Raw genomic sequence first — 135,164 nt, 5'->3', positions numbered from 1 at the left:
AAGCTGAATGTTTATTTTCGCATACAGAAAAAAAAAAAAAAAAAATAGGATTTCTCTTTGTTTACTGCCTAGAATTTAGTATGACTAAATTAACATTAAGAGGGGAAAAGAGGTTGAGAGGAGAAAGATTTTGATGATTTAGTATATTATGCTCTCTAATTTAAAGTCACGCAAAATTAAGGTCTCAGTTAAATAAAACACAAAATGACATTCTTGCTGTCATTATACAGGTTACTTTAATAACTGCTTAAAAAAAAAGAAAGATTTTATATTATTTTTATTTACTTATCTATTTTGCCAATTTTTATATTTGAGAACCAATTTCTGTGATTCTGAAAATTTTTCTCGGTCGTCAGTTTTCTTATTCCCTTTTGCAGTAATGTAATTTGTAAAGCTAATTTGCGTTTGTTGGATTCATTTTTTTTCTAAACTTTTTATTACTTTACTAAACTTTCATAAGGCCTCACATGCGCATTTTGCATACTGATGCGAATTTCTTGAGATTGGAACATTTAAGACATTTCCATAAAAGTTTATGGAATCATACACAGTTTTTAAACCAGTTAAAGGATCTTTTTTTAGATCGTCAACAAACATATCTTTGCTGATGGCTAAATCCACTTTCCACAACTCTATTGTCATATAACAATATAAGAATTATTTTTACGAATTCCCAAAAATCAGAAGATTTTTGTAGATCTGAAAACATTAGAATAGAATTCATTTAGACGAAATTCTTAATTAAATTAATCAAGCTGTTCTTTGTATTCACTTTTTAGTTTTTTTTGGAAAATTGCAAATTGGATCTTTGCACATTCTAAACATGCAGAGGTAATTTGTACTTTGGAATAACGAAGTTAAAACAAATAAATCTTTCGCTTTTCATATAATGTAGCCTGTTTTTTGTATTAAAAAAAAACAGAATTTTTTTTTGGACATAACAATCTTTTTTTTTTTTTTTTGTTAAAAGTTTTCTCTTTCAATTTCAATAACTCCATTAGTTTTCAGTTCATTCAAGTAGGTTGCAATCACTATTCCAATATTTTTCTCAGTTTTGGAAATTGAACTGATCTGTGCAGGAAAAAAAAAAAAAAAGGAAGAAGAAAAGGGATGAGCTTCTGCGCTAATTATGTATAGTGATGTTTTATTGTTAAAACTATGGTGACGATCTTTTATTTTTGCAATTTTTAAAATGACATCGAAATTTTTTAAATGAAAAAAACTAATGAATTAAACATTTCCTGTACTTTCCCAATTTTTAAAATAAAATTTCAAAATTCCCTGCATTTTCCCTGTTTTATAGATGATTTTTAAATTCCCAATATTTTCCCAGTTATCCCGGTATCATAGACAACTGAAAAACCAAAATTAATAATTCAATAATTGTTAGTAGAATTGTTAAATAGTGCAAATATAAATTCAAACTTAAAAAAAAAAAAAAAAAAAAAAGAATGTTTCTGGATTTCTATGCTTTCAAGCATGAATATTAAGGAAATTTTCCATGAAAATTAGTTTTGATAATGTTGTTTTAATTAATGCCCAAGTAATAAATGCCACCGACCACTTTTACATTTTTCAATAAATAATTTTTAAAAATTTGAACCTCCTTTTCACCAGAAAAATTATTTTAGTGTGAAAAATTAATTTTCTCCGGAGTTCGGAAATAAATATGGAAATGAAACGTTAATCAATAAAAGATTGCAAGGAGCTACAATTGAAAACGGATATTCCTCGACATTTTTTCGTAAAATCTTTTAAATCTAGATAATTTTCTTTCCTATTTTTGCTTAATTTGTAGAAATATGTATTTCTTTCATACTTAATTTGTAGAGTCTAAAAAAATTTTTTTAAAGAACTTGCTGATTTTTTTTTTTTTTTTTTTTTTTTTTTTTTTTTGTTCAAGATTTAACTTAGGATCGCGTGTGAATTAAATCTAGAATAAATTATTTTTTTATGTTTTATAAAAGAAATGTACTTGCATTTATTTTTGTACTGGTACAATTTACTGAAATTATTCTTGTAATAATAGGCGCAAAATTTATTATCGATTTGTCGAAGTAAAATGATTTCATAAAAGTAGTCTTTAGTATCGTTTAGAGAAGCTAGATAAGAGTTTTATTGAAGATTTGCTGATTTACGAATGAGTAGACAGAGTGCTTGAACTCCAAGCTCTTAACCTCCGTGCATTACAGTAGGTTGGAAGAAAAGTGGCTTAACAATAATACTACTTAGCAAGAGTTTTAATGAGGATTCCAATGTGACATCACATTATTAAAAACTTTCCATTAGGTAGATAAAAAATAAAAATTTCTTTGGAAAGTAAAAGTAGACTTCTTTTGTCTAGAATAAAGACTGAAGGTTAACAGAAATCGTGGCATAAAAGTGAAGTCCGTTTTGAAAGCAACATGAGAGTTAGTTTGAAATAGAACTTTTAATTTTAAACCATGATGAAATTATGAGATTTCATATCCAAATTCCTGCACTACCACAACAGGCGAAGGTGTGACCTTTGTTACAAGCTCCAAGACCGTATATACACGACAGTGCTTGAATGGAATTAAGGTTAGAGTGGTAATGTGATCTCGAAACGGGGACTCTGTCTTGAAATACTATACCATACCTTCTGCGAGTTAAAACAACAAAATTTATATTGTTGGTTTAACGTATATTGCGCTTTTTTTTTTTTTTTTTTTTTTAATCTTTAAACTATTTGTTTAACTTATGGGATGATGCCTATTCAAAAATTTACTATTAAATTTGTTCACATTATGCTGCGGTAATTATTCACTTAATAAGAATAATTCTTCGGTCTTTAATAGTTAAGAAATAAAAATTAGAAATGAAATGAATATGAAAATTTAATTTCCTTTTTTCGATACAAGAATATATGCTCAAAGCTATAGCTTGTGTAGCTTATACGCAAATCCGATACTGCCCCTTCTGACCAAGATGAGCCATGTATAGACTCTTCGAGTCTTACTCCCATCTTATTTATTATTTTATTCACAATTTAAAATGAAAGTAATTAAAGTCCAAAAAATAAATCTGAAATAAACTAGAACTTCTAAAAACCTAATATGAAAGGGGTGGTTTTGGATACCAGAGACGTGATCAGAGATGAATTAGTGAAATTTTCCGGAAGTCATGTCATGAGAACTATTGCAGTAAGTGGACTTCCTATAAGGATTCTTTCAAACTGACAAAATAAGCAGTTGTCGACGGAAAATGTCCATTTCTTCTGTTTCGGTAGTTGCACTCGTAAGCACATGTGCGCAAATAGAACGTGAATTTGTCAATGTTCTTCGAGGAAAAAAACGGGAATTTAAAAGAAAATGGAATGCGGAATTTGTTTAAATTGCTACTATGCGAATCATTGTAAAGACAGACGTATAATCTTAAAGCTTTTTGCTAAGTAGAGTGAAAGAAACTATCAGTATTGAAAAAAAGCGTAACAGAAAGTGAGAAAAGAAAAAAAAACTGGATATTTAGTCCGACAAAGTATGCTTAACTTTAAAAAAAAACTTTCCTTGCACCTTTAAAGCGCATTCACTTATAAAATCAAAAATACCCGGAATACCAACTTTAGTAATAAATAAATTGTGAAAAAATTACCAGGATATAATCGTTGGAAAAATGATAAAATAGTATAGCTTATATCTTATATTCCTATTTTATAAAATTAAATTAGTTATAGGAATAAAAATCTGAAATAAAGTTGCGTTGCATCCAAATAACGTTTGTAATTTACTGGTTATTGAACAATGAAGCTTGGCTAAATCGCAGCTTAAGGGACGGCAATAAAAATACGATTTATTCAAAAATTCGATGGTGTATGTACACAGTTGAAACTTCGAAAATCGTCTAAAATATCGAATATTTTTTTATTGCTTAATAATGTTCTCTGATCCTTTAGCTTTCAAACGATGCCAAGATGTTGTCAATATTCGTAATATTTATCGAGTTATAATTATTTTTCTTGAGGTGCTTTCATTAAAAACTCTACTTACGGTTTTTTTAAAACTCATTTTATGAAGAATGATATTTTCCCACTATGTTGCTTCATTCAAACAATCATAACTCAACAAGAAATGAACCAAATACAATTATTTACATATCAAAATAATCTGTATGAAATAGCGGATGTTTTGTGCCTCCATCAAAGATATATTTATAGAAATAAATTTTTAATAGTTATTTTAAAGTTAAAATGACAGAAAAAATCTCGCTTTTTCTATTCATTGTTGATGAAAAAATTGTTAAAAGAAACTATATATTTTTATAACTTGATTGAGGCAGACAACATGAAGACTAATATTAGGCATCATTTCCAACTAATATTGTGTGTCTGTACAAATTAGAATTTAAGATATCATGTTTCAAAAAATATGGTAATTAGCTCATTAAATATTATTTAATTAATTAATAATTAGTGTAATATGGTTTTTCTCACTGACATGAGTTTAAACATATATTAATGACCTAATGTGAAAAAAATGGATTTTTAAAGTTAAAATTTAAAAAAAAAAAAAATCTTCTAGTGTGTACGTACACCTTAGAAAATTGAGTCTAAAAATAAGTAGTGTAGGGGGGGAAATGAAAAATTTTAACCTACAAATTGCAGTAAGCATTTATTCTTCGATTCAACAGTTTTTACTTTATAGTATGTAAAATATTTAAAAAAAAAAAAGTAATTGTCTAAAAATTTTAACGCGAAATTTTGACGAATCTCCATGTTTCAGACTTGGACCGGGTTTCAAAAACAAATTTTTGTCATTATATCTATTTGTCACAATTTTATAGTGAGGGGTGGGGAGTAACGCCTTTATTAGAGAATATGTGAGAAAGATTTGAGAAGATCACACGCTGTTACGGATTGTACATAGATGGCGCTCCCGCCTGTTGTTTATTTCCTGTTTGTAAATATCCACCCCCGAGAACGGGGACTTGCGTGGCAGGCACGGACCTCAGCGGTTATGGAATTTACCCTGAGCTTTAAACTCTGTTGTTATTGTTAATAAAAAAATATCTAAAGGCACCGAGAGTTGGAATTTCTTCATTAAGCACCACCACTGACCACAGTTGCAACATGGTGCATCGGCACGGAAATTAATCAAGATTGGATACGGGTAAGACCTTTGATATTTTATTTAAGCATGGATAAATTAACAAAGATAATAGAAAAGAGAAGATAATAGAAAAGAGTGTTCGCAGCAGCGTCACTAAGCTACTAAAAAGAGCGCATGTAGCTCTGGAGGAAGAAAAAGAAAAAAGCGACTTAAATACTTTGGAAGAAATCCTTGAACTTTTAGGAACTAAAGAGGAAATTTTAAAACAATATAATCAAGAAGTAGAAGACCTTATTACCGATCCAGAAAAATTCAAATCGGAATTAAAAGGATCTGAAGAATATGAGGATAAAATATTAACAGTCAAAATTAAATTGAGGTGTCATCTAAAGCAAGTCACCGTAAATACTTCTGCCCAGGAATCTAATTCGAGCCTAAACAAATCAATAAATGCAGTTTCGGCTCTTAAACTGCCTAAATTAGAAATTCCACGTTTTTCTGGCGATACAAATTTCATGGAATTCCTTAATTGCTATAATAGTGCAATCGGATATAATGACTCCTTAACTAAAATAGAAAAGTTTCAATACTTAAAATCGTTGCTTTCTCCCCCCGCGTACAACGTAGTTGCTGGATTTGAGTTAAATGAAAAGAATTATGATTCTTGTATTGAGCTTTTAAATCAACGCTATGGGCGTAAGGATTTCATCATAAATTCCTATATGTCTAGACTACTAAATTTAGAGCCCGTTCGAAATTCCTCCCATGTTAAAGGCTTGCGTAGATTGTATGACGACATTGAAATAAATATAAGAAATTTAAAATCTCTAGATGTTACGGAGGGATCTTATGGTCATTTGTTGAATCCTTTATTATTAAAATTATTGCCCCAAGATTTGGTTTTAGATTTTCATCGGAAGCGCAGTAAGGATAATAACTGTGAGGTTTCGGAAATTATGGATTTCTTAAGAAACGAAGTTGAATCGAGGGAAATTTGTGAGTCGATTATTAGTAACCCAAAAAGTTCTGAAACTCAACGCACCTTTTCTCCAAATTATAATAGGCATCAAAAAAATTATTTGAGGCCAAAAAATGTTTCATCCGCCGCAGCATTGCATACCCAGGTAAAAGATGTTTGTATATTTTGCGACTGCGTAAACGGTCATGAATCAATAAGTTGTAAACTTTTGAATATCGAAGAAAAAATAAATAAACTTAAGGTTGAGGGTAGATGTTGGAACTGTTTTAAAAGGAATCATATGAGCAGATTCTGTAAATCAGGTATTGTGTGTAAAAAATGTTCTTCTAAATTTCACCATGAATCAGTATGTAGAAAAAATGATAACCCTCTTAGCAGTGTGAAAAACGTAGCTGGAAGGCAAACTGAAATCTCAAGTAATTCTCATAATTCGCCTTCGATGTCAAATAAAATTGCTGAAAATATTTCAGTGTCGCATAGTAATATTAATGCGAAAAATAAAGCCTTTTTACAAACTTGTTCAGTCTTTGCTAGTTCGGATAAAAGGTCGGTATTAACAAGTGCCATTTTGGATAGCGCTTCTCACAAGAGTTTTATCTCGGCTAAATTATCTAAAGCGTTAAATCTCAAACCAATAAGATACGAAGAGCTCGCTATATATTCTTTTGGCCAAACTACGGCTCATAAAAAACGATATCCGGTCGTATGCTTGAAGCTTGAGAATAGGCATGATCGAACAAAATTTTATATTCTCGAAGCTCTTGTAATAGAAATAATTTCTAACTTGTCGTTAAACATTCCAGACGACTCTATTTTGAGCGAGTTGAAGACAAAAAACATACAACTTGCCGACTCATTTGACAAGGGGGTTCCGGTGGAAATTCTAGTGGGCAGTGACTCCTTTTGGGAAGTTGTTTATGACCAACGGGAAAGGGTCTGTCAGAACACCTGGGTCATAAATTCAGTCTTCGGGTGGCTAATAGGGGGTGTCGGTAAAAGGGACGATTCGACTGAAAGTTGCGAAAATGTTTGTTTGGTAATGGATTCTTCTTCTATTTTGTTTGAGCTGAATAAATTTTGGGAGATAGAGGAATTTCTTAACGAAATACGAGGCCTTTCTGAGAGGGATGATCATTTGATTAAAACCTTCGAAAATAATTTGAAATTTAATGGAAAACGGTATGTTTGCAAATTAATGTGGAAAGATAATACGGGACCTCCAGTTGAATTGGATTCTAATTTTGAAGTTGCGGAAAGGCGCTTTAATTCAATGGAAAGGAAATTAAATAAAAATCCCGAAATTGCGGACCAGTACAAAAAAATTGTTAAGGATCAATTAGAATGCGATATTGTCGGAAAATGTGTTTATAAAGACACTCGGACGGGATATTATATGCCTCACAGAGCGGTTATCCGTGACGATAAAGCTACGACTCAAGTAAGAATAGTCTATGATTGTAGTAGTAAGGGAGGGGAAAATAAAAAATCTTTGAATGATTCACTTGAGACAGGAGTTAATCTTAATGCCAATTTATTGGATGTTATTCTTGAATTTCGGGAAAATCAAATTGCGTTTTGCGGAGATTTAGAAAAGGCATTTCTTATGATAGAGATTGCAGAGGAAGATAGAAAATATCTAAAATTTTTATGGTTTCCGGACGATACGGGCGGCTTAAAGCAAGTATTTAATTTTAATCGTCTTCCCTTTGGCTTAACTACATCTCCCTTTGCTTTGGCTTGCGTTTTAAAATTTCATATAAGGAAATTTAGAGATAAATATCCTAAATGTTGTGAAATGTTAAATTCTCTATATGTCGACGACTTATATTATGGAGCAGATACCGCGCAGGATGCTTATCAGTTAACTTCTTCTGCTATAGATATATTACGCTCCGCCGGGTTTAATTTAAGGAAATTAAGAACTAATTGTGTCGAGTTAAATAAACTTTGGTTTGAGAATGGGTATAAAGAAAATACTGATCATGGGCAAGGATCGGGTTTCTTAGGATTGAATTGGGATCCAATTGAGGACGAGATTAAGTTGAATTTAAAAGATGTTAGGAATTCCTTGGAATTTGGAATCACCAACGGAACTTCTAAAAGACATGTGCTGAGAGTAATCTCTCAAATTTTCGATCCTTGTGGACTAATCAGCCCTTTTGTAATCACAGTTAAAATTCTCATTCAAGAATTATGGAAAAGGAGCCTCGAATGGGATGAACAGCTACCACAGGATTTGGAAGAAAAATGGAACACTTGGTGCTCTGAACTCTCTGCTATAGATAACTTGCGGATTGAACGAAAACTGTTTACGAAATTAAGAACGAATGACATTTCACTCCACATCTTCTGTGACGCTAGTCCTAAAGCCTATGGGGCTGTGGCATATTTCCGATACATCACCGAAGAAGGAAGTGCTAAGGTGAGCTTTATTATGTCTAAAAGTAAGGTTGCTCCTTTGAAAACCTTAACCCTTGCGAGATTGGAACTGATGGCAGCACTCATCGGTGCTCGCTTAGCGAAATACTTGCAGGACACCTTTCCATCTTTAATTAAAAGAGTTTATTTATGGAGTGACTCGAAAATTGTTATCCATTGGGTGAAAGGATCGGCAAAAATATGGAAACCCTTTGTGTGTAACAGAGTAACTCAGGTGCAGTTACTTACTTCTCCGCACTGTTGGAACCATTGTAGTGGATCGGAAAACCCTGCTGATTTAACTACGAGAGGGGAATCGGCGAAAGCATTTCTCTCAAGTTCTCTTTGGTGGACGGGACCTGAGTGGCTGTCTCGGCCGGTACATTCGTGGCCTGTGCAGTGTTCGTCAATTCTCTCTGATTCCATTTGTGATAAAGAAATATTTTCCTCAGAGCGACGGAGAACTGAAACCGTCAACACAATGGTTGTTACTACCAATGTTGATGACTGTATTTCAAGCTGTATTAACATTGATAAATACAGCAATCTTCGAAAACTTTTGCGTGTTACAGCTTTTGTGAAAAGGTTTATGAACAATTCTAAACCTCGTTCTTTAAAATTTAGTGGACCTCTTAGTGCTTTCGAACTTCAGGAAGCCTTACATTCTTGGATCAAGGCTACTCAAATAAAATATTTCGGAGCTGAAATTCACCAGCTTCTTTCTAAGAGTGTCATCTCCAAGGACTCGTGCGTATATAATCTGAGTCCTGAACTCGATGAAAATAATCTGCTGCAATTGAAGGGTCGTCTGCAGTTTTTTAGCGGTGACATGAGGGCGAAGCATCCTTGGCTTCTCCCATCCAACGATAAATTTGTAAAATTACTGATATTGGATGCTCATTTCAAAATGGGCCATTTAGGTGTTGAAGGTACCTTAACTCACTTGCGCGAACAATTCTGGATCATCAAAGGTAGACAATTTGTAAAAAAGGTATTGAATGACTGTCTCATATGTAGACGTTTTAAGGTAAAGACTGGAGAACAGGTGGTAGCCCCACTACCTCCTGACAGAATTCTAGAACATTCACCATTTGATGTATCTGGCGTAGACTTTGCAGGACCTTTTTTTGTGAATGACTCTAATGATAAGTGTTATCTGATAATATTTACTTGTGCTGTAGTAAGAGCTGTTCATTTAGAATTAGTTAATAATATGAGTACTGATTCATTTTTATTAGCTTTTAGGAGATTTATTTCTCGTAGAGGTTTGTGTTCTGTAATTTACTCTGATAATGCTAAAACATTTAAAAAGGCAAATTCTGAATTAAGTAAATGGTGGAAATATATTAATAATCCTGAAGTTAAAAATGTATTTGCCTCCAAAGGTATTGTTTGGAAATTTATTGTTGAGAGGAGTCCATGGTGGGGAGGTTTTTGGGAAAGGCAGATACGTACAATTAAAACTTGTTTAAAGAAGATTATTGGCAAATCAAGTCTTTCTTTTAAGGAATTAGAAACCATTTTTTTAGAAATTGAAGCTATTGTTAATTCTAGGCCTATCACGTATATGTACAATGAACCTTCCGAACCTTCACCACTCACTCCTTCTCATTTTCTAATTGGGAAAAGATTAGCATCTTTACCAGTAATACAATCTAAAATTGAGGAATTAAATGTAAATAGAGATTCTTTAACAAAAAGGATTAAATATCAACAAACAATTTTGAATCATTTCTGGAATAGGTGGAGAAAGGAATATTTGCTTAATTTGAGATCAGCTTATATCTCTCCACAGCCAGGTAAGATTTGTTCATTTAAGGTAAATGATGTCGTTTTAATTAATGATGAGCGTTATCCAAGGAATATGTGGATGATAGGAAGAATTTTGGAGTTGTGTCCAGGACGAGACGGACAAGTTCGTTCTCTTCTCATCAAAACTCCCAAAGGAAACATAAAACGCTCAGTTCAACTTGTTTGCAATTTAGAGATAAATCCTTAAATATATATGTTTAGTTAATAATTGTATTGTTTGTATATGGTATTGAAATTTAATTCATAAATTTTCATTAATCGGAAGAATATTTTATATTATTGTAATGTTATGATTTATGCATTTCTATTTTTCATCTTGTTTATGATTATATTTGTAATATGGAAAATGAACTTATGTAAGTTCAGGTGGGGAGTGTTACGGATTGTACATAGATGGCGCTCCCGCCTGTTGTTTATTTCCTGTTTGTAAATATCCACCCCCGAGAACGGGGACTTGCGTGGCAGGCACGGACCTCAGCGGTTATGGAATTTACCCTGAGCTTTAAACTCTGTTGTTATTGTTAATAAAAAAATATCTAAAGGCACCGAGAGTTGGAATTTCTTCATTAAGCACCACCACTGACCACAGTTGCAACACACGCACTAGTTGTAAATAATGCTACGCAATTAATAAATGAACAGTAAATAGCTTAAATACATGGTGAAAATAATTGTATTTATATTTTTTGGTAATTTTAAAAGTAATAATTTCAATAAATCATGCAGTTTTGAACATTTAGAATACAGTAATTTTACAATAAAACTTAATTCATTTCATTTCCAGTATGCTTAAAGCTTCTTGCGAAGTATATTACTTTTTTTAACTTACTTCCAAAAGTAAAGTTATTAACAACTTAATCTTTTGCGTTTATGGAAATAAAAGGAAACAGGAATAATTCGCCAATTAAAAGAGTAAGTCAGAGATAATATCTATATATATATATATATATATATACAGTGGTGGCCAAAAGTGTGGACATTTTTTGAAAGTTTCATGTTTTTCAACTTTGCGTGCTTGTAGAATATATTAATTTTTATTTAAATACAAATGTTTATATATAAAATTGAAGGTAATTTAATGTAGAATGTAATAACAAAAACAGTATTACAATATCTGTATTACAAAAAAAGTTATGCTCATTTTAGTTATATCTATCTTAGATTTGCATTTTTTTAAAGTGATACTTACACAATCAATACTTATTAGGATAACCCTTATTTTTTAAGACAGTTTCACAGCGTCTTTTCATCGAGTGAACGAGTGTTTGGAGTTCATCTTTCGTAATCGCATGGTGCCAAGAATCAATTATAGATTCAATAAGTTGTCTTTTATTGGATGGACGTTTTTTTCGTACAAGAATTTTCAAACGTCGCCACAAATTTTCAATTGGGTTGAGATCAGGGCTGTTTCCTGGCCATGGTAATACATCTATGCCTTTATTTTGAAACCATGCTTTGCATACTTTTGCTGTGTGGCATGGAGCTGAATCCTGCTGAAAAATAAATAGTGCTTTGTTGGAGAAGAAATCCCTGATGGAAGGTATCAATTTTGGTTCCAGGACAGTTTCGTTGTATTTTTTGGCATTCAGGATGCCATCAATCACTTGAATTTGGCCCACACCATCTGCAGACATACATGCCCAAATCACGGCATTTGTTGTTGCTTTTATAGTTGCTTCAATGCAATCAGGATGAAGCGCTTCACCTACTCTACCATCTGCCTATTTTCTTCCATCACTACCAAAGAGCAATAGTTTAGTCTCATCGCTCCAGATTACTTGCTTCCATTGATTGTCTGGCCATTTAATGTGTTCTTTTGCCCACTTGTTTTTCGCGTTGCTTTTGATTTAAATATGGTTTTTTCCTTGGAATTCTAGCTTGTAGTCCAAATCCTGATAACCTTCTTCTTATTGTTCTTGAAATTACTGCAATACACGCTGCATTCATTTCACATCTAATGGCTTCTGATGAAATTTTTCTATCTTGAAGGTATAGCCGTTTAATTTTTCTATCGGCAGTAGCACTTGTGCATTTTTTTCGGCCTGATTTGGTCTTATTTTCCACTGATTTCGTTTTTTCATAACGTAAACAGAGCTTTCGTACACCAGAACAAATCACTTAGCCACCAACTTGTCTAGCAATTTCAGCATAAGAGAGGCCATTTTCACTCAATATGACAATTAGGCTTCTTTTTGTCAATGTCCAATCAGTTCTTCTTGTTGGTGACATTGTTTAAAATTAGTTTAATTAAAAAAAAGATTTAAAATATTCAAAAATAGCAATATTCTATTTAATTGTACTAGTATGCATCATTTCGCAAAATATTTCCACAACAATAACTCTTTTACCATGCAAATAACCTAAACTATAGTTACACACATTTGATGGGTCCTCAGAACAGTGTTTGTGATTGGCTAGTACGCTTTTATTACAACACACGTCATTATTCAAAACGATTTGTGTTTGTTTGTTCTACTAAAAGGCGCGTAACTTTTTTTATAATACAGATATTGTAATACTGTTTTTGTTATTAAATTCTACATTAAATTACCTTCAATTTAATATATAAACATTTGTATTTAAGTGAAAATTAATATATTCTACAAGCACGCAAACTTTAAAAACATGAAACTTTCAAAAACTGTCCACACTTTTGGCCACCACTGTATATATATATAGTTGGGATTTCAGATTAACCAAATTTAAGTCGAATTATAGACGATATTTTAGCACTTTCTATAGAAGTAAGAAAATTAAGAGAACATAAATTCAATTAAGCCAAGTTCAATCTCGTCAATTTAATTAAAAACATTTCGCTCCAGTTAATACAATAAATGATGGACCAACTTCAAACTGCAAGTTTTGAGATAAAATTAATTTTCTAAAACATTTAAAAAATTATTATAAATGCTGCATTAATCCAAAATTCATTTATGCATCGCAAATAGTTATGTTATAAAGTTATTTCAGTTTTGCATAATAAACTTTACTATCTAAGGTGCAATTAGAAATAGTCTATCCTAAAGACATAATGGTTGGTTTCTTAATGCTTAACCGAGCTCAATTTCGATAAATAACAACAACTAAAATTAAGGAAATAAATGAATATTCAGTTCCTATTGTATTAGTTTCTTTTATAAATTATATCATAATACATTTAATTAGAATACAAAGCCGTTTGAAAAAATATTCTGAATCTGTATCAAGTTTTCATTATTTAACACAATTCTCGTTCAGAACAAATGATTAGATCAGAGAATATCATTGTTGAAGATTACATTTCAAAATTCATGTGTCTAGCTTGTTCCATTTTTGGGTTATCGTACTTGCGAACTGACATAATTCCAAAATCGGTAAAATCTAAAACTAGAAGATTCATCAAAATCTGAAGACTGAATTTTTTGTAACGATTACGTTTGTGTGTGTGTGTGTGTGTGTGTGTGTGTGTGTGTGTGTGTGTGTGTGTGTGTGTGTGTGTGTGTGTGTGTGTGTGCTCGAAAAATTAAAGTCAAATGTATTTATTTTCATCTTGAGGAAGGGGAGAGACCATGAGTGGAAATACAAAATATATTGTATTCTGTACAACTTCTTTTTATTAAATAACTTCGTTCTACAAAGAGGGATTTAACATAGTTCTATTTTTGCATAGTAAAACGTAAATATGTTTCCCGAGTGAAATCAAACGCAACTGAAAGGAATTAGTGTAATATAATTTTAAAGTTTTTTTTTTATACGATATCAAAAAAAAAAAAAAAAAAAAAAAACTCATAATTTTGTGCGTTCGTTTTAGTCCGTTATTTAATACCGAAAGATGCTGCTGATTTTTAAAAAGAAATAAGTTATTTTGTCATAAGTATGATATGCGAATTACATATCATATGTATACAAACGAAAGGAATTTTATAGTAAATTTATCCTTATTTATTAGAATAAGTTTAAAATTCGTAAGAGTGTTAATGTGTTTTGATTGTTTCTGAAAAAAAAAATTGGGTTATCAAACAAACCACAAATATATATTCTCATATTTACGTTCCATAATTTTATCTTAAAAATCGAAATGATGCTTTGAAAAAGTTTAGAAACTTTAAAAAAAATTTCTAAAATTGTGTTTAAATTAATTTTTTCAAAATATATTTATATTCTCAAAAATATAAAAAAATAAAAGTTTGAATTAAATTTAACTCTGTTTACAAATGAAATTAGAGGGAAATTAAATGATAGTCTGTAGAATTTTCTGTCACAAAAATTGATTTGTTTCTGAAATGCAGAAAAAAAAAATACGTGTAATCGAGAGGTTAAATTTTAATAAATTATTAATCGCGTTACATAATATTAAAAATAACTTTTAAAGATTTTTTTTTAGCATTTCATATATTCTTATTAATACCAATAAATTACTACAGAAGAACTTACGTTTTCTGCTAGAAACACGTCGAATGTCTTGCTTAGCAACCACCATTCCCGTCACAACTATTTGCGAAAGCTCCGAAGACAGCTGACTAATTGATACTTTTTGATATGTTGCCTCATCTTCAAAATCAAATCCATAATTATCAGAAATCCATGCCATTTCTTAAGAAAGTTTTAGTAAATCAATAAAGCCTGAAATAATCTGTTGTTTAAGGCTTACTTTAAAACTCAAAAATTCTTACAACTGAAAAAGCAGACAATAAATTAAAGATTTATGCAACGAAATTGTCAATAAAAAATAAAAAATAATAAAATTCTTACAATTGAAAAAGCAGACGATAAATTAAAGATTCATGCAACGAAATTGTCAAATAAATAAATAAATATCGTTTGTTTGGATTTAAAAAAATGTTTCATTCTTTATTTTAAAATAAACATAGTAATGAACTGAAAATAAAAGTTGTCATCATTGCTTACAGAATAAATTTCGATGCAAGTTTTTATTACTTCCAAATAACGATTTTAATTGAAAATATGTTCATTGATTTTTAAATTCATACTATCAAAAAAATAAATACGAGTAAATGTTTTAGTTCGTTGATTAAAAGATATATGCTCTTTGCTGAATAAGAAGGATTTTTATAAAAACATAGATATTTACAAAAATATAGTTGGTATTAAAAAAAAGTTAAATTCCAATACATCTGAAGCAAAAAAAAATTGATAAATTTTTAATATTATGTAAATGCAATGATAGTCACGGAACTAATAAAATTTTTGTATTATTTTCTTTAATGTGTATTCTTTTTTCTAAAATTTTGAAAACATAATATAAAATTAATGTCATTTCGATTGTATGATTTATATATATATATATATATTACTAAAAATGAATATATCTTATGAAACCATCGAAACAGAGATACTAAAACAAAACGAAACTGAAATTGGCTGTGTTCCACACATTCAGACAATCAGAAGGAAAACAACGAATCCCCTCCCCCTCCCCCCAAAAAAAAGTCAACACTGTCTTAAATTAATTACTTCCAAATACTCTTGTTTGATCCCTGTTTTTTTTTTTTTTTTTTTGGCTGGTACAGAATTTTATATTTTTTCATGTATTTCTGCAGGCTTAGTTATAGGTATTCCTCTTCAAAATTTATATTTTCATAATTTATTTTGAGATAATAAAATTATCCCTTAATAAAATAAAAAAAAAGTTGAAACCAATTTATTTTTCTCAACTAAAAACTTTGATTTTAAATCTACAAGTATGAAAAAGATTATAATAATCCCCCTCCCCCCAAACAACTTTTGTGGCATTCATGTTTAAAAGCAACAATATTTGGCAATTTAACAACGGATGAAGGCATATAATACAACTCATTACATATGGATGGAAGCGGTCTGCAATGTAATTTAGGTAAAAAAGAGAGGGTGAAAATAAAAATAAAAAGTGGAAATTTAATAAAATAAATTTGCATTATCAATAAATTTCCAACTTTTATTCGCTGTAGTAGTCAGTACTATTACATTTTTGTTCTTTCTGTGTTCTTTAAAAGTATCGGCTTGCATTTTTAATATAAAATGATTCATATCTTTCTCTGCTATTTTCTTTTAACTACACTTTTAAAGAAAATCATTTTAATCAGTCGGACCTCAGTATCTGTTGCCAATTGACGATCTCATAATTCTTCCATTAATAGCGTTAAGAAAGCAGAGTACGATGTTGTATAGTTTCCTAAGGAAGTAATCTGACAAATTAAAATTTTTATACTTGTTTTCAGACTACTCTTCTTTACCTAAAATATACTACTGTTTGTTTTCAATTATATTGTTGGATGAATATCATTCATAGTGTTTTGTGGCAATCTTTTTTCGCTTCATTAATTATTTTTATGGAGATTAAAAATGCAGTATATAGAAGCAAAATAGTCGTCTAACTCTTCTCTTGATTGGTCTGTGCTAAATCATATTTAGTCAGGAAATCTTTAATCTTAGGATTTGTACAATTTAAATCCTAATAAATTTCAAAATATTTCCAGATTTTATTTATTTGTATTAGTTCCATGTGGCCTACCAAAGCAGTTTAGAATAATTTATCACTTTTCGGAGTGCTTCCATATTTTGATCGAAATCTTACTTTTCTAGATTGATTCATTACTTCTGTTATTAATTCGTTCTTTATTTATTGGTAAGCGCGTCAGGATTGATGATTGCTGACATTTTTTAGCAAATATTTTACGTAATTCGCTCTTAAAAGAATTTTTTTTCAGCAAAGAATTTTTAAAGTTTTAATTTTACTTACTATGTTCGGTTCATTGTGCTATGTATTTCTCTAATTTTCAGTTATATAATTTAAAATTAAAATTAAAAATAAAAAAAAATTCTTGCATTTCTTTCTGAAATTGATTAAAAAAGTAAATGCACTTCAAAAGTTTTTCATCTTTGCCTTGTTTGTGAAACTAACCTCAGTTGTAAGAACAATTAAAATTTCAAGTTTATTAAAAATATATTTTAAAATAGAATCCTATTCACTAATGAAAAATAAGCCATATTTTTATACCTTCATCATCTTTTTAGAAGTGTAGGATTTGGGTATATTTATAATAAGCTCAGATATTAAATTGGAAGGCTCCATTAAAAATAATCTCTTTGTATCCTAGTTTTTAAAATTTTTCAAGGAATATTTTTGACAGATTCTTAACTTTAGAATTTCCGAGTGCGTTCATTATTTGATATATCTTTATTGTTATGATTACATATGTTTTATTAATTTTCGTACATAGTTATTTTCTTCTGCATTAATATTTTTTACTTCAGTATTCAATATCATTTTTGTTTTAGTTTTTAATCTTAGTTTAAATTTGTCAATACTTTCTAAATTCTTTGAAAGATGATATTCATATCGCATGTTTTAGTTTCATGATACTATTATTTTATATGTTGTAACATGTACATTTTGAAAATCTTCCCTGCCAGGTTTCAGGCGCTGTGTACCATTTTAAATTTGGTAAGTGAAGCCAATGAGGGATAAATAAATAAATTATACCTTCATGATAATCAACAGAATAAAAATCTAGTTCGAAACTTTTGTAGCAATAATGGAAGCAATTTTAGTCTCTTTACAATAGAGAAGTATATTGTTGTCAAATAAACGTAAAAATATTTTTAATTAATTAGACAACTGATATCATTGAAAAATAAGTTTTTGAATTTTAAGCTGATCTCAAACTTACTTTTGTGCTATAATATTTTCGACAGTTATATTTGTCTACAAAACAAACAAAATTTCATTTAATTTTTTATTAATTAAAATTTCAGAAAAATAATCGCTTTAAGATGTAAATTTCACCTTCCAATGTGCAATTGTGCAGAATTCGGCAGATCAGGGTCAACGATCTGTCTTATAGATTACCAACACACATATTTATTATTTTTTATTGGTTTTAAAAATAGAATATATTTTCAATTACAGTTAACTTTTAAAGAAAAAATGTTAGTGGAATTTCAAACCTTATTTTAAGTCTCACTGTGACAGCTAATATATTTTTAAAAAATTCATGAAATGCATACATTATTTTGAGGAATTAAGATTATCAGATTAATAAGTGATGACAATTATCAAATATTTCAATAATGATTTATTCTGCATTGTTCTACTTTTAGAATTTAAAAAAAAAAAAATAGGAAAATTAGATCTAAATTAAACCATTCATTTTTTTAATGCTAAGAAATTTGCAAAACTTTCCAAATCGGAAGTTGTTCAATTTGTATTCCCATATTTTTGTGGAAACCGAAATAATTATAAATTCTTGAACAATATTCTCTCAAATCAGTATGTTTTTATTAAAAAAAGGATTCTCATCAAAGTATTTAACATAAGAAGCTTTAGTGCTTTTTTTAATTCAATTAAAATGCAGTTCATTCATGATTTTACACATAAGTATTTTACACATTTAAATAAAACCTTATATAGTAGTATCTACATGCCAAACAACATATATATTCTAATAGAAAGTTAGCAACAATTTACTGAATTTAATAATTACCTGAAATATATATTAAAATTTATACATTATCTGCAGCTTATTAAAAAAAAAAACCCGTGAAACATGCGACTATGCTATCTATATAATAAAGCTCAATGTGTGTGTGTGTGTGTGTTGGCGCTCTACAGACCAGACCGTTTGACCTACAGCTACCGAATTTGGTACATGTCTACCTTGGAGGTCGGGAATGTGCACTTGGAATCCTTTTTTTTTAATTTTTAATTAGAATTTTAATTATTAATTAAAAACTAACTTTCCTGCCAAAAAATCTTTTCATTTTCCCATCACCAAATGAATAGGAATGCAGTTTTTTGTTTTTTTTCCCCCACGCTAACAAGGGTAGGTTTAACATGATTTCGACCGATTATTTCAAACGATTCTGTTTATTTTCTTAATGTTGGATGCATTTAAAATGAAACATTGTTAATGAATCGATCTGTTTATGATGAATCTGAGAATATTTTGTTGAAAAATTCTTGAGATATTACATAAATTAAGAAAGATATTCTTTAGTGCTCATACAATTTAAATGCTCAGCGACTCTGTTTTCAGAGCTCATATTTTAAAAAAAAATGCTTTGTTTCAGTAAAAAATGTTCTTTTATTAATTGCAGTTTAATCATTTCCACTTTAATTTAAAGCATAAATTCTACGGGATCTAACAGAAAATTAGAGAGATTCATATTACGTTATGGCTGAAGGCCTTTATAATATTATGAGTGAATTATATGACTATCAAAATTTGAAGCTTTAAAATATTTTGATGAAGAAGCTATTAAAATAAGAGTTACATAAAATATTTAATTATTAAAATTTTAACGAGTATTAAGATGGGCGAACCGGCTAGTCACAAAAGGCGGCTAGTTATATAATAAACACACTCTAAGAAGAAAATTGATTAACATTTGTGCTTGACATACTTTTTTTAAATTTTATTTTATTTTTCATACTTTATCTGCTCTCTTCCTTCAAGTAGTGAACATAAAGCATTTAGCATACTTATCAACTCATATTATTTTTCTATGAATACACTTATATGATCGACAAACAAATTTTTACTTTGTTCAATATGATATTTGAAGCATAATATAAAGGCAATGTGTAATTTTTGTTGTAACTTTCAATACATCCATCTTTCTTGTTAATATTTAAAATAAAGTATTGGACAAACATATGATTGATACAAAATATTTATTTATACATTGGTTCTTCATATAGAGGAACATCAACTCATACGTATTTACAAAATTTGCTCTTTAATGTATGTATAATTATTTTCTAGTTTTAAGAGATTACTTGATACAGATTATCATTCCTTGGAACATCTATCTTTCTTTTTGACAATAAAATACTGTGACAATACTTTTGACAATAAGTATACATTTCTACAAGAAAATTACAAATTTCTTTGCAAGAAACAAAATAATAGCAGAATAAAATTGACATAAAATTTCAGAAATTTATATTTGTATAGCATTAATATAAATTTGATAAATACGACACTGATTTTGATGGGGAAAAAATTATATAGAAATAGATAATGTTTAGTGGAAAAGTGATTTTCGAAAAGATAATATTTCTGATACATTATAAAAGAAGCAATTGCTTTATTTTTAAAGTTAAAGAGCAACATTTCAGAAAACATTATTATCAAATAGAACTATGTGAACACTTTGATTGTTAACAGAAGATACACATCAAACATACAGGATACATCACGTGACATTAAAAAAAATATATCCAGACAAGGTAATAACAAAATACTCTACATGTTTACTACAGCAACTAAATATATACTACAGGTCCAACATTCAAAAATACAGGAAGCTTGTTGGGCCTTTTCCAAAATACACATTGAACAGAAATCTTAATGTAAAAATAACGAAATAAAAGGAAGCACTGGACAAGTACAGGTAGTCCTTTCAAGGATGCTGATGCTGAAGAAGAGAGGCTCTTGTGATGTAAAAATGCATTTGTTAAGTGAACAGGTGAATATAGAGGATGAGCAATATTTCTACATTTCACAAGTCGGGACCTCTTCTTTAGCGCTGTAAAATAAAAAATAAAAATTTAAGAATTAAAAATATACATCATAAAACAAACAAATATATTTAAATTGACATATGTACAATTCTTTTTATATATTTAAGGTTTTAAGGTAAGGGGGGGGGAGAAGATTAAATAGGCCTTTAAAGCTTAAAAACTATAAAACTGTTTTGTTTTTTTTGGAAACTTTTGGAACCAAATATTCGTCAACAAAATCTTAACTTTATCCATCAAATTTTATAGCCATACAGTGCAACTGAATGAAGCTGAAACCTTTATTTATTTATTTTTTATTTTGTAATCATCACAAAATTCAACCTCGAAATTTTGTCGAATTTCCATGTTTCAGGCATCCCTAAATTAGAACAATATATTTTCAGAATTATTCTATTAGTGAAAATGATAAATCAAAAATGCTTGTTGCCACTCACCATTAAGTTTTGTATTTCCTATTTCTTTAATTCTACTCTTAGCTTATTCCAACTCAGAATCTGGCAACTTCTTTTTAGTTTAGGTTACGGAAAAATTGGAATAAGAATTGGCTTTTGATGTGATTACGTTAACTTACGCTTTTTAATAGTATTTATATAAGTTTTCATCAATATTATGTACGTATTCTATGCAGAATAACTTTCTCTACTGTAAATAGCCTCATTATCTCTTTGTCGTGTGTTGTGAAAATAAATATATTTAAAACGAAAGGAGAGTTTTTGCATTGAGTCATAACAATGCTTTCAGCTAGACAGATGAAATCTTGTGTACACACCAAGTTTGTAGATTGTTATCATATTTTGAAGGAAATCCATTCGCAGGTTGTCTATTTCTTCCGAGTAAAAATGAATACAATAACCACAAAATGAAAAGAGCTAGATGATTAATATTTGAAGATTTGCAGAAATCTTCCCAAGCACGTGTCATGAGAAATTAAAAAAAAAAAACCCAAAGAAGAATATTAATAAACCGACTTCTTAAGAAACATGGGGGATCAACAAATATAAACAATTCCATAAAAATCATTTAATTCTAATTAAAAAGTAATTAATACTTAAGTTAAAGCACCGAGGTTAATGCAAACGATTTTTAAGAAAAATTATTTTTCCTTTTTTCGGTGTTTTTTTCGAAATTAAGAAAATTCCATGGATATTCCATTCGATACTATATATTAGTTTTACTTTTCATAGATAAGTAAAGAATATAATCCAACAAAAATTACCTTATTTAATGGTCCCGTATGAATACTCGTTGCAGGAGGACGACTGCAAGGCAGTGGGGTAACACGATTGGTGACAGATTTCGATGCAGGGATGCCAACTAAAAAAATAAAGAGATTAAAACAATTGGAAAACATTATTCGGATAGAACAAGGCACATAAATATTTTTGTATGCAAATAAATACTTCATTCCCAGATACAATTATCTGATACAAAAAAAAAAGAATATAATTTAAATAAATCTCATTATTTTAGAATTAGCAGCTTTCTACATTGACAAAATATTAAATTCCATAACACTCTAAAATCACGTGACTTGCGGAATTACAAACAGAGATGAGCTTATTTTAATATATAGGAGGCAAATATTTCGGGGGAAAATAAGGGCAAAAGAATACAATATATTAAAATTAATACTTGTACAAAGTTGAATTATTTCAAAGTCGATGTTTAATAAAATCTAATAAAAATCGTCTGATGTTTCGACTTCTTTCCTTTCTTTTTAGATGGAATATATTTATTAATAAAGTCAAATGTCTTTAAAAATATTAACCTTTTAAAAACATTTTCTTATTATATGAGAGATTGATCAATTTCTGATGATATTTTCGAATCAATTTTGAGAAAGAATAGTCTTAGTAACTTTTTTATTCCTATATTTTCCATTTGTATTTTAAAATCAGAAATATTCGAAACAAAGACTGAAAATCTGGAACTATATCAATTCTGAGATAACTGTATTATATAATTTTAGTTAGATAAAAAGAACGAAATTAAATAAAAACTGATAAGAAAATATTTGAAATATTTTATAGTTTAAATAATACTAATAGCCTAATATATACATAAAAAGTATTTACATCAGATGGTAAGAATTAAAAATATTATTCCGAGCAATAAAGGGAGGGATGAACAAAGAGGAAGATAAGCAAATATTCCCCAATATAAACATAATTAAATCATTATAATTCAATCAAAATCGTGATCCATTTTAATTATGAATCGTAAGTTTTATACGATTGCGATAAGTACAGAAAACTCCAGATTATTTGAGGAATTGCGTGGCGCGGTAATTATGCAAAAGCGAATTATTCTCAAAACGACCAGAGGGCATTTACTTTTTTACTTTACGAAAAAAAAAAATCGAATTTTTTTTAAAAGCGTTAACAATTTTTTCTTAAACCCGACATTTTTTAACAGCATTTGGAATAACAACCGCAGATAATAGAGTTCACTGTACTGACAATCGCAAAACAAACGTTTCTTTAATCAATAAACATAGTAATAGTTCTAAAGGAAAAAAGTCAATTTTCACTAAATAGCAGTTTTTTAGTTATATAACACTTCCACTCTATTTTATACATCATTAGTTTTCGTGTGCTCTGAAGTGCATACGACTGAGACGTCTGTGGTTTTTATTCTCATCTCATTCTCTTTTGGCTACAAGGTTCTGAAAAAAGTCACTTTACTTCTAGCTATTCTGCACATGTAAATTCAACATATTCATGACATATCTATGTATTTATCGATAATCTCTGTATTTCACTGTTAAATTTTGCTTATGGCTGGGGAGGATTCAAATGAAAAGTACATAACATTAAAGACGTGTGTTGAAAACTTAACACACCAGTTAACAGCTACGCTACACGAGCAATTGCTTTTGTATCATGGTCATGTTACTCGGCTGCGAACCACAAGGTCGCAAGTTCTATCCTCGCTCATTCCAATTCGCCACATTGGTGACCTCGGACGATGAACCTTCAACCTTCGTACAGCTGCCCACAGCAAATCAAAGTTGTCAGACTCACTTGGCGCAACAGCAATCACTCATCCACACAGCCCTCGCCATAACGCTTGGCGCTACTCAAATGGGTACAGGTGCATTAGACTCAACAGCCAATAAATTCATCACCACTCAACAGCATATCGTTAATCTCACCCCCAACTCACTGGAGGGAGAGTCTGTGTTGAAAGCTTATAAGCCAGTTAACAGCTACGCTAGACGAGCAATTGTTTTTGTATTGTGGTCATGTTACTCAGCTGCGAACCACAAGGTCCCAGGTTCTATCCTCGCTCAATTCAATTCGCTACAGACGTTTCAATTAAATGTCTTAAAACAGCCCTTAAATCTTCATAAAATTGCTTCGCTTTAATTACTTACGTTTATGGGAAGCACCATTTTCAAAAAACTGGTAAAACTGCGATACGTAAGTGGCGATGCTGAGAGTATCGGGTTCGTCATATTTCACCATGTCTTCAGCATCCAACAACGCAGGGATGCCCAGTCTCTCTTCGGCGACTTGGAATGCCTATAAAATCAATGGAAAATCTTTTGTAAGAGGCAAGCTTATCAAATCATATTTGTGAAAAATAGATTAAAGGTATTATATTACAGTACACAGCTGAAAATTTTAAAAAAATACAGTTAAAAAAATTTAATTTTCTTTAAAATAAAGGTAATGATTTGTAGATCTACTTTTTATAACATTGTAACGTTAATAACACGCCCATTGCGTGATGTGACACGCATGATAGAAAAGTTGTTCTAAATGACGTATAAGGCGGATTGTAAGAATGAGCAATACCATATTTCGCATGTCTTTATTTCTTAAGTAGTAGGTTTCCACCAAGAAACAATTTTGATTTTAATGTGAAACTGATTGAAATGTTAGAGCTTTTCCTCCATAATTTAGAAAATTGTATGATGCAAAAATTCAAATTTCCATCAAGTTTCAAAAAATAAAGCCACTTTATACTACTTTAAATATCTTAAAATTAATTTACATATATTTTTCGCTATTTTAATAAATGTTTAAAAATATTTGTAAGAATATGTTATAAAAAATATTCTCATCCTTGTAAGAATATTCTACAAAAATACCTGTCATCATTTTAGCCATCGCTTTTTTTATACACACGCATTTCAAGGGTATTAAATACATTTTTGTGTGTGCCCATTATCGCTACTAAATAATGTAGAGAAGTTTTAAAAATAAATTGAATATGAACAAATCAAGAATCACGCATTTTCATGCTACGATATTTCAAGTTCTAAGTTCGAATTTCCATTTAAATTTGTTTGTTTTTCATAATATTTGGCACCAAGTTATAATATTTTAATTTGGTGCCAAATGCTGCTAAATTAAAAGAAATTATTTTTGAAAGTTATAATAATTAATGTGTAAAAGTCAATAAAATGAATTACTAAAAATCATGTTGATACTTTTTTTAACTGAATTTTTCGATTTAAAACAGTTACTGCTTTTTTTAAGACATTGCAACTGATATGAGATTCGAAGATCCGATAAGAGCGATGCACAAATTTATTTAACAGAATTAATTGATAATGGGTTTTTTTTTAATTTTATTTTGAAACAAACAAAACAAATTAAAGATATATTTCTTTCATCTTTTTGATACACTGTAAAATCATCTGTTATCAACATTTAATCATGGTCATAATATTTATAGTGCTTATCTATCGTAAATTATTAAATTTTCTGCTGACAGTTATATAGATTAAAAGTGGAATTCTGGCCCTTTATAGGTGATTTTGATCCACGTATCTTAATGAGCATTTTAACGAGATTAACTTCATTTTATCTAAAAACGATGAGAGATCAACATCTTTCAAGATCCTCCTTTTCTTTTTTTCTCCCCCCCCCCACTTATGGAATAAAAATAAAATTCTTTAAGACATTTTAAGAAATAGATTACTCTTGGATTATTTTCATTCCATCTGATTACTTTTTATCAAATACTAGAAATAATTTTGGAAATATCGTTTGGAATTTAAAATAGCTATCTTATTTAATTAAAAGTGATAGAAAGAATGATATTTATTTTCTTGTCGAAATGAATGCATTCATTGAAATTGAATGATATATAAAAGAGAAATATAAATAATATTTATTTATTTTATTTTATTTTTACTTTAGATATAATAATATAATATTCAATTCGAACAACTGATTCCATTCTGACAAAATTCTGGGTTATGCAAAAAAAAAAAAAATAATAATAATAATAATAATAATATTCAATTCGAATAATTAATCTGAACACAGAACAACTTTAATATGTACTTGGTACGATTCGGTTTTAACAGCGATCAAAAAGTGCCGAGAAAAAGTTTCGGGAAATTATAAAAATATACTCAAGTGCATTATTATTTATTATAAAAAATTTTTTGAATGTGCGAATCACATGCTATATAGATTGACGATTAAAATCGCCAAATTGGCTAACATTTTTTCTTGGCGCTTTTTGGTCGCCGATACAACCAACAAGTATCCTTTAAATTCAATACATCGTATTGAGCCGTAAGAACTTTTGAGAAAGCTGCTATGAAATTTTGAGATGAAGCTTCGAAATTTTGAAACCAGAATCAGAACCATTCAGTATCAGAATTCTCATTCCAGCAGTTCCATGCCTTCACTCGTTCTTCAAAAACACAAAGAAAATGAAGCGAAACTTGGTGAGAAACGGATACAAGGAAGCAGCCTAAAGGGTAGATTTTTCTTTGGGCGTTGTAATTGGGTGAACATGATGGCAGGCTAGTACTTGTTCCAACCGAGAAGACAACTCGCTGCGTTTGTTCCACTTAACTTATGCTTCAAGGTATCTTTCTATTTTTATTTTTGATTGGACGCCGTTTAAAGTGAAGGATTAGGAGGGTTCGACAGGTGCCATTAAATGTCGTCAGTTCGAACTAAATATCTACGCTGGATGATTACGAATCAGTTTTATTTATGGTTGTATCCGTTAGCAGGATAATACGAGCTCAGTTTGTACATTTAAACTCGATAACTATCTGTTACTAATGCAATAAAAATAGATTTGAGGAAAACTTATCCATCAATCAAAAGGAATATTAAAGGGTTCAAAGTATGATTGTTAAGATGTTGAGTGAAACGGAAGAACAATTCTTAATATTTTGCATCAAATATTGCTTACGGAATATTTTACACACACACATACATATATATAAAGCTTTACTGCAGTAGAGGTTCGTGGAATTTATAAAATAATTAAACAGAATGATTTCAGATTATACTTAAATGAATTTTTTCTATGTGAGAGAGCTATCATAGTTAATTACAATAATTCATTGAGCATTCACTGAACAGTTTATTAAACTATCATAGTTCATTGAGCTTTATTTTTAACATTGAAATTAAATAAGAATAATATCAAAATAACGAATAGAAAAATCTTTTCCTAATCAGAAAAACAACCTAGATCAAAGTAAAATTTATCGATAAACTTTGAAATTCGCTTTGTGCTTCTAAGCAGTAAAAGAGCATAAGGAAATTATAAACACACAGACACACACACACATTTTTTAAAAATATACTATTATTAATATATAGAGGTATTTTTTTTATTTTAATTATTATTTTCTTTTTTTTAATGTTTAGTTTTTTATTCGCTATTATAAATTTACATCTACGTGGCGCAAAACGTGTAAAATTAAAATTCAATAAAATTGATTGATTAAGTTCTTAAAACAATAAACGAATATTATTATCACCGAAATTACACAAACATATAAAATTTTAAAACTCACATTTATAAATAAATGATCAAGAAATCAATTACAAAATTTTATCTTTACAAATATGAAACAAATCAATTATCACATCATTCAATAAATTTCCGGTCTAACTATGAAGAACATTTTTTTACAAGAAATTTGACTTTATTTATCAACACAGATTTTCAAGAGCGACACATTCTTTTCAACGTTTCTCTACTTTTCGATGCCTTTTTTTTTTTTTTTTTTTTTTGTACAACGGTTTGTCTTTGCTCTTAAAATAGACCTCAATTTCGGCAATCATTTCTTCGTTTGAGCCAAATTTTTTTCCCAGGAGTATCTTTTTGATGTCTACAAAAAGTCAGTAGTCGTTGGAAGCCAGATCCGGAGAGGAAGCAATTCGAAGAGTCATTCATTAAATTTAAACATCGTCTTTATTGAATTGTGAAACATGGAATTGTTTTAGTGAAATAGCACTCTTTCTTTTGCTTAAGAAGCCGTTTTTTCTTTATTTCTACATTCAATCGATGCATTAATGCCATGTAATATTCGCAAATGATAATTTTACCTTTCGCAAGATAGTCGACTAACAAAATATCATGCGTGTCCCAATATACGGGTGCCATAATCATGCCAGTTGACTTATGAGTTTTGGGTCGCTCTAGAAGATTCACTCAGCTGGCGATTTTTTTTATTCATATGTGTAGTAATGGATCCATGTTTCATTCACCTCCATATACCGATGCAAGAAATACTTTTTATCTTGTTTGAATAGATCCAAGCATAGCTCTGAAGCGTCGACGCATTGTTGTTTTGAGTCCGGTGTGAGCAAATACAGCCATCACTTCGGAAGCAACTTTTTAAAGTTCAAATTAAAACTTACAATTGTAAATACATTACTTTCTGATATCTTTAAGGTGTCAGCTATCTCATGCATCTTCACTTTACGGTCTTTCAAAATTATTATTATTATTATTTATTTAGTTATTTTAATGTTTTCCAGAACAGCTATCGATTTTGGGCGACCAGAGGCGTTTAGAAGCATTGGTGTTTGTACGACCGATTTAAATTCAGCATACCAGTCAGTAATTATTGCTTTCCATAGAGCAGAATCTCCACAACATTTATCAAGCCACTGTTTGGCTTCAACATTAATTTTCCCATCAAAACACAATGTTATACAACACACAAAATTCATTTTTTTTTTCAATTGCTCTGAAGATTACAAAACTGAGGTCACTAAAACCAGTGTAACCTGTAAACTAATGGTCAGAATGTGATGAGATTTTAACACATATCATTTGAAAGTTGGTACTAATCAAAAATCATGGATCTCTCAACAGTGTTATCATATGTATGTCAGATAGGAGACTTAATGAGTGATGTTTTAAATAAGAATATTTAAAAGTGCAAATCTTCTTTTCAAAACTTCCAAGTCTGATCATTTTTATATGGTTATTGTCAAAGTTATAACTATTTTCATAATTAATTTATTTAAAGACACATTGAATCTATTTTATCTAATAAAGCAGTGAGAATTCTAAAAAAATTATATCAATGTTATTTGGCAAGATAACGGTGGGGGGGGGGGAGATTTAGAAAATCAGTTATATGAATTACTTTTTATCTAAGTACGTAAAACCCTAATCGCTAAATGGAAAATAAAATCCATAATAAAAAAGAAGGAGAATACAAAATATATGCAATTAAAATTCCCGATATGAAATGGTACGAAATGCAATTCAGTGAGCTTCTAGGAAGTTTAAATTAGATAATTTATTATTATTATTCAATTTTTAAATAAAAAAAATCGCTTCTGGCAGTCAGAACTGTGTCATGGAATATTTTTATAGCACTGAATCATGCAACAGATAATTTATTGGCGTTTAAAACCAATGCCAACTTCAAAGCACCATTATTTCGATAAACATACCATAGGAGAAACAATGCAGCAAACTCTTTGATGTTTTAAATATATATTCATTAGTTATTCAAGTTTAACGTTGTCTGAATTAAGTAGGGAAAATATTTCAAAATCACACAGCATGGAAAGGGAAGTATGAGTTGCATAAGGTTAATATTCATTATTTGAAATGTTTTAGTCACGCATCCATTTCTGATAGGGAAACCAGAACACCTTAATGGTTTATTAAAGTCACTTTAAATTCAATTCAATGAAAAATGTTTCACGCAAATGAGCTGTGCATGTCATTTCCCGATAAATCAAGATATCATAAACTTCAAAGATAACACTTTCTCTCATATAAACCATTCAAAGTAGGACTTTTATTTGCATATATCGCACATTTTTAAAACATTGGCAATTTCAAATGGTGTCATACACAATTTTTAAAGAACTATTCACGTATGTTTAATTAGTATGGTTCGAATTTTTTCTTAAGATGCAAATGAGTAAATAAACAAACCAAAAAAATCAGCAATCCTACAATAGAGAGATTTCTAATCTGTTACACAAGCGTATATCGTGTTAATTGCTTCGTCAAAAAATATGCCTCCCATACGGTCGTCACTTAATAGATCTACCAACGCAGCACGTAGAAATAAGCGATTTCAAGCTTTTCAAATAAACGAGGAACGACAAGCGAGCTAGGAAGCAGATCGTTTACGAATTGCAAATTCACCTGCTTCAGAATCTCAAGATCAACATGCGGCAAGAATCGAAGCAACTATTCTTAACAGAAAGTCGAATGGGGAAAATGTGTTCATTCCAAGCATTGCCATTATTTCCACTGACATGTTGTTGTTTTTTAATTTTATTTTAATTGACTGCAGTTCCCCATTTGTCTTGCATTCTCGATGACCATCAACAAGGCGCAAGTACGATTGAACCTAAAAAAGTCACGTTTTTTATATGGCCAGTTGAATGTTGGATGCTCACGAGTCGGACAGCCAAGAAATTTAATTGTTTTTGATGAAGACAGAAAAACTAAAAATATTGTCTACCCTAAAGCACTTACTTCTCCCATATATATCATTCAATTTCACTGAATATATGCATTGTCAACAAGAAAATAAATATCATTCTTAATTAATCAAGACAGCTATTTCAAATTTCAATGATATTTCCAAAATTATTTCTTCTGCGGCAGCAACGCGCCGGGTACCAGCTAAAGGTTTAATAAAATCCAAGAGATGTGGCACGGATAATCATTCCTTTTCCATTATTCCGCTCTGTCACGAGTACAAATTACTTATTTTTTTTCTTCCACAACATTAGCAAACAGAATCCATTATTACGTCACATCATGCAATTAATGACCAATTCTTGACCTCTAACACGGAAGTTGTTGCCAGCCCATCTGCTGATAACAATGACTGGTTCATTAAAAAAAAAGAAAGAAAGAAATTAGGGAAGAAGCAACTTCCCAAACCCACATAACCCTCATTAATTTCAGACAAGTAAAATTACCTGCTACCGCCTTTTCTTGCTAACTTTGTCGGCCAGAAAAAAGAGCCTTCCTACTTTCACTTGTCCGGGCCTATATTCGCCAACCCTTCTTGCACAGACTCGGTTGACATTAGTAGGGTAAAAGTTCACCGTAAGGTTATCATGGCCCAGATACATAACTCCAAGAATAACGACCCGAACGATTCTTGCGTTCAATAACAAAAGGAAGATACCGAGCTGTTCTTAAAGAACTAATAATATTTGGCGAGGGACGCAGTTCTTAAATATCTTTTCATGGGAGCATACAAAAGAAACTGGTTTCGCACAAAAGTGGGTTTTAGCCGAGAAATTACCTGCGGATGCTGTGTACAGCATGTACAGAAGAGAAAAAAATGTAGGTCAAAATAAGACAGCAATGGAGTTGTTTGAAAAAGCACGTAATTTACGACGATATTATTATAAGTTAAAAATCAAACAACACCCTCTGGAATGGTTCATTTTCTTTTATGGTACACAGAAAAGTCGTATATCTCGTCGCATATGTTAAAGTGGGAGCCCATAATACTAATGGAAAAGAACGTGAGACAGCTGGTCTGAATTCGAGAGCATTGTTTAGAAATGGAGACAGGGAGAAAATAAATAAATAAGACTTTTTTTTAAATAATAGGGATCGTAGTTTTATAATAAAATTGCATTAGAGAGTGGTAATCAGTTGCAAGATGAGATATGAGTTAAGTTCTCTTTCAACTTTTTTTGTCTGTTCTGGCATTTGCATTTCCAGGTGGTGTGCCAGAACAACTTATGGTTTAGATTAAAAAGTAAACATGCAGAAATGAGATCTTTTTATCGATAAGAAAACGTGTTTGGACGGAATTGCGAAAGCTGAGATTTTATTGAAAAACATCTATTTCTTAAAATTAAGAGCTGAAAATTTTAACAGAACTTAAAAAGGAATGTTTTTTTAAAACATTGAGTTTTTTTTTTTATTTTTTTTTTTATGTATACCACTCACGAAATTCAGTTCTAATGTGAGGTAGAATGGATACAATTATCATTGTGGAAATATATATATATATTTGAATTTGTATTGTAGAAATCTGCACACAAAAAAAGCGACAGTAAAAACGCCACATCTACAATAGTAGGTATTTCAGAATATGTGGAAAGGAATGATATATATATATATATACAAGCGAATACGAAAAGAAAACATGTAAGTGCTAATGACAATTGTTAATATCGGTTAAAGAACTACTACATTTACAATTTATAAATATTATGGTCATCGTCATGATTATGACTGAATAGTTAAATGGCAGTTGCATTGCTTGATTTTAAAGACTCACAGTAATGTTAATAAATAGACATACTATCTGTAAATTTCGCCGTATGTGATACACATAATGCAAAAAATGTTCAAGACAAAAAATGTTCAATAATGCAAAAAATGTTCAGAGTAAGGCACCGAAGAAGAGCTTCCAAATTTGTTATGTAATTACTTCTTAGGTAGTAGGCACTCACTAAGAAAGAATTTTAGAAATTTTAATAAGATTTTTAATTAAAAATTAATCAAAGTTTAACTTCTCGATAATTCGGTTCAAAAAACATTTTACAGAAACTTATTTGAGGGAAAAAAGTTTTTCGAAGACGCCATTTTTATTTCTGGACAATGTTTTTTCATAACTTCATTAGAATTTTTAAATATATTTGACAGCAATACTTTTTATAACCTTAGATATGGAATTTATGCAAGCGTTTATACGACAATTTTAAGCACACTTTTTACGTGCACATCATAACTGTATATGATCAAGAGTAAATTTTAAAAAATAAAATAAACAGATTTAGTCTAAACATCATCATGTTACAATGTTTAGGGATATAGGTTTGAATCTCCTTATAAATTTTTGTACCCTTTGTTTCCTACTATTCTATAATTCAAACCGCCAAGACTTAACACTTTAAAAACCTAAATCTTTTCTCCGCAACGCTGGCTATGCGAATACTTTAATGCTTAATTATATTCGTTAAATTATCGGATGATCAAAATTATTCTTATATAATTCCATTATATACGAATACATTAATGTAACTATATTCGTTAAAATATCGGATGATCAGAATTATTCTTATATAATTTCATAATATACGAATACTTTAATGCTAACTATATTCGTTAAAATATCGGATGATCAGAATTATTCTTATATAATTACATAATATACGAATGCTTTAATGCTAACTATATTCGTTAAAATATCGGATGATCAGAGTTATTCTTATATAATTCCATGATATATGAATAGTTTAATGCTTAACTATATTCGTTAAAATATCCGATGATCAAAATTATTCTTATATAATTCCATAATATACGAATACTTTAATGTTAAATGTATTCTTTAAAATATTGGATGATCAGAATTTTCTTATATAATTCCATAATATATTGTCTTATTATATACGTTTAAGATAAAATTTAGATTCTCTTCCCTTTTCTGTTGTCATAGCGGGAAATATTTTAATTCCTTAGCGGAAAAAAAAAAAAAATATTTACTCGAAGCGTATCAATTGTGACGCATACTAATTGTGACGAATATAGAGCAATCCTTCTAAGCTCTGAAAGGCTACCATCCATATTTGCGCAACTTAAAAAAATTATATATCCGCTTCCATTTCTAAAAAGAATGCCAGTCTGACATACGTGAGTGACAATACATAAACATGACTGACAGTGAATGATGTATGCATGTGTTTATTCAGAAATTGTTCCATAAAGCCTTTTTTAACACCATTTACAGTAACATGCATCCAACTGTCACAAATTATGATATATATATGATTCCAAAAATGATTTAAATATCTAAATACGAAACAATAAATTATTTATAACTAATATACTACTTAACTTATTAAATTGGAATGAACTACTGACATGTCTATAATTTCTCCTGCAGGAAATATTAACTGAATCTTAATTAACTATGTTAATTATACTTTTAAACTGTATATAAGGAAAATAATCAAACAAATTATTTTCTAATTACTCTATTATAACTGGTGAATTATACTTATTATTATACTTGAAAAATTATACTTAATTATAGCTTATTTTCTAATTATTGTACTATTCTAATTATTATACTATAACTGGTGAAAGTACACGACTCTATAGAAAAATTAGACATTTAATAAGTTGAACGAGAAAAAATTTGTTTTACTCTACATAACACTTTGCCCTAAGTATTTTTGCAGTAACTTGTTTAAAAATAAAGTTCTAGTGTGAAGAAATCTACTATATGATACTTCTGTGACCTTATTCGAAATCTTATGGTAAGACAATCCAACTGACATAAGTATAAAAGAAAAGCAGTCAGAGAAGATAAACGAGGAACAGGTTTTTTTTTCAAAAATAAAAATCTGACCTGAAAAAGAATAAAAAGCGCAGGAAACATTTGCAATTCTAAATTGCATGCAACTGGCACTCAAAAAGCTCTCGCTTGGTTGGATTACGTATCAATGTTAAGCTCTGCCGGCTAACCGTTACTCAGAACGGAAACAGCGGTTTTGATATCCATGAAGTAGAAGTGTTCTCTAGAACATTCTTTTCAGAAAGAAATATCAAACAAAAACCTTCAAACTTTCTAGTTATTTAACTTCGCTTGAATACTTGCGAAAACAGCACTCTGGATTTTATAAAATAACATTATAGGTGAAAAGGGATTAAATGGGAACGTACTTAATCGTTTAACTTGCAAGACTGGTGAAAAGAATGTATTAAAAAAAAACGAAGAAGAAAAATGAAAAATCCAAAGAATACCTTCATGATTCATAGCTTATAAGAATTTCTACTATGATGCCGTTTAAATTTAACTTGTCAAATAAAACTACATGATGCATAGATAATTCATGGTTCGCCTCACGAAAATGATTTAGAATGATCAACCAAGCACTTTTTTCCATTGTTTTTTTGTTTGCGTTTAAGAAGCGCCTCATTAAAATAACGAAAACAAAATTGATGAAAAAAAAAATAGCAACCACAACACACGGTATTCATCTAGATTCGTATTTCATTGTTACTATATTTTTTTTTTTACTTTTTTATTTCCACTTTAGGTTCTTACTAAATAGCTCTTTGAATTTTAAAATTTTGATATCATTATTATATGCAAACATCTTTAGGGATTTAACATGCAAATGAATTTCTAAAAATTATTTTATTTCAGAGCAAAAACAAGAATTCTTTTTATTAATAAATAAGCGAAGTACAATTAAACCAAATAAAGATATCTCTTACTAGAAAGTTCAATAACTTTATAGGGATGTAAAGAATTTCATATTTTAATTTATAATACTTAGCGATAAAAAAATATGTAAATAAAACAATGATCAATTAAAATTTAAAAACTCACGAAATCTAATTAATTTAGAATACAAGATTTTATTTTGTATAAAATCGTTTGCATTTTATACAGATTAATATCAGCATAAAATGCAAACGATTTAAATGTTCCAAATTCCATTGCATCAGAAATAACTTCATGACTAGCATCCAATCAATTCAGAAAGCAAGATTTTAATTTGTATAAAATCATTTGCATTTTATACAGATTAAAATCTGCATAAAATGCATTTTAATGTTTAAAATTCCATTGCATCAGCAATAATTTCATGACTAATTTTAAGAAATGCTAAAAGAAAAATAATATAAAAATTTCAAACATAGATTTTTTTTTCTTCTAATTTTAAAATTATTTGTTCTAAGAATTTTTTTGCAAAACGTAGATAAAGAATTTAAACAGAGAATTAAAAATTTGGAATGGAAATTGAAGTGAAGTCAAGTATTATGAATTATAAATATTTGGATAATTAAAATAGGAAGAAAACGATAATATATCAGGTAGATCTAAAAATGTTCAAAGTTAATTGAAACAACTGATAACTGACTTTAAAAAATTAATTTCTATTCAATTTTGAAAAATAATTCCTATTGCACCTTTCTCCCCTCTTGCAAAAGAAAAGAACAAAAAACTCCAAAAATAACATTAAAAAAACAGGGTTCTGTTGGATTTTTGGTCAGTAGAATTTTTCATTTGGAATAAGACACTTCTATTAATCAAAAATAAATTTAATGCATAAAAAAAATAAAGAAATATGAATAAATATAAATGTCCTTTACATTATAACGAAGCATATTTAAAGCCTTTTTTTTATCAAGGTAAAAATTATTTTCAATTTTTTCAACTTCTATTCTAAAGAACAGGTTATTTGTTAAAACAAAAACTGCAAATTAATAACAAAAAAAATGCTATGCAATAGAAAGAAATCTGCCGAATTAAAATCAAATATTTCGTATTTAAATAACTACCTGCATTTTTAAAAATATTTACATCTATTTTTTTAACTTCTTCAATATGAAAGTAACCCTCCATTCTTATTGTTTTGACTTTCTCTCAAATAATTTTCAATTTTTATAGGGAAAGAAAACCTCAATCTATTCTGATCTATATAAGTTATAAAATAAATTATTACAAAAACTTATTTTATTCAGTGAGATTCAGTGAATAGATTCAAATAAGGTACACAGAAACATGCATGAGTTTTCATTCAAGAAAATTAGGTTCTTTTTATATATATTTTTTAATTCTATTTATTTATTCATTTTCCTTGTATGCTAAACGGATTACACCACCTTTTTAACTCTCATCGATCAACCTTTCAACTCTGCTTATAAACTAAAGGAGGTGAGTCTGCAAATCTAAATATACCGAAACAGGTCATAACTCAAGTTTTAGGGTGGATTTCTTCCGTGAGTAATCACTCATGACAATAGAGCGAGATGTGTTTCTTTTATTCATTTATTAGCCGCCTTTGACGACCAACTGCTTCGTTGGAATTAATAATTGACAAAATTTTCAATTAAATATTTTATGTTATGTTCAGCAAAATATGTTTAAACTCCAAATTTTGCAAGATATATAAATTGTACTATTTCAGATGCCTTTCGTTTTTACGCAGATATTAGATATTTGCAGAGTTTTAACATTGTCATCTAAAACAATGTAAATTTTTTCTTCCTGTTAATAGTACGTTTTACATATAAATTTAAATATTTTACAGATCCTTTGCAAATTTAAAGAAATGCATCGCTTACTTTCCTAAAATTTGCTTTGCTAGTAATGATATATGTTAAAGAAAGAAGTTTAATTTCATTATTATCAAGGTTTCATTATTTCTTGTATTAATAAAAGATTTTTAAAAGCAATAAATGGTTCCTTTTAGAGTAACTGTGTTCTTTCAGAATTTTTTATGTTTTTGTATTATAATTCATGATACGTTTAATTTTCATTTAGAATTCTTACACATCTTTGTATTTTTGTAGGAAAACAAGTCTACATTTTTTTAAAAAAATTTATTAAACATTGAAAAAATTATACGGCAAAAAATTGGCATCATTTAAAATATAATTTTTTTGAATTTCAAGATGAGGTAATGATAATTTTTGTAATGTCGAAATTGTATATATCAAAATCTTGCTAAATTTTTAATTAATTAAAATTTTAATTAATTTTTAATTAATTTTATTTTAATAATTTTAATAAAAATTTTACAAAAAATCGCTATGTGCACATTCCCAGTCTTCAAAGTATATTTATGCCAAGTTTGAAAGATTCAAGTATCGTATATATTTTCGTACCCATAAACAACAAAATATATTTTAAAAAAAACAAAAAAACTCCAAAATTTAGATGAATTCACCACAAATAAATGCATAAAGTATTAGAAAATCAGGTAAACGTATTTTTATCAATAATATAAATAAATATAAAATAAGATGCTAAAGATGTATCTTCTTATATAAAACTTTTCTACTTTAATATTAAATTAAAAAGCAAATTTTTGTTTACATATTTAAATATATTATTTTAAAAAATATAAAATATTTATATAAGTTTCCTTACATTTATTAGATACTAGCCGCCTTTGGCGACCAGCCGGTTCGCCAATCTTAATGTTCGTTAAAATTTTAATAATTAAATATTTTATGCAATTTCTACTTTAATAGCTTCTTCATCAAAATATTTTAAAACTTCAAATTTTGATTATCATATAATTCATTCATAATATTACAAAGGCCTTCAGTCATAACGTAATATGTATCTCTCTCATTTTCTGTTAGCACCCGTAGAATTTATGCTTTAAATTAAAGTGGAAAGAATTTATCTTCAATTAATATAATAATATTTTTTTACTGAAACAAAGCATTTTTTTATAATCTGATTACTGAAAATAGAGTCACTCAGCGTTTAAACTTTATGGGCACTAAAGAATATCTTTTTTAAATTTATTTAATATCTCAAGAGTTGGTGCACAAAATTTTCTTAGATTCATTATGAGCAGATCGATTAATTAACAATGTTTAAATTTAAATGCATCAAACACTAAGAAAATAAAACGAATAGTTTAAAATAAACGGTTGAAAACGGTAGAATTTATGCTTTAAATTAAAGTGGAAAGAATTTATCTTCAATTAATATAATAATATTTTTTACTGAAACAAAGCATTTTTTTATAATCTGATTACTGAAAATAGAGTCACTCAGCGTTTAAACTTTATGGGCACTAAAGAATATCTTTTTTAATTTATGTGATAATATCAAGAGTTGGTCAACAAAATTTTCTTAGATTCATTATGAGAAGATCGATTTATTAACAATGTTTAAATTTAAATGCATCAAACACTAAGAAAATAAAACGAATCGTTTAAAATAAACGGTTGAAAACAGGTTTTAAAAAAACTACTTAAAAAACGATGTACTTAAAACTATAAGCATATACAAAAAATATATAACTAACATAAATACAATTTATTTACAAAAGCATGCAACTAATCCAAAAATAATTTAAGTCATCCATTGATAACGTTGTCATGGCAACAATCAGAACAGAATGCACATGCGTGAATTTTCTTCGCCGGTTACGTAACGCAAATACGTGATTTTTTCTACGCCAGTTGGGGTAACGCTATGCGGATTAGAAATTTTTAATTTCCTTTATTCTGTTTTATTTTAATTCAAAAGTACTTCAGAATGAATCTGAAGGATTGATTCATTAACAATGTTTAATTTTAAATGCATCAAACATTAAGAAAATAAAAAGAACCGATTGAAATAATCCGCCGAAAAATTTTAACCCTAGCCTCATTACTGTTGGGAGAAAAAAAACTGAAGCCTTTCTCGTTTGGCGCTGGGGATAATGGCAGATTTTTTTGGCGGAAAAGTTGGCGGTGGGGCAAATGGAAGATTTTTTTATCGGGAAAGTTAGTTTTTAATTAATAATTAAAATTCTAATTAAAAATTCGAAAAAAGAAACCCCAGGTGCACATTCCCAACCTCCAAGGTATACATGTACCAAATTTGGTAGCTGTATGTCAAACGGTCTGGCCTGTAGAGCGCCAACACACACACACACACACACACACACACACACACACACACACACACACACACACACACACATTGAGCTTTATTATAAGTACTAGCCGCGTTTGGCGACCAGCCGGTTCGCCAATCTTAATGCTAGTTAAAATTTTAATAATTAAATATTTTATGTAATTCCTACTTTAATAGCTTCTTCATCAAATATTTTAAAGCTTCAAATTTTGATAGTCATGTAATTCACTCATAATAATATAAAGTCCTTCAGCCATAACATAATATGTATCTCTCTCATTTTCTGTTGTTCCGGTAGAATTTATGCTTAAAATTAAAATGGAAATGACTAAACTGCAATTAATATAATAATATTTTTTACTGAAACAAAGCATTTTTTTAATAATATGATTACTGATAATAGAGTCACTGAGCGTTTAAACTTTATGGGCACTAAAGAATATATTTCTGAAGTTATGTAATATCTCAAGAATTTGTCAACAAAATTTTCTCAGATTCATCATGAACAGATCGATTCATTAACAATGTTTCATTTTAAATGCATCAAACACTAAGAAAATAAATTTAATCGTTTAAAATAATCGGTAGAAAACAGGTTTAAAAAACTACTTAAAAAACGATGTACTTAAAATTATAAGCATATACAAAAAAATATATAACTAACATAAATACAATTTAATTACAAAAGCATGCAACTAACCTAAAAATAATTTAAATAATTGAAAACAGGTTAAAAAAATCTACTTAAAAAACGATGTACTTAAAACTATAAGCATATACATAAAATATATAACTAACATAAATACAATTTACTTACAAAAGCATGCAACTAACCTAAAAATAATTTAAATAATTGAAAACAGGTTAAAAAAATCTACTTAAAAAACGATGTACTTAAAACTATAAGCATATACATAAAATATATAACTAACATAAATACAATTTACTTACAAAAGCATGCAACTAACCTTAAAATAATTTAAATCGTCCTTTGATAACGGTTGTCATGGCAACAATCAGAATGCGCATGCGTGAATTTTCTTCGCCAGCTCCGGTAACGCAAGCGCGTGAATTTTTCTACGCCAGTTGGGGTAACGCTATGCAGATTATACATTTTTAATTTCCTTTATTTAGTGTTATTTTAATTCAAAAGTACTTCAGAATGAATCTGAAACATGGATTAATTAACAATGTTTAATTTTAAATGCATCAAACATTAAGAAAATAAACAGAATCGTTTGAAACAATCCGCCGAAAAATATTAACCCTAGCCTCATTACTGTTGGGAGAAAAAAAACTGAATCCTTACTCATTTGGCGGAAAAGTTGGCGGTGGCGAAAATGGAAGATTTTTTTGGCGGGAAAGTTAGTTTTTAATTAATAATTAAAATTCTAATTAAAAATTCGAAAAAAGGAACCCCAGGTGCACATTCCGAACCTCCAAGGTATACATGTACCGAATTTGGTAGCTGTAGGTCAAACGGTCTGGCCTGTAGAGCGCCAACACACACACACACACACACACACACATTGAGCTTTATTATAAGTATAGATATAGATTAAATATATGACTTCATTTTTGTTTTAAATAAATATATAAGATAAAAATGAAGGGGAACATTCTTTTTTTTTTTATAATCTGACCGTTAAAATGAATCATGCATATGATCAACAGCACCGAAATAGCTTCCTTGCTGAAATCTGAGTTCTTCATAAAATTTCAAAAATGAGTAGTATTAAAGTTCAATAAACAATTCAAGGTATATTGCAGTAAATATACACAAATGGTAAATATTTATTTCATAAATGTCATGATAAATAAGTTCCACTTACCAATGCGTTATTGTACAGCATGTTTTCTTTGGATAAGGATTCAAAATCTCTGTAAAGAAAAATCATGAAATTAAATTTTGTGTAATTATTTTTATTTAAATTTAGAAAAAGGCCGGAGAAAACAATAGTACATCACTAAAACCAGTTAATATTTTTAAATAAAAAATAAGAAATATGAGAAATAAAAATTGCAGTTCAATATATATATATATAGGCATGAACCTCTATGATTGTAGCCACATCTTTCAATGCTTGCTACTCACAAAATATATTAATTTCTGATGGATGTTTTTAAAATCCTGTACATGATCCTTTTAAAATCCTGTACATGATCCTTTTAAAATCCTGTACATGATCTTTTTAAAATCCTTGGACCTTTTAAAATCCTGTACATGATGGATCTTTTAAAATCCTGTACATGATGGATCTTTTAAATCTTGTACATTATGGATCTTTTAAAATCCTGTACATTATGGATCTTTTAAAATCCTGTACATGATGGATCTTTTAAAATCCTGTACATGATGGATCTTTTAAATCTTGTACATTATGGATCTTTTAAAATCCTGTACATGATGGATCTTTTAAAATCCTGTACATGATGGATCTTTTAAATCTTGTACATTATGGATCTTTTAAAATCCTGTACATGATGGATCTTTTAAAATCCTGTACATGATGGATCTTTTAAATCTTGTACATTATGGATCTTTTAAAATCCTGTACATGATGGATCTTTTAAATCTTGTACATTATGCATCTTTTAAAATCCTGTACATGAAATTCACCATTAGTATCTGGTTTAATAATTCAAACAATGTTTCAATTATTAAATCCTACTAATTTTTTTCTTAAAAAAATGAATGTTATTCACAAAATTTTGTAATATTAAGAAATTTATATACATGTCAATACCGGTGACTTCTAATTCATTTTTAGTCAATAAAGTTTAAATTTAATTGCATAAATTTGGGAGCGTCATGCTTATTGTTCACTTAAAATGGAACAAGATTTCTTTATCTGAAAAAATAAAATTCACGGTTCCTTTCTCTTTTTTTTTTTTTTTTTCTAAACAAAATGAAAGTTTAACATTCAACAATCTATCATATATTCTGACAGATTGTTACTTTTGGATAGAATCAATATCTAATACCTTTGTAGTACTTAAAAAAAGTTTGTAACAAAATCTTTCAATTCTTCGCGTAGGCAGCTCAAATTACAAAGCATACATATAATCAATCAACCATTTTCATATGTGTCCGAAACAAAGGTATTGAATACAGCCCACCCAGGAATGATAACTTAAAACCTCCCCATTCATCTCCTCTGCTAAAGCTAGCCAATGAGAAAAAAAAAAAAATTAAAAAAAGAAGTACTAATAATAATAAAGAAGAGTCCATTTCGGTGGGTTGATTTTAGATTTTTTTATCCAATGACATTAAATTCTTCCGTCAATAAAAATATTACAATAAGTTTTCCAATCGTTTGATACATGCCCCACCCCCTTCTTCTCATATGCAAAATACTACAATTGTCAGGAAAAAAAAAAATCGATCTTGAGAAAGTTTGATAAATCTGCATATTTGCGACATTTCCAAGTTCGAAAACACATTTTTGGATCTATGCCTGTCTGTCTGTCCGTATGTGAGTACGATAACTCAGAAACATCCGTCTCTCAATGCATGAAATTTGACAAAAGGGCAATTTGATCTTCACCAAAATGGCACGTTTCAACCCATTTTTGAAAGAAAGAAATTCGCTGACAAGAAGTTTGGCTGAACTGTCCGAGTAGGCGCTATAACTACAAAAGATAATTAACTAGTTGAATAAATTTTAGTACACAGATACAACATCTGAAATGTAATTAAATGTCGAATTCAGCCTTAGTTCTCGCCAATGCTGTCCCGGTCATTCAATTTTATTCGTGTGCCTATCGGAGTAGCTGTCTATAGTTACTTTATTGTTGTTGTTTCTTATGGCACTTGCCATGGACAAGCCCGCAGTTCGAAGACAGCCGATTTAAGCCTGAGGTGGAGCGCCTCTTGTTTCTATAGCAGCGCCATCTAGGGCCAAGAGAACGATTTAGCTACACACACGTCACAACCCTTTTTACGGGGCGGATTGCATTCATGCATTTCATTCACTCAACCACAGATCGTAATTTAGACCTGAATAAGAGAACGATCACCCCTGATCCAGTACCCCCAGTGGTATTACTCTCGACGTGGAGGACTTTGCGACCACCACAGATTTAACGCGCGTCAGCCACCAAGCACGCGGCGAATCTTCGGCCGGCGGGGTTCGAACTCACAACCAAACGGACGCGAATCCGACGCTCTACCAACCAGGCTCTCCCGGTCTATGGTTGCTTTATAAACTATCTAAATAAATAATGTTATTTTTTTCCTCACCAAGACCTCGGAGATTAGTTTGCTGTTTTATATATAATATACACCCTCGTTTTGGGTAAAGTATATAAATGATTTTTAGAATTTGATTATCGCTCGATAGTGGGTCTGTTAAGAGCTATGACAACGCGTGTGTCATGGCTGGTGCTTTTCCTCTCAACGGACTCGAGTGCTGATCTTATGCTCTAAATGATTCCTCTTTCCGTCTATCTTAGTGCCGCGATAGCCTAGTGGTAGGGTTTCGAACTCCCACATTTCCAAGTTCCAGATCCAGTTACATTAAAGATCTATCGTGTATTCGAATCTGGTGTACGTTAAATCTGACATAGCAGGACAAATGTCCTTCTGTTGATATGGTGCAGAAGTTTGAAAGAGGGAGGTTGCAGCTCAGGTGCCATCCTCGTTATCTGATTGATAAAAAAAAAAATAGCCCAAAATAGCTGCCCTGTTGCATCCAAAGGTGAAGTTAATGTAACTAAGCTAAACTAAATTTCTCTCCGTTCTTTTTATTTATTATTTTTTTTATCCTACACTCCATCGAGTGTAGCGCAGTGTAGACATGACATACACCTTCGATTCGGAAACATACTTTTATTTTCAGTTCAACGCCACAGCACCAACATAATCGGTTTAAATGAAATGCAGCTTATTTCACACTTTATTGAAATGCATTCTTATTTTGTAGTCATCTTATGACCTATCTTGATGAGAACAGACGTACTGTTCCTTTCAGGATTTCGGGACGCTTTCCGATGCTTGTACTTCGCTAAGGGGTGACGCGCAGAAAAATGAACGATTATTTTTTCTCATTCCGCGAATCATCTCATATCACCCTACTGACAAATATAAACATCCCTTTTCATATATTTCCTTCTATTCCCTTGTTTATGAAATAAACGCCTCCTGACACATGCGCGCGCAGGAATTCCAAATGCGAAAATGAACAGTATGATTACAAGAAAAAATAAAGCAATGAATCATCCGATTGAGCTAGATGGCGTCACTCACATGAGGTCGGGCCTGAAGTGATGGATCAAGGCGCAGAAGGCGAGTCCGTCCTTCCACGAGCTAGACATGTCGTTCACACGCACGTTCCTGTAACCATCGGTGACGCGACGACACCAAAGTTCCAACGCCCGCATACCACGCTTTTCACCCATTTTAAGAAAGAACACTGAAAAGAAATAAAATAAAGAATTAGAACATCATAGAAATTCGTGAAAAACAAATAATGACATTCAAGGTATATAAATTAATATAAGAAGAATAAAATACTGTTGTAAAATGAATGAATTAGCACATACCAGTATATATCTACAATTTGATTCATTTCTATTCATTCAATTTGTATTCTAAAATTAATGTAAATTATGTAATAATCGAAGTAAGACTAATGCAATTAACAAACATGTAAACTTTTTTCTATATATTCGTTGCCACGTTCGTAAACGCAATTCGTTGCTTAATGCTATTGATTTTAAATGTTATGTTCTCGAAAGCAAAATTACAAAGAGAAAAATGTTACAAACTTCAAAAATGTTAATCTTGAGGGATAAGTCATTAGGTTTTAGACCTTAGAGTCCGAAAAGCACGTATTTGAAATAATATATGATCTACTTATCTCTCCATGTATGTTAGTGAATACGATGATTCAATAAAATAAACGAGCTACACTAATGAAATTTACTGAACCTCTCACCCAAACTGTACTTCTGTATCAAATTCTACAAAGGGAAGACTTTCTGTCTGCGTTTACAGATTTGCCCAAAATTTTTAAGCAACCAACAAATTTGGTGTAAAGACCATATACCAAATTTCATCCATCCAGCTCATAACAGTTTTGAGTTATCTTTAAATGTGGAAATTCGAAGAAAAAAATGCCAGAAATGTGTTTTTCGAACAAAGAGAGATTTAAATATGGAGATTCGATACAATCTCGAGCTCGAATTTTTGAAGATAACAGTTTTTCTTTATACATCTTATGCGAGAGCAATTTTTCTCGATACTGTAAAAAGATGAGGAAAAAATGTGTCTGGAATGCATTTCAGAACAAGCTAGAGGAGATGAGAGAGTGTGTGAGTTCTTTGATATTATGAGTCATCTCTTTAAAAAATTATATAGAAAAGAGTCTTTAAAAATCAAAAAACATATTCACCTTAAGGTTATTCAATTCATATAATTAAAAGAATTTTATATAACAGCAACGTCATGTTATCAATTTAAAAAGTGTCCAAATGGATTTAACCTTTAAACACTTTTTCCTCTTTCATATAAAATATGAAATTTAATTAAACAGCAAACAAGGACAACTGAATACTCAACAAAATGGTTCTTTTCAAGCATTCGATATTATTCTATCGTGAAAATTCTAAACAATGAGATCATGTCTGATTTCAAGGTTTAAATGCAGAAAGCTTTCAAATGCGCTCTTGGTATTTGAAAAAATAAAAGCATATAATTTATTTCAAATGTTAAATTACGCTAAGATTGCTTCTAAAACAATAATCTGCAGGTGATATTGTTATTGGTGTGGAATTTATACGATGATGAAGATTTGGGGCGATTTTCTTTGAATTTAATGGAAATGCATAAAACGGTAATGGAAATATGATGAGACAAAATTGTTTCTTTAAAGGGTGATTGCTGTTTAAGTGTACGCAAATAACACGCAACCAAATAAAAAAATAAAAAGATTAATGCTGCAGTTATGTAAAAAGAGCTTTACGTTTATTTATTAATATTTTTTCTCCTCGAAGTAACGTGAGCTATTTTACCAAGTGATTTCTTAATTTCAAGGGGAATGTGTGAGTGTATGCAAACAGTTAGGAACTATTTTAGTTTAGGAACTATTCGGTTACTATTGGTTTCTAAATAAGATATTACGTTACAAATAATTAATAAACGATTAGATTACTATTAGTTAATAAACTATTGTGGCGGTATGTAGATTATGATCCATGCAGGAAGCAACAGGACGAATGTTTTTAGGAATATTTCTTTTAATAATCAGATTCACACACTAAACAAGCACAAACACAAAGAAAAAGACATTCACGCGCGCGGCTTCACAGTTCAGCATCACATCTCATTCACATTACTATCGCAATGCACTATGGGATGACATATGGGATGGCCTAATCAGGCATCGCCATCTAGTATCCAAAAGAGAAGATAAGAGTAATGCAACTGCTACACTATTAGATTTTATTTTGTGAATTTCAGATTCACAAGAAAACATTGCAATCATTCGTAAGAGAAAATAGAAACAATTACAACCCAGTGTATAGAAAAATAGAATGCATCAGAACCCCATCTCCCATCCTTTCGGTTATGTTTTGCGAACACAGGTACATATCAATATACCGTATTAGTTATGTTTCAACATTGAATAAGTACGTCCATACGGTACTATATGTGTAGGAGTATTATCTTCAGTTCTTGTTGAATATGTAAATTCCTCTTGGCTCTAGAACCACCAAGAACGTCATTTTGATGGTTTTCAAATTTCATGCTTAAAAATCTTGATATAATTTATGTACTGTTCTGGAACTTTATCACGACTTTTAATAAAACATAAATACGAAAATGAATAATATTCCTATTCATTTTCCACTTAGTCATTTTAACTTCCATAATCAGTATGAACTATACCTATTATACCAAGACCCCTCAAAATGACGGCTTTAACAATTTCAAAGTTTATAATATTTTATGGATCACCTATGCAATGATGGACATCAATACGTATTTATACTCATCTATGCATCGCTTTCAGAAATTTCTTGAAAAATTTGAATTATATTTTTCATATGAAATTTATTGATTGATCCTAAGTGATCGGCAACTGTTATAATGGAATCTATTTCATTCCGATTAAGATTCAGTTTAGAAATAAAATCTCTAACTGGATACCCTATAAATGCAAATACAAATTGCTTTTCTTGTTTTTTTTATTAAGAATTAATGAATTATTATATTAAATGTTTTTGTTAAATTATATTCTTTTATTTATATAAACTAAGCCAAAAGTAGCAATAAAAGCCATGATGATCAAAACCCCATCAATTTGACAGGTATAGTAAAACTATGCATATTATTAACATCGGTAGTCCTAGTGTTATTATTTAACATCGGTATTCCTAGTGTTAGGCAAAAAGCAAACATACATTTTTTTCAGGGCCCAAAACCAATTAAATTATAGTAAATGTTTTATGTTTTCCATGTAAACTACAGTATAACATTCATTTGCAATCTCTGTGTTACTATACACCTTCTAGTAATTGATTAAATAACTACCTGTTGCACTAGTAACTTGCCCAATGCATCACAAGAAATAAGACATCACATCAACAACATTTAGGGCACTCGAGGTTATGAATCTTCCGGGCACACAAGCTGTACAAGTCCTTCAATGCCTAGCATCCTTTTTCTCCAAAAGCACCACTAAACCCGTTTCTTCACAAGCAACCTCGATTTTCCCCCTCCCCTGCAGCCAGAATGAAAAGAGGTAAACTGCACATCTCCCAGGCACAATCGGATATTTCAATACAGCAATCTCACGATGGGAAAAATAAGACTCGTGAGAACAGGTCCCCATCCCTTTACCTTTCACCGAAAAGAACCTTTTCTTCGATACAGGAGGAAGGGGGGACGCAGAAGAGAAGAAAGAATAAAAAGTCTCATTTCCCCCTCGCGTCCATCCGTCACACCATCTGCCAGTATAAAGAAACACAAAAAAATAGATGAAAAAAAAAAAAGAATAATAAAAAAAAAAAGGTTGTGGTAGGCCAGTGAGAAGTGCGCCTATCTTTGCCGCTGCCTGACCCCACCTGCCCGAGACTGGGTCAAGGGTGGAACAAAGGCAGGAGAAAGATGAAATATCCATAAAAAATTATTGTTCGTTATAGCGGAAGAGGGAGACGCCTTATTGTACAGGAAGAAAAGGTAAATGTACCTGGACAACATTCACTTTCGTACACGCAGCGACTATCAGGCTTGCTTTACGATAAAACGGAGATAAAGAAGAAAGAGTCCAGTTTCCTCATTCAGGTGGTAGAACAGGCACGCTGGATATGAATGGAGGGGGGAGGGGGGCACCAGTGAATTAGTATGTAGTTGTTTTCTCTATTGCGTAATAAGCAAGTTCTTCGAAACTTAAATGTCTATAGCATCTCAGACAGATCATTCTTGAAGATTAGTTAAAACAGTTTTACAGAAATAATTATTACGTTGACTCATTTGACGCTTGATTGGTTAGAGGGTTTCGATCAGGTTTTCTAAAAGGCTGCATAATTTCAGTTTTCTTTCAGAGGATTTCAATGAAATTCTGTGGCAGGTACTGAGGCTAAGCGATGTAAATACACTTATTTCATCCACTTGGTAATAATTGGTTAGACGGTTTCGAATAGACCGTAATAATAATTGGTTAGACGGTTTTTCTCAGAGGATTTCAATGAAATTTTGTGGCAGGTATTCAAGGCAAGTGGTGTAAATGCTTATTTCACCCACTTGGTAAGTTGTTCAACGGTTTTTAACAGACTCTCTGAAAAGTTCAATTTTCCTAAGAGAATTTCAATGATATTCTGTGGCAGGTACTGAGGCTAAGCGATGTAAATACACTTATTTCATCCACTTGGTAATAATTGGTTAGACGGTTTCGAATAGACCGTAATAATAATTGGTTAGACGGTTTTTCTCAGAGGATTTCAATGAAATTTTGTGGCAGGTATTCAAGGCAAGTGGTGTAAATGCTTATTTCACCCACTTGGTAAATTGTTCAACGGTTTTTAACAGACTCTCTGAAAAGTTCAATTTTCCTAAGAGAATTTCAATGATATTCTGTGGCAGGTACTGAGGCTAAGCGATGTAAATACACTTATTTCATCCACTTGGTAATAATTGGTTAGACGGTTTCGAATAGACCGTAATAATAATTGGTTAGACGGTTTTTCTCAGAGGATTTCAATGAAATTTTGTGGCAGGTATTCAAGGCAAGTGGTGTAAATGCTTATTTCACCCACTTGGTAAGTTGTTCAACGGTTTTTAACAGACTCTCTGAAAAGTTCAGTTTTCCTAAGAGAATTTCAATGATATTCTGTGGCAGGTTCAGAAACCAAGTGGTATAAATGCTTATTTCACACACTTGGTGACTGGTTAGATGGTTTCGAACAGGCTCTCTGAAAAGCTGAATAATTTCAGTTTTTCTCAGAGGATTTCAATGAAATTATGTGTCAGGTAATCAAGCCAAGCGGTGTAAATGCTTATTTCACCCACTTGGTGATTGGTTAAACGGTTTGGAACAGGCTCTCTAAAAAGCTGAATAATTTCAATTTTCCTCAAACGATTTCAATGCAGGTACTGAGATCAAGTGGTGTAGACTTATTTCACCCAATTGAACTGGTGCTCTAGTGCCAGTTTGAAACAGGGGCTCATTAGCTGCAAAAAGTACATAGAAAAATATTTGTTTAATGACGACCTATCAGAACTCTAATCAAAAATTAGAAATTAAGAATAATTTAAATATCAAAGAAGTATTTTCAGAATGAGATCTAAAAGCAATGTACTTGAATTTCATTTTACAACTACAATTTCAATTACAACTACAACTACAATTTTTTTCAATTTCAACTACAAAAAACAAATCCCAAACTTAAGAATAATTTTCTATAAATGCTAAACTGATAAATAATCATTCGATTATACAAGTGAATCGATTATTTCAGTTAAGATCATTAAAAATAGAGATCTGGTGCAAAAATACGAACCTTTATTTCGTTTGTATAGCTTTCAAATTTATTTTCACATTTACAGCATACTATAGAAAGAGATCAAGAGAAATTCTGGTCTTCTGCAGTAATTTAAAACAATTAAGATGATGATTCTTTCAAAAAAGTAGTTCAATTACTTGTTCAATGGTGTTACAAATCTCTAAAGTAAGGTATGTTGTTTTACTATATAATCAGCATTCTTGGATCTAGCAATTATTTTTCAACCTATGAATGACTGAAATTTAATGGTTTCATTTTAAATATCTAATAAATCACATAAGCATTTATTAGTTTGTTTGTTTTTATTCTGGGACAAGTTAATGTCAATTTCACACCTCCATTTTCAATCAACCTTACTTGAAGATCTGTTTTATCAGCTGTGCATATGTAGCGATCAAAGCTATCTTCTAAGATTTTTTAAACAATATTTTTAGCCGCGAAGAATAATATCGATATATTAAAAGAAATGATGAAAATAATTTTCTTGGTTGATGTTTAGGATTTTTTTGTTGTGTTGTTACTGTTGTTATTGCAGAAAATGTGCATATTCAGTGGATCAATTTTAAAAAATGCCAAATTCTTCGGACCTAATTTAATTTAGAAATTGGTTGAGAGTTTTTTGTATAGGATGTTTATGATATACAGGGTGATTTCAAAGTCATGGTACGAATTTGGAGGGCAAATAGAAAACAAGGTTACGAATAGGAAATCTGGATCCCAATCCAATTCTTTAATCAAAAATACAGGGTATCTATCTCAATCCAATTCTTTAATCAAAAATACAGGGTATCTCAATCCAATTTTTTAATCAAAAATACAGGGTATCTCAATCCAATTCTTTAATCAAAAATACAGGGTATCTCAATCCAATTCTTTAATCAAAAATACAGGGTATCTCAATCCAATTTGAAATACGATGCTTAGTTTCTATCTTCTACATTAATGACGATATTTTAATGAAATTTTCAACAGAGGTACATTTATTTAAAACACTCATTTATTGTACAGGAATGTATAGACGCAGGAGGCGCAAATAACTGATGAAAACAAAAACGAAGCGTTTAATGATGATGTCGTTGACAAGTGCAATGCTTTCAAGAACTGCTGAACATTGCGTCCACTAAAGCGACATGCCTACAGCGTCGGTTGAGCGACTGACGTACGCGTTCATAGATGGCAGGCATTTCACACACGCGTGCAGCAGCTACTGATTGATATACGAGCAATGAGATCCTTGGCTGACTCAACTGCAGTCGCATAAAGAAGACTCTTCAGATGTTCCCAGTTAACCGATGCTCGCTAATTCAGAAGATCGGGAGGGCAGATAATAATTTTAAATAAATATACCGCAGTTTAAAACTACATTAAAACATCTACACTAGTTAGAACATCTTGTTTGAAATTGAATTGGGACGCCATGCATTTATGACTAAAGTAATGGATTGCAATTTGAGCTTCCAATGTGAATGTTATTTATATCCTCATTCTTTATCTCCTTGGCAAGTTTGTACCATGAATTTGGAATCACCCTATAGAATAATTGACACAATACATATTCAGATATTAAAACGACAAATGCATTTGTTTCATGTGAAGTTAAATGAGTAGATTTCATTATAATATATGAAAAACGATAAGATTTCCATCTATATAATTATTCTCCAATCACAATAGACTTTCTTCAACATTTTCGCATCAGATACTTAAGAAAATTCACGCACAATTTAGCCTTTTCTTTTCAGTTAAAAAACAAGTCAAAGGAAGAAGACATACCCTTTTCAAAGCACAAAAACGATACAAAGTAAGTGTCTGGGAGTGAAATCTGTCACTTTTCAAAAAGATTGACAAATAAATCCATACCCGTCACGTGAGGACCTTATAAACGTCGAGTCAAACAAGACGGGGAAAGGTCGAAGGCCCTCGAAACGCCACCGTGATCTTCAAGAAGGCGAAAGAGGTGAGCCAGAGCAAGTGACACCTAACCTTGCAATAAAAAGCGTGAACACCTTTCGAGCTTTAAATGGGTAGGTAAATAAATGCTTGCCTTTCCCGGCTCGTTATGGATTTAATGGTTGTCCAAAACGAAAAGCTTTTAACTTCCTCTTTACAGATGCCAACGAGGTATTCCTTTAAATGGGCTGTTTGTGAGGTTTTTGCTTCGCCTTGCTGTGGCAAGCTTGAAAAGATCTGTCAAACACTTACGAGCTGATAAGCCATGAACTTGTAAATCAGCTTTACGGTAAAGTTTTCTGCACTGCTTCTTTTTATTTCTGCTACTCGATTTTCATGCGTTATTGTGATGGTACTCAAGGTAGGGTAACTGTCGAGGACCGCTAGACTGAGAAGGGTGGCCTGCAGATAAATCGATTTAAAAAATGTTTTCCTAATTGCCTAGTTAATAAATTAGTAAAAAAAAAATTTTTACGAATTATAAAATATTGGGAGTTATAATCTTGAATTCTATCGAAGTATAATTAATCGGGTTCCTAATTTGCTTTATTATATTCGCTTAACTGTAACCGTAATTATCAACACTAAGCATTCAAATAATTGAGAGTAAAAGTGAATGTAACATATGCGTGACTCATAGTCAGTTGATTATTTGTTCCATTCAATATGAATCACCCTTTATGATGAAATGGCAACTAAATTGATTATTTTTTTAAAGGAACCACGTCATAAGCATTGCTTGTGGCCATTAAAACATCTAAATGCATCACTGATGCGTTAAGGGCATGACAGATGTTCCATACGGAATAAATGGCCATTCGATACAGGCATATTTATGTAGATTAATGTGATCGCTACCAGGGACAGATTTTCAAGTGAGCAGCTGCTTCGGGCCATTAAAGGAGCGTGGGAATCCATTAAAACATATTATCAGCTTAGCTGCCAAATAAATAAATTTGTGAAAAAAATACTAATTCTATAAATTATGAAAAAACAGCTACTATATGTTTCATTACATCCCCTTACTTGTTTCAAAAATACCCAATGTCTGTTTAAATAGTGTTATGCGCAAGTATGGATACCACAGTCATTATAATTAAAAAATACATATTCATTTTAACTTAGTTACTAGTATAAAAAATAAATAGCATAAATAAATCATTAACGTGTTTATTGAAAGTTGACTGGCCAATTTATTAAAAGAGATGCCTCACATCTAAAATCTGTCCGCAAAATCCCTAAGCCCCCCATAATATTTATTAGTAACTAGGAACTCATTGCAAATATTTCACATGGAATAAATGACAATTCCTTGATTAAATACACTGTATACAATAATACCAATTTAATAACAAGGAATTTGCTTAATTGCTCTTTTCTGCTCAACTCCACAAAATTATTCATGATGTTACAGGGAAATTAGCACGATTATCAATGGTTTGAATAGAATATAAATGTATGGAATATGGGCTAATAATCTTTAGCATTTCCCATCATAAAACACCATTTAAGTATTTTTAGTTATATAAAATTATATAAACTACTTCAAAGTTCAAAAAAAAATTTTCAGTGTTACAGAAACTCTTGTCTACAAATCAAGGATTATAGTATTTTACCTGCGCTTTCTTTATTACCCATGGCTTAGCAATTAAGAAAGAAATAGACAATTTTTAAAATGTTTATTACATGACCGAACCACAGAAGTTTCTTCAATTAATTTTAGGGCTATGATTGAACTTGCATAGCTGGTTTTTAAAATCAAGCAACTTTCGTGAATCTGGCGTAAATAAAGTCCGTTACGTGAAAATGGTAAAGTGGGTAAATCTGTTAGATTAGGTTGATCAGAATACCACAAAGCTGCGGTATTTTTACAATTGCCCAAGGAGCACAAAATATTTCACAATGCTGTACAATATTGTGCGACATTATTTATTCAATATTAAATAATAGCAAAATGAATAAGGAATATTACTATTGAGAAAGCTACGATAATTTTTATATAGGAAATGTGGCAACAAGGTTTAAGTATCAAGAATCTTTGCTTAGAAATTTTTAAACTAAAATTGAAACAACCTTTTTTTCTGTTTACGTTACATTTTAAAAGCTGACTCATACAAAATCACTCATTGCTGAATGTTAACAAGAAATCTTCAATGACTACTTTCCTCACATTTTGGAGAGCACGTGCAGCTTCATTTGCCATCGTATGTTTAGGTTGAAATCGATCATAAATGCTTTCATCTCTCAAATTCAGATAAATAAAGCTTATAAAACTGCACGAGATGGGAACTCTACTGGTTTATTCAATTAGTTAGAAAAGAAAGATAAAAAATCAGAATGACTCCATCCATTGTAATTCATATAAATAAAACGCGAAATACGTACTTTATGTCCACATCCATCACAAAAAAAAGAAGGAAAAAAACACGTTTTAGTGATTTTTATCGTATTCCCCCTCCCCCATTTTTCAATACGAGAATTTCCAGATGCGATGATCAGTTTCGAAACAAAAATTGTTTTATGATTCCAACGAAAAATCCTGCCATAAACTTGGATAACGAGTAGGCATTTAAACCATAACCGATCGCCAGATGACAAGCACTAACTTCAAAAAAGCAAACTTTGAACACATTATAATCGAAGGTAACAGCACATAAAAAGATTTAACTTCATCGCTTTATTGCTTGCTCGCTTTCTTTTCTTGGAAAATTGAGCAATCTCCCAACTGACTTAACAACAGCAAGTCTGCCATTGTTGGTGAGCATACCACAACAGGTGTCCGTCGTCCACAAGAAAAAAGTAAAAACCTCGTTTATAAAAAAAGAGATAAGGATTCAAAGACAGTTATGGTTCTTTATTGACCCAAGAAATGGGTCGATCTTTGGAAATTTATTGGATCATCCCGACAGGTCAAACAGCAACAAACGGGGGTGGAAGGGATGAAATCAATCAGGACCGGTCAGGTTTCTTTTCTCCCCATCCCAACCGGTAAAGGTGTGTTACCTGTTTACGAGCTCTTCCCCGTGAGGGAGATTTCGCTACTGAAGCCACGGGGGGTGTCTTTGAAGCGAAGTGAATCGTTAGGAGGGCTGTAGAGATTGATTGCAAGACAGCACGAGGGGTGCCGATCGTAAATCTTTGGAAATAATCGTCGGGTCGGTGCGAACCTCAAAAAGGGGCCGCAAAGAAACGAGATTGTCTCCGAACAGGTAGTTAGTAGGGAAGAGAGAGCGGCCTCGCCGTCGCCACAGGTAGGACCCAAGGTGTTTGTCAGAAATGGGGCTGTGGAGCGGTTCTTTAAAGCGAGTTCTTGAAACGACCTCCTACTTTGTGTATTTTCTTGTTTTCTGAGATAAGAATTGACAGGAAGTGGCGGTTTCATAACAAGGCAAAATGGATCTGTAAGATCCATTATCAGTGTTATTTTCAAGCTCCAATCTATCTCTCTCTAAATAGGTTGTTTTTGTGAACTAAGTGTTCATAGATTTGAATGATTGTGGATTGACCAGGAAGGCATAGATTACCCAATCAGTTTTCACAAAAGAGATTCATACACTTTAAGCTTTGGAAAATTGAAGATTCAACAACTCATATAGAAACTAATACATTAGCTCATTTACTGAATTATTTTCTGAAAGAATTCAATTAGATATGATAGCTTATTGATACATAACGCAGATTCTTCATTGTCTAAAATCATTTTCATTTTAATCCGCCTAAATTCTGAAGCGTGGTGCAAATTCTAGTTTTTTTTTTCTTAAAACTAAAGTACATCGTTCAAAGAACTTGAAGATTTATTTAATAGGCGTCATTCTACATTCAGTCTTTCTGATAATCGTCGATATCAAGTTGCCCTCAATGATTTTATTTTTCAAACAGTTTTCAATCGTTTAAATGTAAAGTCAATGAATATCAATCTTTTGATGTTCATGATTTCTAAACCTTTACAATGAAAATGGTTTAACATTCGTCATCTCTTTCCCTGATCTATTCGAGAGATATTTTAGAAGTGTAGAATGTTTATAATACTTGCATTAAGAAGATAAATTTCTATTTGCCAAACTGATAGTATATCTGCGATTTAAGGGAAAGGATTTTAATTTCGAAAAGTTCCAGTGTATAAACGAGATATCTGTTTTCCTGACAGTCCTTTCCCTCTCTAATAAAAAAACCCAACTTCATAAACACCATATTCGAAGCAAAAGACATTTAAAATACATATACATTTACAAAAAGTAATAATTATATAGTTGCCAGTCTGGGATATGAAGATTCCGTTTGACCAGTTATTTTCTATTCTAATTTTGTAAGACTTCGAGCTATCAAGATGAATGGGACTGGAAGAGAATGCTGACGGGAATTTTGCGACAAAATATCACGTTTAGGATAAAAAGCAGTCGAAGTTAGAAGCTGGAAAATCACTTTCTTCTAACTTCTAAACCAGTGGTTCTTAACCTTTTTAAGCCGCGACCCAAATTTGAGAAATATTTGAGAAAAAGTCAAAATTTTTTCATTGCTTCATTTTAGATCGTATTTTTAAAAAATCTTCAATCCTACGATGATGATTTTTTTTAACTTACAAATTTTTTATTTATTTTTTTAATAATAAAGATAAACAAAAGTACTTTTCGATCCAAGGAAAATTTAATTAATAATCAAGTGTTTTTAATAATTTTTATTGACCAAATTAAAATATATTGATAACTTTTTGAAAATAATTGACATTTTAACTTATTCCTAAAAAAAAAAAATATCAATACATATGTTAAGTCTTTTAAATTTTAAATGCAAGTCATACAGTTTTAATGAGAACCTTGTGCTTGAATACATTTTGAAAGATCTTCAAACCTCGGTTGAATGCTTGTCAAGGAGCACCTTATATCTATTTCAGGATTTAATTTGTTCCGGTAATTGTTTTTGATTACATACAGAGCCGAAAAACCAGCCTCACACATATATGTTGTTGCAAAGGGCAATAATACTTTTAGGGCTTCTTAAAGATTCAGTGTTTTTGTAGAAATTGTATCGAAGTGCTTGGTCGCTTTGTATTTCTATTAATTGTTCTTGAAATTGATTAATATTAACAAATTCCTCATGCAAATCACTTACATCAAAATTAAATGGCATTCGAACCCAATTATATTTGAAAACATCGTCTGCAAGGAATATCGATCAAAGTCTGCTATTAGTTTTTCTAAATGATTAATAATAATTTTCTGTATTTCAAAATCAATATTATTGTCTTCAACAAGTAAATTAAGAGTCGGGAATGAAGCAAGTTTCTTTACTTCAACCTTATTTCTCCATAATTTGAGTTTATTTTTAAAACATGTCATTTTTTCAGTTAATTCAATAATAGTATGATTACGTCCTTGCATAGACGTATTTAGATTATTTATTTCATATAAAATATCTGACAAATAAGCAACTTGAGTAATCCACTTCAACTCGGAGAAATTTGGTGTATTACTAACTTTTTTGGTTCGACTGAGCGCGACCCAAGAAATATGCTTCGCGACCCAATTTTGGGTCGCGACCCATAGGTTAAGAACCGCTGTTCTAAACTATTGAAGTTATCGAAAAACTTTCAGGACAAAATCTCTTTGTTGTGATAAAGTAAGAATTGGCATAATTTGAATCTATCTTCAATAATAAGGGAGTTACGAGGAAATAAAATTTTCACCTTTTACATTATTTCCACTCTCTTTACAGCTTGATATTCCATCTACGAATTCGGCATCTTTCCTATAACACATTCCTCGCTCGTTCAAAGAGTTCAATTCCTCGAGTCATTTGTGTTATCGTAAGCAAAGTATTTGTGATTATATATACCTTGGTATACCTATATAGGTATAAAGCAATATACATATACATATATAGTGCGTATAGGACTCTACGGAATTCTAGGGACTCCGATCACTGTAAATCAGCAGAAATCTTCTAAAGCCATGTCGTGAGAATCCTTATGAGTACTAATATTACCTAGCATCCATGCTTGAGCGTCGAAATCATTCCATTTACTTAACTCCTATATAACTTACAACATGTCATAGATTTTTCAGCAAATCCTTGAGATACTAGCAGATAAATATTCGAGCAAAACATCAGAATCCATCATTCATTGGTCTTTATCGATTTATCTCACCATGCCACCGAAACCGCATGCCGAAAATCGAAAGTTTGAAACCGAATGTTATCACAGCATCAAAAACCGATTGTCACCGGAACATCCTGCTTTAATCACAAAAGAGAAAGAGGGATGTAGGGAGGGGGGGGGGAGGTAGAGAAGTATTTAGAAACTTCGTACGTCCCAATCTCATTCCGTGTGAAGCTCCATCCTCTCCAGGTAAACGAAGCAGAAAAGCATACAATTTAATTGGCATACAGGCTAACATGTATGGAACTTCCTAGTTTTTTTTAACCCCCTTCCTCTCGGTGAGTTCGAAAGCTCTTCCTACCATGGAAGAACAATGGAATGACAAACAGACACGAACAAGCAGAACTAATTGCAGAGGAAGGGGAAAAGAAAAAAAAAAAAAAAAGAACGTTTTTCCAGGTGACGATGAGATGCTGACTAAAGTGCAAAGAGGAACATTGTTACCTCTGATGCTATTTCTAATCCTTTTCCCTTCCCTCTTTTTTTTTTTTTTTTTGCTCGTTATTGTTTGTTGCTGTTTCTTAATCATCGAGGGTTCATTTATTACTCTCTTCTGGTAAAGATGAGCAAATCATTAGCTTTGAAAAGTGCATGAAAATGAACGACAGAGAATGTTTTCCCACGGTGTGAACCAATCAGAAACAGAAATTGCAGAAGTTTCCGTTTCAAAATTTGATTACAAACAAAAATAACAATTTTTTTTCTTCCCCTAAACAATGACATATTAATATATTTTATGGCTCTATGTAGCTCATATGGTGGGACCCATTTTTTTTTAATAAACTGCTCAGTTTAATTTCACATTTTCAAGATGTTGATAATTTATTTTAGGCTAATAATTTTATTTTATTAAATTTGTGAAAATGTATTAGCTTATATTTGATTATTTATTATAATTCTAGACTGATTGTCTTCTGTGTTTTAACACAATATTATTAAGTTTTGATGTTATAAACATTCTAATAATTAAGTTAATGAAATGAAATTTGTAGAAATTTCATTAATATACTTGATAAACTGTTAATATTATCCTAATATTTTATTATTTATAGAATTTATGTATATTATTTTTTTTTTGCAGGCCTAATTATTTCACATCTAAAAAGATAAAATTTTTAATCGAACATTTTAATTTAATTTGCAACCACCTCTCACACAGCTCGTCTTATCAATATAATGATAAAAAAAATAAAACGACATATAATTTAAAGCCAGTACTTTAACACAGCCATTACAATCATTGAATAACTGAATTGCAAAGCAGATAAATTTAAAAATTAGAACATGCATGCTATAGCTTAAATCATAATCAAGCAGCTTGGTTTAAAATACATTTAATTTTAATTTTATGTATAAAAATACGAAACAAAAAGACGTCTTTACAATCAATCATACATCAGAAGATTAAAACTTAAAGAATTAACACTTGACATAAAGGTGAAAAAAAAATTAAATCACAAATAATTCATGCTCAAATTTGCATGCGTTTAAACAATTTTGGCCTTTTGTAATTTTATTTGGTAGTAAATTAATTAAACTAGATCTAATCAATAAAGTAATGCATACTTGGTAAAGACCAACTAGAAAAGCATTCTTACAGAATTTATATTATATGATACGTTTATAGCACGAATGTTCATTTCAATAACCGGAATTTACCAACCATAAAATTCAATTAATTATTATTATCATAATACATGAATCATACATATTATAAATTCATAATCATATAGAAAATAACCTTAAGAGTCAATAACATATAAATATCTGCACAGAAAAATCCAACTTATCAAAACAAAAAATTAAACCACAGAAAAATAATTTATTTGCCAGTCTGTATCTTGTTTTTTTATAATATTCCACATTTCAATGAAACCCACATTGCTTTCCAAAATACTTTTATTTGATTAATGCTTTTTGCATATAGAAAAGAACAGAAAACGAAATCCATCATCATCATAACCAATTTTCGAATTCGAAAAGCAGACAGACAAAAACGGCATAGTCATAAATTGCAAATAAAAATATCCTTGTGTATCATTCTTACTTGAGTTTGAGTTCACGGAAAGAACAACTATCAGAAAAAAAGGAACACCCAAAAAGTGAAATCGTGATTCACGATCTACTCATTCAAAACAGAATGATACATTCCGTTCTGGTTTTGTTTCCTTCGAAAAAACGGCACAGACAATTGGTGATTTAAGAAAAGTCAGTCAATAACACCATCTAGTCAAGTCGCGACAGTTAAGGTTTTAAGTTACAATCGGTATCGAGACAACAAAAGGTATCAATATTTACTACAGAAAGGTTTCACTGACCTGATGTATAAGCAGAACACTGTTGCTGGAAATTGTACCTCTATCGGAACAGTTCTGAAACGAATCTGAGATGTTAAGAAGAATCGCCAACACCTTTTTTCCCCTTATTCTTTTTTAATCGCCAACAAATCGAGTCCGCAACTAGATCAGGTCACTTAACGAATCAATTACAGTCATAACCACCTTTTAATGATGACCTACGATTATTTTTAAAAGGACTGGCGACGTCACCGGAACACGTGTTTTGATACTGTTTGTGAAGAGTATAAACGGTGCCAAACGGTGGATTAAAGAAAAAATAAAAAAAGGAAGAAAAACCCTAGCGAAAAGGTTTGTTATTTTTCATTTGCACTCTTAACCTGTCCACCTTCAGGGTATAATCGAAGCCATGAAATCTTCCTAGTGCGTCAACCTGCTTGTGGATGATCTTTTCTCCAGCAAAAGAAGAAAAAAGAAAAACAAGCCTTGTTGATTTTTGTAAGATGATGTGTGAATGTGTGGTTAACCTATATTTCCAATGGACAGCCAGGTGATTTAATGTTGATTGAGATCTTTCTTGAACCCTTTCGGCTTAAAGTTCAACCCATGATTCCGTTCTCTGCACTCTTTTCTAAATTGAGTCGAAAAGAAATATAAAACAGTGACACACTAATTTGGCGGGAATGATGCTTCACAGGCCATGTTCGAGAAATTAAAACATTCATGTCAAAGAAATCTATTTCGAGTCGTCTGCAATGTTTTTATTTCTTAATTATTAAAGGCATTGTTCTTATTTCTCCGTCTTTAATTATTATTTCTTATGTGAAAATGGATTGCAAATAATAATTTTTTTTCTTTTATTAATCGTTTATGAAATTACAATATTTTTCTTGAGTAATATTTTTTTTAAATTTGATTTATTTATTTATTACTTTATTTAATATTTCTTCGTTATTATATATATATGTTACCGTTAAAGTATATAATGCAATTATTTCATAGAATACCTAGTTATTCCATGAAATAACTGATCGTGTCCGTTAAAGTGTGTAATATGTTATTCATTTGACACTTTAACTAGTTATTCTATGAAATAACTAGATATTCTATAAATTAACTAATGAGAGACAGAGTGTAAAATAAACAATTTATCTACAATGAAAATAAACTAATGATAGACAATTAAAATGAAAAAGAAGCAATTTATCTCTATGCAGCGTATAAATGGTATTTATAGAAACGTACCATAAAATCATTTGTTACAACAAGGATTACTAAAATGACACTTGGAATTACAAAGAACATTATTTCTAAAACAAAAACATTTTTTATTTCTAAAACAAACAAACAAAAACATAAATTCAGTAGGGGTGGAAGGTAAATGTATTGGTCGTGCGAGATATATGATATAGATTATTTTACACTTTAACGGGCTGCAGATCGTTATTCTATGAAATAACTAGTTAAACCATGAAATACAAGAGAGTTTTACACTTTAACGGACACGATCAGTTATTTCATGGAATAACTAGGTATTTCATAGAATAACGGATTTCATGCTTTAACCGTAACATATATATTGCTTTATATATTATTTTATTCATTATTTATTATTATTTTTTAAATATATGAATCTTTTTTTAATACCTTTTTCTATTAATACAATTTAATAAATCTTAAATACATTCTTCTCTTTTTATATACAGAAATTTCACTAACACACTTTAGATATTATTGTAGATGAATCATAAAAATTCTACAGTTATAAGCAAATCTAAAATATTTTTGGAGGGTCGATAGTTACTGTTTCACTATTTATAATCTATAAAAGTATTGAGTATTAGTTCAATAAAATTAATCTGAATTGATCCATTTTTTTAAAACGTATATGTAAAAAATTCTGTTTTAAAATAGTGCAACTAAAAAGGCGAAACACTAAATGATACTAGTTAGATATGAAATAAAAACTAACATCATATGGTTTAAAAAATCTATATAAAACAGAAAAATCTTTGAACTAACTAAATTCGCATATAAGTCAACGAAGAAATAAAAAATCAAACCCCTTTATTTTCTCTTTAATTGGTAATATTTTTTAAATTCATTTTTAATAAATTGTATCTTTATTTATAATGATAACAGGTAAATAATGCATTGATCAACACGACAAATGATTGTATCAAGATCGTACAAAAAACATACTGCTGCATTAGTGTAACACTGAGACAAGAATTTTACTTCAGTCATATGGACTCGAAATGATCCTATTAACATAAGACAAAGATCATTGAAACTTATACTCTCTCTCTCTCTCTCTCTCTCTATATATATATATATATATATATATATATATATATATATATATATATAGGAGTGTTCAAAACTCAAATTCAATTAAAGCTATCGCAAAAGTTGTTCCTATCTGATTGGAATTATAAACGGAACAAAATAAGCCATTTTTTTCCGGTAAAGGAGTATTTATCATCCGGGCATCTTTCAACGGTCGACACAAGACTGGATCCACTAACCACCCATGTGGGAGACAGCCGTCTTTTTCCACGATTTGTAAGACGCAGCTCAAGCAGAATCCTTTATTTAAGACTGATAAATTAGAAGAGATAAAACTCGCGATTATTTCAGCACTGGTCAAAATGTCTTCAAGCGAGTCGCCGATTGACAAAGGAGGGGGGGAGGGGGCTACCGTGTTATCTGACCCTTGAGGAACAAACACGTGCATGGCAGGAGGGGAAGAGAGAATAAGAAAGAATAAAAAACATAGTTAAAAAAACAAACCTGGGTCATAAAAATGCCGATAAGGAAGAGGGTTTATGTCTTCTTTAACTGAAGCGATGCCTGGCCATGTGGAGTTTTTCTAGGAGGGCCATTTTTCTGTACACACCAGGGGATAAGAGTGGTGTTTTTTTTCTGTTTGTTTCTTTTAAATCTCGGAAAATGATCCCTTATCCAGGAAAGATACAAGAAAGGAGGTGAAACTGGAGAAGCTTTGTTATTCAGAATTGTAGATAAAGGTAGAGTATTAACGTTAAGTTACGGTCTGTAAGTTGGAAGTCCAACTCAACCAAATATATTTTGACAGTTTAATAGGAAACCAGCGGAAGTGATCTCAAAACTTCTTCACATATTCTTTCATAATGATGTTATCCCAGAGAACGCCTTGCATGGCACTGGCGTACAATAGTTACGAAATGTTAACTTTTGGCGTGAATTTAACACTTTTACTAAATCTATCATAATCTTTGACGAGTTTTTTGGCTATTAATCTCTGATATGCCGTTAATAGTATTGGAAAATACAATTTGTGCTTTAGACGCGTTATTCCAAATCGATTGAAACAAAAAATGTGACACAAAACTGTACTAGTAGTCAAAAAAATCTATACTAAATTCGATATATTTAAGTCATTATGTTTTTGAGTTATCGCTTTTACACATTTCTGAAAGTACAGACAGAGCACTAGTTGGATTTGGCGCAAAATTTTATATCTAAACTACAGATGTTAAATTCTGTGCACCGAATGGGTCATCTAGCTCTTTTTGTTTTGTAGTTATTGTGTTGGCTTATAATCGAATAGAGAGGCTGACAAACATCATTAGAATGCATTTCGCTCAAAATTTGATTTGAGATCTATAACTTTGGCGTAAAGATCATATGCCACATTTCATCTGCCTAGCTCAAAGTGTTTTCAAATTATGTTCACTTTTATTAGAGAATATGGTATGGAGAGTATCCACTTTTATTAGAGAGTTAGAGACAAAAATATATGCTATATTTCTTTCGTCTAAGTCGCTGAGTTTTTCAATTATAGTTTTCACATAAGTATGCAACATACAGGCCGGAAGGCAGTCAGCCTTAGATGGATTTGGTTAAATTATGATTTATATCTACAATTTTGATAATAAAACAACATAATAAACATAATCCTCCTAATTATCAACCAATTTTGATAGAAATCTACTGTAATTTTTTTGTAAACTCAAATCTGCACTGTGTGATAGTGGCATCCATTGCATTTGCCCTACGTATCTCTACAGTTGCGCCACTGAGCTAAGTCGAGCGTAGATATAACTTTGCCACTAGATCCCTTAAGCACATACATAGTTGAGAAAAATCGGCCCAATAGGCTAAATATCAACCTTAATCAAACTTCTGAAGACAGAAACGCCGATTAAATAAGTAATGTTATACGAACCAAAAGACAAGCAGCTTTGCTTTCAGTGACAAATTTAAAAGATTCGCAAAGTTATTTTTTCGGTCCAGAATTAAATTATATAATGTATTTCATGAAAGCAGTTGCTCAAAAGTGTGATATGTTTCTATTCTTAATTCTTACTGCTGTTTCGTAATCCTATTTAAATATTTCTGAAAGTTTATTTATTTATTTCTGATTTTTGTTTGCACTTTTAGGACTGTTTACAAATATTTAAGCATGCATTTTCATACATATTATTGTAAGCGTTGTAAGCATTTTATGCTATCATTATCAATTGTATTACTTGCTTTATCATCCATTGATATGTAAAAAAAAAAAAAAAAAAAGAAGAAGAAAAAGAAAAAAGATAAAATGAAAATTTACAAATTTCAAAATTGATTACTTACAATTATTTCCCATGATGAAATTTTAAAAAATAGTGTTTAAGCACATTGCATATCTTTTTTGCAATCAATAGAACATAAGCATCAATAACCTGCATACCAAAAACCATTTTTCATACTCTATATCTACAAATAATAAGTATGAGAACTTATAATTTTTTTAAAGGCAAAAATTTGTTGAACAACCCGTCTTAATCCAAATATTTCGAACATACTTTTACATTAATTTTATATCAAGTTTTCGCCGCCTTTTTTTAATCACCTGTTTCACTCATTGTCTACATCAATTAGTCCTATCGGCTGTATAAGACAGTAAATCAAATTCATAACCGGAAAAGTTCGCTTTTACAATTTACAAAAACATTTCTTTTCTTTTCTTTTTCAAGAATCCATTCAATTCGCATAGAAATCCTTGAAATATATAATCAATTTTCGTGGCAACCATGAAATCAAGAGTTAGCAAAGGTTGCCACTTACAGTCAAGGTTGGTACAATCATTTCTAAAAAAGGTAACACGTTTTGGTAACTTCACATTGACAAACTGTAGTTTCGTACAAGCAAATCACCCAAGTTTCAACAAAGTCAGACCAGATTACCAGTTAGGCATCATTCAGAAAACAGCAACAAGAGAAGTTTTCCAACCTTTCATTTGTATTCGTTCCAAAGCATTCCCGAAAGAAGAAAAAATGTTCAACAAGGACGCGAAGGTTGTGTGCAGTGAACTTGCCACACACAATAACATCTTTCCCTCGGACGGACACGAAGCCAGGAGTAACCTGAGGTAAGTTTCCTTCAAGATTTTTTTTTCTTCTCATTTCCTTCCAGCAAGGAAAGGCCAAGGACACGAGCCCATCATCTAAGCTAATTTCGAGACGAGGCGAAAAATCGTTCATACCCAAATATAGAGCGAAAAGTGATCATTAACCCTTCCGAAAGAACAGGCCTCGTTCCCATTTGCATTCAATACGACGTTGTTGCAAGTTCGCCGACTCTCTTCTTCCATTGATAATTAATTATTAATTTTTGTTTTCCTAATATTCCGCCAATAACTTTGATCGAAGAGGAAGTAAACAATGAAAGGTTAGGGACAGTTCACGGTTGGTGAAAACATCATGACCTTAAAGAACCTTTTGTAGTAAGAACAGAAAAGTTCAAAGTAGGAAAATTTTATCTTCAGCAAGCCCAAGCAAGAATCTGGAAATGAATGAGATAGCAGAATTTTCATTTAATTTATTCTTAAAAGAATTCAAACTCGAAATACTTTTGCGTGATAGGAAATCTATCATCGCCTCACAAAGGATTTGTGAAAGAACGAAGGAGCAAACACTTATACAATTTATTCTTGAAGGAATTCAGGATAGAAAACAATTTGTACAATAGCAAATTTTATCATCCCCGAATGAAGAATTTGTTAAAAGAACGAAAGAGAAGACTATCTTATGATTTATTCTTAAGCAAATTCAGAATTGAAAATACTTTTCACAGTAAGAAATTCTGTCATCGTTACACGAAGAATTCGTAAAAGAATGAAATAGCACACTTTCATATAGTTTATTTTTAAGGAAATTCAGAATATAAAAAATACTTTTACAAGATTGGAAATTCTATCATTGCTGCATGAAGAATTCTCAAAAGAATGGAAGAGAAAACTTTCATAGAATTTGTTTTTAAGCGAACGAATTCAGAATAGAAAATACTTTTGCATGGTAAGAAATTCTGTCATCGTCACGTGAAGAATTCGTTAAAGGATGAAATAACTTTCATATAGTTTAATTTTAAGGAAATTCAGAATATAAAAAAAATACTTTTGCATGATAAAAAGCATCAAAAAATTAAGTTGTTTTTAAAATATTTTTGCAAAAAAACGTTTTGCAAACATATTGGAAAAAAAAAAAAAAACAATTCTGGAAGAAATAATCGTTTGCTACATTTTGAATCGATGAATGGAATTCAGTGGAAATTTAATTGTATTTTCCCACCTTTTACTTTTCTTTTTTTTAAAGTTTTATCAGTAATATTGTTCCATGAAGAAACAACTAAGATGGATTAAAGATAATAATGGTAGGATCAAGGATAGTTCATGGATGGTAGAAATTTTACATCCGTATCGGAATTCTTTATACAACAAGACAGAAAATGAAATGGCAGTCATATAACTTCCTTTTTCAAGAACATTTCTTTATAAATGAATTAAAGACGGAAATTTATACGTATAAAAACTTTTTTTTAACCTTAACTGCAATTCAGATATCCATGAAATTGTACGATTCTATTAACCTTTGGAAAAAAAAATCCGCAGCTAATTCACAAAATGGTCTATAAAAAAAGTAAAAACTAACAAGAAATGTTTTGGTTTTTATTTAATTGCAACAGTGGACCTACAAATATGGCTATGACTTAAGAAATAGTATATTTTGTACTTTAAAATTTGTTGACTTACTTTAAAGGTAAAGGAAAACCAATAAACCATTATTTTTTTTTCTAAATAGGACCTTTTTTTTTTTTTTTCCCCTTTATGACCAATTTTTTTTTTTTTTTTCGAAGAACATTTTGGAATTGTTAAGAGAGGATTAGTAAGAATTTACTGTATGTTGAAACATTAAAATACTCAGACGTTTCAAAAGTGTTTAATTTCCAAATGGTAATAAAAATTTTTTGTCATTCATTAAAATATAATTTTCTTGAGCATCAAATAAGGATTATCTAAAAGAAAATTAATATTTTCTAAAAATTAATAACTAGTACATGAACCAGAACAAGCAACGAACAAAATAAATAAATATATTGATATATATTTTTTTATTGTGGCAATGAATTGCATAATTTTTTATGTCTATTTAGGAACGATTTAAATATAATAAATTCTTTATCAAAATGCAGCGTTTTATAAATTTTATCAATTTTTAAAAAATGTTTATAACGGATAGGGCGAAAAAAAGTAGATGATAACTTTAGTCGAAGTCCTTGGATTTAGACAAGAGCAAGAGCATTTCTGGTAAACAAAGCAAGCACACATCCAGAAAACAACATTATCTTCCAAACTATCTGAATGAACTGGTGACAGGGAAACGGAAGCTAGGTGAAAGCAATATTAGAAATAAAAATCAGATTCCCAAAAATAAGATGAAAACATATTATTAAGGAACACAAAAATTCGTCATTTGGAAATAAAAGCCGCTCACAGATGAGTGGAGTCATTGTTTTTAATGAATTTCCTCCTTCCGGGTGTCATGGCTAGCATAATAAAAAAGCATTTTATCGATCTATAAACCACGATTCCAACAAAAAAGAACTATTCATTAAGGAAAGGTCACTTTTCTTTATTGTTAGGCTGTCTGCAGAAGAAAAGCCCACTGGATCGTGCTTTTTTATCTCACAAGATTTGCGACATACCGCAATAGATAATTTATCGAAATCTAATTAGGAGCAATATTGGGAAATGACATTTAATAGCATGCTTTTTAACAGCAGGGTATAGCACTACACTTAAAACCTACTCAAGGGCGAAATTTAATAACAGGAACAGAGTGAGTAGAGAATTGTCTTTCGTGAACAAAAAGGTGAGCAGGTGACTATTATCGGTGTAACAGTGAAATAAAATCTCCATAAATATAATACGCTGACGTACATGACATAGAAATCGGTGTTATTACTTACTGTCGAATGGCAACAGTCAAATGTAAACAAACAATCATCCGAAAGTTTCAGATTACTTCATTGAAAACTTTTACAACTGTACTTAATTGCTTTGCTCAGGTAATTAATGGAGCTACGAAATATTATTAGAAATGCTCAAAAAAGGATTTGCCGTTTTACTGAAACTTTCATTCAGTCAGAGGAAAGAAACGAACGAACAAAATCGAAACTCTGGCATCAAACAAAAAAATTAATCGAGTGCTAAATTAGGCTTAACTGGACAGGTAATCGCTAAAGCATGTTAAAGCATTAAATCCATTATTTCATACAATTTGATATTTAATGAAATAGCGATAGAAATTCTACGGCATAACGGGTAAATAATAATTAGATATTTTTGAAGTAAATAAAATTTTATAAAGTACTAACGTTAGAAACTTTAAAATACGCCCATACAAAAAAAAAAAAAAAAAAAAAAAATCAATTAAAACAATAAGCATAACAAGCAAAAAGCTAATTTTAGGATTAGAGTAACAGCAGAAAAAATAATATTTTCCATACGATAAGTAAATGTCATTTCATATTTTTTTTTAAGCATATCGAATTTTTCAAGGAAAAGAAGTCCTTGAAAGCAAAATTTTCGTGAAGATTCAGCATGTATTTCTGAATATTTCCATGTATACACAAGTTCAGTATATTTTCTAAATTGGTAAACACCGCAGAAGGTATTGGTATGATTGCAAAACAGAAGGTGAATTTAAAAAAACCTAATCAATCCTTCATGGTCACTCCACACAAATTCTAGTTATAATTCAAACAGTGTTGCCTTTTCTTGGCATCATGTGAAAGAAACATTCAGTGTGTTCACACTGTGTTTTCTTTTGAAAGAAAACTGGATCCGAAAGCAATTAAGTCAGCAAGGTTGAGACTTTTTATTAAAATACAGAACAAACGATATTTTTAAAAAAGTAACACTCCTGCGCATGTTAGTGCATACAATATCAGAATAGTAGCAGCAGGCGTAGTCTCATTGCATTTTCTCAGCAAGATCCGACACCTGATCTACCTTTTAAAGAATAATCAAGATCTAATTATCTGATTTTAATTCAAGGTTTCACAGCGAGAGTGGCAACTTTCTACAACTAATTGGATTGCATTTACCGCTCTTTTGCTTCTTGACGACTTTTATTCGTCCTTTTTAGTAAATTCCATACAAGGGAAGTTATGTCTGACTGTCTTGATAGTAAACGACGAATCAAATCTGTGCAAATACGAGAAAATGATTTAAGTGGAAGTTAATTATAGAAACACTATACGCCATCAGTTATATGTCTGAAGTAAATAATTAATTGCTGGCTTGAGTTGGCAATCATTATTTACAGATAAATATACTTTTTCAGGGCCTCTAATTAAAGATACTTTTTTACAAAATAATTAATGCTCGGGAAATTCTTCTGAGTTAATAACACCAATTTTCAACTTCTCTTATATAACTAAAAAAGATACTTTTACTTTCACATAATTCACAAAATAAAATTACTAAACGATAATACACCGATTTTATACTTTTCCAAGGAATAGTGGTAAAAAATCTTATCAATGAGTATAGCTTAGTGTTAAGCTGGTTTTTGTAGTTTACCAATGAGTACAGCTCGGTATTTTGACTTTCGCCATTAACCAACGAGTACAGCTCGTTGTTAAGTTGGTTTTCGCCATTTGCCAACGAGTATAGCTCGGTGTTCAGTTGGTACTCACCATTTATCAATCCGCACAGCTCAGTGTCAAGCTTATTTTTGCCATTTAGAATAGAACAGTGGTTTCTATTCATTCAGTTAAGTTGGTTTCTGCCATTTACCAATGAAAACAGCTCAATGTTAAGTTGGTTTTTGTCATTTACCAATGAGTGCAATTCAGTGTTAAGTGGATTTTGGCCCTTTCAGAAAGAATACAGCTCAGTGGCAATTTTTTTTTATTGCCAGACTGTTAAAATCTAACTAAGCGACTTTAACTTTCCGTTAGTAGCTATATATATATATATAATAGATATGCATGGTAGATTAAGTTAATCGATTTACTATTGTTTTATTTCATCTTTAACCCTTATAATTTGAATTTTCATAGCATAATAATCACTGCATTATCACTTTAACTAGTTTTAAAGGAAAAAATTTCAAAACCAAACTGAAACATTAGATTTTGTATCTGCGAGATGTATTGCGATCATTTAATGGTGAAAATGGTCACGATTAACTCAAGGAACAGGTTACAGTTAGAGAATATTGAAAGTCACAAATAAAAAATTTAGCAGTTAACCATTAGCGAATGATTCGTGAAGGATCTTTATTTTTAATATAGAATAAACTTATTCTTTATCTATTACATTTATGTCAGTAATCTGAAATAATGACCTTAGAGATTTATAGCAACAGAGACCGTTATCCTCCATTTCCATTATCCAAAAAGAATCACAATTAGTAAATGCCAAACAACTTCAGTATGCCGAATTCATATTCCAAGAAGAAGCATATCATTGACATGGTACATCACATCATAAGTCTATTTACTTTAATTTGAAACTATCAGAAAAGTTTAATTTAATGAACTTGATTTTCCTATTTCAATATTTCTAATTCAACGAAGAAATAAAATCTAATAACGAAATTGTTAGGGTCAAAACAGGGGAAGGGGTGTCGCTTGGAAACACGGTCTCCATCTTTTTTTCATATAACAATATTGATTCTAATTAGATTATATTCCATGTCGAGCATTAGAGGAAAACGCCAGTCCAATCCATTCATTTCTTTACGGCATTCGACACCCCCCAGAAATTTAAAAGTGGAAGAGGAAGAAGCAAACAAAAGAGCAAAAAAGTAGGATTAAACCAGCACGTGTGACCAAACAAAACAAAAAAAAAAAAAAGTCGTAACGGAACAAACAATTAATCGATCTGAATGCTACGCCAGCTTAGCAAACTTGGGCAAGAATTTCACGGAAACGGCGAGAAAAGCACAGCACTCAAGTGTCAAATATTTTTAAGAGGCGATTTAAAAGATCGGTGACAGCCTGACAGTTATACCCTAGTTTCCAGTCCAGTTGCAGCGGATTCCTGAATATTGATACTTATAAATAAATAAAACGGCGGTCAGCCAGTGGCGTGTGTCCAGTTAATTGGCGATTACGCACTTCCATGCAGACAGCAACCCAACCGGGGAGCTGTAGGTGGACCGTGTGAAATGAAATGGCCCCGAAATATCCGGCGTTAAATTTTGTTACGCCACAGGCAAATATTAAGTAGCGGTACTAATGATGCTGGCCTGTCTGAGGATGCAAGACTAAATTGGAAAGAAAAAAAAAATATGTATAATTTCTTCCTGGGTGTTAATTCCTTCTACCGGCGCGTTCGATGAGGAAGAAGGCCATGGAAGTACTGGTTTTGTTCTCACTTTATGAGGCGTAACAGAACGTATACATTCAATCATAAAATTCTTACTAAATACATTCATTACTATTGTTATTATTTCACTTTTTAATGCTTCAGTATGTAAACTACACCACAAGCGAAATTTTTTTAATGCAAAGCAATTTTATAAACTGTTTCGAATGTAGTCGATGTTTTAAATCGAAGCTTGTATAAAACCAAATAACATTTGTACTGACACAACAATCCACATTATACTCATAAATTAATTACTGAATGACATTTTTAAATCTTTCAGTAGCTACACTATACAACTTTTTTGGTTTTGATAATTTGGTTAATAACAACTTCCGAATCTGAAAAAAAAAAAATTTTTTTTGAGGTTATTTGTTCAAATTGTATACAATATAATTTTAATTATTCGAAATTATGTAAAATTATTAAAAACTGCTAACACTAATGTGACGATGTTTGATCCACTGTCAATTTAATAAGCTCTTAATTATTTAAAAAAGTCAACTACTCTAAAAACACGAGATCAAAATTCTAGCCTGCAAAGGCCAAAACACACCATTCAAAACGTTCTAAACATCTAAATGTTCTCTGCACCATTGCCAAAATGGGCTATAGCGCATGCAATATTTTTTACAAAATTGATTGCATCAAACTTTCAATAAGTAACATTTGCATCATAGAATGGATAGTTAATAAAACTAGGTAAGTTAAATCTAGTTTCCTTGTTAAATATTTTTTTTTTCTATACTTAATAATAAATTAAGAATAAAAAAACGGAAGACAAGAATTTTTCCTCTTCTTCATATAAATTCTCTAATGCATATAAGAAGAACAGAATAATGTACTGTTCACGTTAAACTGTATCCTAAATAGCGAGAAAATCAATCACGTTCTATCAAGCACAATCTTCAAACATCAAATATCATTCTCTATTTTTAAACTAGTTTCCAAAAAACCAAATTATATTTCTTATTTTTCGTGACTGATCAAATAATAATTTAGAAACAACTTTTTTTTTTTAATTTAGAAATCATTTACTGTGTACATTTATGCAAACAGCTTAATAATATTTAACAAGGCATTATATTAATTCGAGAGATATAAAAACAGTTAATCGTATTTAACGCATATGAAAAAAAAAAAAAAATCGTTAACAATGAACTTCACAAAGTTTATTTGCTTAAATTTCAAAACCGCGCGCGCAAAAAAAACAAACAAAAAAAAACCTGCATTTTTTTTAAAAAGTTATTCGTTTTCGTCTTGTTTTAAAAACTTCATAAAACAAACTTTAAAATAAATTAATGTCATGCATATTTTATAATAGTCTATTCAATCTGCCAAATAACATAAATAGATTTCTTAGAAATAGATTACAAATTAATAAGTGAGTATTCATGATTTAAATAATTGAATTTCAGAACTTTTTGTAGAATGAAAATTCATTCAACCAAATCTCTTACAGCATCATAATGTCGATAATAATTAAAATCAATTTGAAAACGATTTCGAGCTACACAATGGACTGATAGAAAATGAAGGAAAAAAAAAAAAAGAATGTATTTTAAAATGTAAGGCATTGTAATACATATCAAACCTCACAAATAGAAAAGCGAGAGTTAATTAATTATTCTGTTATGTAAATAAAGCGTTCAATTTCAAACAAAAACTGTAATTGATAATAATTTGTGAAAAGAATAAACATAAAATAGAATTCTTTTAAGCCATCTTTTTTTTTTTTTTTTTTTTCGTTTTTTCGTATGAAGATGAAAGCTTTTGGAAATGATTAATGCAGATGACAAAGCAATAACAAATGATTTGTGGATAAAAAAAAAGAAAGAAAACGTTGCCATCCGAAAATTAACACTTCATATTTCATTCCATTAAACAACACTGTCAGTTCAGTGACATTTTATAGGCATATTGATGAAAAATTGTGCTTCATTTATCGTTATCGTAAAAATAATCATAAACTAGCCAGATATCCCAGATATGCAGAGATTGTTTGGAATTTCTAGGATTTGACTAAATCCGAAAAAGGCCTTTGCTTATCAATACTAGTTGATACAAAGCATTTTTTTTAATAAAGATTTATGGCTTAAAAATTCTTCCTTTCAAATTTTACTGTAAATGATCACTATAATGAATAGGACAGATTTTAATTTACCATTACTCTAAAGAAAAATGGTAAATGCCATAGAAGAATGCATTATTTATCCTTTCTATTTTACAAAAAAATTCAATAAGTTTTGATTTTTTTTAAAAAAATTGCTTACTTAACTTTTAGATTTTGAATAATATTTTTCTAGGTCCAAATTTTAGAACCCTGGTTGATTAAAACCCTGATGGTTTTAGTAATACAAACAAGTTTTCGCAAGTGTGAAAAATTGTAATAATTTTTTAATGATTTCTATACATACTTTGAAATTGTATGCATTCTTTTATAGTGATCATGGACAGTATGAAAACATTTTTGCAGTTCAAATTCATATAACAGTTAAATTCATATATACTATGACAATCGAGATTCATATAACAGTTCTACTAAGTACACATCGCAAAACCATCTGTGCTGATTTTACCAGGTGGTAGAAATTTATGAATCACAATAATTTAAGAAATGAATGTCCATATTTCTCGTAATCTGTGTCTTATCAAAATCATCTAACGCTTCCCAATTTGTTCTCAATACAGCATCGCTCTCAAATACACATTCTTTTTTTTTTTTTTTTTTTTTTTTGTAGCAAGCATATCAAAGAAAAAAATCTTTATTGGTTAAAATTAACTCATTTATTTGTAAACGAGAATAGAAAACAAATTACAGTTGATTGCCAGATGTCAATGAAAATTGTCGCAAATTTTTGGGAAAAAAAAAATTGCAAACGACTTTTTAAGAACGATTTTTTTGAATGAGTGATTCATCATAATTTTTTATAGTAGTATTTTTTGAAAGTTCTTGATCATTAAATCTTTTGCTAATGCATAAACTTTTCCTAGTGGACGACAGATAAAATCTGAAATAATCTCATATCCCAAACTGGGGTTAGAAACAGCAAAGATTCTCCAAAATTTCAACAAATTCTATTTATTTATTTATTGTCACTTTTTTTTTTTTTTTTTTTTTTTTTTTTTTTCGCAATTCGTCTTGCTGATAAAGCGAGCCTTCACTTCAAAACGTTGCCGCTACTGATTCGTATTTACAACTGTCATTCCCACTCCAAAGTCAAACACTACTCTTGACACGGAACACCTGAGAACCCGTTTTAGTCACGTGTGTAATTTCTCAACAGCTGATGGGAAAATCTACAGAATAAACAGCCCATACAGAACAGGTCTGCCTGCAGTTCAATACCTGTCATCCAACTCGAAATGCTGGCTGGGACAGAAATGTCTTGAGCACGAAACGATTTACTATTGACGTAGTACTCAGAATGCTTCATAAACACAAACAGCAAAAAAAAAAAAGAAGAAGAAGAAGAAGTTTTAATTATGTTTTCTGCAATTCACGTGAGGCTAAATTCTGTTCTGTTCTTGAAGAGACAAACTGAATGTTCGAAAAGAATTTGCGATTTTTACTTTTTTTTAAACATATTTTGAAGTAAATGATTTATGTTTTTGGTAAAAATTGGCAAAAAAATAAATAAATAAAATAAAGAATGGAAATGCGAATTTCATACTTTTATTTAACAGGAATTTAAAAAAGAGCAAACGAGATTTGTTTTAAAAGTTCTAAAAATCTATGTACATGGAATCCTTGAGCATCAGGATTTAGAAAGAATTTGCAAATATAATTACTTCTTTTAAAATATTTTGAAGCACCCGTCTTTTTTTTTGGGGGGGGGGGGGGTAATAATAAATTAATAAAAAATTTAATAAAATAAGTAATTATATCAGCAAATTCTTTCCAAATTCTGATGCATAAGGATTCCCTTTAAAAAATGTGAATTAAAATGTGATATTTAAAAAGAGTAAATGATATTTATTTTATAAGTTATAAGAACTCACAAAATTGGATTCCTCACTTTGGAATTGGAAAAATTTGAAGAGGGAAACCTTAACTAAAATATACAAATTGAGAAATAATCCTTTTTTAAATATGCTGAAGGGAAAAAAAAAATAATGAACGTAATATTTTCTCAAATTACTTAACTCTTTATAGTTAATTGATTCTATTAGAATGATGGCAGCCGGGTTCCAAGTTAACCTGTTAACTGGATATGACGAAATATTTCAATGCAAATCGAATTGAATATAAGTTAATTTATAAAACGAAATAAGTCATTTTCAATAGATAATAATTTTAAAAAAAATACGATACGACATCTATTTTAAGGAAACTAAATTAGGAATTTTATATCCAGCGTTACTTGATAGGGGATCTATTCAGCTAAAATGTGATGTGTAGTGGATAGTGAACCACAAAGGGTTAAAAGAATTCGCGCCAATGGTATATCAGTTTCAATATTAGAATCTATTACTTATTTTACACTTACTGCTTGCGGCTTTATGTCGCAACACAATGGAAGACAATACGCAATTATATTTTAGAAGATATTTGCAATTTCGTATATCAAGTGAAGTGACGTCAAGTTAATTGACTGAAACTACTTACTGCATTATAAGTAGTTGCAATGGAATGAGGTTCAATTTTGCAACTTAGATACACTCTGCAATAGCGAAACCACAATCCATGAAAGTGTGGTTAGTTCCATTTGCAAAACTATTTCTAATAGAAGTTGAACTAAGTATTAAAGTTGCATCTTTAAAAATAAATAATACAATTAGTGAAAAATTCAATTAGAAAAAGAAATTCAAACATTCAAAAAAAATAAAGGGTATCGGATTCAAATATTTAGGAATAGATGAATATTTATAAATATTTATATAAATAACATGAAATCTCATCCATCAATGAAATAACTCATTGATTCATAAATATATTTGTATAAATAATATTAAATCTCATTCATCAATGAAATAATTCATTAATTCATAAATATCTATGAATATATTTATATAAATAAAATTAAATATCATTCATCAATGAAATAATTCATTCATTCACAAATATTTATGACTATTTTTATGAATGAGTATATACACTGAAATAATTCATTTATCAAAACTGTCTTTTGCTTTCAAAAAAAAGTTGCATATTGTTCTATATTTTTTTCCGATACAAACTGAAGAAGATCAGAGAGACAAAAATAAAAATTAAACAAAATGGTTATGAGCTAATAAATTTTTCTTCTAAAATACATTTAAAACATTTCATTCTTCTTTTTAAATCTTTTAAGCATTCCCTGTTACCTTTACAGATTCTCAATTCTTGAAGACAATCGTTGGATTGAATAAAAATTATTTTTTTGAATTTTCCCAGTATATTTTAGAATGATGCATCATCAGGCATCAATATTAACTGAGGTAACGCATAAGATTACAGGATCTAGTCAAACCACGACGTAAGTAATTCTAGCTCTCTCCTGAAAACTCCCAGGTTAATGCATAGTTTGAAAGGGTGCACAGAAAAACCTGTAAAGCCAGGCATCATTTACCCAAATAACTATACGAGGAAGAAACAATTCAAGGTACGAGATGATGTCATGTATGAAACCACTTTTCCCATTCAGCGGAATACGAACTATAATTATTCGAATTTTTTTTAAAAATGCACGTTTATTTTATACGTGAAAGTTCACAGATTAAAATGATTGATTTACGAAAAGAACTGTGTTTCGTAAACGAAAGGGAATTACACTTTTGTTGAATGATAATACAAGAAATGATTGATGGGCGCGTTCTTTAAGAACACAGGAAGTATTACTTGTTAGGGATAATGTCTTTTCGGAATATTTTTACCATTTTCTAGCTTTTGCTTTTAATTGTTAAATAAAAGGTTATTTTAAATTAAATTGGTAAAAGCATTCTTATCGATAAAGTATTCGAAACCTATAAAACTGAATTTTTTTAAACTGAATATCTTTATTGGTTTGGTTTGGTTATATTAACGTCCCGTTTGAAGCAACACTAGGGCTATTTTGGGACGGACCTCGTAATTTTGAACCACGGTCAGGTTGACGAGGACGACACCTCAGCTGGCACCTCCCTCTCCACACCACACTACACCAACGGGAGGACGTTTGGCATGACGGATTTAACGTGCAACAGACCCCCTTACACGACGGTTCTTCGGTGGAATCAGGTCACGAACCTGAAACCGTCCGGTTCTTACTTTACACACCGGCCCCTTGAAAACGATATTAAAAGTTATGAAAAGACAAATTAGTTAGCAGTTATTTGCCATCTGGCGGAAATAGCGGGAGGATCCATCAAGGAAACATACAACACAGTCATCTTTCATATCCTACCTACCACGAACCTCTTTACTCACCCTTTGAGTGACACCCCCCTAAAGAAGCCCTTTTAGAAGATTTAAGATTGAAATTACGGGTGCATACTTAATAAAAGGGGGAAAACCGTTAAACAAATACAGTGGAACCGAGTAAAACGTTGTTAATAAAAATAAAGGTCACAAAATATTAACTTGGAATAAATAAGTACTAATTTAAATACTGAATGATAAAAATTTTGCTGCACTGAATCATATTATATAAAAAAAAATTTAGACCGCGCTTTCATATTATTTAAGCATTTGCAAAGACATTCAGTACTTCGAATAGCATTCTTTATTTTTCTCACCATTACAAATTAATGAATGTTTTTCTTCTGTGCCATTTATGATCCAAAATTATAAATACACGAGAATTACCCTCGTATATGCCATTCGGTTTGGTTAAATTAATGTCTCATTTTAAAGAAACATTAGGGCTATTTTGGAACAGCGGTCAGATGACGAGGACGATACTTGAGCTGGCTTGGCACCACTTAAGATTTCATTCGGAAGATTTGTGAAAAATAACTTTACTGTCCTCAAGTTTAATTTATTAGTCTTTATTTTAACGCGTATTTTCAATCAGACATAGTTAAGTTATATTAATGTCCCGTTTTTAAAGCAACACTAGGGCGATTTTGGGATGGACCTCGCAATTTTGAGCCATGGTCAGATGACGAGAATAAATAAGAGCATAATAACTTCAAGTAATAGTATAATAATCTGACAAAAAAAATACAGCAACACGAATTTTTACCACCAAAAGAAGAATAAAATAACAATAAATAGGAAATTCAAATCTCAAATTTTTTTCTCTGTCGTTAGAAAGCATTCAAAATATCCATATGCATAATTTTATTGCAAAAGGCAATACAGTACACTCCCGATTATACGCGGAATTGGGTGGTGCAGCTGCCGCGGATAACAAAAATCGCGGATAATGCGAAAAAAGCTAAAAACGGGTATAGCAAAAGAGAAAACAGCCATTTCAACTTTGAAAAATTGTTTTATGTACAATAAAACGTAAAATAAACAGCAGGAAATTTTTAACTAACGCTTAATATTTTAGTATATCACTCAAAACTAACCTAAAATGCATTGTGTTAATGAAAACAGAAAAGTGCTTTATACTTACGAGAGGCGTCAAGGATACACAAAAAATTAATACATATGTACTGTTTTAAACTGTAATGTATTATGTAATTACAAAAGCATAACTGTAAAACTACACCTTTTTCAAGAAATCAGTCATTTGTGTTTGCTTCTTGCTTTGGAAGCATTTTCTCATTGCTGAAAAGCAAAAAAAAAAAAAAAAAAAAAAAACTTATTGCGGCAGGCGCGGATAATCGGGAGTCTATTGTATTATATTTGCGAATACGACAATAAAAGATTAAAAATCACTTAAAAGCCCAAAATTTATCAAAATATTTCCGTTTTTTTTATAGTGTTCCTATTTTTTTACATATAATGTTTTATCCAAAAAGAACGTGTGAAAAATAAAAAAGCTTACAGCTTTTATACAGAGTCGATCACAGGGAAAAAATTAAAGTTGAACATCAGATTCTTCTGGACCCAATAAACCTTAGAATTCCGTGAGTACTCTTATGTAACAGATAAATTTACTATCATGATTTAATTTTGGCAATTACAACATATCTCAAGATATACAAGAGACAGACAGCACTTAAAGACAGCATAACGGAAGAGATAGCATCAAGTGACGAATCACTTGACGCAATGGGTCAACAAGTCAACGAGACCGTTGATCCCGAACAGCGATGAAATAAACGCCTTAATTAACTGTTTATGGTCCAGAGAAAAGAAAAACATATGTTCCTGGCTTTTCTCAAAACCCCAAAATATTCCTTGGAGGGCTGTATCCCCACATAACAATTAGTCAAAGCAAGGAATTTTGCCTCTTATTTTTAGAATTTTATTTTAGACCATGTTGTACATAAAAAATGAGTTAAAGGATTTCGAAATATTTTTCTTGACATAATGACAATTCATTTCGTTTCGTATTGCAAAAGGGATAAACTGAAAAATAATTTAATAATAATAATTAGGATATTACAGGTCTATTTTTAACAATATGAATATTCGAAATAGTAGAACAATTTAGTCATTTTTACTTTCTTGTATACTTAGTATAGAGAAAGTATAGTAATCGTCAAAAAATTCGAACTCGAAATTTTGGCGAATCTCTTCGTTTTAGACCCTCTTGAGTTCGAAAAACATATTTTTTGAAAATGCCCGAGTGTCTTTTTGTGACAAAGATAATTCAAAAATACTTTGAGCTAGACGGTTGAAATTTAGTATTCAGTTTATACACCAAATTTGCAGATTTCTATCAAATTTTTTGCAAAATCTGTTCAGAAAAAGTCTGTTTGTCCGGCTGTTCGAATATAAAGGTAACACGATAAATACAAAACGGAGAGAGCTAGACAGATAAAATTCGGCACACAGATCTTAACATCTATAGAATAGACACCTATCACACTTTAAGCCAAATGCACCTAAGGGTTAACTGTCTGTCGGTCGTCTGTATTTTCAAAAACATATAAATTCCATAATTCACAAATGCAATGACTTAAATATATCAAATTTGGTATGGAATTATGCGACTACAAGTGCAGTTATGCATCAAATTTTTGTTTCAATCGGTTGAGAAAAACTTGTCTAAAACTCAAATTCGAAATTTGGATGCTAATGATTAATCGCCAAATAACTCACCAAAGATGACACGATACAATCAGTAAAAATCCTAAATTTACGCCAATAATTAATATTTCGTAACTACTGTACGCCAATGCCAAGTGGTTTTTTGACATGACAATTTTATTATAGAGTAATCGAGAAAATTGTAGGGAGATCCCGCTGTTTTTGTGGAACGAAACAAAAGGAAAAAGAACTTTTAATGGTATACCATTCAGATACGCACACATCGTATGTCAAAATATCTATCTGCTAGTATATCAAAATATCCAATTTTAAATGAATAATATTAATATTTCAATAATATGTCGAAATTTTCAATAAGAAAAGAAAATTCTAATTAATGTGAAGCAATTTTTATGAATAAGAAAAGAAAATTCTAATTAACGTGAAGCAATTTTTATGTTGTTTTTAATTAAAATTTCAATAGAATAGTTCACACATCATGTAATATAAAAGAAAGAATTCCCATTTGTGCTTCTGACGATCAACTTGAAATTATCTGAAATATATTTACTTAAAAATTTAAACGATCTTAAAAGCTGACAGCATCATGAATATCGTTATTTGCGAAAATAAAGTACGTTCTAATATGCAATAACTTGCCATTGATATTTTATTACTACATAATTAACTCTACCCATCAAAGTATAAATTGAAAAGAGATCTATCAATCTAGAAAAATTTTATCTTTGGAAAAATTTTACAGCCATATTTGGAATTTGAATGAAAGTTCGGTATCAACAACAATAAGAAGCTACAACAAAACAATCAGCGCGTACAGCATGACATGGCAGCAAAATTAATTGAAATCATCCGGTTACAGAGTTCAACGAGTTACCACGCTTGTTTTAAAATTGTAAAGAAGAAATTATTTTAATTTAGACAACAATTGCTGTAAATAGCTTAATTATCTTATTTTCTTGTTGTAGAAATTTTAATCAAAACAACATCTGTTTAAAGAAAAACTTTAAGAATAGAAGAGAAATAATGAAAATGGTCTCAAGAAGAATAGATTGAAGAACATGGAATTTTAATCTGCTGGTTTATTATTCATTTTTGTTTTACACTAGAAGGGCAGCATCTGCGGATTAATAAATGAATGATTTTGTTGTTTTTAATATTCTGTATCTTGACAAGAATTTTTCTGGTAGCTTTAAAACATCTTTTTATTGTGAAAGGATAAATAAAAATAAGTTGAAGGCTGAATTTTAAATTTTATTGGCTTATGCTGCTTGTGAAGAAAGGTTTTGCCAGTGATCCTTTAAACAAGTAGATTGTTTTCTTTACGACTTTAAATGACTAAACTAAGAACTTCATTTTTTTTCTTTTTTTTTTTTTTTAGATTTTAGAAAAAGATTTCGGAGATTAGAAAAGTTAGAAAGATTAGTTCATATGTCATTGTTAACAACTATTTGGAAAAATTAATAACTATTTGGGCAGACGATATATTTGCTATCGTCAGATTTGAGAAAAGAACTTAATTTTAGTCAAACAATATAATGATTTATAATTAATAACACATTATATCAATATTTAATTTTAACATAAGTTCTAGAACATTTTATTTTCAAAACTTCCACACGATCAATAATATCATTTGTGTTCTTAAAACACTAATCGTTTTTTTTTTTTTCCTTCATTTCTTTCAAATTAAGACGAGAAAGCAGTATTTTAACAGAAATAAATTCAAGATCTAATATTACACTTTTCTTGCTATAAGCTCTCGAGAAATAATTAGGTTCTGAAAACTTTACTAACTTGTTGTTGTTATTATTATTGTCATTGTTGTATTTTTTTTTTTTTTTTGTCAAACTATATATTGTTGCTATTATATCACAATGCCGTAAGTCAAAAATAACTCAAAGTAAAACATACAATATTTGGATGTAACTTTTGGAACACAAACGACATATGTCATTGTTGACACCTACAGCAAATTGAGCCAAATGTACCAAACCAATAAAAGATTCTTTGCATCAATAAAATGTTTTTTTGTAAATTTGACATGCGGCATTTTGATATAACAGGAACAATATGTTTCATTTAATCTATATCCTTGCTTACATTTAATTGGTTTACTTTAATGGAACATACAATGAGCATGTGACTTCCGAATTGATATCCAAACCATGATAATTAAAATATAATGAAACTTTTATCCAATGAAAAAAAAAAACTAAGATTTATTTCTAACTTTTAAAAAAAGAAGAAATGGAAATTAGTTTCGCTAACAATTAGTAAATTGTTAATCCTTGCATGATTAGAAAGGAAAAAGAATATGGAAAGGCATTGTGCAATATATAGGTGAAAAATGCGGTGTTCCGTTAAGTGATTTTAAGATTTGATAACTAAGAACAAGTTATGTTTCATTTAATAGCATCGGAAACTTATCGCGGAAGTTGATTTATCTTCATAATACCCGTTAAATAAATCTAAAACTACGTATGAGCAAGAGTTCCTTTTCGATAATGCAGGTTTCTGAGCGATTAATTCCACCCGACTTGGCAAAGTTGACAGTGTCAATTGTTCCAAAATAGATTCAGGCGAAATTAATCCTTTTTGCGTAATAGAACACATAAAGTTTGCGAAACCAGCAATGGGAAGAGCCGCTATGCAGCATGTAAGACAACTTGTTCTTGGGCGTATCTAACTGCGTCCCAGATACACACATCTGATCCAAGAGGAATAGAATAATAAAATCTTTTGTGATATAAGCAGATTATCGATTAAAATCGATTTTATTTTCCGCACGGATGGAAAAATAGTTGCTTCAGATAATCTACGAGAAAAACCCATTTCATTGCGCTTAAGCGTATGCAAATTATGGTAATTCCTGTTACAACTGTAGCAACTTGAAATGCAACTCTCTCGGTGAGAAGGTTGAGCTTCTATCTGCACGCTTACACCAGTCAATGGCCAGGAATTTCATTTCTAGTAACTATGTGCAAATCGTGTCGATCTTCTAAACTTTTCAGTTCATTATTATGCAGCTGAAACCGAAAAATTCTTTTTTAATTTGAAAAAAATATATATATGCTTGTAGGAAACACATAAATAAAGCGAAATAAATGAAAAATTGAAATTTATAAGCTAAATAATCAGACTGAAGTTCCAAAGATTTTTTTTTTCACTTCTTTCTCTAAAATGCCATGGAATAGCTAGCAATCTATAAATAATAATAAAAAAAATAATTAGGACTTGCTTTAACTACCTTGGATTGTCGCGATTTTTACTTATAAATTAGATGTTTTCTTAAAATTTGAATTAACAAGAATTAATTATTTAAAAAAGTTATTTTCTGAGAAATTCTCATTCCCTTTATTTACCACATATAGATTGTGGTCATCTTAAAATTACCAATGTAGATAAATGAATAGGAAAAAAAAATGATAAGTGATTAAACCTTATGTTTTATTCATTCTTTCTTTATAATTTGCCTTTTAAAATCGCTTTTTCAATAATTAACCACTTATTTCATATAAACAGAAGTTTGTAATTTATTATCATAATTTTTAATTTTGCCCCTACTATTCATCCCCCTATAAAAGAGTTCCCAGTTTTACGTTCGATTTTTACAATGAATTCAAATTCAAAAGGAAAAAATTATCAAAGCTAAATATTTAAAATCTAAAATAGGATGAAATTGAAATAATTCTACAAATTTCTACCCTGCACTAAAATGTCTTCTTAAATGCATTGCCAATAGGAACACTACTTTTCTATCGCTGAAATTTTGCAATTCATAATTTAAGAAAACCAGGACAATGGAAAATATTTTCTCAATATTAATTTTATATAATTCCCTTAAAAAACCATTCTAAAAATAAAACCAATTTTTAAACGACCACTTAAAATATGACAAAGCATCCGATAATTTTTTTTTTAATAGTTTGCTTTCATTAATATTCTCTTGCTTTAGTTTAAATCAAAATTATTATTAAGTAATAATTGTTTTTCTTCTCAATAAGTGTGCTGCTTTAATGAAGAAATAATAGACAATTATCTTCTAAAGAAACGTGCTCTACTTTTCTCAAATCAATTCATCACTCCTAAACAGAACACAAATCAATATTTTCTCTAATGTCTGACTTGACTGACCAGTCAAACTAAAACAATTCTCTGTCAATCCATTAAAGGATAACAATACTCCAGCAGCAGATTATGATGAGCAGCCTGATTGACTGGGTGAAATACTTGTTGAAATGTATCTCAATACTAATGATGGTCGTAAGTCAAATACAAATTAACAATGGAGGGAAGACAATAATTTATAGATAAATCATACTTATATATATATTTTTTTAAGTAATTCTTCTGATAAATTATTTTGAATCAGTAACACAAACATGCTTGGAAAATGTGACACCATTTCTGTTCATTCAGATTCATTTGTTGAACTAGGTCTTACTTATAATAAGATTAATTTAGATTTACACAAATAAATATATGAAATCATTCCAAAAGGACCCTACTAACTTATTTAAACAATCTTAATGGGAAAATAATGACTTTTGACTACTGTTTCGGAGGCCATTATTATTGCCTTGAAATATGAAGGTGACCTTCAAAGACTGTATCGTCACTGTAAGCACAAACCTGTCCACAGAAGTAATTCCGTCAAAGGATAGGTACGCAGGTAAACATCATGAATTTTCCAAAAGTAATCGATGCTAATGCTAATATTATCGATTTTCATTCCGATAGAGAAGCTGATACATCTTGTAGGAAGAGAAACTTGATCGACCAAGCGTTTCCTCAAAAAGTGACCGAAGCAATTTACCAGCAGCGATTTTCTGGTAGAAGCAGGAATTTATGGTTTTGCGAATCAGTATGGGTGCTGAGAGGTCGAGACCTTCGGCGTTGCCAGTACAATGGATTATAGTAGTTTCATAATTCTCTCTGTGGGAAAATGTGATTGTTATTAAGGGATTAATTTTGTTGGGGGAAAAAATGACGATGTTATGGACTACAGGGAACAGCTGAAGGATGACGAAGACATCAGAAAAGAAATATTATGATATTAGGAGCCAGAGTATACTCAAGAGAAAGGCATAACATGAGAAGCTTGAAGCAAAACAGTTGCCTGTTGTGCAAAGTGCGTTTGGGATGAAAGCCTTGTTTTTTTTATACTCTCTGCAAGTCAAGTGAATACGATGTGACCTACTTAAATGTTTTGGAAATCACAAAGGAAATTTGGCGTCGAGTTAGCAAAACATTCAGATAAATATTAAATTAATAACAGAATGCCCTCAGGATGCTATGAGGAAAAATGAATTGCTTATTGAGAATCAACTTTTAAATGCAATCATATTAAGCATGTGACCTCGAATACTTCAGTTTGTTTATTGAAACTTAATATGTCTACTTTTTCATATAAATTTATTTTAAAACTTAATAGAGTTTCTGAAGATTTTTTTTTTTTTTGAACTTTAACTTGAGTCTTTATAGACACTGAAGAGAACTGTTGGTTATATTCCAGCAGATCCAAGGACAATATTGTTTATTATTGTCTTCTGCGATATTTCGAGTTCCACACACGGATTTTAATTATATACAACTGAATTATAATATAATTCCAGAATAATTAGTATAATCTCAAAAACCAAAAGGCTGAGTTGGCAATCCAGGATGTTGAATAAATAGAAGGAACTATTCAATGAAACAGAGTGATTATATTTTATGCGCAATAAAAATCAGAAGAATAATTCTTTAAAAGTTTAATATTAAATCTAATTAATCTGTTGTTTTTTTACTGTTAAAATCTTCTTAAAAATAAATAATTTAAAATCCAGTATATCTTCTAAAATGGGGTTAACCTTAGTCACCTTAGTTAAAACTGAATTATATACATCATTCTTAAAATCATTCTGTAATTTTTCTTAAAAGAATCTAAAGACTGTCTATTTGTGTAAAGATCTGACTATTCTGTTTCATCTATTATCATAATATGAATTTAAGGCAAAAGTTTTAGAACCCAATCCCTTGTCCACATTGCATTAAAGTCGCATTAAAATGGCTGTACGAACAAATAGGAGACATTATATATCTTACATTACAGACACAAATATTACATAGAATAATGTCTTAATCTGCACGATCTTGATAAAGATTTTTAAATAAAAAATCCATAGTAATGATTCCAAATTTAAAAAGGTAACTACACATTTTACATTTAGAAAATTCTATTACAACAGGCTGAGGAAAATATGAAAAAGACGTATTATCTTCCCACTGCAGGCACAATAGAAAGAATTGAATAAACTCAAAAATAACTTTCTTCAAAGAATTGATTTTTCTGGAAAGAACACTGGTTCAAATAATAAAACGAACAGATGTATCACATTCTTAAGTTGTTCTCGCCAACAAAAAAACATAATGGAGTCAATTAATGTGACGTCAAATCACGTGACGAAAAAAAAAGGCAATCAGTTAGCGTTAGCTATTGCTGCATTATGACGTAATAATAGAAGCAGTGAATAAATAATACGCAAACGATTTCGAAATTAAATACGCATCATTTGATTCCGATGAAAGTATTTTTTTTTTTAAATTACGTTATCTGTTTTTGTTTTCTAAGGATTGATATTGTAATCATTAATGCAACAAAATTTAGAGAGTAAAGGACAAAAAGATTTCTATTTCTTAGCAAAGGATTATTGAAATAAATATGTCCAAATTTTAACAAGAAAAAGAATGTTTTCAGAATCCTCTAGAACAAATAGCAACATATACACAGAATGAGAAAATCTATTGAAAAGAGTCACTTATTTTTTATTTTTTTTTCAGTGCAGCACCACATGTACCAACTTGTCACCCTCAGTAGTGAACCCAGCCTGTTATTTACTCACAAAGTACACAGCCGAGTGTCACGCTAGCCGTCCATTAATTGGTGACGGCGTCATTTAGGACCAGATCTGGCCTACCTGTGAACTCCACACAATGCTTCGTTTCACTTCCGTTCAGGTGTCACCATATGCACGTGTTGCGCTTTTCTGCGGAGCCCGATGGAACCGGTTGAAAGATAAGTCCGGCAGCCAGAAAGGCAACAAAAGGTCTTTTATAAACATCAATGGAGAGCAAATAGAGGGGGGACTTTTTCCGATTCGGTCCGAACTTTTTTTTTTATTATTATTAATATTATCTTTTCAAAGGAAGTACTTTGTGGTTGGTAGTTTCTGAATGAGTTGTTTTCTCTGGATAAACCAATACCCGAACTGGACATTGCTGAATTTGTGACCAACAGGAAAAGTGGAAGAGGCATGAGAATTGTTTTGTTCGATTCGAATAAAATGCAAACAGAAAAAGATCAGTAAACTGGAAGAAATATTGGTTTCTATGGAGACATTCGAAATTTATAACCGACTCATAATAGTTGAAAAAAAGCGGAACATGTTATTACACATAAAAATATCATGAAACGTGATAAAACTTATGATTATAAGATTGTGAACGACATATAAAGTTTTCCGTTATCACAAATGCTTAACGGGGTTGCTTTTCGATATTCTAAAAATGCCCCATTCATAAATAAATAGTAATTATTTACTAGCAAGATCAAGTCAATATAGATAGTATATCTTTTAGAGACATCTTTTATAGGTACTTCCCAAATTTCATTGCTCTTTTAATGCAGAAGGAATTCGTGAAATCTAGACAAAATCTGGTGTTTTTAGCAATGATTTATATAACTGATCTCATGAAAACGCAGAAATAATGATGAACAACTGTAAATTACTGTTCATTTCAGGAGCCCGATACTAGCTCTTTGCACACTATAACTACAAAATAAGCACTATAACTATAAAATGAAGAGGTCTAGATAGATAAAATTCGGTATACAGATTTAACATCTTTAGCTTAGACAAATACTGCTGTATTTGGCAATAACCTGATTTTTTACGAATGAAATAAGTAAATTTAGATATACCTATTTTCCATTCTATAGACACCTATCAAATTTTGAGCAAAATCCAACAAGAGGTTTGCCGTCTGACTGTCTGTACTTTTAGAAACATGTAAACGCGATAACTTAAAACCGAAAATATATCAAATTGGGTAAGTGATTTTGTGACTACAAATGTAGTTCTATGTCAAACCTTTGTTTAAACTGGTTGAGAGAAACGCATCTAAACACATATTGGATTTTCGGGTATTATTAACAGAGTGCCAGGGGTTCATCGCCAAAAAACTTCGCCAAGGTTGACACGATATATTCAGTAAAAATGCAAAATCCCCCCCCCCACAAAGGTTAATATTTCGTAATTATTGTACGCTAATGCCATGCAAAGAGTAGATAATTGGGATAGCATCTTTGTTAGTGAGTATGCGAGAAAGTTTATGGGAGACCATTGCCGCTGGTTTATTTTTATCTCCCTGTATTTTATTACTTTCACAGTTCAGTAAACATAAAAGTCCAAACAGGCCGATTAAAAAGAAAGCTGAATTTAATGTCAAAAATCAAGCCTGTGAGAGCCAGTTGGTTCAAACTGGTTCAGTCCGTACAGGTTTCTGGGCTACTTGAAGCTCACGTCCCAGAAGGATGCGAATCAATCCTCTGACCTTGCACGTCAGGAGAAGATGTCCATATGGAAAAGAAGAGAGAAAGGCTCGTAGCAAACTATCAGAAACAACACGCGATGCATCGCTTTATGTCACTTCGACGAACCGAAACAGTTCTGGAACAGAAAGAAAAGAAACGAAAAAAAAAAAGAACATTTACGACGGCCTTATTTATTTTTTTTTAATGGTACTATTCTTTTGTGTGGTAAAGCGCAACGAAGACAGTAGTGACGAAAATAGTTTAAAAATAAAATATACTAATGTGTGGCACCAAAATGCAATATTGAAGGAAGTAAAGCATGATTTTAGTTCTTCTACGTAGTCTTATTACTTTCTCGAATATAAAATATAGGGAAAGTATTGTAGTCGTTAAGGTGGAAATATGATTGTAGATTTCTATCAAATTTTTGAGAAAAATGAGTTCAAAAGAAGTTTTTGCCAAAGATCCTTAGGGAGATTGAGCAAAAATGATAAAATCAGACTATAGGTTAATATTTTCGTATGCAAGACAACTATTGTTGTAATGCGTGCAAGGTATTCTCTGAGTAAGCACTTTTATTGGAGAATATGCGAGAAATTTTCGTTGAGACCACTCCAGTTGGTTTTCTAGATGAAATCAACATTTGAATATAATCAGCGATCATAAAAGTTGGTGCATACTTACCAGGATAAACTGATGTGAATTCACTTTTCTTACTTAATCATTATGTTAATGATTTATTTTTTAAAAATTTTGAGAAAATGTATGATTTTTTTATTTTTATTTAATGAGACTCATGATTCCGCGATATTCATTTTTGTACCCAACTTTATTTAAGCAGACTCTCGGTATTCATAATCACTGTAACTATAAAGCAAATGCAGTAGACTCCCGATTATCCGCGCCTACCGCACAGTTTCTTTTTTTCTTTTTTTTTTTTTTTTTTTGACTGATTTCTTCAAAAAGGTGTAGTTTTTACAGTTATGCTTTTGTAATTACATAATACATTACAGTATTAAAACAGTACATACGTATTCATTTTTCTGTGTATCCTTGAAGCCTCCCGTAAGTACAAAGCACTTTTCTGTTTTCATTAACAAAATGCATTTTAGGTTAGTTTTGAGTGATATACTAAAATATTAAGCATTAGTTAAACATTTCCTGCTGTTTATTTTACGTTACCTGCTGTTACATAAAACGATTTTTCAAAGTTGGAATGACTGTTTTCTCTTTTGCTATACCCGTTTTTAGTTTTTTTCGGATTATCCCAATTCCGCGGATAATCAGGAGTGTACTGTATAATGAAATAGACAGGGACCCAAATAATTATACTTAACAAAGTATTAAAATTATCGCAATATTTCATAATTCATTACTTTATATTTTTTTACAAATTTATTTATTTCGAATTAATCTAAAAACATATTTTTAATCGATCTGCCTTCAGCCTAGCGGTCCTAGGCAGCTGCCTATTTGAAATACACTGCTGCAACAAATTCGTTATTTTGTATTTATAAATTGTATCTTCAAAACTGTGAGGATATAAGCTCGAGTGGAAATACGATGGAAAACGGAGATAAATATCCGCTTCGAATTATCTGTAAAGATAAAAACTCCATGATCTTGAATAACTTTTATAAAATTAAAGTCCTAATTCCGTCACACGTTTCATATTGGGGAAAAGAGTATCCGTTTATCCGTTCAAATAAATAACTGTTCACCAGCTATAAAAATCTGAATTTACATCCTGTTATCTTTTACTGAGTAATCTAGCAAGGAAGAAGATAATAAATCTAAAAACCTTAGATAACTGCGTTTTTACCACGAACATCAAAGTATAATGGATTCGCAATTTTACTGGATATGATAGCCTCTCTTAATCTCATTCCTAAACACACCCTTTCCCTTTTAAGAATTCCCAACTTCGGCACCAGCCGGATTTAACATTGGAATTATCGATATTCCCGAGAACACATTAATAGAAGGGTAGGCGGGCAGAAACAACAACCATTTTTTTAAACAAGAAAAATAAATATCTAATTAAAAATCAATTAAAAACACATATAGAGATTACAAAATATTTTTTTTTTCAAATAAGCATATACTTGACATGTAATTCTAAATTTTTAGAAAAAAAAAAAAAAATCTGCATTTTACTTACAAACATTAGATTTAACATTTCAAACACGTAGTCGTAATTTTAAATCGACATTTTTTCTAAAAGTCTTTTGTACTTATTATTAAACTGAGGTACGATAAAACAAATAAGTAGTTCGCAAGAGCATAAAAAATGCAGCTTTTTCATGGACAATTCAAAAACCCATCATATAATTGAACCTAGAAATCCGTTAAGCGAGAAGAGAGTCTTGAGTGAAAAAACGATACAAAAAAGCATTCGCAAAATCGTGGCTAAACAATTACTGTCATATTCGCTAAATCGTGTAAATATGAAATGGCTTATAATTATTGTTTGTTGTTACTTTTCATTGTTAACAAGATAGAATTTTTTTAAAAAGAATACACAAGCCTTCCACATTGAGTTACGTGAATCTAAATTGAAACCTTTTTAATTAGGAAGAGCCATCATAAAAAGTTTGTAAAAATCTAGTACGTATGAGCATTGAACATTGTTCTTTCTACTTGAACAAAACAAAAAATCTTATACTCTAATGCCACCAGAAAAGAATTCATAAAATTTATAAAATACGAATGTTCTGTTGAGCCAAGATCTGAAAATTGTTCTGAAGGACCAAAATTCTGCTGAAACATCAAGGAGCTAATCCAGAGAATGTGAATATTCTGTTAAACCAAGTTGGAAAATTGTTATAAGGGACTAAAATTTTACAGAAACATCAGAGAGCTAGTCCAGAAAATTGGGAGTGTGCGTTCGGCTGAATTCAGAAAATTGTTTTAAATGACCAAAATTCTGCAAAAACATCAGGGAAATAGTCCAGAAAATGCGAGAGTTCTGTTTGGCCATATTCTGAAAATTTTTCCAAGCAATCAAAATTCTACAGAAACATCAGAAAACTAGTACAGAAAATACGAGTGTTCTAATGAACCAAGTTCTAAAAATTGTTCTGGAAAACCACAATTTTTCAGAAACATCAGGGAATTAATCCATAAAATGCTAGTGTTCTGTTCGTTATGAAAATTTTTCTCAGGGACCGAAATTCTGCAATGTCAGGGAGCTGCATGCAAGAACCAGTTGGAAAGAAATATAGGAGGAATGTAACTTATATTGCAAGTGTAAACATTAAAAATTATTTGCTAGATCTAAAATTAATTTGCTAATTAATTGTTCCGCTGAAACTTTAATGATTAATGTAAGAACGAGAACTCAAAATTGTTCTCAGAATCAGTTCGTAAAGCAAACATTTTCCAGTGAAGCGAGAATTCTGAGTGTAATATGAAATTGTTGCCAAGAAACAATTAAAGAATATTTTTAGTATGTACGAACATTGAAGATAGTTCCACAGGATTCAGAGTAAACACTAAATTAAGAATTCTGATGTAATGATTTTGTTGCCAAGAAATGGCGGTAGAATTTTTATTTTTTAATTCTGTTGAAGATAGTTCAATAATGCAGAAAAGCGTAAGTATGGGGCGAACTTGTAGCCATGAATGGCGGAAGACAATAATCGAATGTAGCGTGGAACACTAAAGCAAGATTTCTTCTCAGTTTCCTACAACGGAATATAAAAGGATGTCATGATTCTAAACGGTTTATGAAACTGGTTTCTTGGGCGTTGTTTACATCAAAGGCACAGGTCCATCTAACAGAACCTATGTTTTTTATTTTAATTTAGATAAGGCAATTGAATGGTCGTTACGAACCTTAAGTGATTGTCAGATAAATGGATGATTTGTTTATTTCAAATTTTTCTTGCGCCGATCGGATTACTCGCCTAATTACATTTTATCAACTAGTCAACTAAAAAGCGAGTAGCATTGACAGATATTGTTTATCAAGGCTGCTTCATTATGATCGAGAACTTTTTTTTATCATGGCAATACTCTGAATTTGGTTTCGTCCTATTTCATGGCTTAAAGACAGTATATGGTCATTTTTTTTCTACCAATCATAATCCTAATTCGGTTAGTTATAACTTAACTAAAAAGAAAACAAAACGTTGGGTTGAAAATAGAGAACAAGTGTTTATTTTTACGATCATTGTCTGATAACAGTTAATTCATTGAAAAATGAAAATTAAAACAAATATCCAATTGTTTTTCTTTTACAAAGTGATTATTTTTTCAGGTTAAATATAATAGGTTGTATTGTCTGTAACTAACAGATCACTTTTTTGAATAAATGAATTAAAATAAATAATTTGATTACATAATTTTTTTTTTAAATAATCTGATTACTTGGAAGATCACTTTTTTCCTTTAGCATTTTCAATCATTGCTGATTTAAAGAAACAAATAAAATTTAAATCAGACATTACTTTCTTTAATTATTTAATAATAATGTTTAGACTCGTAGTACACACGCACACACAAAATTAAGTGGCATCATTTTGCAATAACGCACACATACACACACACACACAAAAAAAAATAACTATTTACATTTCACAGAAATCTCTAAAGTAGAGTATTTCATTATTAAACTTATAATTCAAAAATAAAATTCCTTCGCTGATTCTCAAAAAATATAAGAATAATTTGTATACTTTCCTTACATACCAAATATTTATACATATTTCTACTTAGAATTATGTATTTGGAGAATATCAATTTTATGAATAATAGCGTTGAGGCGCTAAAATGCAACACCACTTAAATAGTAGAAAAGATCCAGAATATTATCATTATTTTTTTTAAAACGCTCCAATAGTTAAAATGCAGTCAAGAACTATTTGAATCATTTTAAAGAGACAAGTAAATTCTAAATTTGCTGCAACGTATTTGTGACAAAAATACATTTTCATGAGTTTAAGAATTACAATTCGTGGAGAATTAGATAGAAGAATAAATTCACTGAAATAAAAATTTGAAATTACCAAATTGTTATATACTTTAATCCTAAAATATTCCACATGTCAGATATTTTCGTTTTTACATTCTTTCTTTTTTTTCTTCTTTTCTTTTTTTCAAAACGATATTTGATTTTTACAAATACAAACTTTGCTTTTAAAACGAATTCATTGTAAATAATTCATTTTATTTGTAAAACAATAAATTAATTAATATATCAAGAATAATTAATAAAAGAAATTTCTAAAGTTAATTTATTTTATCTGAAGAGTTTTTCTTCATCTAAATGTTCGTTTAAATCCGAAACAATTTCGAACAGCTGAAACGAACAATAGATAAAAATTCAGCCAAACGATACTTGATGTTTATATATACAAACTTTGCTTTAAAAATTAATTCATGACAAATAATTTATTTTAATTGTAAAACAATAAATAAATGAATTTTCACGAATAATTAATAAAAAGGAATTTCTACAACTAATTTATTTTATCTGCTTTTCTTCATCTAAATATTCGTTTAAATCCGAAACAATTTCGAACAGCTGAAACGGACAATAAATAAAAATTATTCTGACACTTACCAACCACAACTTAATAAAACTCTTTAAAAATCCAAGCAACTCGTCTAAAGCCGGATAAATCTGAAGTCGAGCTTTGTTTGGGGCACAGCAAAATCACGAGGCAGCTGTTCGGCAGAGGAGAGCACAGCACACAGTCAGAGCGATACGAATGGAGCGAACAACGGATCAAACCAACGCAGAGCGAGTCGAACCATAAACTGAAGCAGTCCAGCAAGCGAACGGCAGAGTCGAAATCTCGTCGAGACAGGAAGTTTGTAGCTGACCTGCCTTTCGGCGGTGCGAGAGGATGGAAAAAAGAAAATGATAAATAAAAAGACGAGGAGATGGATGCGGCAGCGGCAACAATGAGGGAACTTGTGGGGTGAATGGGGTCCGTTTTCTTTTTTTTTGTTTGTTTGTTGTTCTGCAGGGGCTTCTTTTTTGTTTTCCTCTTAGCGCAATGCTTTTATACCTTTTGTTCTTTTCTTTTTTTCGAATGATTGGTTCACTTCTTTTGTGTCAGTTTTATCAAAAATTAGAAACGTTGACGGATTCATTAATTGAAGTTATGCTTTTTTATCACGAATGTTTTCAGTCTATTTGGCACGATGGTTTCGCAAAAAAAAGGAAAGGAAAAGGTAGCTAATTATCAAAACAGAAATAATGCAGCTGATACAGAAGGGATTTTTACAACATTCTAAATGAACAGATGTCCTTAACCGGAAGAGTCCCGAGTATTAATTGTTTGTCCCAAAGCAAAAAAAAAAAAAAAAAAAAAATTAACCCAAATTTTAATTTAGTGTTTGCATTTTTATGATATATAATTTTTATGTAAATAACTTGTACTAAAAACTATTAACGTCACTTAAATTCTAAGAAGCTTAACAAAAAGTAGCGAGAATAGTCTCCTTGAAACTTTCTCGCGTACTTCTTTAATAAAGGAATTATTACTCTTCTTCCAACATGAAAATTGTGGACCTAGGGTCAAACTTTTAATTTCATGTATATTAATTTCTTTTGCGTGTGTTTATGTTTTCTAATATAGTGTAGAAAAGTGAGTATTTATTTTGTATGCTTTTTTTCGATCAAATAAAACCAAACTGTGATTCAGAACTACAATTTAAATAACAAGATTATGTATCAAAGCTCTAGCGTTTGTCGTGTTTACATGCATGCATGCGAATGTAAGGTACGTTCAGCTGGTTGATTTGGCTCAAGTTTTGATCGGATCTGCAATCGAGATGGTAAATTATGTGCGAAATTTCATTCATTTAAATTTCAACATTATGAAGTTATAGTATCGAGTTTGTAGTCGGACAGACAGATACGCAAACTTACTGGAAATGGATTTCGTCCAAAATTTCTTAGAAAAACTGAATTACAAAAAAGAATTAAAAATAACATAACAAAGTTCATCAATCTGGCAAGAATTGTTTTGTTTTGTTTTTTTGAGTCATGGTCTTTGCAGTCATTCAGATAGGCATAAAATCCCTATATGCCCCCGAGTTTGAAAGGCAGACAAATGTTACTCGAAAAATGGGATTCTTTGACTCATGTATGTTTAAGATGTGGAAAGACGATAAATCTCTAACCATTTCTATACCAGCTATTTATATACTTTCTATGAAAATAACCAGAGGATGCGGGGGCTTCCAGAATGCACTAAGATTCTATACCCCTTCATAAGCATAAAATTATGCTTCTTCTGTAAGGCCACGAATACCGTAGCGAGTACATCACTGTTAAACGATAGTTAAAAAAATACATAGATCTTAAGCGTTAAAAAAGCAAACATTTTTATAAAATTTGTCACGAAAATATGTACTTTCGATATCTTGTTGCTGGCCGCCTGACACCAAAATTTGACACAAAACTACAATAATAGTTACAAGATAACATACCAAATTTCATTGGTTTCAATCTTTGCGTTTGTAGGCGTGCGAATATACATACCGACAGTCCGTCAACTGTTTGACAGCTTAGTTCGAAATTTGATATTTTAGTTGATAATTCCGTGAAGTAAATTTTATCTGTGTAGCTCTTTACGTTTTGCAGTTATCCAGTTCATGTGTACTTGAACAGCTAGACCTGATTGATATGGATACGATACTTTTCAAATTTTGATAAATATCTACAAATTTGGTCGGAATTCCATATACCAGATTTCAGCCGACTATATCAGAGCATTTTAGAGTTATTGTGTTCACAGACCAACAGATAGACGGTCATTTTCCAAAAATATGTGTTCTAACTCAGCGAGACCTGGAACGCGATGATTCCTCAAAATCTCATATTCCAACTTTTGGCGATTAAAATACTTCCTCTATACTTCGTATATGAAAAAGTAAAAAGCTAATTTTAAATTGCCATTATTTAAATTGGCGAGACGTTGCTGTTTAAACGGGACGGTCCAGAAATTTTTGCCTTTTGTACCGAATTGAAGAAAAATCTCCTGTTTGTCCCAAATTTTAATCATGATGTATTTCAAAGCAAAAATGCCGGTTTTGAAGTCTAACAAGTAACATAAAAAAAAAAAATTAAGTCAATTCCTACTTTCGCAAGAATTGAACTCGCATTCTTCACCTTCACTTGAAAAATACTGAAATCGCCTGCATTTTACCGATTGAGCTACTGCCTGTTGATCTCAATTTTCATGACAAACTGCTGAAACTCTATTTAAAGTATTAAAAATGAATTAAATTTAATAATGAAGGAATTAATATTTGAAAAAACTATATTAACTTCAAATGTCATCCACTACAAGTTTCAAAAAATGTAATTGAACTTGAGTGGATGAATAAAAAGTATTTAATTAACAATTGAAAATTTGAACAAGATATATAACATATATATAGGGAGAGTGTGAACTAATAGTAGGAATTGAAAAAGGGAGCTAAAGGCTTTGAGAATAGTAAGAAGATACACACCAAGACTGAATGAAACATGCATTGAAAAGACATATTAAACCCATCGCGAAATTCAAAGCTAACAAGCATATAAGAGATACATTTACTCCCTGAACAAAACTTTCCAGACAATTTTGAATTCACATATTTTCCCGAAATTCCTGTAAGAACTGCCTTGTACTTAATCGAAATACATCGATTACGTACAGAAATATATTTTAATTCACATTTTTGCTTTCTCGTGTACGTGTAGTATATAAAAAGTACAGTAATCGTCAAAAAATTCGAATTCGAAATTTTGACGAATCTTCATGTTTTAGACCTTTCTGCATTCGGAAAACACATTTTTGGAAATGCTGCTGTGACAAAGATCATTCCAAAACGCTTTGAGCTAAACAGATGAGTTTCGGTATATAGTCTTTATATGAAGTTTGTAGATTTTTATCAAATTTTTTGCAACATTCGGTCTGAGGAAGTCCGGCTTTTCGAACATAATAACTATAAAATGAAGAGAGATAAAAGACAAAATTCGGTACATCGATTTGACATCTGTAGTGTCAAATTTTGAGCCAAAACCAACAATAAGTTCCCTGCCTGCGTTTCAGAAACATGAAAACGCTGTAATTCAGAAATGCAATGGCTTAAATATATCAAATTTGATATGGGAATTTGTGATTATAAGTGCAATTTTGTGTCAAATTTTGTTTTAAACGATGGAGAAAAATGCGTTTAAAACACAAATTCGAGTTTTTGGATGCTGTTAACCACATGCCTACAATTAATCGCCAAATAACTCGCCAAGGATAGCAAAATAGATTCAGTAAAAATGCTGAATTCAAGCCAAAAGTTAATCCATCTTAACTATTAAATGTCAATAAGGCATTCTCTGGCAGCTCAAGTTTATTTGTATGAAAGAAGTTTTGGCGTCACCATTCCAGCTGCTTAGATTAGTTGATATTTTTTAAACATGAATCTTCAAGTCGTTAAATTAAATTTATAAAGGTCAGAAATATCCTAAACACCTCTATACATTTAAGAACTTAATTTAAATTGATGTAAGTTAGGCAAAATAAACAATAGTTTTTTTAAGTTATTCCCATTTTTTTTTGCTCAAATAGAAATTGCTACAAAATGTATGTAATTTCTATATAATTAAAGATATCTTTAGGGAACGGGAAACAGAGACACATTTACGGTGCTCTGTTCATTCGCTGGGAGCTTTCCTTCACTTTATTAGAATTAAATAAATTTAAAGCACTTTCATGTTTTGCTTATCCATAACATGTACCAATTACCAATATGAAATAGGCCCAACTTTTGATGCAATGATATCCATGAATAGATCTATCCATAAATTTTTGGAACATTTCAGAAGGAATTTGCATTCCATTCTTATAAAAAAAAAAACTAGTATCATTGAAAAGAGTCATTGAAGTGGGACGTTGTGGTAGATAGCGGCTCGAATTCATCGTTCCAATTCATGTCGTAAATGCTAATGACTTCATATTAGTAATTTCCATTTCATATTGATAATTGATGTATCTCCTGATCACGTAAAACATAAATGTTGCCAGATACTTTTATAGATAAGCTTAAGGAATGCTTTAAAAACTAATTTAAAAAAATATTGACTTAAAATTATATTTAAAATGAAATAGAAGTATCAAAAAATAAAGACGGAGTAGTTCAAAGTTTTTCCTTTCTCTATTAGCATCTACAAAATCCTTTATTTGAAAATCGTTTGAATCTGTTCAATTATTTATTTTAATTTTGAAAAATTAATCTTTTGAAAAATGGAATCTATGAGTTTGAATTTTAGCTTTTGTCTGAATTCCAAGGAGTGTAAAAATTTCTTGTGTGATAATTTGCTCCGAGATTACAAGGGAAAAATAGTAAATGCTTGATCCATTTCTAATTAACTGAATATTTAATTAACTTTTGCTTCTTGAAAAGTGGACAGTATTCTTTCTCTTGTCTTAAATAATAAATAAACTTCTCTTGGCAGTTATTATTATTATTATGTATTTATTTATTTTGCAAAATTGTGTTTTTTCGGAGAAAATTTTTAGATACAAATCACATACTGATTACCTAGGAATATTTTTCAATCTTATCTACATAGAAACTGGTCATTTAAATAAAAAAAAAAATCATGAATGAACTTTAATATTCATTTTATAGTTTATCTATCATTATTTATATTTCTGAACTCATACTCAGTTTTACAGTGATGAAATCGGGTCTCAGATGGCGCAGTATGATATTGTCAGCATGAGAGGAGATAGAAAAAGATTTTAATAGTTAGTTATAAAAAACGTTTTTTTAAGAAAGACATCTATATAGATAAACTTAAAAAGCAAAATGTTAAATCTAAACACATAAATAAAAAAATAAAGCAAAACGTGCGACTCTAACTCTGGGACTCACAGCATAGGCATCATTTATGTTGTTCTGACCTCTATACTATACTGCCCATACTTCGAAGCGGAAGTTGAATATAATTATTTAAATAGTTAGTATAGTTAATAGTTAGTTATTAATAAGAGTTAGTGTGTGTGTGTGTAAAATAGCATTTTTTAGGAAAGACATCTGTACACATAAAAAAGCAAACCCTTATCTAAACATAAAATTTGACCTAAATAGTTAGAGCCGTTTCCGAGATATACGAAATAAATAAATGTATATATACAAGAATTTCTTGTTTCAAGCTATAAGAGAGCCACAATGGATTTATTTGTATTACGATAGATTAAAATTTGGTCGGAACCTAAATAACTATCACATATCAGCCGGCCTGAACTTTGCTTGATACACCGTGTATGTTCATCTGAGTTCAATATTCTGGCAGATAATAGATCCATAGTTTTGGAATTTTATCCTGTATTTGTTTAACATACTTGGAGATATTTACAAGTTGTTGCTTTTTGCAGAATGCTTGTATTCTATGAATTGTTTAATATGGTATATCTTTCAGTATTTAAAAAGTTACTGACTCAGTATCAGAAATTGATTGTTGTTAACTGTTCAAAGAAATGGTTATGGAACAGTTAAAAATGGAATTAATTCAATATTCCTCCTATCTTCTGTCATCTAACTGCGCTTTATCTCATGCTTTGTTATGACGTCACAGTCTGTTCCCTATATCTCGATATTCAATGAATTACAGAAATAAATAAGCATTTTGCATTTAATATGTATCACGTGAGCATAAAATGATCTAATTATAAGAGATACTAATTAATGCAGTTGCTAAGTTAATGAGATCATAAATTCTAATCACAAGTTAATTTTACTACGGATCTAATCATTTATTAACTTACTAGTTGAAATTTGAGCGATATATGCACACTGAAAATTTGAATATTCTCTGCTGCATCCTATAATTTTAACAGTTAATTGCGATCTCATTACCTGAAACAGGTAATTTCATAACATACTCATTACCTGCTACCTAACCATCGCAAAACTATTTCATGCTATTATGATCTTGTATTTAAGTGAAATTGTGTTGTTGAAAAATTGTTTAGACCCACAAAGGGTTCTCTAAAATTAGGCTCTTTCCACAGTCCGATGTTTTTAGAAATGAGAAAAGAAACAGTGGCGTAACATGAATAAGTGGCACCGGGGCAAAATGTCATAATTCTATCCCCCCCAGTTATCTTTAATGGTTTAGCATGGATAAATGAAGCCTGGGGCCTTCATAAGTCTTTTTTTGCCACCTCGTGATGCTTGATCGCAAAAAATAACAATTTCATCTCCATGGTGCTCCCTCTCTGTCGTCCGGAGGGTGAATAGTCTTTGCCCTCCCCTCAATTACTATGCCATTTGTCGATATCATCAATCTTTGCACTATTTCGGATTTTTTTAAAAAATTTTTATACATATACTATAAATTGGTGCAATAAACACAGGCCTTTCTGCAAAAATGTGTTTTTTAAAACGAACTTCTGCTACTCCGGTGCTTTCGTTAATCCGGCAATCTTATACTCAGATATCTGGAGGATTAATGGAAGACTACAGTCTTAGAAGTCTTGCACAAAAGAGCGATTCAAGGGCTAAGGCCTTCCAGTAAATAAAGTTTGCTTTCTTTATCAGTAACGCAACGATACAATAACAGCTAGCGCATGAACCACAAAACATGTTTTGATTTTAAACCTAGCAACTATCTTCTTAATAACAATGCTATGGAAGTATAGAGCTCTCCGTGCTTTCAGTCTAGAAATCGCGCTACTATCTGCGCACTCCTATCTTATGTTTATTTTCTGAAGAAAACGAATCGCTCTCTTTCACTTTCAGCAGATGACAATCCCGTTTTTGTACGTCCCTCCGAAAATCCCTCGCCACGTGGGGTGAATGAATGACCTTGAAACGTGACCTGTGGGGGAGAGGGAGTTCTTGGAAAAGTAGGGGAACTCTTGTTATCTTCTTGCGCTTGTCCAGAGCTCAGGTAACTTTATTCCAGAACTTTGGAAAAAAAAAAAAAAAAAAAAAAGAACATTTTGCTGTCGAGATGTTGGTAACTTAGATTTTGCAGCACACATTGGAATGAATTTAAATTTAGCTTATAGTTTTACTTAAAGAGAGAACAAAAGAATTTTGATTTTTGTTTGAGAGACAGTTTCTCTGAAAGAGAAATTTGGTTCAAAAGAAAAATTTTTTCCCCTGAGAATTTTCACGAAAAAAAAAAAAAAAAGAAGAAGAAGAAAGGTTTTAATTAGAGAAAGAAAGGAATTTGTGTTATGATGCCTATAAGCGTAAAGTGTGTTTGTGTTATTTTGGTGCAAAGGCTACTTTTTGGCCAAAAAGAAAGTATTCTCTTATTTGAAGAAAAGGTTTTGGAATAGTCTACACTTATGGAAGGAAGTGCTTGAGTATGTATCTGTCTGTCTGATTGTCGGTGACGCCCATACAAATCTATCGCACTTACAGCCATTCAATTATGCTTATAGATAGTCTCGTAATGGTCACTCAATGCACCTCAAAGTCTAAATTTATCTGAAATCTATGCAACTTTTCTGTAAGTTCATATTCTATATTCCATATTTGAGTAATTTTTTTTTCAAATACACCCCTGGCAAGTGAGGATATATAGACTATTTTAATATCGAACACACATGCTCTCATATATTCAGGCCTAAGAGAAACAAATTTTCTATTTTTAAAAAAAGTCATTTTTCTGATTCCAAAATTTAACAAAATGTGGAAAGATTGAATTTTTATGGAAAATTTTAATTGATAAGCATTGATCATTTAAGATTTGTGAAATTTTACAACAAGAGAATGCGAGTTATTAATACAAGTAATTCTTTTCGGCTTTTGTGTCTTCAATATATTCGTTCTGTATATAAAGTTCGTGTCATTTGATATGAAAAGGGTTCTGACTTCTGAGAAAAAAAAAAGAATAAATGTAGGCGAAAGTATTAATGAACAAATTATACATATTTCTTCTTATGTTAAATACAATTGCTAAATCAGTTTTGTTATTTTGGATTTAAAAAAAGGCATGTTTCTATTCATGCCCTTCTAGAACTCCCCTCTCCCCCTCTTTTTTTTTTTTTTTTGATGCAAATATGATTTTTTTTTTCTTTTTTTGTATTTTTCTAAAAGTTTCAAGATATTGAAATTATGCATGCACATACGAAGCGGATTTATATATTTTCAATCTTACAATAAATTGGAAAATTCAAAAGTTTTATTTTCGCGTTAATCCCCAAATTTCTTCACGTGACGCCACTGAAGGGCATCTCTTGCATAACAGCTGTGTCTTCAATTCGAGGTAATAGAATCCTTATTCAAGGACACACGTGTGGTGACAGTAGGCGACAGACGGACTATTGCAGGCACACACCAATAGAAGCAAGGTACAGACGATAATCACTGGCGGCAATTTTACTTTATAGTATCCTGCATGAAATCGCTGACTCATCACAAGAAAGTTTGTCTTTTGTCGAACCTTTTCTAAAGCACAAGAGGGAGAGATAACCCCTTAGCAACCTCACTTCCTGCCCTTTCATTGTAGTCAAGGTCGAGGATGATACAATATTATCTATGCTACAGGTATCGTTATTGGAGACACTAGTCTGACCCACCCATCCCCCTAGAATGTTACAGAAGACGCCAATAGGATGGCATTTAATTAACCGAACGTTCGTTAAAACGGAAAACAGATTCATTGCACACAGCTACTTTTTTAAGGCAAAATAATCTTGCTTAAAAAGATTAAGTTTTAAATAACCATATATAACACAGGGAATGTGACGAATTATGACTTAAATAGAGTAAAGGGTGGTCTTATTAATCGTACTTGATCAGATTCTGAGAGGGATTTCTTTGCCATATGCCGACTTAGGCAGGAGAATCTTTGATATCTTTTAAAAAGATGCTAGGTATCAAGGAATTTTATCCTTTCACTTCCGACGTGGGAATCAAAGGAGTCAGCCATTTTGTTAAGCGCATGTTAGAAATAATTAAACAAAAGAGGGGGAATTGGATCAGGAAATAGAACAAAATTTTAGAATGAAGTTAACATGGGCTAGTTTAAGTTAAAAATTATGAAATTAATTAACGTTTAATTTAAATTAAGGGATATCATAACATATGTATATATTTCTCTCTCTCTTTCTATATATATATATATATAGAGAGAGAGAAAGTGACGGGGGAAAAAAGCGTATGCACCAAATATGAACTCCATGCACATTAAACTTTAAAAAAAAATTTAATTACTGTTTGGAAATTAAAAATATTAATTAAATAAAAATTAATTAATATATAAATTAATAAAAATATATAAATTTAAAATATTGTTTGGAAATTTTTAATTAACTTTAAGCTTTATCTCTATTCAAATAACTTTAATTATCACATTTTGATAAATTATAATTATTAAACATTTAATTTCAGTTTGCTTTTGTGAGAGTTGGTTTAAAAAATTTGAATTAATTTAATTAAAAACTATTATATATATATATATATTATTTTGCTCTCCCTTCTAAATGGACCCCTATAATGGCTTCTCTAGTTTTCTTCCCTTCTAAAGTTAATATGGAAAAAAAATAATTGATTTTTACAAGAACGTTGTTAAAAATTTTACTGTCTCACAACAAATTATATTTTTAAGAAAATGAGTTTCATATATATATTTGTTATATTTGATTTGATTTGATTAATGTCTAGATAAAACTTCATGTTCATAATTCCACCAAATTATCTGGAGTTAAAGAAGTGTTATTTTAATTGCCATTCCCAAGTTCTGTTTATTTTGTACATGAAACTCTCAGGGCATCATAAAAGTATTAAAAACGTAAATGTCCGGTTTCATCTACCTTTCGCGGTACTGTAGCTTTACTTTTTTTATTTGTCTTGTAAACTACATAGATATTAAAATGAACACTCCTTCCGGTGATTTCAAGAATAGAAGAAAATCAGGCTCTTAAATATTTGATGATGAAATATTGAAAAAGATTTCAATTTCAGAGTAACAACGTAATTTGCTGTTGGAAATTAGGCAATTTTTTAAATGCCGAAATTTAGGGAAAATTCACTGGACTATTAAACTGGTCATTAAAAAGACGATTTTTAATTTTTGAAATAGTGTAAAATTTATTTTTGTGGAATAATTTTTTTGGAATTTATCGGGAGCAAACGCCAAAAATCTAGTTTAATTTTTAATTAATTAAAAATTTAAGTAAAATTTTTAAAAATATATCTTCGAGGTGAACATTCCCCTCTCCATAAATATGTGCCAAATTTGGCAGCTTATATTAAACAGTCTGGCCAGTAGAGCATCTACACATTTATCCTTATTATTAGTGGAGATAAGAACACTCTTCTTCTATCGATTTATTTTATCAGTTATGTCATGCCTCAACCACATTACAAAATAGTGATAAGTTTAGAATAAATGGCACTTAGAAAAAGAATTGTTTTTTCTCACCGACTTCTCTGTATCAAATGCTCCACTAAATTTGGTTTCCAAAATAAATATATAAACGTGCTAATATATCGTCGCATACATAATAGGTGTAGACAAAAGTGGAATAATCTTCATTAATAAATCCAAGAATCTTCTTTATTTGGTTCTATTTTATCTTCTTTATTTGGGTTTTTATCTTCTTTATTCTTCTTTATTTATTCTTCTTCTTTATTTGGGCAAGGTGATAATGATATTTAACATTAATCTGATAGATTCGTCACTGACCATAAGCTCATACATAATACAAAAAAAAAAGAAGGTAAAACCCATCTACTCTGCCAAACAATTTATATTGTCTATTATATCGGCAAGTACAACTAAGCATGTAAGCGTTTAGATAAGTATGCTGCTATCTATACACAGCAAAAAACAAGATAAGGAAAGTACAAAAATGCAAGAACACCTGGGGCGAAGTGAGCGATCGGTTGCAGCTATTTTGTCATATTTACTTTACTGCACAATTGTCTGTATAATTTGTGCAAAAATAAGGATGCATTTTTCGATTAAAATACACTTTTTTAAATGAACCCTTTGTTTAGTACTGTGGCGTATTGGAATGAGCGAGGATAGAACCTGGGACCTTGTGGTTCGCAGTCGAGTAACATGACCAGAATACAAAAGCAATTGCTCGTGCAGCGTAGCTGTAACTGGCTTATAAGCTTTCACCACAGACTCTCCCTCCAGTGAGTCGAACAAATAGCTGTTGAGTGATGATGTATTAGCTGATGATATGATTCGTATGCACTTGTACCCATTTGAGCAGCGCCAAGCGCTATGGCGAGCGTGTGTGGTTGCTGATGTGCTGCGTCAAGTGAGTCTGACGACTTTGGGTTGCTGTGGGTATATGGCGCCACAACAGCTGAATGAAGGTTGAAGGTTCATCGTCCGAGGTCACCGAATCGGTATGAGCGAGGATAGAACCTGGGACCTTATGGTTCGCAGACGAGTAATATGACCACAATACAAAAGCAATTGCTCGTGCAGCGTAGCTGTTAACTGGCTTATAAGCTTTCACCACAGTACTTTCGCAGGGGCCACATAAATCTATCTCTCTACGGTCTTTAGACAATACAAGGATTGGAGCTCTCTTTTTACTCTCTCCTCCTACTTCCAAAACATGTATTTTTTTTATTTAATTTTATCTTAAATACTTGTATAAGAAGTTTTCAGCGGCAAACTTTGATCAAATGAAATAAGAAAAAATTTAATTTCAGATCATTTTTCAGAAATTTTCTTTTACTATCTTAGTTATAAAAAAAATTTAAATTAGAGTTTAGAACTATTTTTAAACAAAATAATACAAGTGACAAAACGATTTTAAGACAATCTAAATAATATTTAACTAAAAGTTCCGGCATATTTACTTATAATAAAATTACATGTCCTTTTAGAATTGTAAAATAAGCGCAAAACCAAACTTACAAAAGGTAATTAATCAAGAATATTATTACAATATTGTTACAAAACTTAAACGATACTTGATTTTATTTGAAAAAACTTGAATGCAGGATCCTTGAAAATTAAATGAAAGCACAAAATTAAATTACTCTGAAAACATCACAAAAAAAATCGAGGTTGTGCGGGCACAGCCGCGGAGTACCTAGGTAGTTGCCTACTTTGCCAATTTAATAATCCGGTCCTGAACTTTAGTTCATTTGACAGTCTTCATAACTGGGATTATTGTAGTTGTATATCCTTTTTATAACGTGCTTTAGAACTGAATAACCCTGCTGGCCTGACAAAGGCTGACTTCCATATAAAGTTCGCTTTATTTCACACGGCAAATTTAGAGGGCTGCTAAGCGTTTGTGAACTCAAATGCAATCTTTACTCCAACCACCCGCTGTAGCAGATTCACCCATTGTTGCAATGTCACATTTGAGTTTAGATTGATGGCACATTTTTTGTCTACGGAAAATTCACAAATCACGTTCATTTTCCCTTTCTTTTCCTCTTTCATTTATTTATTCATTGTTGAACTTCTGATGTTTTCTCTCCCGTCGCAAAAAAACATCTGCTCTTCCCCAGTGCACGAGAGAACTGTCATAAAACACAGTTTAAAAAGAAAATGGCTATAGAATATTACCGGTAAAGCTGCACGATTCCCCTAACGTTAAGGAAAAACAATAAAAATCCCATGACATTATAAACAAAAAAAAAAGGAAAGGCAGTAAAGTTTTAAAATATTGGCTGAAAAGCCTTGACAAATAGTCGTAAAGTAGACATTTTGTTATGACGCAACTGTTTTAAAACAAATAAATAATAAATCATTAAATAACTCATTTCTTAAAAAAAAAAAAAAAGAATTCTCTTAGTTGTTTCGTAAGTAGCTATTAATTATGCATTACGTTGACGATGAGAAAGATCACATTTGTTGTTGATAAGCTCGATATGTATATACATGCGACGTCATTTCGTGTCTATATGTAGAGTAAAATAGACATCTTAAAAGAATTGGAAAAAATTTGATTCCAAAAATCGGTTCGTTGTTGTCTTCATATGTTTTGAAAATGGATGAAAGCTTAAGTTAAGGACTTGATTTTTTTGAGAACATTTTTTTGAGATTTATTTGAGAACAGCTGAATTATGATGGTTTTTTGAGAAAAATAGCTTATGTTCCTGAATGGAGGGAAATTACAGTTTCACACATTTTAACAACTCAAAAAGAGAGCTCTACTTGTTTGAAAGATGGAGTTAAAGAAATTTCAGGTCAACATTTCGATGCTGCTCTCAATATTAGGTGGATGGGAAACTCAATCAATCTAAGACAGTTAAAGTTATAGCTAACATTTTTACTGAAAGAATGTGCGTAGTTTTTGTGAGTACTTAAACGATGGTTTATAAAAGAATATTTTAGAAACAACCATTTTCATTTTTTATAGATATTTCAGAAATTTATTTAAGTAAATCCAATGAAAGAAGCTTGTACTGAAAACTGAGGGGGGGGGATACTTTCCAGATATTTTCCAAAGAAAAATAAGAAAGACGACACTCGCAGTGAAAATATATAAAACATATTAAAGTTCATCCAGTGTTTTTGTTTAAACTTTTATGCCTGCTTCCATGGTCTTGACAATGGATCACTTTCTCCTCTGTTGACAAATTTGGTTAAAAATATGGCATTAACATAGAATTCTTTTTGTAAAATATTACTACTCCACTAAATATTACAATTCATGAATCTCATTCGTAGTGTTTTCAGATTATTGTGTATGCACACATCCTAACACCATTCTGGCATATTTTATCGCATGATGCATTAGTTCCAAAGTCTAACATACCTAAACTTTTATAGTGATAAAAATCATGCGCCAAGTTTCAGCTATTTAGCTCGTTGTATTGCATCAATATGCACACAAAAGAATAGGCAAGCCTCATATTGACATGTATTCGTCTGATACCAAATTTCATCTTTCTAGCTCGTTCGTTTGTGAATAGATATAATTACGACAAATAGATAGATATAATACTATTATTATTTTTTAAAATTTAGTGAGGTTTAAAGGTGAAGAAACCAACATGAAGATAATTTGGGGACGAATCTCCTAATTTTGATCCATGGTCAGATGAAAAGAACAGAACATAAGCTTGCACTTCATCTTCAAATTTTCTCGTCACTCGATAACTTGTTTATTTCCGAACATGTGACTCAGAGCACACACGCAATTATCGGATAAACCATTAGTGACAAAATAAAAGTGAGGAGCTAGGTTTTACGCACAAACCTTTTGCGAAGCAGAAATATGAAACAAGTCTAGAGGGATGCATTTTCTTCGGAAATTGTGGGGGTATTCAGAATAGAACTGAAACTATTCAGCGTCGAAATGCACTTCAAACTTATGTAGATTTGAACAAGAAATGTTTTTAAATAACTGAAAATTTCTTTTCCTACTGACAGTTACTTTATTCGAATTTCGCCTCACAAATTTAACGAATGTACATCAGCATACTCTCACAATATACATGTGCAAAATAGACATGTTTTCTACTCAACTTTCTTGTATACTTCTGCATAAGGATATTATAATACTGCGTTTGACCAAATTGATTAAACCGATGTGTTATTCAATCAAATACGCTCGATTTGCTCAGAAAATTCTTTGCAAATATCTCATTTTTTTATTGCTCTTTATCTGATTTCTTCCCACGAATGTATATTAGCATATCCTCATAATTCTTCATTTACATGTGCAAAAGGGGCATGTTTTCAACTTCACTTCGTATGCTTCCACATAAGGCTATTATTGTACTGCATTAGGTCAAACTGATTAATCCAATGTGTTTTTCAACCAAACGCACTAGATTTTCGCAATATATATATATATATATATATATATATATATATATATATATATATATATATATATATATAAATATCCAAAACTTCCTTTTTTTCCGATTTCTCTTCACAATTTAGCGAATATTCATCAGTACATCCCCATAATTCTTCGTTTGCATGTGCAAAATGGGCAGCGATTAATCTCTTAGTATGCGTCCGCTTAAGGATATAATGTTCATTCTCGGATTCGAAAATCCTCTGCATTTCTGCGCATGCGTCAGGCATCGTTTATTTTGTCAAAAAGGGGGGGGGGTAAGATGGAAGATAAAAGGAGATGAAGTTTGCATTTAGCAACAGAGGGAACTCAGATTAGGCAGAATTAGGAGGCATTATAACAACGCATAGTTCTGCGTACCACCCCTTATCGAAGTACAATCGTCGAAAAGTGCTAGTCTGGCGATCCTGAAACGAACAGAACAGTACAGTACGTGGTCAAAACTGATTAAATTGAATATGTTCGATGTGTGCAGAAAATATTCAGAAAAATCTGAAAATTTCTTTTCCTACAGATCTTCTTTATTCGATTTCTTATCACATATTTAATGAAAAAACATCAGCGTATCCTCATAATTCTCCCTTTGCATGAACAAAACGTGCAGTGTTTACTTATTAACCTTTTAGCATGCTTCCGCATAAAGATATCACAGTACTGATGTGACCAGAACTGATTAAACCAAAGGTGCTCAATTTGAGCAGAAAATACTCCCAAATATCCGAACATTTCTTTTCTTAATGATCTTCTTTATCCGATTTTTTCTCACAAAGTTATTGAATATACATCAGTACATCCTCGTGATTTCCATGTGCGAAATGGGCAATGTTTACAACTCAGTCTCCTCATAAGCTTCCGTATAAGGAGTTACCATACTGTATGTGGTCAGAACATTATTAAACCAATGTCCTATTCAACCAAACGCACTCGATTTGCTCAGAAAATATTCAGAAACATCCATAAAATCCCCTTTTCCTACTTGCTAGCTCCACATTATCCTATTTCCTCTCACAAATGTATCGCATGTGCATCAGCATGTGCTCGAGGCACAGCAGTGTGCAAACTCTCGACGAACAAATGAAGCGTATCTTCCTATTCATACATCAAAAGAAAGAAATGGGCACGAAAAAGCTTTTAATAGAAGAAAGCAAAGGGCTCTTGTAGAAAGCACACCTCAACTCCCGTCCTCTTACTCAAACATTTACCGTTTTCCCACGGTCCCAACCTGCAGTTTGGCATTAAGTAGCTCCATTTGCATGTAGGTACTCCAGTGACAACTTGTTCTACAGGAGAACTACAGATTTTTCCTAATGACTCGCTGCGTTCGGGAGTGCTGGGATGTCTGTCTGTCTGGTAATCCCCTGGAGTGGATGGAAGTCGGAGATATATCTCGGCGAGAACACAAAAGAAGCCTGCCGTGCGTGTAAGGATTTTTCACGGAGAACAACTCTCGGTGAAGATTCACAATGGACGAGGAGGTATTATGGTGACATGACCACAGAAAACTTTGACCTCCAGCGCGCGTATTCACAAAGGTGAACTCTGTTTTGAAAACTTGACCTCAAACCGCACGGCTGTCTTTGGAACACAGGTGGGTTTTTTCTGAGGAGAGCGGATGATTTTCGGTATTTGCTGACAGCAGAAATGGTGCAGCGGAGGATAGTCTTTTCATATCTGGTTTTTGTTTTTTGGTGACGTAACGACCCTCCCCCCTCCCCCAAGCTAGTTTTCTTGATTTGCGGTTTTGCTCGTGCTTAGCAATTTGTGCCATTCTGGCGAAATATTTTAGAGTTGTCTTTTAACATGAGATAAATGAGAGCATCTCTGCACAAATGAAAATGCCAGCTGCGGTTTCTGGTTCGGTACCTTTCAACGTTAAACGTAGGTTAATGACTTCTAAGAGAAGTAAAATTGATAAATTATGAAATGACGCCATAATTTCTGAGGGTATTTTTTTTTTTTAACATTTCTTTTCTGGCATTTATAAACCTAAATATTCACCCCTAAGTAGTCCAGATTTCGTGATTTTAAATTCTTTTTCCCATTTTAATCTTTTGGCTATTTTGTTTAAAATATTTTTATAAGGACATTCAGGATCATGTCTATTTAGCTTTTTATTTAATTCTCGAATATTTTTAAAATTTCAAAGTATACGTTTAAAGATTAAATGTTCATTAAATTAACTTATTTCCTTAAATGTTAAGTTTAATTATCGCTAACAAATGTCAAACTGAATTGCTATAATTTAAATGAACAAAACACTTTTACTCGTTCTGATTAACTTATTGATACTACTATTTATCATAAGATATCGGTTTACCTGAATCCCAAATCCGTATTTTATGTTTGGCTCAGTATAGTCAAATTTTGATTTTGCACTGTTAAACTTTATAAACAGCCTCAAATTGACAAAGCAACTTAGAGTCAAACTCTGATCCATGGAGAAAAGTACAGGCATGCCAATTGCGAAATATGATCATGACGATTAATCATGACAGAATTCATGATTCGTCTTCCTAATGAACAAGAGTTAGTGATCTCCCTTGAACTTCCCCGTATTTTCTCCATAGATCCTGTTTTCATCTATCTAGCTTGTTTGCAGTTTTGAGTTAGTGTGTTAGCATACACATAAAGGTACGCAGATAAATCATTGAAGAATTGCGACAAAATTTCCTGCACATTTTCAATTACTAAATACCAAAATTCCCCATCTAGCCCTTTGCGTTTTTGAGTTGTCATGTTTTAAGATTGATAGATCGACATAATTCCAATGCAAAGAAGTACAGACATTCTCCTTTATTATTAACCCCTTGCCTGCTGCGGGCGTATATATACGTCTCCCTAAGTCAATGTGTTAACTGCCCCTGGAGTATATATATATATATATATATATATATATATATACGTCTCGCAACTCTATACGTATATATATATACGTGGCACTGGGAACCGAATCTCGCAAGTTATCCTCGGCAGGTAAGGGGTTAAAAGAGATTGATGAAGCAATTTTTCCTTTTTCAGAGTGGTATAACATGGATGATTCTTCAGCAATAGGATGCACAGAAGTGCTATGTTTTCTTCCAAATTATTTCTGAAATGTGCATTTGGACCAGAATTAGCACATTTTTAAAAAAATTGTGAGCTAGAGTGGTATAAGAAAATTAAGAGAAAAAGAAATATTTAGAATTTTTATTAGCTTATACTGAACGCACATCTAACCACTTGAAAAGCTTCTATTTTTTCGCTTATCGCAATCTTCGTTACAAGGTATCAAAAAATTACTGTATTCTTTCTTTTTCTGTAAATCAGTTTTCACGGCCATAAAAGGAACTTTGCAGAAAAAATCCTTTTACACATTGTTACGGAAATAATCCCAACCCCGTCCGGTGGGGTGTACTGTGAAAAGTTCAGTAAGCTCAATAACGGATAAAGGCACTATATAAAACGCGACAATATATAAAAAGCACGAATACACAGTGGCAAAACACAGCCAAATTGTACACAAGAACAGAACATGGAGTAAACAATAACACAGTTGCTATTAAGCAACCGCACAACAGATTTAGCAACCGCACAACAGAAAGCATTCAGAAAATTCTCAGGAGCTCAACTTAACAGAATGATTTACTATTTTTTCGGCTTTTTATAGATTTCGTAACAGAGCTAAGAAGCTTCTAGAAAGATATCGTACCTTTGATCCAAATCCATATATTGCGAAATGTCCAGCAATTTCAAAAAATTTCGTTTTTGTCGCTGAATTCGTCGCCAATTTCAGTGGTCATTGACCCGGCATCCGTTAAAGCTTGTTTCGCAAATTTTTTTAACGTTAGCAAATGCAGTAAGTTTGTATTAAATAGACAACTCCCCATTAAAAACATTAGTAGAAATAGTTCCGATTCAAATAATTTATAATTAGTTTTTAGAAGGATCCTCCTTCGTCGAGGTGTCTCTCCACGATACCACAAAGCGGTCGCGACTCGTTTTTCATTAGGAATCGGAATATATTCCGCAAGCACTGGAAGTATTATTCAAAATTATTCTTGTTTCGACCCTGTATAGCTTACAAGTGCGAAATTTTTCAGGACTTTTTTTCAAAATAAAGAAGCAAAAATAATTAAATAAGTCAGTCTTTAATAGTAAGGTACGAACAACGTAGATCCATTAAAGTTCTCTATCTCCATAAATAATGAAAATATTATTTCTTTATTAATAATTTGATCATATTAAATAAATAAACGATAATAACAAATTTTATGAAATTAGAACTTTAAGCTTGTCGAAATTTGTTCAATTAATTTTAACCTTTCCCTTAAACTTACAAATTATAGTAGTTATTCCGAATTATGATGCGGGGGTGCTTGTGATCTAGTTGTCACGTCGTGGAACACCGAAACATCACGACGAGATTAGTTTTATTAATATCCCGCTTGAAAGCAACACTCGGGCTATTTTGGTACTAACCTCGCAATTTTGAATCGCGGTCAGATGACGAGAATACCTAAGCTGGCACCCACTTTGCATACTTCCACACCGTATCAGCGGGAGGACGTTTGGCCCCCGACGATTTTAACGTGCACCAAACCCGCTTACCACGGCGGTTCTTCGAGTCTTGAACCTGAAACCCTCCGGTTCTGATATCAAGACCTTACCATTACGATCTAAACATCACCACCAAGCCATTGCCGTTGATTAGTACTTAGCTTTCTTTAAGATTAAAATATAGATAAATATTTCCATCAAAAAAATTCATTTGTGATTCTTAGAGTGCTGTTTCTCAAATACGTGTACTCTTATGTAGATTTATATCTTTTCTTGGAAATACGGTATTCGACAATGCGCAAATTGCTTTCGAATTCACTCTTTGGAAGCGAACATTATTCTCAGCCCCTCCCCCTTTTCCACCCCTTCTCGCTACTCAATAATAATAGATTTTATTAAACGACTAGGGCGGGGAGTTCCGTTCCTTCATATTCACAGGAACCTTTCTCGGAATAACCCGCCCAGCCCTAAAAGTGCGGGAAAAGTGCAAACAAATGGATCAGAAAGAAAAGTCGGGGGAGTGAGCTTCGGGGCCTGGAATAATAATCGTCTGCAGCCCCGAGGAACATCCTGCTGGATCAAGAAAGAAAGAAAAAAAAAAAAAAAAAAAAAAAACCAAAAGGAACGGTGGGGTGTCTTTCAGGGGTGCACCATTTCAAAGAAAACCGTCTTCGGCTCAGACTTCCGACGAGATTAGCTTTCACTAGACTCTCGTCCCCCCTGTTGTATCCTCCCCTCAAAAGGCTGCTGTTTGGAGAAATAAAAAGAAGTGAAAGGAAGAAGAAATTGAACGACTCCTGTGAACTCGGTGTGGTTTTATCTCGCTTCTTTGACGACCGACAGAATAATGGCAAATCTGCTCTTTTCTAAAGATTTTCCGCACAATCATCCCTGTTATTTTGCTTCTTTTTTTTTCTTTTTTCACGAAGTGATGGTGATTTCTGATATTAAATTTATAGCAGAAAAAGTGGCGGTTAAAGCTATTGAAAATTGCGCGTTGTGATTGTTAAATAAATGTCTAGTTTTATGGGGGAGTGATAAAACCATCAACTTTTAGAGCAATATTTTGTATGTGATGTAGTACTGAATATGGGAAGTTTTGTTAATTTTGAAGACTTGTTTATATGTTAAATTACATATTCTTTTTAACTTTCTTATTACTTTCAATACTTTTACTTTCTCGTCTCGAAATCTTCAAAAAATTGGAACTTAAGATTTTGATGAAACTCTACATTTTATACCTCTCTGAGTTCGAAAAACATATTTTTGACATCATGTCTGTCTGTCTGGGAAAACGATAATTCAACCAACGGAAGAGGTCACCTCAAGTCTTGCTCGTATACTCTATAATGAACTAGACATGTCAGAGAATGCCTCGCACTGGCACTGGCGTACAATAATTACGAAATATTTTCTTTCGTAATTACAATATTTGGCAGGAATTTAGCATTTTTATTGAATCTATTGTATCATTCTTGGCAAGTTTTTTGGCGATTAATCCCTGGTATACGGTTAAAAATCGAATTTATGCTTTAGACAAGTTTTTCTCAATCGATTGAAACAAAGATTTGATACAAAACTGCACTTGAAGTCGCAAAATTTCATATATAATTTGATACATTTAAGTTATTATGTTTTTGAATTATTGCGGTTAGATGTTTCTGAAAGTACAGACCGACAGACGGTCAACCCTATCTAGATCTCTTCGTTTTGTAGTTTTCGTATTAATTTATATTCGAAAAGGTGAACTTCTTCTAAATAGATTTTATTTAAAATTTGATAGAAATTTGCATATTTGTTGTAAAGACCGTACATATAATTTCATCCATCTAGCTCAAACTGTTTTTGAGTTATTTAGGTCACACACAAGCAGATAGACAGACGGACATTTTCTTAAAATGTATTAGTTCCAACCTAGGGAGGTCTGAAATGTGTAGATTCGTCATATGATTACTATATTTTTCTATATTAGGTATACGAGAAAGTCAAATTGCTTTGGGATAGATTGTTAAAATTTGGTACATATAATTACAACCAAATTTTTAAATTTGTTAAATTATGTCCAGTCGTATGAAGTCTATCTGTTTGGTTGCACGAATACAAGCGAAAACGAAAACAATCAAACTCAAAGAGTAAGATAGATGAAATTTGATACACAAGTTTAGCATGTAAAATCTAGATACTAATCGAACTTTGAATGAAATCTATAAAACGATTGACCGTCTGTCGGTCTGTGCTTCTACATATGTGTAAACGCAATAATTGATAAAAGCAATGACTGAAACCTATGAAATTCGATATGTCATTTCGTAACTGCAACTGTATGAAATTTGGTGTCGATAGGCCTCCGAAAAGGTGTTCAAAATAAACACTCTCGCAATACACTCAATAAAAATGCTAGATACTCGCCAAATGTCTATATTTAGTAACTATCGTTCAACAATGTCATGTAAGGTATGACATTGTTGAACAGATAAAGATAACCGCTCTTATCTGCGGTTCGAACTTTATGTGGAGGAAGAGAGATGATGTCGTGTCCGCGTTACCAAGGAAAAGAGGTGCATTAGCTTCTGAGGGTAAAGACCCCTGAGCACCCGAGGGCAGAAGTCTGACTTCTAGCTCATATGAAGATGAGACTCACACTTTCGCCTATACAACCCCTTTTTACAGTGGTGCACATTCACACACCTCACAGATAGAACACAGATGAAGAACATCCATGCCCGGACCGGGATTCGAACCCGGGACGCTAAGATAGCGGGGAAGATGCGCTACCCCTATGCCAGGACTCCGACAGAAAGAGAGATAAGACCTTTATTGGAGAAGAGGCAAGAAAGTTTGAGAAACCACTCCCACTGGTTTTGGGGCCGCGGTGGCCTGGTGGTAAGGTCTCGGCTTCGGAACCAGAGGGTTCCAGGTTCAAGACCCGATTCCACCGAAGAACCGTCGTATAAGGGGTGTCTGTTGCACGTTAAATCCGTCCTGACCAAACGTCCTCCCTCTGGTGTGGTGTGGTGTGGAGAGGGGGGGTGCCAGCTCAGGTGTCGTCCTCGTCATCTGACCGCGGTTCAAAATTACGAGGTCCGTCCCAAAATAGCCCCAGTGTTGCTTCAAACGGGACGTTAATATAACTAAACTAAACTAAACTAAACTAAACCAAACCCACTGGTTTGGATTTGTGATTCTAGAGGCATTTTAAACAACCTGTATTTCTGTAAAGGCGGAATTTACTTTACTTATAACAAGTAGTCGTCATGTGTGTCGACGCTCTTCGGAATTGATCATTAGACCTGGATTTTTCAAATGCGCCAAAGATATAGAGATCTTACAAAGTGAGAATGTACTTCTCAAAACAAATTTTTAAAAATTTTAATTAATTAAAAATTATGCAAAACTTTGGCATTTTCCTGCTATAATCTCTGAAATTATTATATCACAAATTTGATTTTTTCTAGTTCAGCCAATTTTATTGCCCTTCAGATTTTGATAATTCTGAATTTTTTTGCATAATTTTAATAATAGATTTGATTGTTCCCAAGAAATTCAAACTGTTTTTACTGTTCCATCAAATATTTAATCGCGTGATTTTGTTCTATTGTTGAAGGCTAAAGAAGAAGGATTTTGTTAATTATTAGAGCACGCAGAGTTTACATGAGGAATGAGCGAAATTACATTTCCACAAGAGAACAACGTGTTATTCAGAATAAATGACCCAAGCATTTAAGTTTTAATGTCACTATGTTGTCATGAGCCTTGACTTCATCAGGCAAATTCCCCCTTTGTTAAAATAATCCTGAACATCAATGTATGAATATGAGATTAAATGAAACACAACCAATTATTTCCGACGAATAGCTGGTCTCCAAAGGCGGAATGGTATGTTTATTTGTTGTTTATGTTGTTTATTGCAAATGGGGGGGGGAGGAGAGAGAAACGATGGCAGAGGTAGTAATATAATGTTTTGTTCAAAGCTTTACAGAAGATGAATTTGTTAATTACTTTTTACAGGATTTATTAATTACTTTTTTTACTCCGCCAATTCTTTATTTCCGAAATTAAACCAGCGAGCATGGTCTCCCCAAAACTTTCTCGCGTACTCTTTAAAAGTGTTATCCAAGAGAACGCCGTGCTTGACATTGGCCTACAATAGTGACGAACTATTAACCTTTGACATGAATTTAGCAGTTTTACTGAATCTATCGCGTGGTTTTTGACGAATAATCCTTGGCAGGCAATAAATAATATCCGAAAATCGATTTTACATTTTAGACACGTTATCCCCAATCAATTAGTAAAACCAAAATTTGGTACACAACTGCATTTGTAATCACAAAATCACATTATCAAAGCTGATATATTTAAGACACTGCGCTTTTGAATTATCCTGTTTACATATTTCTGAAGGGCTGGGATAGCCTGGTTGGTAGGACATCGGATTCGCGTCCCCGAAGACTCTCCGTGTATGTGGTGGCTGGCGAGCGTATAAATCTGTCGTGGTCTCAAATTCCGCCATGTAGAGAGTAATACCACTGGAGGGTATTGGATCAGGGGTGATCGTTCTCTGATTCAGATCTGTGGATGAGTGAATGAAATGCAGGAATGAAGTCCGCCCCGTAAAAAGGGTTGTGACGTGTGTAGCTAAGTCGTACTCTTGGCCCTATGTGGCGCTACTGAAAAACAAGAGACGCACCCTTGGCTTAAAATCACTGACTTCTAAAGTCAGTTTGTCTCTATTACAGTCTCTATTACAAGTGCCATTAGAAACAACGACAACCTGCTTCTGAAAGTACAAACCAATAGGTAGGCAACCCAGAGTTGTGCATGGCTCAAAATTTGACAGATATCTACATTATATTAAAAAATTATCTAATTAGCTCTCTTCGCTTTGTAATTATCACGTGAACTTAGCCGGACAGACAGATTTCTTCTGAATGGATTTTTCTCAACATTTGATAGAAATCTACAAATTTGACCTGAAGACCGTATACCAAAATCCGTTCTTCTAACTCAAACCTTTTTTTAGTTGTCTTTGTCACAGACAGACGGACATTTTTTAAAAATGTGTTTTTCGAAATCAGGGAGTTCTAAAATGGGAAAATTCATCAAAATCTCGAATTCGAATTTTTTGACGATTACAATACTTCTTCTGTTCTTCGTACACAAGAAAGTAAAAAGTAATAAAAGTAAAGCATTTTAATCTGTACAAATAATAAAAACGAGTAAGTATCTATCGATATATGTGTGTGTGTGTGTGGGTATTGGAACTTTTCAAGTAAATTGTTTGGAAAAGAATTATAAAATTTAGCGTAAGTACACTTCTAACTAAGGGAATGTGTACTTAAAAGATGATTTTTGAATTTTTTGTTAGAATTTTAGTTACTTAAAAAGTAAGCAAAGTTCCCTGGTTTCTATCGGTAACTTCCAAACATTTTACACCCAGTTAATTTTTACACTTCTTAAACTTAAAAAAAAAAAAAAAAAAAAAAAAAAAAAATTAACGCCCTAATGATGGTTTAACTATTGTTCAAAATTTTCTTTAATTTGATACATTTTTTAAACTAATTTTTAATCAAAATTTTCAGAAATGATTTTCATTGCTGTAATTCATTTTATGTAGATAAATAAATCTAATTGCGTGCTTTACTTCCATTATTAAAAACCAATAAAATTAGAAAATCATCTTCTTTTTTTCCCTTCCTTATTTGTGTATGTAAGTGCATTATAAAAATATAGTTAACAAATTATTTTTAAATAAAATATTAAATATATTGCGAATTACGCACACTAAGTTAAATTGTTACAATGTCTGTTTTCAAAACCTTTTTCCAGCATATTTTAATCTAGCTAAGATAATGCCAGCGCCAAAATGCGCCAACGGTTTTAATACTTGAATCTACTCCATATTTCACTTAAAGAATAAAAAAGTAGAGTTGGCGCCAGCAGATAGCTGTTAGATATTAGACGACGCGGGCAGTTAGGTCACGTGACTCGACTCATTAAAGACGTTCATACAGACAATGAACAAAACAGGTGCAGAGGCTACTAAAATAACTCGGCTTAAATGATCTCAATTTGAACTTTTAAATTACTTTATTAAGGGAACCATGAATGTGACATTCTTCATAAGAGATTCAATTGAAATGCCAACACAGTCAGTCGACAAAAAAACAAAACAAAGACGGCTGGTGAAAAATAAAAATAAAATTCATTTTAAAATAATTATTCAACAAAAATGAAATAAACTTTTACGTCGAGATGGACTAATGATACTAATAGGATTAGGTTTAAATGATTCTAATTCTCTACTAATAATAAAAGAGGATGAGGATGTGTGTGTATGTACGCGGGTGCATGTTAGCGCTCTAAGGAGCAGACCATTTGATTCTAAACTACCAAATTTAGAGCATATAAAACTTGGAACGCCTAAACGTGCTTCTCAAGGATAGTTTAAAATTTTTTTTAAAAATGAAGGATTTTGACGATTTTTTGCAATAACTTCCCCAAAAATTACTGTACAATTTAATATTTTAAATTTAAAAAAATTATCTTTTCAATGGTACCAATTTTGTTTCAGTGCAATTTTAATTTATTTATATTAAATTTTAATATTTTTTAATGAAAGTTTTTTTTTCTACAATTTTTTTATAATTTTATTCTTTAAATAAATGAATACAAAAGAAAAGAAACAAGATTGTGAAAAACTGATGTGTGTATTTCAACATTGGTTGGTACGAAATCGGTAGTTTTTAAGCTTTTTTTTTTCTCAATAAATTTGAACAAAAATTGTTATTGTATTTTATTTCATGATAACTATGATCGTGAACCAAAATCCTTTTTTTCTGCCATTTTAATAATTTTTAAAAATATGTTTAAGTATATTTGACAACCAAAGATTTTATTACTTTAGTTATTGTGGTTTGGTTATACTATATATGCTCATAGAGATGATACTACATAAACTGTTAAGTTGAGCATTATCTTTACTTTAATTAGATTGGCGAAGAAAGAAACTGTTCCATATTTCCACAAATTCCATGTTTTTTTTTTTTTTTTTTTTTTTTTTTTTCGATTTACGATTCAGTTAGATAAATGTAGATCAAGATATTAACTGTAGGAACAATATTATGGCAGCATCTTAATGGATTCTAGATATGTTTTAAATTTAAATAGAACAAAACCTATCTAAATCAAAATTAGATTATCAAGGGAAAAAAAAGGAATTTTGGATGTGTACTTTTCTTTTTCCTATTCTTATCAAATCCATTAAGAATACAGTTTTAAACATTATACAAAGCAGATGAATTAAGTTTAAAATATTATGATATATCAAACTGATGGTATAAATTTTCTTATTTTTTTATTTATTTTATTTTACTTCTTTGTATATGAAGTATATACACAAAAAGAAAACATTGAGTCATCAAAACAATTTGAACTTGGAATTTTGACGAAATTCCGCTGTTTAAACAACCTTGAAACCGAAACACACATTTTAGGAATTACGTCTGTCTGTCTGTCTGTCTATAAACGTGAAGCACGAAATTGCTTTAAGACGAATAAAATTAGGAGTATGTTCTTTACTCCAAATTTTTAGATTTCTGTCAAATTTTGAAGGAAATCCACCCAGAAGCAGTTGTCTTTCCGAATTTAAATTAAAATAATAACTGAAGACAAAAAGAGTTAGATGGCAAAATTTGGTACACAGATTTAACATTTAAATGTAAAATGAATCAAATTTGGAACCGTATCCGTGAAAGGATGGTTGGTCAGTAAATCTGTACATTCTGAAATATATAAACGTCGTCACTCGAAGACGCTGTAAATTAAATATATAAAATGTGTAATGCGATTTTGTGACCTTTGACAACGTCGTAAACTCTCAGGTTTTTATTTTCAGAGTCCCCTAATGGACATTTTTTCCCCCGAAATAAATACGTAGAGTTTTTTTTTTTTTTATTTCTTGGAATCGAACATGTATTTTAGAACGCCTTTATGTCACAAAATTTTTGACCCAGAACTAAAATTTCAGAAGCAAAATCGCAAATCGAAGTTTTTATAGTTATCTCGTTTAGATGCAAACGAATGTACAGATTGTCAGATGGCCAACACCTGTGTACGGATGTGGTTCGAAGTTTTGTACAGTTTTAAATGATAGACGCTAAAATTGTATGCTTTTATTCATCCACATCTTCACATTTTCTAATTATAGTATTCGGTTGCATTCGGACAACCCGCTTATGGAATCTCACAAGTTTCCCGCTTAATGGCATCTCACAAGTTCCCCTCTTATGGCATCTCACAAGTTTCCCGCTTATGGCATCTCACAAGTTTCCCGCTTAATGGCATCTCACAAGTTCCCCTCTTATGGCATCTCACAAGTTTCCCGCTTAATGGCATCTCACAAGTTCCCCTCTTATGGCATCTCACAAGTTTCCCGCTTATGGCATCTCACAAGTTTCCCGCTTATGGCATCTCACAAGTTTCCCGCTTATGGCATCTCACAAGTTCCCCTCTTATGGCATCTCACAAGTTTCCCGCTTATGGCATCTCACAAGTTTCCAGCTTATGGCATCTCGCAAGTTTCCCGCTTAATGGCATCTCACAAGTTCCCCTCTTATGGCATCTCACAAGTTTCCCGCTAATGGCGTCTCCCAAGTTTCCCGCTTATGGCATCTCACAAGTTTCCCGCTTATGTCATCTCACAAGTTTCCCGCTTATGGAATCTCACAAGTTCCCCTCTTATGGCATCTCACAAGTTTCCCGCTAATGGCGTCTCCCAAGTTTCCCGCTTATGGCATCTCACAAGTTTCCCGCTTATGTCATCTCACAAGTTTCCCGCTTATGGAATCTCACAAGTTCCCCTCTTATGGCATCTCACAAGTTTCCCGCTTATGGATTGTCGTTCAAAATTTAGGAGAAATCTATACATTTGTTGATGATTCCATATACCAAATTTCATTGGTCTGCTTTAGAATATTTCGGGATTATCGCGTTCTATGTGAGACAAGCAAACATAATTCTAAAAACATGTATTTTTGGATTCATAGAAATCTGATTCCCCAAAAATCTGTACCATATTTTTTGACGATCACAATATTTTCCATCGTATTTCCTTCCAATACGAGAATATAAAAAGGTCTAATATCGCAAAATAACACACGAAAAATCAGCTGCCAGAAGGCAGGCACTGACAAATTTGTCTTCAGACTTCTCAGTCATATGAAATCAGAGGCGTATTCAGAGCAATGGCGTAAAGAAAAGGAATGACGCCTGGGGGATAATATGATTTTTTCATCCTTATTCGTTATTATTTATTTAGCAAAGGTAAATGGCGTTCGAGGTATGGTATTATTTTTAAATTATTTTTTCGTATTTAACCTTAAAAAGTTAAAGTAATCACATTGAAGTTTTGTCTATTGGCTCTTCCTAAAATTCACCCCCGGAGCATTTATATTTCCACTTTTCCCCTCCACTGCTTCTCTACTGTGACTATCAAATCACAGGATTGTACCCCATTTAACACCACTGGGAGAAGTCACTCTGAAACATTTATTGCATTCCCTCTAATGAAGGTGAATTTGTGTTTTAGACGTGGTGTTTCCGAACCGATTGAAACCAACATTCGTAGCAGAGCTACAATTGCAGGCTCAGAATCACATACCAAATTTTATATATTTAAATCATTACTTCTTTGAGCTATCGCTGTTACAGGCTTCTGAAAGTGCAGATCGACAGGTTACGTGGCCAGAGTGGACGTGGTCAGAGTGGACAGTGGCTATAGCGGACACGTGATAGGAGCTGGGTGGGCAGAGCGGACATTTTTGCACCTATTGTGTTGTTTCCCTAATCAGTCATATGTCATCTATTGTGTAGTTTCGAGCTTTGCACCTGCTGTAGAGATAAGCCGATATTTTTAAGAGAGAATGCCTTTCTCCAAATATGCCCATTAAAGTATGGAATGTATATGGACAGCGTCATAGGACACATAATTCTGTTGCAGGGTGGAATTCCAAATTAAATGCAATCACTAGCAGAAACCAGCCTAATGTCCACTTATTAGTTAAAATACTAAAAGAAGAAACACAAAAAGTGTCTTTTAATTTAAATCCAGAGAGTTAGGCGACCCTGGAATAAAAAGGAAAAAAGCATATGTAAAATTGGATGAAAGAATTGAAAACATCCTAAAAGAATTCGAAACATCAAACAATTTAGAAAAATGTCTAAAATCTTTAAGTTTTGTAACTAGGTTGGACTAAATTCTATGGTAAATGATATCCATGCCTTTATAATAAAGGTTAGTTAATATTTATTTACTTGTGTTTATTTTTCTTTTATTTACTTGTATCTGTTTTATATATTTTACTTCTGGTATTTATTTTTACTTACATTAATGAAACTAATTAATTTTATGGCAATTGCACCTGTTCTAATATTTATTTGACTCTAAAATACAGTTTTCCACAAAATCCCTGAAATTCGTTCATACCCTTCATTATACTGTTATTTACTATTAATTTTTAAATATTTCTCTGAAAGTTTTTATTTTTATTACATTTTGCTATGTTTAAAATGCATTCGCACTATAATATAATATAAATAATTAAATTTGATTGGCAAAAATATATTTATACTTGTAATTCAATAATCGAGTGCAAAAACAGAAAACTTCGGTAAAAAAAAAAAACGGTATCCCACGTGGAAGAGATTTGCCACTTAAAATACTGTTTAAAATTATATTTGTGATTTTTAAAAGTATTTATTTACTTATTTATCTGCACCCTTTATCTGTTCTAAGATGGGGTAAAAATGTGCCCACTCTAACCACGATGAGTTTCGGAGTGTCCGCTATAGCCACCGAGACGCTCAACTCCTTATTTGATTTGGCCAAAACTTCGACAGGTGCCTACAGTACAGATGTTCGATTTTTGAATGGAATTTTATTCATCTAGATGTTTTCATTTTGTATTAATTATCGTGTTAACTCATATTCGAAGAATTGAACAGGCAGAAAATTCTCTAAATAGATTTTGGTCAACATTGAATAGAAACTTACAAATTTGACGTAAAGACCGAATACCAAATTTCACCACAATTCAACCACAAATTTCATCAAAAATGTGTCTTTCTAACTCAGGGAGCCTAAAACGTGGAGTTTTTTCAAAATTTGAGCACGGATCTTTTGAGAATTACAATAGTTTTTTAATTCATGGTATAAGGGAAAGTGAAAAACAGTGCACGAACAATTTTTTCCATCTTTTTTCAGTACTTTTCCACTTTCATTACAGCTCAGTTTCAGTTCAGCATATCCATATCGAACATTTCTTTGAAATTTTGAATATAATTTCGTTTAACATTAGTATCAAAAATAAAGGGATGTAACATCCTCGTTTTTACCTCTTTGTCCCAGATAAGGCCCCACCTCTTCCAGGAAACATACAGAGATCTAGGGTCGTAATTTATGAAATCTGGCCAATTTACTCATCAATCAATGAGCACCTTAATAACCTTTCCGATGAAGTAACTGCCCACCTAACCATTCCCTTCAGTTCCACATTTATGGTCCACCTCAAGGCGTCCCGACAGCTGCAAACGGAACAAAACTAGGAAAAAAGTGTCACAACAAACCTGATTCTCGTGGTAGTCGTATGCTTTGATCTTGCTATATTCAACCTCATTTGCAACCAAATCACTTTTGTCGAACGCCGTGGCCTTAACCTTGTATTTTCCCATTGCTTTTACAGCGAACGCCTCAAGAGAAGACAGAAAGCGGAGTCCTGTTTTTTTGTTAACGAGGAAAAGGAGGCCTTGCGCAAGCAGGCCCGCTTCCGGCCTGGAGGGGGACACCACCGGCGGAAGAAAGGCCCGTGAGAAACTGGCGATGATTGCGCCACAGCTCATCGTATCATTGGGAATAATTGCTGCTGTACATCCATTCGGTTCGTTACTCAGAAGTGACTCACGATAATTCATTTTATATGTTTGGGAGACGCCAAATGAGAGAGGACTGTTGACTGGCCGACATTTTCCAAGAACGCGTTAGATGATCGAAATGATACAAGCAAAAAGAACGAAAAAAAAAAAAAAAAAATCTGTGTTTGAATGTATTTAAACATTAACATGTGCCAACCTCATCCATCATTGGCATTTTGGTTTTGTTTTAAGTACACGTACTGATCAAGCCACCTGTCATCGGTATGCTGATATAAAAAAAGTGACCAAAGGACCAAAGACAGTGATGTAATGGGATTAAACAGCGCCTCAGAGTATAGAATTTATTTTGTCCCACGACTTCTGTAGACATAGTAAAGGCATTATTTACGACTCTATTTAGATAATTAATATAAATTTTAGCATAAGAAACTTTGCTTTGCACATGAAGATCATTTAGCCTTGCTACCTTATTGATGTCTGTTGAGTTACATATTGCATACATTCAGTCCTAAAATAACAAGGCTGATTAATTCCTTCCATTTCGTACTGATTTTATTATGTTGGAAAAGCGCTTTTTAATAGCAGTTATTCGCACCGAGCCAAGTGGTAACGAAGGTATAGGTACAGGTACCGGTCAAGTTAACTGTCATTGGTATACTGTTAAGATAGAAGTGACAAAAAGATCAAAGACAGTGATGCACCGAGAGTATTCAAACCCGAGAGTATAAAATTTATTTTGTCTCCTCCCCCTTTTCGGTCTCATTTATCAACTTCTGGCTATAAAAATGAAAAATATTACCATCGTACAGGCCCGGCAGCCAGGCAACTAGGACTTCCACACCTCCCTTTCGTCCTGGTGTGAGGTTTGAAAGACGTAAAGAAGGCATTGTATTAGCATTTATATGCGTTTATGACACTATTTAGAGCCAAATATGAATTTTGACATTAGAAATAGTGCTTTGCACTAGGGAGTCATTTATTCTTTTCTCTTATTATTAACGGGTTGCCCTATATACATTTTCATTCAACTCTAAATAACGAAGATAATCAATTCCTTCCATTTTGCATTGAAATTTTGTTGTAGAAGGTATATTGGCATGCTGTTTTGTTCGAAATTTTTTTCTCACCGTGCTATGTAGAAACAAGGTTATGAGCACAAAACCTATTAAATGCTTGACAGTGATACAGTGATATAATGGAGGTGACAAGAAGATCAAAGTCAGTTATGCATAAGAGTGCCCGAAGTATAGAATTTATTTTGTTCTTCCCCCTTTTAATCTCTTTTGTCGACTTCTAGATTTAAAAACAAAAATTATATGAAAAATGTTGCCATCCCGGGGACTTGGAAAACTTGGCATCTTGGACTTCTATACCTACCTTTCACAAACCTCTGGTTAAATAATATCTTGAATTGTGCTTGGGAGACAGAGAATGCTTTATATTAGCACATTAATACGTTTAGGATACAATATATAACCAAATATTAATTTTGACATTAAAAACAGTGCATAGCACTAAAGGGTCATCTATCCTTGAGGCCTTACTGAAATTTGTTGCATTGCATATTATATTTATCCAATCCTAATTAACGAGGCTTAATTCCTTCATTCTATATTCATTCCTTCCATTTTACATCGAAATTTTGTTCACCGAGGTATGTTATTATGCCATTTTGTTTTGTTTGAACTGTGTCAGGGGGAAACCTGGTTATGCAAGTGATTTTAACAATTTTTTTTTTCAGAATGTTGTAAAATTGTCAATTATCCGCAGTCTCCCTCCCATATTAATATCTTTAATTTAGTCATATCAATCAACTTTAACGAGCTACAATGAATACATTTACTATTTAAAAATATACTTGCACAATAAACATGGAGCATTCTGGTTAGTTGGCAATGATTGCAAAATTGAGAAATTGATTACTGTACAAGATTGACGAAATTTATTTAATTATTGACGCTAGTTAGTTAAGTTTTGTATTGTGATATCGCTCACAACTATGAGGTGAAGATAAGCGGCCATTAATGATATATCTAGAGGTCACTAGTTTTCATATGAAATAAAAAGTGGCGAACTCAGACAAGTAGTTAAAAGCTAGTAGACACGAGTGAATTAAAGTCAATACCATTCTGAGCACATTCGTTTACTCAAAAGCTTAAAAACTAAACGATTTACAAACTGATGCTATTGTTAAAATTCCCTCAATAATAATGATGAATATTTTAGTATTTTTGGAAATGATGATTGTTTACGAAAAATTCTAGAATATCGTTAAAATTCTATGTAAAATCTAATAAAATGTACCCCCCCAAATACTTCCTGTTATTTCTTTCGGATTAATTCCTTCACATTTTAATGACGTGTCTGACATTACATTGAATAACCGAATTTTCGGTATTTAGATTTGCAATAAAATCAAAATAGCTAGTAATTTAAAGGGCAAAAATAATCTAATAATCTTTAATGTCCTATACGTTCTTAAAAGGATTGAAAAAACTGTCAATAGCATGTGTGATCTAATTATAAGGTAAATTCAGTAAGTGATCGTGAGGTTGACCACTTAATTGATTTGTCATACGTGTATCATACTTTTATACTCATAAGCTTAAAAGTTTTCCACAGAAGTAATGATTATAGAAAATTCGTAAATATCTTAAATATTCCGTGGATTCTTTGTTCAGTCAAAATCATCATCAAACCATCATCATCATCAATAAACTAATAATTATCATCATCATCAATTCATTTAATCAAAATAATTTTCCGGAAATACATTCCGGTAAAAAAAGGCCATCATTTACTTAGATAGAAGAAAAATAAAAAAATAAAACTTTTAAAATGTTAATACTCATGCTTATATCGCTCATTTATAAGAAATTAAATTTCATTTTCTATCCATTTAAACTTTTTTTTCATCAATCAAATTTCCCATTAAGCATCTCAATAATTATAAATGTTTCGAATACTTCGTTTGTTGAAATGATATTAGATTGCAATACAAAAATATTAATACAACGAGTATATGTAAAAATCATGATGTAATGCTGTGTTCTAACTCATGAAATACAGCATTACATTACAACATTTTGATTATCTAATTGCTTTAGTTGAAGGATAGATTCTAATGTTAGTTGGGAATGAACATCGAATTTCGAGAAAGATCATAACAGTAATAAATCAAATAAAACACATTCTTTTTTTTAAGGAAAGAAAATAGTTCTACTTAGAAAGTAAATTCAAAAATTAGTTATGACCAAAAAAGAGGAACATGTAATGAAGCAGTCATGTTTTTTTAGCAATTAAGTTATATTTTGCAACAATGAGACAACAACGTCGAATAATAAGCTACATTTTAGATAATATCGCATAAAAACACGCTCTTTCATTCAAAGTAAAAGTAATGCTACATTTCGTTTTTAATTGCGTGACGATTTAAACTTAAAATAAACCTGCATTCAGTTCTGAACGAACCAGCTGCTGTGCAGCACGACAATAGTTCGACTGTCCTTTCACCGCCCAGAATGAAAAAAGGAGCATTAAGTTCTTCCAACTTACTGCTCCCATTCAAAAGTGCAGAAGAAAAGTTACATGATCTTTTATTTGTGGCGCTATTAAAAGATCATGAGCATAGATCATACCATGAGATCATCATAACGATTCAAATCTTCTTTATCTTGTTAACCATCTCAGATCGAATTCTGATTCAGCAACTGTGAACTGAAAAAAAAAAAAGTGTTAAGAACGAGAAGAAATCTTCTTATCGTTCTAAGTTTCTTTCTTCCGTTTCTTTGTCAAAGAACACATTACGAATCCAATTTTTATTTAGTTTGTTCCAAGGTGTCATGGCAGATGACATTTTGCGTGACAGTTTGTTTGACGTGAATTTGATTGGTCCACTCATTTAGGCGCGAATTAAATGGGCTCTAATGACTTCTGCATGAAGTGCAAACGATATTTTGAATTATATCATGTGTTTTTTAGATTTTACCTCAAAGAAATTCCATTGCTGCTTTGTGAGTTGTGAATATATTAAAAATATCAGTAATAATTCAAATTTTAAGTGATCTTAAAAACTGTGTAACAATTTGTATCTAAAGTGATTCATAGAAATTCAGATTTTAAATTTAATTAAAAATAACGAATCTAAAAAAATGCGTAAATGTAGTAAAAAGTTAAATATAAATAAAATATTAGTAAAAATTTTATTTTTATATAGTATATAGTATGTAGTATAGTATATAGTATAGTTTTATATAGTATAGTATATAGTATAATTTTATATAGTATAGTATAAAATTTATAAATTCATTAATATGGTTAAATCTTTACAACTTTAAATTAACTAAAATGCAATTTATTTGTTTTGAGATTTAAGTCATGCGCAATCAATTTTTTCTTTCTTTTATTAAAAAAGATATTTGATCATATTTTCATGAGAACCTTGCAACTTTTTTTTTTCTTTTTGAAGTCGGACCAACCATTTGAGGTTTGTTGAGGATATTTTTATATCTTCAACAAACCTCAAATGATGAACCCTTTAATGAATGAAACCCTTTAATGAATAATTTACTATATTATTATGTGATCAGGTTGAAAAGTCAATTTTTTGCGATATGAAATTTTTTTTTAATTTAATATTCTTAATGGTGAACTTTTCTTCATAAAACCGTTTGAATTTTATTTCGATATTTATTTTTTTGGAAGTTTACAATGACTTTTATATTTGCATTTAGATACGTTTTAATGTATTTTACATATTTTGATGCTGTTTTCCCAAATTCTAATCTTTAGTAGAATTTTCTTATAAAATTCTACCAAAGATTAAAAACTTCATAAATTAAAATCTAATGCATATTTTTCTTCAAATTTGATATACAAATTTCTCAATATGTTTTACAGTTCCTGAACAAGAGAATCAATAATTTATTCATTTAAAAATATTCCATAGCTCTTTTAATGCTTTCTAATATGAAAAAAAAAAATTATGCTATTTATATAATATAATATTTAAAGAATATTTAAAGAATGGATGGAAATAGGTTTATTTTTTAATTGAGGACTTAGATAATATATTTCTTAAGCTATCTGCAAGATGTTGAGCAAATCATTTGATACACCTCCAAAGTAGAAGATTTTTGTTTTACATATGTTTTTAGGCTTCCCCCATCCCCCCAAAAAGCAATTTTTTTTCCATTTGAAAAAATGTCACTTAACTGGTATGTTTTGATTTCATAGATATTTTTTAAATCTTTTTTTATACAAAAATTTGGATCATTTTTATGAAAAATTCATCCTTAACATGCCTATTATGTAGTTATAGTACGTAACATTACGTACTATAACGTAATAACATATAATATAACGTAAATAACATATAATATAAAGTTAATATAACTTTCGTACTTTTATATTAACGTTATTATGTAGTATATACTATTATGTAGTTATTTGTTTCTAAAATTTTCGTCAGTATTTAGCATTTCGTGCTTAAACAAATTTCAATTTATAGTTTCATCTCCAATTACCAATTTGTTTTATTATCTTAAATTTGCAAATAAAATTAAATGCAAGTAACATGCCATAAACAGACTGAGAGAGAGAGAGAGAGAGAGAAGACACTGAAAAACTAATGACAATATTTATTTGAACCAAATTTATATCGCATACAAATTTAGTCTCGAAATAGTCAACGTAGATGCTGTTAATGGGACTTACTATTGTTTTTTTGCCCTGTTATCTATTGCAATTAGAAATCAAACGATTTCCGAATGAGTGCCGGACTTCGCGAAATCTTATACTATAATCAGTCTTCAGAAAACCAACCAAATCGGTGAGCACGGTGTACAGGAAACAGTTAGGTTGATCAACCCCATTTAATCCAGAAACAATAGAACAGAGGGAAGAATCGATCTAGAAACCTCCTAACTAGTATTACTAATTCTTCACTACTCCATCCCCTGGTTGATAAGGAGGTGATGAGGCGTACCAGATCGAACCCAAGCGGATGGGTGTAGTTCCAGAGATTCGTCTGCACGCACCACTGGAGCGAGACCGCCGGGTGGCCTGGCCCCTGCAGAGGGGTGGTTGCGCTCCCGAAACTCCCAACAAGGGAACAATGGCCACCTGCTCAAGAGCACAAAGAAACAAAGTGCTTAATGCTGTTTAGGAAGCCCACTGCAGCAGAGAATTAATTGCACAACAAACAAGGTGAGTGTTCTGCTGCTATCGATGGTGTGAGAAAATAAGAACGGACCGATCAAGTCAGGATTCAAAAAGCAAACGAACACCAATATGTGTTTCAATTTGATAATGTTATGGTCTTTTCAGAAAGCAGCGGCAGCAAATTCCAGACCGGGATTCAAGATATTACCGATGGGGGAAGACAAACAAAATTTCTCTAGTTTTGCTCCAGAATAACATATAATAATTTATTTTAACAGTACGCAAGCAATGATAACACGATGAAACAGTAACATAACAACAAACGGCTGTTCTGTCTTGTTCGTAAGGCATTCGGATAAGAACCGATAACATAATCACCTCAAACTAAGTGTACTTTCCGGTTATTGGAAATAATTTTCACATTGTTTAATTTTTATAACAAATGAAGATAATAGATGAAACAAATGAAGGTAATTATTAACTGATTATTAAACTTGAGTATTCAATGATATATAATACAATATACATTAAAATGTATGCTAATTAAATTGATATCGTTGAAGACAGCACGAAGTAAAATCAATCAAGTCAAATGTTTATTAATTGTGTTTAAATATTAAAATGAAATATTTAAAGGCTTAAATATTAAAAATGTTTTTAATTATATTTTACAACAATATTTTTCATTGTTTTGGTTACTGTTTTTTAATTACTTTTTTGTTTGTTTAAATGATACCCGGTATTATGATGAAGGGCAAATTGTAAAAAGGAAAATAGTTAAATCAATCCTAAAATATTATCATATTTATTATGTTTAGTATCTGTGAGGGTAATTGGGAAAGAATTTTAATCATTTTCTACGATTTTTCTACGATACGAGTGATCATATGGGATAGAAAATATGCCTTTAATTTATGAGAGAGCATAACCACTTCTGGAGGCTCATTACATTTTTCTGAATGAATTTAGTAATTTACCAATCTCAATTACAACCATGTTAATAATTACCCCGGTATTTTCCCGATTAATTGGAAACGAGTGCTTTGTCTTTTGATCACAATACCGAACTGAAATGAACAGAGTATATTTCAATAGTGTTTATTGCTTCAAAATTTACTTTGATGCCCATTCCCAACTGTCTCAAAGTTCTGCTTTTATTTTTTACTGTTTTTCAGAAAAAACATATTCTATTTTATGGAGTATCGCATGTGAATATCATAATTATGTAACATCTTCAGTTTGGAACAGATTATAATCATTATATTTCAGATTTTGTCGAGAAATAAACTCTTATAAAAACAGAAATGGCTGAATTCTGTACAAGACACGAAAAGGAAATATTTAAGAAATGTATTTTAAAAGGACTAGTTGTTCAATTTAGTAGTAGAAAATACAGATCTCACCTTAAGAAGAAGATTCAGTCTCTTATGCAATTCATTTTTCTTTGACATTTGAAATATGGAAACCAGCCGCAGTGGTCTCTCAGAACTTTCTCGCCTAATCTCTAACAAACTTGTTCTGCCAGAGAATGCCTTACATGGCACTGGCGTACAACAGTTACGAAATTTTAAATTTTGGCGTGAATCTGGTAATTTTATTAAATATATCGTGTCATCCTTGGCGAGTTATTTCGCGCTTAATAACC

At 31.1% G+C, this 135,164-nt stretch overlaps 2 protein-coding genes across 3 annotated transcripts; one reads left to right on the top strand and one right to left on the bottom strand.

Moving 5' to 3' along the window:
* The first annotated feature begins 7,084 nt into the window (after positions 1-7,084).
* On the top strand, positions 7,085-10,462 carry LOC129975174 (uncharacterized). Its single transcript, XM_056088149.1, has one exon. It carries the CDS (start codon positions 7,085-7,087, stop codon positions 10,460-10,462), a length of 3,378 nt encoding a protein of 1,125 aa, XP_055944124.1.
* A 9,448-nt stretch (positions 10,463-19,910) lies between these two features.
* On the bottom strand, positions 19,911-127,144 carry LOC129965692 (MICAL-like protein 2). Of its 2 annotated transcripts, none has more exons than XM_056079808.1 (6): positions 127,052-127,144; positions 44,641-44,806; positions 41,225-41,273; positions 24,156-24,303; positions 21,996-22,093; positions 19,911-20,784 (listed from the first exon to the last, which is right to left on the bottom strand). In XM_056079808.1, the coding sequence occupies exons 2-6, from the start codon at positions 44,790-44,792 to the stop codon at positions 20,779-20,781; spliced, it is 453 nt and encodes a 150-aa protein (XP_055935783.1). In that variant the 5' UTR covers positions 44,793-44,806; positions 127,052-127,144; the 3' UTR covers positions 19,911-20,778. The 2 variants fall into 2 exon arrangements, with proteins under 2 accessions (XP_055935783.1, XP_055935777.1); XM_056079802.1 differs by lacking the exon at positions 127,052-127,144 and adding an exon at positions 95,698-95,945.
* Between the last annotated feature and the right edge of the window lie 8,020 nt (positions 127,145-135,164).

Source organism: Argiope bruennichi, chromosome 1, assembly GCF_947563725.1.
Source record: "Argiope bruennichi chromosome 1, qqArgBrue1.1, whole genome shotgun sequence".
In the NCBI taxonomy this organism is placed as follows: domain Eukaryota; kingdom Metazoa; phylum Arthropoda; class Arachnida; order Araneae; family Araneidae; genus Argiope; species Argiope bruennichi.
This window is presented reverse-complemented; position numbering and strand designations above follow the sequence as displayed.

Bases quoted from the DNA above. Each gene is read 5' to 3' on its own strand.
- LOC129975174 (XM_056088149.1), top strand. From the start codon at position 7,085: ATGGATTCTTCTTCTATTTTGTTTGAGCTGAATAAATTTTGGGAGATA.
- LOC129965692 (XM_056079808.1), bottom strand. From the start codon at position 44,792: ATGGGTGAAAAGCGTGGTATGCGGGCGTTGGAACTTTGGTGTCGTCGC. The intron at 24,304-41,224 runs GTAAGTGGAACT...TTGATTTTATAG, and splicing joins TGCTGTACAATAACGCATTG to GCATTCCAAGTCGCCGAAGA. The intron at 22,094-24,155 runs GTAAGTAATTAA...TTATTTTTTTAG, and splicing joins AAATGGTGCTTCCCATAAAC to TTGGCATCCCTGCATCGAAA.